The sequence below is a fragment of the Hypanus sabinus genome, chromosome 15 (assembly GCF_030144855.1).
Source record: "Hypanus sabinus isolate sHypSab1 chromosome 15, sHypSab1.hap1, whole genome shotgun sequence".
Taxonomy (NCBI): Eukaryota; Metazoa; Chordata; class Chondrichthyes; order Myliobatiformes; family Dasyatidae; genus Hypanus; species Hypanus sabinus.
In genome coordinates, this window is record NC_082720.1 from 80,647,009 (window position 1) to 80,791,187 (window position 144,179).

Genomic DNA, 144,179 nt, shown 5'->3' on the forward strand with positions numbered 1-144,179 from the left:
AACACTCCCTCACTTTTTTATATATATATATAAAACTTTACTTACATTACTTTATTGTCATCAAACAATTAATATTAGAGTGTACAATCATCACAGTGATATTTGATTCTGCGCTTTGAGCTCCCTGAAGTACAAATTGAAGTAAATATAATAAAAATTTAATTTATAAATCATAATTAGAAAATTAGAAAAGGGAAAGTAAGGTATTGCAAGTCAGGTCCGGATATTTGGATGGTATAGATCCCGGCCCAGATCCTGGTCAGGATCTGTTCAGCAGTCTTATCACAGTTGGAAAGAAGTTATTCCCAAATCTGGCCGTATGAACCTTCAAGCTCGTGAACCTTCTCCTGGAGGGAAGAGGGACAATAAGTGTATTGGCTGGGTGGGCCATGCCCTTGATTATCCTGGCAGCACTGCTCCGACAGCGTGTGGTGTAAAGTGAGTCCAAGGATGGAAGATTCTGTTTTGCAAATTTTTAATCTAACTACTATATATATACACACATATATAAAATAATTAGCTTTATTATTATCAATAGCATGTGTCATGAAATTTGTTAAGTTAGCAGCAGCGTTACAATGCAATACATGATAATATATAAAATAAGTATATCAATGGATTAACAAGTAAGTTAATAAATTTCATGACACATCCTGGTGATAATAAATCTGATTCTGAAAATAGCCTCTTGCTGGATGTCAGCAGGACTAAGGAGCTGATTATTGCCTACAGGAGGAAACCAGAGGTCCATGAGCCAGTCCTCTTCAGAGGATCAGAAGTGGAGAAATACAGTAACTTTAAATTCCTCAGTGTTTGCATTTCAACATGTGAGTCCCATTACAAAGAAGCACAGTAGTGTCTTTACTTTCTTAGAAGTTTGCAAAGATTCAGCATATCATGTAAAACTTTGACAAGCTTCTATAGATGTGTGGAGGAGAGTTTGGTGTATGACTGGTTGCATCATAGCCTTTCCTTGAAAGCAAAAGCCTACAAAACGTAATGGATACAGCCCAGCTTATCACAGGTAAAGCCCTCCCCACCACTGAACACACCTGCAAAGAACAGTGTTGCAGGAAAGCAGCATGCCTCTTTAAGGGCCCCAATCATTGAGGCCATACTCTCTTCTTGTTACTGCCATCAGGAAGGAAATACAAGAGCCTCAGGATCCACACCAGCAGGTTCAGTAACAGTTATTACACCTCAACCATCAGGCTCTTGAACCAGAGGGGATAACTTCACTAACCCAAAACATTCAACTAATCCCATAACCTATGACTCACTTTCAACAACACTTCTTCACACTTTCTTGATAGTTATTGCTTATTTATTATTACTCTCTTATATTTGCAGTTTGTTGTCTTTTGCACATGGTTTGTTTGGCTGTCTGGTTTGCAGTTTTTCATTGATTTTCTGGTGTTCCTTTGTATCTCCTGTGAATGCCCGCTAGAATATGATTCTTAAGGTTGTATATGGTGACTTATATGTACTTTGGGTATTAAATTCACTTTGAACTTTGAACAATCGAAATTTGGATCTCCTGATCTGCAGCATTTGTTTCAGTGTGGCTACAACCTTGAATGAAGTCCAACAGAATCAAAAAAGCCAATTATTGTGAGACAATTGTTTGAATTGCAAACAGAAACTGAGATTTAAAAGTCTGTGCGAAGTGAAAGAAAGATCACAGGACAGCAGCTGCATTTCTGGCAAGCACGCGGCTACATTTGGCACAGGCACTACAACTCCCAGCAACCGTTGCGAACTGCATTTGTGCCGATTTGTCCTCGGTCCCGGGAGTGATCCCCTTGGCAACGGGATGGCCGCGCTGTCAGTCGGGGACACGTGACGGGTTACGGCTCTTTGTCCTGACTCACGCGAGGATGGGGATGTCAAGGGGAATGACGTAATGTGAAAGCACCTAATTTAAAGGGAGGGCGGGGAAAGCGAGGGGAAAGGGTATGATTGTTGCAGATTTCGCTCTTAGTCTCGTTGGGATCCAAAGTGTTTGTTTCAAGTTGTTGCACGAGGAAAATATAGATTAAAAATGCCACATCCTGTGACTCTTTACGGACCGTCACCTTGGGGCTTTAGATTAGTAGGAGGCAAGGACTATAGCCAACCCTTAACAATTTCACGGGTAAGCTACACCTCTCCATGGGAGAAACGCATTGGAAAGCTTCTCTTTCATTTCACTTGAAGCTGTTTACTCAGTGTTGAGGTCATCCTCGAAGCCAGAGATTGCTGGCGACAATGTGTTAGTTTCTCCTTTTGATTTAATGTATTTGCAACACTTTAAAGGAATCTGCGGATGTTATAACTTGCAGCAAAGTTTTTCAAGCCAGTTGAATACAAATAATACTAGAATGGCTATCTAGTCTTTAAAATCTGGTTTGAGGATGGAATGTTAAAGTATTCCCGCCAGCCTCCACCCATTCCATGAGGATTTGGGGTTTTGCATTTTACGTGCACCGGTTGTTGTTAAGTATTATATATACTCTTTTTAAAAAAACGTACCCTTTCGATAAAGGTGTTGTACAATTGGAGAACCAGGTTTGGTGCTATTTGTACTTGGGATACTGGAACTGTGTGCTAACTTGGGTATTTACTTGGTATCTTGTCCTCGACATGAGCTCTTTAAACAATCGCATCTATTATTATCTTGAGGGCATAACGGGTTACAGATCATGTCTTAAGTGAGCTTTTGATGAGTTCAAGACTCGTGCATTAAAATTAGGCTTGTTTTCCGGTGACTGGTGAAATGAGACTTGTTGAAAATGCTGAAAGCAGTTTCTCATAAAACATGAGCGACTTAGTGCAACAAGGAAAGTTCAGGCTCGAAGGGAAAACACTACTTGGACACAAATACTGGATTTCTCATTGTGAATGCAACTTCGGGTTGAAGCATTAACTTCTACGCGGTTTAGTTGAAATGATTACCAAATGATAACGTTTTATAAATCAGATTATCTTTTAATACCGGTGGTTTATGTATAACTTTTTTGAATCTCCATTAAAGTTATTGAATCTCTTGAATTCTAGTTAATATCAGTAATACACTGCAATTTTTTTTTACTTTTCTGAAATAAAATTTCCATAGTATGCGCGTATGTATAGCCCTCCTTGGTTTGGTTCCAGTTTAACTGAGTTCGTTAATTGGGAGGTTTGCAGAATTCACAAGGGACAATAAATCATAACTACATCTTGTTAAAGGACAGCTTTAAAGTGGCGCATCTAGTGCTCAAGGGGCGTTTTAGTATTAATTGTGGGTATGATTAAGCCAATTTTCCATTTGTATCACGAATCCTATCAAGATACTTAAAGGGAAACGTCACTTGTATGACTACCCAGGCACGAACATTTCAAGGAATATTTGCCTCCTTTAACATGTGTGGATCAAACGCTTAATCAATTGTTTGGGGATGAAAGGGGTTCAAAAGAAGTTAACTAAAAGCTGGGCGTTTATAACTGTCTTTCACAAAACAAAATGATCAATCTGTTTAAACTGCTATCATCAATTTGGAGTGCAACTTGAGAACAGATTAGTGTATATGTACTGTTAAAGTTGGTAAATGTGGTTTGTGAATTAAATTTCAATGTACTGGATTAAAAAAAATCTATTCTGTAGCACAGCATTTTTATTAAAATGAATAACAGGAACAGTTTGTCCCAGAGAAAATTATGCCAAATGTAATTTCCAACTCCCTACATGTTCCTCTCAGAATATGATATCCATGCATTCTGTGTAGAGCTGTGACGTCAAGAGGTATCCAATGAATGACTGGTGTGCTGTTGGATATTGTGTGGATATATGTAATGTATAAATGAATACAGCAGAAAGTCTAGGTATATGGTTCCAAGGTCTGTTTCTAGCTGAGACAGAGTCCAACACTTAAGGAGGCCCTTGTCACACCAGCTCTTATTTTATTCATAGTGAGTGTCCTGATAATCACATCTAACTGTACTTCACATCAGCTGGTACTTCCAGCTGCCCACTCTTTATCAGATGTGCAGTTATTAGCCAAATAAGCCACTCATTTCAGACAAATTTGCCCCAAAGTGATTCTCTGCTTGAGGCCACAGTTGACATTACATGGGTGAAGACCATGGACTAGTTTGTGATCCTGAAGTCATTATAGAAATAATATGCATTTCCTATGTGATTGTGTAGAATGAAGAACTTGTACAAAACATTGTATATTGTTGGAATACTTCTCTATGGTTTTCAAGAACTGGCATACAGCCCCCACTCCTTCCCAAACCCTGCACAGATTCAAGGTATATTTCTGTGTGCAAATGAAAAATAGATATCACCTCTATAAATAGGATAAATCAGAGATCACATGGATTTAAGCCAAGCCTTCAGTGATTCCAGGAAATTGAATTAATTTCATGCTGTATTGTAATGGCAATGTACATTGTCACATAGCTCACATTTTATCCAAATCCATTCATTTCCTTTAACCTTGACATTTAGCAATTGTCCACTATATATGTCTAATTTGCAACCAATACCATATTGATTCTTGTGTAATCCTTTCAGAATTTGGTTTATTATTACTGACATGAGTTGATAAAATTGTTTTGTGTGTAGCTGCACGTTGCAAGCTATAAAAACTGCATTACAAAGAAGTGCATATTTAACCTTTTAAGAGATTCTTTTACTTTGCGGCAGTCATAATGATCCTTGTGACATTTTGTCTATAATTCTGTGTATAATAGACAGAAGGGTGATAATTGTGGATTTGGTGATATTGGTTCATGGTGAGCCAATAGAGTAATGGTAATTGTGATCTGTTGTATAGTAGGGTAAGAGCAGGTTTTGTTTGACCTCTCATTTTAAGGGTAAAACACACCAAATGCTGGGGGAGCTCAGTAAGTCAGGTGGCATCTAAGGAAAGGAATGAAGAGTTGATATTTCTAGCAGAGGCCCTTGATCAGGGCTGATGTATATGAGTACTTGATGGCTGCCATGCACAGGATGGACAGAAGGGTTTGTCTGTATGCTGAATTAATCTAGGAGTATTATTTGGAGCTCAAAAGGAGTCATTGCAGATCCACAACTATAAATGTAAAGAGGTGGAATCAAAAGTGTGACCTAAAAGGAAAATTTAAAACAAAATCCATTCTAAATTTGAGGATGGGCTGAATAACTAAATTGAAATAGTGTACGGGATAAGTTTGGGTAAGTTTTCCTCCTTGGAAGGGAGGTTAGATATCAAATGCAGTTCTTGCTGTGAAGAATTTCTAGAATAATTTATTGGGTATTAAGCTGATATTTGTGCATTTAGTTATTGCTAAATGTTAAACTGTAAAGTTGGAGCAGAATGCTTTATGGATTAAAATGGTCTTCGATCAATTTGACAACTTCCACTTAAGCTGCACTCAAATAATTTGGCAATCTGATTCTTCAAATCACTTAATCTGTGAAGGTAGTTTAAACAGCATTGCATTTAAAATCAAATTCTGGTATGAAAATAACCCCTAGTTAATTAGCTAGAAATACTTGATAGTGTGCTTTTATATCCATAATTTTTATTTAATATTGTCCATTTTGTGTACATTAGTCTTAAATCCCTTTTATTTTTTTCTCAAATTTGAGAATGATGGGGAGTTGGTGTAGTGTTCAGAATTTCAAATGTTTAAAAATTCAATCTCTACTTTGCAAATTCTTCATGTAGCAAAATTCTATGATGTCAGTTTTATCGCAAAGGTAAGCTTCATTCTTAAATAGTTTTACATTCTTAATGTTTTACTTTACATTCATCGTCATTCAATCTATACAGGGGCTTCCCGGGTTACAGATGACTTGTGGAAGTCTCACTTTATGCAAAAACCATTTTTCAATGTGGTAGCGTTTTGTGACCTCCATTAATAACTGGATACTGGCAATTGGCAATGTTACAGTTAATATTCAGTGATGTAAGAGAATTATAGAAAATGTATTTATAGTTATCTGATGTGTTATTGTACAAAATGGGTGTTTACTGACTTGAGGATCAAGCCACTTACGGACACATCTCAAGAATGAAACTCCTACGTAATCTGGAGACTGCCTATTTTCATGCTGTTATTGGTTCTGTTTTTCTGTGTACAAGTCATTGCTTCATCATGTGGCATTCATGGATAAAACAAACTTTTAAGTGCTTAATGAAGCTTTTACACAGGGCTGAGCTGATCTGTCTAGTGACGGCAGGACTTCAGAATGCCGTCCTTTCTCACAAAGCCTTTACCAAATGTGAGCTTCTGTAGCACAGTTAGAACTGTTTGGAACAACAGTTACAACACCACCATGCACAGCACTAATGACACAAACGACAATTGCTTAACAAAGTTGGTTTTACTCACATTTGAAATTAATGGAGTAAGAAGATTCTTAATGAGTTCATAGAATTAAAATGAGACCAGCTTTTCTGTCTATTATTGGGCTTGAAATTTGGAGATAAATGAGAAAATCTTTAGATGCTGGAAACCCAAGTGGCACACATAAAATGCAGGCCAGGCAGCACCTATGGAAATAGCACAGTCGACGGTTTGGGCTGAAACTCTGCGGCAGGACTAAAGGGGGAAAAATGCTGGGGAATAGAATTTAAAAATGGAGGGGTGGGGGGAGAGAAACACAAGATGATGGGTGAAACCTGAAGGGGAGTGATGAAGTTAAGAGCTGGGAAATTCAGAGATCAGCATGTCATATCGTTATAATGACCCATAATCAGAACCGGGTTTATAATCACTGGCATGATTTGTAATCCCTTTTACCAGTTCTCCCTCCCAGTCAATTAATGAACTTACTGTGACCAAAGTATCATTGATAACTGAGTTTTCAAATTAAATCTTGGAAAGGAAAAAAAACTACATTTTTATTCAGGTTCCACTGCCATTTTTGGGTTTGGGAACATAGTTTGTCATATGCATAGGTATTTATTTTCAATCTTCATGTTTTCTTATGCACAATAAATTAGGGGAGAGTAAATTTTCCTATTTCACCTCTACAGGTAAGGATGTGAGCAGCCTTACTCTTCCTTTCAATCTTAGTGACCATGTAACAGTTTAAAAGATGTATATATGTCAATATACACACAATCTATCTGTAGCCCTACCAATAACAGTAGGTTGAATCTGAATTAAAAGCTTTAGCTAAATCTATTAACGTCATAAAACAGATAGACACGGAGAAACTCCAAAACAGGTTTTGAGCTCCTTGCCAACCAATCTTTGATTAGAATATTTATTTGGAACTAACATTCTGTTGCCCTACGCAGGCTGAAATTTCAGTAGATATTAGCTAGTAAGTCTTTTTGGTTGACTGTTCTATAAAACTCACATCTGTTTGGACTAAGTTACTTTTTTTTATATAAGATCTGTATTAAACTGGTGCAAATACCTGAAGTTAAATAGAGCCGATGTTTTGAGCCGAGTCCCTGGGAGTGCATGCTCTGCATTATTCAATGTTAATTTATTAAGTGAATTATTAATGGTCCTGCAGCTGCAGTACATGTGCTTGGAAATGTACATTTTTGGAAGCTGACCTTCAGTTGGATGTCTTTCTTATGCTGACCATGAAAGAAAAGACATCTACAAGTTTCCTTTACTAACCTGCTCTTGCTCATAATACAACCATGGGAAAACTTACAATGACTTTCCACATATTGGCCTATTTGTCAATAAAGAAACACAAGTGTCAAAATTTATCAGAGCCACCTTAAGCCCATGCAGCCTTTAGCTATTTACAGAGAAGCATTCAAAGACAAATCAAACTTAGTATAAAGCTTATATAGTTAACTGAGTAGCAACAATCCCTACTTTGTACACTGGGAAATGGAATACGTACTGTAGGCACTTTCCAGTTACTAGGATATTACCATCAATGCTGTCCCCACAAATGTGGTAAGTTATCAATGAAACAGCATACAGCTTTTGCAGCTCCAATGCAATGTCTACTTCATTCTTTATAACAGGATGCATTCTTTTTCATTTGGCTCCTCAGTGCTGCTTCACAGGTTCAGGCACCATAGTTCAACCTGCATATTCGAATGATCACTGCACTGGGTTTACACTAGGTGTTTCAGTTCCAACCATTTGATTAGTTGATGACTGTGTAAATGAGTGACAAAACAGGAGCCATTGATAGGTACATGGAAAGAATATAGTGAAGGAGAGGGATGGTGGGAAAGGCGATTGCTCTGCTGGGAGAAGGTGTGATGATTTATTGAATGCTCTCCTGTGTCATAATAAAGGTGGCCACTCAATTAATCTGGTGATGTGTTAAGGATATTCTTAAAGGCTCCATTGCAATCAGTGCTGTTTCATGTCTGCCCAAAATGAAGATGTTCCTTAGATGGAATTGCTTTAAAGCCCAGGAATACAATGACCATAGCCTCCCAAAACAACACTCCCACCTGCCTTGTCAAGCACCACTATTGCCTCATTAACCAATTCAGAACTGGAGTAGAAGCAAGATCATTTTAAGGAAATTGATTTGATAAAGTCTTCTCAAAGTATGGATAATATATACAACCTTCAGATTCATCTCCTTACAGGCAGCCACAAAACAAAAAAGAACAAATAGAACTGATTTTTAAAAAAAATTGTCAAATGCCCAATGTGCAGAAGATCATGCAAACAATAAAATAAGCAAATAACATCTAGAACTTAAATTCAGAACTGAGGTCACAGCTGATCCAAGAGCCCATTAGTTGCAGGCCACAGCCTCAGTTCAGCACAGAGATGAGAAAACCCTGCGGAGCAGCAAGCTGAACACCAGCCTGCCCCTTTCATTTGGGTCCCACACCTGACTTTCTCAATCTAGCTCAGCGTTTAAATTAACCAAACGTTAGGTCATTCTTCGCTCTCTGACATGGGCCCTGCCACTTGGGCCTGTGTCCTGCTGGCTCAATTTGGCTCAGCGGTTAAATCGGTCAAACCTCAGCTTGTTCCTCGCCCTCGTGTCTGGGCCCTACCACCACAACTCTGCTTTGTCTTGGTTCTGTTGCTTCACATCTCCAAGTCCACTCCAGCAATGGCCAGAAGTTGGCTAGTTCCCTGCTCTCGGGCCCAGACCCTGCTGTCTCAACTTGTCGCTTTGACTCCCCTCCAAATCCACCCCTAAAATGGACATATATCGGTTCATTTCCCCAATCGCAGGCATTGGTTACACCACCTCATTCAGCTAGTATGTGCTTACATGCTATGCTGCAACTGTCCTGCATCTTGGTGACATAAATTCCAGGTCATACAGGCAGTTTAAAAGCTCGACTCTGAAAGGGAACCTGCAGGCTATTGATTGCAGTAATAGTTCTTTCGAAAAAGTGTGACTAATGAAGTAATAGTTATTTTTGCTGGCAGCAAGTCATCGCTGTACTTCACCAGTGCCATCTTAAGCTGGTCTGTGCTTCTACATTGACAAAACTAAGGGAAAGCAATGCCAGATCAGATAAAATACTTTTCATAAAATTAGTGCTCAGTATTCTTTCCAATGATGAAATGTCTTTCATCTTGGCAATAAGGTTATACAATTGTACATTATTTAAACTACTCTGAAATGTAAGAAACCAAACATTGTTCTGCTACATCTTTAAGGCCTGTATCTTGAAAGAGGTTTTATTCTTTCCACTGAATCACTTTATTTTCTTGCTGAAAATTTAGTACGTATCCGGACCTGAGTATTGCAATTGAAATACCCAAGTGGTTTGCAGTCAGCACATTGTGGATTTAGTCATGAATTGCAGTGATGAATACAGCTGCATTAATCACTGTAGAGTGGTTAGGACATGATCAACTGTGACGTATAATTCTTACTTGTCTTTTCTGAAAGACAAATCTAACCAAGCCTGATGTAGCCTCTTATAATGCTAATTCTACCAAGTGTTCTTTCAGATGGTAGAAAGGATCATTCCTTGAATAGCAAAGTTTAACGTACAACTTTTTAATTGCTGGACCCAACTCCTCTTGTTTTTACAAGTAGCTTTTTTTCAAATTTGGGGAAGTCTACTTGTAAAAGAGATTCAGTTCCATTACTGAACCAGTTTTCAAGGTAGACCTACTAATTTTACAAATGTGTCTATTATGAATTTTCACTATTTGCCTTATGACGGGTGATTGATAAGCTCATAGCCTAAGGTAGAAGGAGTCATTTTAGAAAACCCAGCGCATTTATTTTTCAACATAGTCCCCTCCTACATTTACACACTTAGCCCAGTGGTCGTGGAGCATACGGATCTTGGACCTCCAGAAAGTTTGCACAGATGGGTGGTTGACAAGTTCGTGACCTACAGCAGATGAGTTGTACAGCTCTCGTTACATGCATATGCAGGTCAACTATTTGAGTGATTATGCAGAAAGTTTGAAGTTAACAATTCATCTCCTTCTACCTTAGGCCATGAACTTGTCAATCACCCCTGCTCTGGACACTTTCTGGAGGTCCATGATCCATATGCTCCACGACTGCTGGACTAAGTGTGTAAATGTAGGAGGGGAGTATGTTGAAAAATAAATATGCTAAGTTTTCTAATAGGCCACAAACTTATCAATCACCCCTCATATGTACCCCATGATTTCAAGGACTGAGCTGCTGGTGTAAGTGGATACATTCTCTTAAAAGTTATTGCTTTAGAAATTTAGAACTGCGCAGATCCTGTAGCTGATCCATGCTGATATATCCCATGGCTGGAAAATCGACTCTGTGAACCAATGCAATTTTCATTGACTTTCTTTGTATTTGTTTTTCATATTTCCTGGTTAGTCCAAAAGACTATATTTTCTTGGATTGCTCATGAATAAGTAACTGGATTATTTGACTGTGACATCTTTAGGCGATTTTTTTTTTTAATGACTGATTTCTCAGCAGCTTTGAAAGTTAAAGTGAAAATTTTTCTGGACTTTCCTTTCCTCCGAGACCCAAAATGAGATTAGTTGTCTGAGCAAAAATCAAAAATGGGTGCTTAAGAAAAGGAGGGTGAGCTGGCTCTACGACTATCGCCTGGTAGAGTTCACATCCGCTGTGAAGTGCTTTGAGGCTTTGGCCATGGCTAGAATTAACTTTTGCATGATCAAGAGCCTGGGTCCACTTCATTTTGCCTAGCACAACAACCGATCAACAGCGAATTCAGTCTGACTGGCTCTCCGCTCATCGTTGGACCACATGGACCTGTGTCAGGCTACTGTTCATTGATTACAGCTCCGTATTCCATGCCATCATCCTCTCAGTACTAACCAAGCTTAAAAACCTTGAGCCCCGGCCCTTCCCCTGCAACTGGACTATTGACTTCGTTATCAGGAGACCGGACAGTGTGGAATCAGATATAATGTCTCTTTGCTGACAATCAACATGTTTACATCTCAGGAATGTGTGCTTAGCCCATTGGTCTACTTTAACCTTGTGACTGTGAGCAGGCACAGCTTAAATGCCATCTAATGGCACCATAGGGTTGTAGACTCAACGAACCTCATCATGGACATTGGCCTCCCCACCATCAAGAACCTCTTCAAAGGTGATACATCAAGATTACATCTATCATAAGGACTCTTGCCACCCGGGGCATGCCCTCATCTCATTACTACCATCATTGAGGAGGTACAAGAGCATGAAGATGCATACTCAGCATTGTAGGAACAGCTTATTTCTCTCCACCATCAGAGTTCTGAATGGACAATGAACACTACCTCATTCTTTTGCTCTCGTTTTGCACTATTTAATTTTCTATTTCTTATTGTAACTTATAGTAATTTATGTACTGCACTGTACTACAAAACAACAAATTTCATGACATGCGTCAGTAATAACGTGATTCTAGTGAGACATTCAACATCTGGATTATTGTATGCTGCTCGTAGAGTACACATCTCTAAGGAATTTCAGGATATTTCCTTTGGTATGGTGGTTGTCCATCACGTTTGGTGGGAGACCTGTGCTGGAGAGTTTTTAAAGTGGTACTACTGTTGCATTGGGCATTCCCTCTCTCAGCCTCAGAAGTCTAGGTCCAGTGGTACGAACAAGCTTCACAAACTGGGATCTTCCTTGGTTGCAGTGGATGGCCATGATGTCTTCTGTGCCTTGTCTTGCCCTTCACTCTGCGTGGAGTGTTACACTACGGCCTTCCTGACCACTGGATCTCATTGTAGATCTCATCCTCCCAGTCCACCAGAGCTGATCTTCCAGACTAGGATGGGGATGCCCCATCTGAGGTGTGAAGCAATTAGCAGTGCTCACCTGGTTTAGCACACATGTTGAAGCGGTGTACCAGGGTGCGGCCCCTGTTGCATGCAAACAGCTACTTGGAGCCACAGATGAGAGTTGTCTGGTGGGAACCAAAGGTGAGTGAGCTGCTACAGAATTGCTGCCCCAAACTCCTTCACCAGAGGTGCTGCCCCTCCCCAGACACCCCATACACCCCAACAAGACAAAAGTCATCTTTAACTACTTCTGGACATCGCTAAGTAAACATAATTTTGGAACAAGTGCTTTACAAAATACCTACAGAAATAAAAATTAACAGTACTGTTTAATTTTCTTTTTACATAAATGGAATAAAAGTGAAGGTGAACTTAAAATGTATCATTTGAATGTTGTGCAAACTCCAATATTTGTCGTTTTGCTTTAATGCCACATCACCATTGTGTTGTACTGTCACTAAAGTTGGTAGAACCTAACACAAGAAATAGAAGCAACAGCAATAGTCTTGTGCCTTCACTATCGTCTAATAGATCATATCTATGTCTTTTTTGTTTTAACTCTGTCTGTTAATTTTCCTTTAAAAAGAGAGTAAATCCATCATGACTTGGACCTATATGGAAACTCTCCATAGCGATCTTGAATAAAGGATTCCAAAAATACAATATACATGATCTTATAGATAGCTTTTTGGCTGACCCCATCCATCCCTAATTCCATTTGTCATAAATGATTAGTCCTTTACCTTTGAGACTGTGGCCACCCTGACATGCAGGCACACACTGAATGATTTCTCGTATATTATGGGGAAGAATGATTCTGTATGGTTGGTCTGTCTGCTTCAAGTCTTTCCTCAAAAGTAAAAATTTCAGGCTTGGGAATCACTGAAAATTTGCTGCATTCCTTCTAACAAAGGTATCCTTTCTTGAGTAGAGAGACTGACAGAGTACAGAGTCTTACTGTTTTTTTGCACTTTATTATATAGTATTTTTAAAAATATATATAGTACTTCTGTGAAACAACACATTTCACAACATACATCAATGATAACAAAAATAATAAGCATAAGATTCTGCAGATGCTGGATATCCAGTCCTGGTGAAGGGTCTCAGCCCAAAACGTTGCCCCTTCATAGATGCTGCCTGACCTGTTGAGTTCCTCCAGCATTTTCTGTTTTGTTAGTGATTTTAAAAAAACAGGATTTGTCTTAATACTGCTCTTAAGTTCCAAATCCCTTGCTCCCGCTTGCTTTAATAAATAGCTATTTATTTTACTTCTGTCAGCTAACTGATCTGTAAGTTGATCTTGAGAAGTGGCATTGCATTCGCTGTCTAATTTACATGAATCAGTGGAATTTTGGAAGGTGGCATCTAGTGAATCCACAATCTTTCTGGCTGCCTCTTTGAAGATATTAGGAAGCCAGTTGTCAGGTCCTGAGAATCTCATTACCTTTTTAGATTTTTTTTACCTTCCTTTCAGTTGGATTTCCAGGGTTTAGCCTGCAGTTTTGATTTGGGGTACTTGTTAGGAACTCAGACTGTCCCCCACCCCTCAGGTGTATTCCCCTAAAGGTTACACACTATTCCTATCTAGAGGTATGTAACCATTCTTACCCTGTTGCTGGCTCTGAATTGCAAGTTCTGTTAACAGTATATTTAAAAAAAACCTCCTTCTGAAATCCACTGCAGCTCAATGACTTAGCTGCTCCTAAAACTGAGGTCCACACTTAAAATAATGAGAAAATGTATTTAAGGTGTCCTATGCAGTATTGTGGTTGATCCTTGCTGAAATAGTACTGTATACAAAAATCAATGAAAATTATAAATTGAGCTGTAATCCTAATTATTTAGTGCCCGTTTTGTAGGCATTAAATGACAGTGGTCTGTAGTGCTGTAGAATTACTATACGCTCCAGAAACTGGCCACTTTGGTTTATACCCCAAATCAAGTTTCCTTCTTGGTTGGAGGAAATGTAAAAATATTTAATCAAAGTTGCATGTTTAGTGAGTTACGTTGGAAGGAAGCACAGATGCAGTCGTCATCTTTGAATGGCCAAATTGTCTTCCAGAGTAGATTACAAATTGGCGCATTTGGAGAGCTGGCAGTTGGTATTTGTTTGTGACATGTAAGAAGCTGAGGTTGATGGATGTGATGAATTATAAAGTTTAACAAGAAATGGAACTCATTAATAAAATTTTTTAAAAGATGCTGGAAATGGATGTTATTCAGCAAGAGCAAAATCTAGTTGTGATTTGCCTAGAATGCACTGCCAGCGGTAGCAACAGAGTGGGATAGGCACATGAATAAGCAGAGAATGAAGCAATATGGATCATGTGAAGGCACAAGGGATAAGTTTAATTAGGAGTTGTTAGCTTAATTAGTTTGGCAAACAGTATGGGCCAAAGGGTCTGTTTTATGTATGTACTGTTATTGCTGCAGCATAGAATGTTGCTTTAATGCAGAATCTATACCCAGAAAATCAGGGTTGTCTGGGGCACCATCCACAAATTTTTCAAAATCCTCTGCTGAAATCTGAAGCTAGAAGCGATTCTCTTTGTAGTTGAATGACTAAATTTATTTTTTGTTTAAGTTGTGGCAGTGCAGAAAAGTCTAGACTTGGCACATGATAGGTAAAGAGAATTTCTCCAGGGGGGGAAAAAAGGCAGGAATTAACTTTTAAACAAAAGCTTGCGAACATAGTAAATCACCACCACAACCCCCACCCAACATTGTTTAGACTAAAAACATGTTCTGAGTGTACCCACAAGTCTCCAGAGAACATAATGTGCAGTGTCTGTCATCTGGGAAGCAGAAAAAAATTCCACTTGTCATTCAAAGCGTACCAATCCTTTGTCTGTTTTTAAGATAATCCACACCTTAGTGTGCCATGTGAAGTTTGTTAAATTAGCATTCTAATCGTGACTAATACCATTTTGTGTCGAGGTTTGAGCTTTTGGCGATCAAGGTACAACATTCTACAAAAGGCAACCAGTTACACATTGCTTTTATAATTAACATAAAATGTTATGATTATCCAGTTCTTGGAATGCTTTGCTTTGTTCATACAAAAGTTAGAAAATTATTAATGATACTCAGCATATCAGATGCAACCTGGACAGTGAAAAAACATTATTTCTGTGCCATATAACTCTAGGATCCGAGATGGGTCCTTCAGCTCAATTGTTCCATGGTGAACAACTTGTGTAATGCCCATTACATTGTTGGCATTTAAGGCAGCAATGAAGGTCCTCCATTTGTCTGATGTAGAAGGATTATTCATTGCTCTTTCTGTAACAGTCAGTCTTCTGGTTATACAAGGTGCTGTAATGTATTGTGCTACTTGCAGGAGAGGAGGTAGATTAAATCACTGTCAGAAACTTATGGACCTAAAACTCCTTCACTCATGGTAGTTGAATCTTGATATTTAACTTGTGAAATTTGTGCTAAATTTAGTCTTCGAAGTGCCTTTCTAAATAAAATGCGTATGATCCACAATGCAGTTTGTATTGCGAAGCTTGTGTAAATCTTTTTATTTCCAAAGGGAGTGGAGGGGTGGAAATCCATCTGTATCAGATATCTAACTTGAAACTCCACAGGGATGTTTTTGTTGTTGCTGATCTTAACTTGGGATGGGAGGAGGGGGTGTGGATGGAAATGACATTATTTAACTCCAAGACCTTTTCCAGTTTTTCCTTTTTTCATTTCACTTTTAATGTGCTGTTTAGCTTCTCAGTTCATCCTATGCTGTGTTCAGTGCTTTGTTTTCTTTAGAAAAGAACATTGATCTGTAAATTTAAAGTGCTAAATCACATCTCGTCTTTTTTTGAAAGTGCAGGACTGAGCATGATGTTATCTAGTTATAAATGCCTTTTAATCTTCAGTTTGGCTTTAACTGATTATGCAGAATGGCAGCAGTTGCAGCAGCACATTCCCATGGTATGTTCCATTTATTAATTTAGTAGCTTAGCTGGACAGTTTTGCACACCGTGTTCTCCTGATATTAGTCGTGCAATGACTCCAGCAGAGTATGATGTTCTCCCAGGGGGTTGCTTATTGGTGGGTCTTCAGGTCACTGTCTAAGCCTATCTGGGATCCACAGATCCTGAATCCTGCCCACATCATCACAAGCTGATGGCCACAGGACGTACTCCCTTAATGCAGAATGCCTGTGTGTGACTTAGTTTAATGTGGGGAGGCTGACGCATGGGAAACCACAACGCTGTCCTTAACAGATCAAGAGTCAGGGTCCAGAGGCATGGGATGCAACTTGACCGAGAGCTGCTCTCTGCTGTAGCACTCCTCTGCTTTCACTGTCGTCCTCTTCCACCAGCTCCATCATTGGGGTCTTGGTTGAATTGCTCTTTGCCTGGAACCTTTCCCTTGACCTTGCCCCTATGCGTAACCCCACCAGGAGCCAAGTGCCAGACAGGTAAACTCCAGACAGCATTGCTCTTGGATCTCAGGATCTCATACACCTCTCGACCATGATAAGGTGACAACCCTTCGAGAAACCTTTCATGCTACTTCCACTGTCACCAATTTTCAAGATTGTGTTGCGACCACAAATGCATCTCTGGACAGTTAAGTAGTTCATTTGGCATCAATGTTTGCAGATCTAGAACAGCTGCTATTATATTTTGAAACTTAGGCATTAGTTTGGTCAGTATTGAACTAAAGTTTAAATAATCCAAACAATAATCCTAATTAAAACTATAATTCAATTTTAAAGATTTGCAGGCTCTAGTTAATTAAAATTCATCACGTGTCCATTATTTTATAATAATTCTCCTATTACACCTAATGTTTTCATAGAATATAGAAACTTACAATACATTACAGGCCCTTTGGCTCACAATGTTGTGCCAAACATGCAACCTACTCTAGAGAAGCTGGGTTCATCAGAATGCAATTATCCATATCAAATTTCAACTCCATTTTGCTCCAATACTTGCACTAACTCCTTGCTGAATAACACCCCAGTAACACAAAGGGTGATCGTGATATTCAAAACTCTTCATCATCTTGACTATTCTCCATCTCAGACTTCTCAAAACTAATCAGTAAACTTCAAGACCAGGGCCTCATATCTTCTTATACAATTGGATCTTGGCTTTGCCCCAGTCAGTTCGGATTGGCAAAAACATCCACTGTTGTAGGCCATATCAAAGGTGGTGATGATAGGATATTTCATAATTAGAGGAATAGAGAAATTCTGTGGATGCTATGGAGACAACTCCTATTTGCCAGGATCAGTGATGTTTCGGATTGGGTCCACAGCATTCTAAAGGGGCAGGGTGAACAGCAAAGTTTGGCGTATATTGGCACCAAAGACATAAGAAAGGTGAGAAGACCCTGAAGAGAGATTTTAGGTAGAAAGCTGAAAAGTAGGACCACCAGGGTAGTAATCTCTGGATTGCTGCCTGTGACACATTCCAGTAAGGGTACAAATAGGATGAATTGGTAGGTGAATATAAGGCTGAGGAAATGGTATGGGGGCAGGGGTTCAGATTTCTAGAACATTGGGATCTCTTCAGGGGAAGGTATGACTGATACAGAAGGGAGGGGGATCAATATCCTTTTGGTTAGGCTGTGAGAGCTGTTTGGGAGGGGTTAAACTAATTTGACGGGATGGGAACTGGAGTGATAGAGCTGAGGATAGGGTGGTCGGTTTATAAACAGAAGCAGTGTATAGTGAGACTGTTAGCAAGGAGAGGCTGATAGGGCAAAATTGCAGTCAGCAGAATGTTGCAATGTAAAAGAGGATCAAAATCAAAAGGGATGATGAATGTAGGACTGAAGGTATTGTATTTGAATGCACACAATTTACAGAATAAGGTAACTGATCTTGTAGCACAGTTACAGATTGGCATGTATGATATCAAATCATTAGAAAGAGGTGACATGGATCAAAAAGTGTAGAATCATTGTGCGTAGAGCTTAGAAACTGCAAGGGTGGGAGTTGCGTACAGACCTCTGAACAGTAGCAAAGATGTGATCTACAAATTGCAATGTGAGCTAAAAAGTGCATGTCAAAAGGGCAAAGTTACAATAGTCATGGGGATTTTAATATACAGGTACTGTGGGGAAAATTGGTTTGGTGCTGGATCCCAAGGGGGAAATTCATAGAATCCCTATAGGATGTCTGTTAGAGCAACTCGTGTTTGAGCCCGCTAAAGGATCTGTATTAGGACCACATCTTGTGTTATATGCAAATGATTTGGATGGCTTTGTAGCCAGGTTTGTGGATGATACAAAGATGGGTGGAAGGGCTGCAGTAATGGAAGTATAAAGGCTACAGAAGGACTTGAACAGATTTGGAGAATGGGCAAAGAAGTGGGAGGTGGAACATATTGTTGGGAAATGTATGATCATGGACTTTGATAGAAGAAATGAAAGGGTTGACTAAGGACTTGGTTGCAAAGGACCTGGGAGTCCTCATGCAAAATTCTGCAAAGGTTAATTTGCAGGTTCAGTTGGTGGTGAGAAAAGCAAAAGCAACGTTAGCATTCATTTCAAAAGGACTAGAACATAAAAGAAACAATGTAATGTTGATGCTTTATAAGACACTGTGAAGGCCTCTCTTGGAGTATTGAGAGCAATTTTGGACTCCTTGTCTAAGGGATATGCTGACATTGGAGAGGGCTCAAACAAGTTCTCAAAAATTTTGGGATTGGAGGGCTTATCCTATGGCTCTAGGCTATCTACTTACTGGAATTCAGAAGGATAAAAGGTAACCTAATTGAAGCCTATTGAATGTTGAAGATCCTTGATAGAGTGTAAGTGGAGAGGATGTTTTGTATGAAGCAAAAGTCTAAGACCCGAGGACACAGTCTCAGAATGGAGGGACATCCATTTAGAATGGAGCTGAGGAGGGATTTCTGATGAATCTGTGGAATTCATTACCACAGTTGGCTGTGGAGGCAAAGTTATTTAGTGTATTTAAGGTAAACTTGATAGCTTCTTCTTTCATCTGGGCATGAAGGGATACAGAGAGAAAGCAGGAGATTGGGCTTGAGAGTGAAGTGGATCAGCCATAATGAAATGGTGGAGCAGACTTGATGGGCCAGTGGCCTAATTCTACTCCTATGTCTTGTGGATAGGTTTGGCTCTGAGCAACCCCATTATTTGATCCGTGTAGGACCGGTGACTGGGTTTGCAGAATTCTATCAGAAAAATGGGTTGTTAGCAATTCTCATCTCTCACCTCTCCACCTCTCCACTTTATTGCTCTTGCAGCAGCATCTGGTGAAATGTCTGTTATTGCCAGCGGATCAGGTCACGCTTCCAATCTAATCAGCTATCAGGAGCTTTTGGAAAGTTGTCATGGTCAAGATGGTCAAGCGTTCTTGTGAAGGGTAGGATTTGTGCTTCATTTTGCAGGATTTCTCCAGCCATATCTGGAAATCCCCATATGGAGGATTACAAGGAACCTCTAAAGTTTAAGTTTCTGTTTATTTCTACGTCTGGCAGATAACCAGCAATTCTCTGCTACTGGTATTTGGGGCTTGCCTGGCCCTGTATTCAACTTAATGTAAGTTGAATTCCTCAGAGAAGGGGAAATCCATCTTTCTTAAGAAGATTCTCCATTTTCTTTTGACAAAATCCATCTTAATACAGGACTTGTCAAACCTACCGGAGTAACTTCCCTGATCCACCAAAAGTCTCTTTGTATCCAGCTGAGAAAATTAGCTGTGTTTGAAGCACGCTCTTTTCCAAAAGAGAATGCATTATTGACACTGTGGTGCTCCTGCAGAACACGGTAGAGTGCTAGCCAAGATGTTATTTCAATTTCTGGAGTACAATTTGTACTATACCAAGTGTTATTTGATACTAGCTCTTTTTGAGCTCTGGTGTAGCAGGATGTTTACTTCTGAAAACTCTCACTGGCAGCTCTGATTGGGAATTGTTCAGAATCAGAGTTGAGTTTAATATCAGTGACATATGTTGTGAAAATTGTTGTTTTGTGGCAGGAGTACATCACATTTTTTATTGTAAGTTATAGGTTTTCTGCAGTGCAGAAAGAGCTTTGCATCCAGAAAGCTGATAGATAGGAAGAGGCTGTTCCTGAAACATAGTGTTTCTTCAGGCTCCTGTACCTCCTCCCTGGTAGTAGAAGTGAGAAGAAGGCACATCCTGGGTGATGGCTGTCCTTAATGATGGATGTGAACTTTTTAAGGCATCGCCTTTTGAAGATGCCCCCTATGCTGGGAAGGCTAGTGCCCATGATGCAGCTGGTTGTTTGCAACTTTCTACAGCTGTTTTGATATATGCAATCGTCCCTCCATACCAGACAGTGATGCAAACAGTTAGAATGCCCACTGCTGTACATCTGTAGAAATTTGCGGGAGTCTTTGGTGACATTCCAAGTCCCTTCAGACTCCCAATGAAAAATACATAGCTGCTGCCATGCCTTCTTGGTAATTGCATCAATATGCTGGACCCAGAATAGATCTTCAGAGATGTTGACATTCAGGAACTTGAAATGGCTCACCCTTTCCATTGCTGATCTCTTGATGGTCTGGTGTGTGTTCCATTGACTTCCTTTTCATGAAGTCCATAGTCAACGCCTGGATCTTACCAACGTTCTGTGCAAAGTTGCTGTTGCGGTACCATTCAACCAGCTGATGTATCTCACTCCTGTCTCCTTGTCATCATCTGAAATTCTGCCAACAATAGTGTCATTGGCAGATTTATAGATAGTGTTTGAGCTGTGCCTAGCAACACAGTCATGGAATTTTTGATATTGCTACATCTCTTCCAAAAGCCTACTTTGCATGAAGGCATTTTAATCAAAGTGTCTAGTTTTCTAGTTGTTTTTAGAGACTGATACACAACTAAGAATTCTCTGCTGTGTTGTAATATGTTTTTAAATTCCCCCCCCCCCCATGTTCAGTCATTTTTTCAACCCACTCAGCCAAATTCGGTTTCTTCACTTTTAGCAATAACTACTTAATATGAAGTTGTGTACAGCACATTTTTTCTTATGTACCTAAGTGTTGATGCTACCCCACTGTCACCCATGCTTAAGTTTTGTATAACCACATGACAAGATTATTTGTGGTGTTCAATTGAACCACATGGCAAGATGCCATTGTAGAAATGAGCTTGCAACCACTGGATGTCAAAAGTCATTGAGCTGAAACAATAACTGTTTCTCTCTCCATGGATGCTGTTTGACTTTTCAAATATTGTCCCTGTTTTCTGCTTTTTATTTCAGATTTTCGGCATGTTCAGTTTTTTGGATTGTGTTTAGTTATTTTAGACCTTTTCTCAGTATGTTATTCAAGATTGCTTTTAATAATTTGTGTAATAATATAGCAAACTGTTGTGCAGCTGCCCCTGCAATGAAATTAGTGCAGGAGTTCCCAACTTGGCAACCACAGACCCCTGAATTAATGGTAAGAGTCCATGGTATGAAAAAAGGTAAGGGAACCCCTGAATTAGTGTATCAGTGATATCTTGGAAAATACAAACAATGCAAGGGAAAAGGGGGAGGCAAAGATATGAATTTTAAAGTCAAAATTTGACTATTGTTCAGCTATACCTAATCATCATCTTTTGGGTGCAAGCGGATGTTCATCTACTGTAGAGTATCAGAGACTTGCGCTAGGCTATTGGATGAATTTATTTGGTGGTCTGGTACCAGCTTGCTTTGTGAACTTGCAATTTATTTTTATTTTTTAAATTTTGTTAAAGGTTACTCCTGGCAGTAAGGCATCCTCAGCAAATCTGTGCCCTGGTGATATAATTGTAGCTATCAATGAAGACAGTACGGAGAATATGAACCATCTTGATGCCCAGAACAAGATCAAGGCCTGTACTGACCAGCTCACACTTTCCATTAACAGGTGAGTGAGTTAAAATTCAAAGACATCTTTGCACATATTTATCTTGATGATTTTGTGAAGCAATAAATATCGGTCATAATTTCCAGAAGTAATTTTTTTTGCTGCTTGTTGCAACCCACAATACCAAATTCTAAAATTACATTAATTTTGGGTTTTTTTTCCCACCTTTTCCGAAAAGGCATCTTTTTATTTCCGAGTCATTGAGAATATTGGTTTAGCCTCATCTAATTAACTAGTTTGCCATGCTACAAACAATATCTTTTGCACTGGAGAGTTGTGCAATTTGGGATCGGAGTGACTAGATTTTACTGTGCTGTTGTCTGGTGAAAGTGCGCACTTCAATTTATAGAGGCCTTAATGGCTAAGCAGGAGGTGGGGGGTGGGGAGCATGTGGTTGAATGTACACTGTGGTTCTCTAACACTGGTTTATTTCTGTATTCCCTTCTGAATAGCTGTAATATGCATTGGATTGCATGTCAAAAAATTCTCATTTCATTTTGGGAGAAGATGCTCAACTACTTACTTTTTTATGATGGCTGCAATGGTGTGCTTTCATCCACTTCAATTACATTGCTCTCCCCTTGTCCATCTCCAGGATGCAAAAGGCCTAGTGTGCATTATTCCCTTAATGCCACTGTCCAATCAGCTTTTCCTGTTCATTTTGTAATGTTACTTTTAAAAATGGCAGATTTCTTTTCCTCTTGTAATTTCATAACAGTTTATTCACATAAACCACAAAATCTCAATTTGATCAGATAAATTGGGGAAAATAGTGTTGATACTGAGCCTTAAGTTACCACCTAAAGGGGAGCAATGATGGTGAATTAAGCTATAGACTGGTATCTAAAAGCCTGGGCTGTCAAATCCCATCGCTGCAGCTATAGGATTTGATTTTTAAAAAAATATTAACATTAAACATCTTTAATTTCAGATTTAAATCACTAACTCCCATGCATGATTCAAATTGACGACTTTTGAGGCTAGGATTTGTTTTGCCTTTGACTTGTGTCTAGTACGAGAGGACATAACTTGAGGATTGCAGGGTGCCCATTCAGAACAGAGATGCAGAAGCATTTTTTTAGCCAGAGGGTGGTGAATCTATGGAATTTGTTGTCACGGGTGGTAGTGGAGGCCAAGTCATTGGGTGTACTTAAGGTGGAGATTAATAGGTATCTGAGTAGTCAGGGCATCAAAGGTTATGTTGAGAAGGCGGGGGAATGGGACTAAAGGGGAGATTGGATCAGCTCATCATGAAATGGTGAGCAGACTCGATGGGCTGAATGGCCAACTTCTGCTCCTTTGTCTTATGGTATTTTACCAAGTGCATCTCTTAATGATTCAAGAATAATAAGGTATAGACAATTAAAGTATGGGCTTTTTCCACAGAGCATGGAATTTGAAAACAATTAAGGCACGTAAACAGTTATAAAACATTGTCCAGCCTCTGTACTTTTCTGGTCATCATGTCACAAGAATAATGAGGGCCCAGAATAGTTAACCAAGAATGATATCACCGTAAGATATAGAAAAAGGATTAGGCCATTTGGCCCCTTGACTTTGCTCTGCCATTTCATCATGGCTGATACAATTTTCCTGTCAGTTCCAATCTCCTGCCTTCTCCATGTATCCCGTCACCCCATCCAATCAAAAATCTTATCAACTCTGTCTTAAATATACATGAAGTCTTGGCCTCTTGTAGCTGCTGCTTGTGGCACAGAATTCTACAGGTTAACCACTCTCTGCCTAAAGAAATTCTTCATCATCTTTATTCTAAATGTACGCCCCTTTATTCTGAGGCTGTCTCTTCTGGTCCTCGACTCTCTCACCATAGGAAACAACATCCTCTCCACATCTGCTGTATCCAGGCCTTTCACCATTCGATGGGTTTCAATGAGGTCACCGCTCATCCTTCTGAATTTCAGTGAATATGGTCCCAGAGCCATCCAACGCACTTCATATGACAAGCTATTCAATCCTGGAATAATTTTTGTAAACCTCCTTTGAACCCTCTCTTGTTTCAGCACACCCTTTCTAAGAAAGGGACCCAAAACTGCTCCCAATGCTCCAAATGAGGTCTCACCAGTGCTTTATAAAGCTTCAACATTACAACCTTGCTTTTGTATTCTGTCCTCTTGAAATGAATGCTAACATTGCACCTGCCTCCCTCACCACTGACTCAACCTGCCAACTAACCTTTAGGGAATCCGGCACAAGGACTCCCAAGTCCTTTGTTGCCTCAATTTTTTTTGTATTTTCTCTCCATTTAGAAAATAGTCAACCCTTTCATGTATTCTTCCAGCATATGACCATACACTTCTGACACTGTATTCCATCTGCCATTTCTTTGCCCATTCTCCTAATCTGAGTCCTTCTGTAGCCTCTCTACTTCCTCAGAACTACCTGCCCTCCACCAATCTTTGTATCATCTACAAACTTTGCTACAAAGCTATCAATTCCATTATCCAAATCAGTGACATATAACGTAAAAAGAATCTGTCCCAGCACACCCTGTGGAACACCGTGAGTCACCAGCAACCAACCAGAAAAGGCTCCCTTTATTCCTCCTCCTTGCCTCTTGCTACTCCGCCACTGCTTTATCCATGCTAGAATCTTCCCTGTAATATGGGCTTGTGACACCTTGTCAAAGGCCTGAAAATTCAAGTACACTACGTCAACCATTCTCCTTTGTCTATCCTGCTTATTATTTCTTCAAAGAAGCCCAACAGATTTGTCAGGGAAGGAGTTCCCTTGAGGAAACCATGCTGACTATGGCCTATTTTATCATGTGCCTCCAAGTACCGAGACCCTCCTCCTTAATAGTAGACTCCAACATCTTCCCAACCACTGAGAGTCTATAACTGGTCTATAGTTTCCTTTCTTCTGCTTCTCTGCTTTCTTGAAGAGTAGAGTGACATTTGCAATTTTCCAGTCTTCTAAATCCATTGATTCTTGAAAGATCATTACTACTGCCTCCATGATCTCTTCAACCACCTCTTTCAGAACCCATGGGTGTACACCATCTGGTCCAACTGACGAACCTACCATCAGACCTTTCAGTTTCTAAAGAACCTTCTCTCTATCTGTGAGGACTTCACACACTTGATAACTCCTGATACCTGGTACTTCCACTATACTGCTAGTGTCTTCCACAGTGAAGACGAATGCAAAATACTTATTCAGTTTGTCTGCCAAATCATTGTCCTCTGTCACTACCTCTCCAGCATCGTTTTCCAGTGGTGTGAGATCCACTCTCCCCTCTCATTACACTTTGTTTCTGAAAGAACTTTTGGTATCCTCTCTAATACTATTGACCTGCTTACTTTTGTATTTCATCTTTATCTTAATGACTTCTATTTTGCCTTCTGCTGGTAATCAAATGCTTCCCAATCCTCTAACTTCCCACTAATTTTTGCTCTATTATAAGCCCTCTCTTTGACTTTTATGTTGGCTTTGACTCCTCTTGTTGGCCACGGTTGTGTCATCTTGCCTCTGGAATATTACTTTGTCTTTGGGATGTATGTATTCTGTGCTTTCTGAATTGCTTCCAGAAGCAAGTTTTGAAGTTGTCACCAAGAATGTTACCAGTGATGAGTAATTACTGTTGCAGGGATAGATTAGAGTACTTATGAACTGAAGACAAGCTGAGGATCAGAGGAGATGTGCTACAAATCTAAAATATAGTCTAGACAGCATAAATAATGGAAGGCGACTCCCTTTTGGCTGAGAGATGAAAGGCTAGAGGCCATAGGTATAAAATAAAGGGGAAAATAATTTAATCATGATGTATGGGGAAAACCTTTTTAATGTGGTATATGGTTGAATGTAGAATGTACAGCCAAGAATGCAGTGGAGGCAGGTTCCATTGAAGCCTTCAGGAGAATTGGATAAGTATATGGTTAAACAAAATTGCAAGGCTATGGTGGAAAAGGTCTGGGGTAGAATGTCAGTTGTTCTGTCAAGTGCTGGCATGATTATAATGAGCCTAATGGTGGTCTCCTGTGCTGTGATCATTGTGATTTATGTAATACGAATGCAGTCATGCATGTGAAATTGACATCTTAGCCAACTACTGAATCACGGTGCTATGAGAATTAATTTTAATAACTTCATTGCACTTTTTCTTTTATATATAGGTTTGCAGTAATTTATGCAGATTTTTAAAATGCACATAACAATTTGGGTTTGACAGCAAGGAATGTTGTATGGTACCAACACTATTACAATACTCAAATTCCTAGTGCAGCTGTGTTGATATTTTGTGGATTGATGTAAGCTGTATCTTGCTTTCAAGGGCCCTTCATGAGGTGTTTGTTGTTAAGCATATAATTATCATTCTGATTCTCATACTCCTTGCAACTCAAAAGTTACTAATTCAGATTCCACCACTCAACTCTGGAGCATGATCTAATTCAAGGCATGGGAAATTCTGATAGCTGCTTCCCTCTGTCATAACATTCCCCTCTCAAATATATTCACATTGCACAAGTATATTCTGGCCACCATTTGTCTGTGCACGTCTGAATATAAGGTAACTGATCATTTATAATTTAATTTGTTGTTTGTAGAAACCTAGATGTACACAATTTTACTAGTCATTTTTCCACTCAATTGTGACTTTAATTAAATATGTATTGTCAGTTAATTGCTTTGAAACAGGACAGAAATATTGAAGCTCCTATAAATGGAAGCATCTTTCCTTCTACCAAAGTATTTATAATAATACATCTGTTATCTATTTTGAGATGTGACAGCAGTTACTTCTATTCTTTATCCTATTATTGTTGTCAAATGTTCAGGAGAGTTGATAACCCCAGCACGTCTTAGCTGGATCAACCAGTAATAGGCATTAAATAAAATGAGCTTTGTTTTGATTTTATTTAGTTTTTGATGAATGATCCCAGACCTGAAATGTAAACTTTCACTTTCCACAGATGCTACCTGACCTAATGAGATTTTCCAGCACTTTGTTCTTTATATCAAAAAAGTCTGTTGCAAACTAAGTATCACAGTAATTGCTAATGAGAGAGAAAAGGGTCTTGTGCAATTAACTTTTTTAGTTGATTAAATTACCTCCCTGATTGGTGGTAAAGTTGAGGGGTCACATGTGCTGAAGTAACAATTCAGAACAAATAGTGAGTAGGATTTAATCAAGATTTTTGAAATTGTACAGTCAGACCCTGGTCTGATTCTAATTGATATTACTTGATCTTTTCTCTGAAGGCAAAACTGCCATTAAACTTTTAAGCAATTTTGTAACGAAGTGCATGAAATTCTTGATTTTAATTAGAATTCATTGGACTCGGGCCTCTTTTTTTCAAATGGTGAGATCCTTTAATCATTTTGGAATTGATTGCCTTAAATCTTTCTGGTTTATATGTATTTGATTAAAGTACTGTAATGTGAAAACTTTTGTTAATTTTAAAATTTTAGAAACCATGTCATACTTTCTAAATTTTACATAGAAATAGCAAATGATGGGACTGTGAATTTGACTCTGTATTCTTAAATCATAATGCAAAGACTAAATACTTCCATCTCAATACATTGAACACATTTGCCTCAGGGACTTGAGGACCTAAACTGTAGGGAAAGGTTAAATAGGTGAGGGTGTTATCTCCTGGTGCATTGGAAAATGGAAGAGATCTTGTAGAGGTGCACAAAGTTGAGGGATATGCCTAGAGTAATACAAGCAGACTTTTTCCCCTGAGGTTGAGAGAGACTGTAACTCATTTTCGTAGGTTTAGGGTGAAAAGTGAAATATTTAAGGGGAACTTGAGGAGGAACTTCACTCAGAGATTTTGTGTGTGTGTAAGTGTAACCATTTGGTAGTACAAGTGGTAGGTTTGGGTTCCTTTGCAATATTGAAGAAGCTCAGATAGGTACATGTTTGGGAGGGATATGGAGGACTATGGTACGAGTAGATAGAACTAGGCAGAAAAACAGGTTGATGTGGACGAGAAGGGCCAGAGGACCTGGTCCTGTGTTGTATTGCTCTGACTTTTTGACCTTTACACTTATTACTTTTGGTGTGCCACTGAAGCTTTGGGCATTACTAGCCCAGAATATCTGTCTGCTATTGTGACATGAAGTGGGACAATGCATCGGGCAATCTTGGTGTCTCTCTTCTCCCCAGAATTCAGTGCAGTGTGGCCCCAGTTACTAGACTTTGTGGCAGCTAGCATAGCTAAGGTAGTTCAAAGTTAGTGTCTCAGAAATTAATGCTTTCAGTAAAATAAAACCTTAGTTGAAATAAATTTAGAAAACTGTGTATTGCTTGATTAGCTAAATTTTCAGGGAAAAAATGAATACCTACCAGTTTCTCAATCCTTTGCCCTACTTAAGATGTCTAACTTTGATGTTCACAATCACTCTAGTTTTTCCTCTGGAGGAATTAAATCTGAAGACTGGTCAGTTGGAATGTATTTTCAACTGAAGTTGTTTGTCAAAACTGTAATGTCATTTATTGCCTGGTTGATAATTATTCACTTGAATTGAGAAATGTAAGAAAAGAGAGCCACTGAACTACAAGTTGCACACAGTAGCCATTCAGTGGCATGCATGAAGTGCTTTTAAATAAAGGTGTTACCACATATTCTGTAGATCTAAACTGAACTGTAAACTGCTTTACAAGCAATTTTAAATTGCATAATCATTCTTTTCCAGAGTAACACATTGAAAACTTGGACCTGGTCAATTCCTATATTCACCACTTTTGTTTTCTACAGCTTTTCTACAGGATTCCATTTTTGAGAATACGAGTGCCGATACCTGTAGAAAATAATGATGGTTAGTGAGAATACACCCATATAAACAACTGTTTACATAAACCCAAGCACTTCCAGATTTCTGTGATTTTTGCTCCTCCCTTCACTCTCCAGCTAGGCTTCATTTTTTAAAATATTTGCCTGTTTTGGTGATAACATAATGACTTGAAATGATAGGTTCAATAGAGTCAGAGAATTGTCTGATCAACGAATATCTCTGGCATTTTCTGTTTTTTTTTAGAGGAAACCAGGGATTTATTTTAAGATGAAATAACACACTAGATTGATGTAAAACCAAAATAGTAATCAAAGTGCAAGTCCTTCTCCTGCATGAAAGTCTAGAAAGCTCACTTATTTGTTTAATTTTTAGGAGTTATTTCCAGCTTTAAAAACTGCTCATTCATTTTCCCATTCTATCCTTGAAGTTGTACAATGATATATGGGGAAATTTGAGTGCTTAAAGAATTGTTAATTTAAGATGTAGGAGCAAAATTAGGCCATTTTGTCTGTCAAGTCTGCTGCACCATTCTATCATGGTTGATTTATTTTTCACTCTCAACCCCCTTCTCCCACCTTCTCCCCATAATCTTTTGATTCCCCTATTAATCAATAACCTGTGAACTTCGGCTTTAAATATACAGTGACTTGAAAGCACTCAGTCCCCACAACTATCTTCACATTTTACTGTCTCATTTTATAAATTTAAAATGTATTTAAGTAGAATTTTTTGAGATAATCTACAAAACATTGTACATCAGGTCAAATCAAAAGGAAAATTCAAAACTCTGGCAGCAGTCTACTAAAAATTTAAAAACCAAAATTGAGGTTGAAAAAGTATTCATCCCCTTTGTAATTATTACACTAACTTTCCTCAGGTGCAATGCAGTATAATACTTTGACAACTCACTCAATTTGTTGATGTACAAAATTGGAGGACCACCTGTTTTCACTGAATTCATGAGAATATTTTAAATTCCCCCTTGCTCTGTATGGTCCAGCAGTATGATAGATTTTCAACAAACCAAATAAAAATGAAGACAAGTCAGGGAAATGACAATAGAAAAGCATAAATCTGGGGAAAGGTACTGATGCACCTTCAATAACTCTCGGAGACGGGAGGCGAACGATAGGCTTTTATTAGCTGCAAACGTGACCACAACGTCCTGGAGACTGAGGGAGGAGCAGTGCCTCCAATCACCTTTATACAGGGGACTGTGGGAGGAGCCACAGGAGCAGTCAGCAGAGGGGCATGTCCAGGCAGGTATACACATAGTTTACCACAGGTACAAGACCATTTCAAAGGCACTGACCATCCTTCTGAGCACAGTGCAGTCCGTTGTGGAAAAATTGGAAACCATAGCCACAGTGCTCAAGTCAGGTCACCTCTTTAAAATTAATTGCCAGAGAAGAATGGCACTTGTAAGGGACACCAACAGTCACTGAGTGAGCTGCAGAAGACAGTGGCTGCAACTGGAGATGAAGTTCATGGCTCCACAGTCTTTAAGGCCTTGCACAAAAATGGTATTTATGGTCATGCTAAAGTAGTAGTCCTGGTTTAAAAAAATAAAGCATATCCTTGCCCAGAATGACTTTGTAAAGCATCACTTTGAAAGAAGGTCTTGTGATCAAATAAGACTAAAGTGGAACTTTTTGGCCCCAACACTAAGCAGTACATGTGACATAATCTGATACTGCACATCAGCCAGATAACACCATCCATACTACAAAGAATGGTGAATGTATCGTCATGCTATGGGGTTGCTTTTCGGTAGCAGGGACTGGAAATCTGGTCAGGATTTATGAGAAGATGAATATTGCTTAAATGCAGAGATCCTGGATAAAAACTTGTTAGCTTCTGCCAGAAAGCTTAATCTGGGGAGGAAGTTTGTCTTTCAGCAGGACAATGACCCAAAACCCACTGCTAGAACAACCATGGAGTGGCTTCAAGTGAAGCAAATTGATGTCCTTGAGGGGCCCTGTTAAGAGTTCTGATGGACCATCTCTGGCAAGACTGCGGCTCCCCAACTAACCTGGCACAGCTTCGGCAATTCTGTAAGGAGGAATGGTCAAATCTTATTCCATGTTGTGCAAAGCTAATAGAGACTTTTACAAGATGGTTATTGGCTGCAATAGCTGTGAGAGGTGGCCCGAGCAAAGGGGGATGAATATTTTTGAGCTACTGATATTTCAGTTTCTGAATTTTTAGTTTTTCACACTTTACAATTTTCTGTTTTTGGGATCTACTCTGGGGGAGGGGAAATGAGCGTGTGATTCATAAGTAAAAATACTCAGTAAAATTGATCGAGATCTCTAGCTGTGATACCCATTTATGTGAACAAATGGTTGGGTGCCGAATGCTTTTTCAAGGCACTGTATCCAATAATTTGGCCTCTACAGCTGTCTGTACCAATGAATTTCCCAGAGTCATCACCCTCTGACTAAATAAATTCCTCCTCATCTCTGTTCTAAAGGGGCATTCTTCTTTTCTGAGTTTTTGCCCTGTCGACCTCCTCCTACTATTGGAAATATCGTCTTCATCGGCACTCTGTCTAGGCCAAGGCTTCAGCGAGAATTCACCCCCTCCATTCTTCTAAACTCTAGCAAGTTCAAGCTGAGCACCATTAAATTCAGTAGGTGCATTTAATGTCAGAAAGATGTATACAATATACATCCTGAAATTCCTTTTCTTTTCAAACATCCACGAAAACAGAGGAGTGCCCCAAAGAACGAACAACAATTAAATGTTAGAACCCCAAAGCAGTCCCCCAGCCCCTCCCACACACAAGCAACAGCAAGGCAATGACTAGCCACTCCCCCACCAGCAAAACAAAACATCAGTGCTTCCCACCTGGCACTCGAGTGCACAGCAAAGCATTAATAAAGACATGGACTTGCAGTACCCCAAAGACTACTCATTCATCTGGTGTTCTACATCCCGCAGGCGCTCTCTATCCCTAGTAAGGGGAAAAAGGGGTGTCCCCGTGTCACAGCAAGAGGTGAGACATAGTAAACAATGCACTGATTCATAGTGTTAAAAGTCTGTTGCGTCAGTTTTTCTGAGCCCCGTGCCCAAAGAACTTGGGTCTCTGGGCACAGACAGCAGGCAGCCCACTGCTTCTAATCTTCAATGTTCTCCTGTAATGCATCAGGCGGTGGCACCGGCTTTGAATCTGCCCGTCTCCGGAGCCACGAACATCTGAAACCCTGAAGGCGTGTTCGTCTTCCAGGCCGTGTCCTTGGGAGATCGAAAAGTGACCAGTCGTGAGGCCCTGAGAGCAGGTCCTTTCCCGCAGAGAACCAAAGTCAGAGTGTAAATCAATGTCAGGATCTTCAAAAAAAAACCTTGACAGGGAAAAAGGGATATCAAAGATAGAAATAGTTGTTTCTGAAAATGCAAGCCAAGGAGTCACTGTTTAGCGCCATCATAACAAACTCCGCCCTCTGTATTCTTTTTCTATTTTAAATTTTCATTCCTGGAATCGCACTCGTAAACTTCCTGTGGATGCCCTTCAATACCAGTGTTTCCTTTTGTAGAAATGGGGCCCAGATCTGCTCACAATACTCCAAATGTGGTTTGACCAATGTCTTGTAAATCTTCTGCATTACATCCTTACTTTTACAGCTTCGCCCAATCAAAATAAATGCTAACATTGCATTTACTTTCCTTACTACTGACACAACCGGCAGGTTAATCTTCAGTGAATCTTGCACTTAGGCTTCCAAATCCCTTTACACGCTGATTTCTGAATTTGCTTCCCATTTAGAAAATAGTATATGCTATTATTCCTTCTCCAAACTGCATGACCCTTCACTGTGTTCCATCTGCCACTTCGTTCATTCTGTCCAATTACTTTTGCAGACTCCCTACTTCCTCACCATCACCTGCCCCTACACCTCTCTTTGTGTTGTCTGCAAAGTTGGCTACAGGGCTATCAATTCCATCATCCATGTCATTAACTTATAATGTGAAGAGTAGCAGATTGAACTCTGACCTGTGCAGAACACTGCTAGTCACCGGCAGCCTGTGGCTGTGTCTTACTGATACCTTTATATACTTGTTGCCTTGTTGCAATGTGTACTTTGTTCTGTGTATGACTGTTGGTACTGTGTTTTGCACCTTGGCCCTGGAGTAACACTGTCTCATTTGGTGGTATTCATGTATGGTTGAATGACAATTAAACTTTAATTGAAACAAGCCCTCTTATTCCCTCTTTTGCCTTCAGTCAGTCTGCAAACCTTCTGTCTATGCTAGTATCTTCCCTGCAATACCGTAGGGTCTTATCTTGGTTAGCATCCTTGTGTGTGGCACCTTGTCAAAGGTCTTGACATTAAATAGTTGCTTACATAGTAGTATAACAGCAATTTTAGCTTTGTTCATTTGGCTTAGAAGTTGAAACATGTGGCCTTAATCTGAATCTTTTTTTTCTCTCCAAGGAGAATAAGGAATGAAAATAAGCAGGGATGAATGACAAGTATATTAAAAAGCATAATGTCAAAAAATAGTAGCAGCAAATTTTTGGACATGGTAAATAGTTTGGGTGGTGTGTGATGAGGTGTGTGGTTATGGTTGAATGATTAAATAATTCAGGATGAAAACATTTTTAGACTGGTTTGGGGAAAAGTACAGCAGGGTTTGTTTTGAGAGATAAATGTGTTTATGGAGATTAACTTAATGGCTGATGGCACTGAAGAGTGATTCGGGATTCAGCCTAGAGTAGATGAATTGATGTTTATGTTGAGTAAAGCCTGAAGTGGCAGTTGGGTAAACCAGCTGTTGATGTTGCAAAAACTGGGATCTGGATTTCATTGGTTTAATAATTCCACATTGTGGCAATTTAGGGTAACTCATGGAGAGAGTCCATTAAGTATTTGGTGCTGTTTTAGATTCTTCTGTCTACTTTTGTTTCTAATTTTCTGACAAAGCAATGTTTCATATGCTGCTTTAAAGTACTTATTTCCTCAACAATTTTTTGAAATGTGTATACTTTCAATCTTTAGTCAGAAAGTGTTTTTGTACATTGGAAACCTATTTTAAAGCTAATCTTGTAAAATTTGCTTGTAAGATGTGTGGCTGTAATATTGAGATATATGAACAGAGCTCAAATTCATCATGCTTGGCTAATCAAAACTAATGTTTGACTGTGAAATTAAAACTTGCAAGTTTTAATTCTTCCATTCACAAGTTCAGAAATCCTGATGTTCAGCTTCTGGCTTGTGAGGTGATGTTTGTATTTTCCTCTTAGTTGTGCCCCTGCTCCTCTTCTTCCTTTAAGCTTGCCCCAGTTTGCTGAAATGTTACCTTGAGCCACTTTTAAATAAAGTGGTTTGGAAGTATATTGGAGCATTAATAAAATAACAATCTGCTGCTTCAGAAAATCTGTTAGTTCAGCACCAGTGAAGACTCAATCATGCCAGGTTAAGAATTGTACTCTATTTGTGTAGAATTTAATGGCATATTAGGACTCGGGCTAATTCGGATTTGGGCTAATTATTGCAAAGAAAACGTTGGGTTCATAACCGTGGATCCCAAGCACCAACACTAATTACATTTTGTTAATTATATGTCAGTACCTGCTCACTTTTCTGTTTTTGCTGCTGTATAATTCTGATGCTGGTTGCGAAAAGAATGGGCTTAACTTTTTGAAGAACTGTTGGGATGTGTCTTTTGAAATTATATTTCAACGTACAATTTGTCTGAACCTTGTACATCTAACCTGCACTCCACTGTGGATTTTGCACCATCTCCAAGGGCTGAGTTCAATTAGTCAAAATGAGGTGATTAAATATGCTATGAATCCGGCTCCTCTGCTTTTCAACATGATGGTACATTGAACTAAATTTGACTCATTTGACTTGTTATTTGATAATTCATTCAAACAATACAAGTACATTTTTACTTTTATTTTTAGTAATTTAATCCTTTTCAATTGTATTGAAATCCCCCTTCTGAACATAAGCATTTCAAGGTCTTTTCTTAGCAGTGAGCAGTCAAAGATGTCGTTGGGGGAATCAGGATCCATTGCCCTGGTCTAATCACTGCTTTTAACTTTTAGTTTGAGGGAACATCATGACATTAAGATCTGGAGTTTGATTTAACTTGGAAGACCATAAAGATGAACTTGGCCTTGTGGGCAGGCGCAGGCAATGTTTGGATCAAACACAATTCAAACAACTGTAATTGAATACAGTATGAAGCTGAGTGAACCACCATCCATTTCAAAACTACTCCATAACTTCAGTCACTTCATCTGACATCGTCACTGACTTGATCATTGAGTTTCGGAAAAATACAGAATGAAATCCAATTAAAGACCATGCAAGCATTGTCTAAAATCAAATTATATTATCATTTTGTGTATTTCCATGCTTTGTGTTTAAAACCAACAGCAAAACAATTCCATGACTTTAGTGTTAAGCTTGACAAAAATAAGACATACGATCAGACACGGTGGAGTTAAGAAACTACAAGGGTAAAATAAAAACCATTATGGCAATCGTATATAGGCCACAAATACTAGCCAAGTTGTGAGGTTGAGATTGCAAAGGGAGCTGGTAAAGTCATGGATAGGGTAATGTTGTAGCGGTGTGCTACACGCAGCGCTAAAATAACGACACGGAGTTGGTAAACTGCAATTAAAGATGATTTTATTCGGACTTCACAGCCTTGCTTTAAAGCCTCCCTCATCCCGCCCTCCCCGGGCGCGGATGCTGTAAGGGACACGTACTCACAACCCCCCAGGCTTTTTCCCTTTGTTGGTGAAGCAGAATTGGCGCCCTTTTGGGACTGGCCTTTGTGCCGGCGCGCTGGCTATTTGTGAGCCGGTTCGAGTGCACTAGGAAGTGGGTCGCCACAGTGTCACAGTTTAATGGGGGACTTTAATATGCAAGGGGATTGGGGAAATCAGGTTAGTGTCAGTTCACAAGAGGCTTTTTGGAGCAGCTTGTGCTTGAGTCTACTTGGGGAAAGGCCATCTTAGATTGAGTGTAATGTAGAGGAGTCCTTAGGAGGTGGTGATCATTGTATCATTGTATTCACACTGCAATTTCAGAGGGAGAAGCCAAAATCACAGGTATCGGTATTACAATGGAATAAAGGGAATTACAGAGGTATGAGAGAGGAGCTTGCCCAGGTGGATTGGAGGAGGATACTGGCGGGGATGAAGGCAGAGCAGAGATGGCTGAAGTTTCAGGGAATAGTTCACAAGGCACAGGATAGATATGTCCCAAAAAAAAAAAGTTGTTCTCAAATGCTGGGGGCAGGCAACCGTGGTTGATAAGGGAAGTTAAGGACTACATAAAAGCCAGGGAAAGGGCATACAGGTAGAAGAGGCAACTAAAAGTCATAAGGAGGGAGAAGATGAAGTATAAGGGCAAACTAGCCAATAATAAAAAGCAGAATACTGTTTTTTTGTTCAGTTATATAAAGAGTAAAAGGGAGGTGAGAATTGATATCGGACCACTGGAAAGTAATTCTGGTGAGGGGGACAAAGAAATGGCAGATGAACTTGATGGGTACTTTGCATTGGTCTTTACTGGAAGACACTGGCAGTGTGCCAGAGGTCTGTAAGTGTCAGGGAGCAGGAGTGAGTGCCATTAACATTAGAATGAAAATAGTGCTAAGCAAACTGAAAGGTCTTAACTTGGGCAAGTCACCTGGACCAGGTAGACTACATCCCAGAGTCCTGAGAGAGGTTGCTGAAGAGATGACGGGTGCATTGGTCATGATCTTTCAAGAATCACTTGATTCTGGCATGGTCCTGAATGTCTGGAAAATTATAAACGTCACTCCACTATTTAAGAAGGGAGAAAAGCAAAATAAAAGAAATTATAGGCTAATTAACCTAACCTCAGTAACTGGGTAAGTGTTGGAGTCTAGTATTAAAGATGAGGTTTCAGGGTACTTGGAGAGTAATGATAAAGTAAGTCAAAGTCAGCATGGTTTCTGTAAAGGGAAATCCCGACTGATAAATCTGTTAATTCTTTGGGGAAGTAACCAGTAGGGTGGAAAAAGGAGAGGCAATGAATGTCATTTACTTGGATTTACAAAAGGCATTTGATAAGGTGCGACACATGAGGCTGCTTAAGATAAAAATCCTATGGCATTATTGGGAAGATACTGGCATGGATCGAGGAATTGCTGACAGGCAGGAGGCAGCTAGCGGGAATAAAGGGGGCCTTTTCTGGTTGGCTGCCAGTGACTAGTGTTCCTCAGGGGTCAGTTTTGGAACTGCTACTTTTCATTGTTTTAATGATTTAAATAATGGAATTGATGGCTTTGTGGCAAAGTTTGTGGATGATACAAAGATAGATGGAGGGGTAAGTAGTACTGAGGAAGCAATGCAATTGGACTTAGAGAAATTGGAAGAACAGGGAAAAAATGTGGCAGATAGAATACAGTGTTGGAAAAGTACGATAATGTATTTTGGTAAAAGGAACAATAGTGCAGACTATTATTTATTGGAGAAAAATTCAAACATCAGAGGTGCGGAGTCCTTGTGCAAGACTCCCAAAAGGTTAATTTACAGGTTGAGTCTCTGGTAAAGAAGGCAAATGAAATGCTCTCATTTATTTCAAGGGAACTAGAATATAAAAGCTAGGAGATAAAGCTGAGACTCTATATGACACTAGTCAGGCCGCACTTGGAATATGCCAACAGTTTTGGGTTCCATGTCTTAAAGGATGTGTTCCCATTGGAGAGAATCCAGAGGACATTCACAAGGATGAATCTGGAAATGAAGGGGTTAACATGAGCATTTGGCAGCTCTGGACCTAACTCACTAGGATTTAGAAGTATGTGGGGGGTGGAGGGGGGGAGGGAGGGAGATCTCATTGAAACCTACCGAATATTGAAAGGACTGGATAAGGTGGATGTGGAGAGGATGTTTCCTATGGTGAGTGTATCCAGAACTAGAGAGCACAACCTCAAAATTGAGAGACAACCCTTTAGAATGGGATAAGGAGGCATTTTGTTTTTAGCCAGACAGTAGTGAATCTGTGGAATATTCTGCCACAGATTGCAGTGTAGGTGCAGTCTGAGGGTGTTTGAAGCAGAAGTTGATAGTTCCCTCATTAGTCATGACATCAAATCTTATGGCAAAGGCAGATGTATGGGGTTGAGTGGGATCTGGGATCAGCCATGAAGGAATGGTGGAGCAGACTCGATCGAGCGAGGGGCCAAATTCTGCAGCTATATCTTACAGGCTTTCTTGATATTACATGCAAAAAAAAAGTACAAGTAGAAACTGAATTTATACTTTTTAGTTTGCAAAAGCAACCCTTGCAGAGGTCTATCAAAATGGAATCGCCAACGAATAAAACCACAATATTAAATAAGCCCTGATGCATCATGACTCCCACAGACTTGAACTATCAACAATATAGTTCTATGATACCTTTTATTACTTTTCCACTGTCTAAACTAATCTGATGTTATTTTACAAATGCTTGTAATGTTGAATTAGCTTGGGCTATGGAGACTTCCTGACCTTGAGGCTAATAGATGGTTTCTCAGTTTGTCCTTCCTACATTTAAAAGTAATCCAGTCATCTCTGTTTCTAATAGTTCCAAGAGAAAGACTTGGCAGTTACTTTGAGACCTGTAGAAATTCAGTGATCCTATATTATACTCAGTCATTATTCTGGTGTGCATTTCTCAGAATGACCAGCTTTGATGGTGCTCCAGTACTCTTCTCAACCATTACAGGAAAGCAGACGGGACTAGAATTAAAGTTCAAGCTCGTGCTTCATTTGCAGGCAGAAAACACCAAAGTGTAAAGCCAGGATTGGTTTCTCCCGCCCCCCCCCCCCCCCCACCACATTGTTCTGTATTTTACTTCTCAAATTGGGATGATGATCTAAAGTGCCCCTTCTATTCCTTCACAACAAGAGGCTTTGCAGGAGATAGAGTTGTAGGCTGCAGTAATGCTGTCTCCTTACATTCTCTGGATTCCTGCTTTAAAAATGAGAACAGCTCTTTAATCCTTTATAAACCTGAAATGGAGATATCACATGAATTATACTATTTGCATGAAATGGCTTGCATTACTATACTTGATACAAATGCAAGGCTATACATAAAACCTGAAGTTTTATCTAAGCTTTTTTGTTGCAGCATTTGACATTGAGGTATTTATTGGCTGTATGTCAAATATTTTAAATGATCAGTTATCAGCAATTAACTTTATTTCTCATAAAGTTTCAGCAGAATCCACAAGTCCACTCTGTGGTTATTTAAGCCACTTCCAGAATTACGAGGGATCAGAAGCAGATGCCTTTGTTTGGTTTGTATTTGCTCATTCACTCAAGTAATTCTTGCTGTGTCTGGAGAAAGGATAATCTCTAGCTCTCCATGTACTGTATTCATCCCAACTCTAAATTGTGGAAACAATAGGGCATTAATTTTCTTTCCTCCCCACCCTTGCAAGGAAACCTTTCATGAGACATTCAAACAGTGCAGAACCACTATTTGGTTTACCCAGCACAGGCAACCATGGAACCCAAAGAATCCATCAGTACTTGTTCTCCACACCCTGCCCCACATCAGACTCCATTTGCTTGGTTATGCAATCGTGTCGAATTAAACAACAAAGTCACAAGGGGCATTTTTCAATTTTTTTGGAATTCAGAGGTACATTTAATGTCAGAGATGTATACAATATACATCCTGAAATGCTTTTTCTTCACAAGCATCCACAAAAATAGGAACGTCCCCAAAGAATGAATGACAGTTAAATGTTAGAACCCCAAAGCCCCCCCCAGCTTCCCTCACTCCAGCAAGCAATAACCCCCACTCCCCCCAACAACAGAGAAAAGCATCGACACCCGCCACCAAGCACCCAAGCGTGAGCAAAGCAACAGCAAAGACACAGACGTGCAGTTACCCCAAAGACTACTTGTTCACCCGATAATTTGACATACCACAGGCTCTCTTTCTCTCTCTCCCTACAACTTAGCAAGGTTTTGACAATGTTCAGCTGTGTGTCCACTATCTCTACAGCAGCATCCTTTTAAAATCCTTGGTGCAAGCCCTCAGATTCAACAACTTGTCTGTCTTTACTCCCGTGAGTTCCTCTAATAATTAATTTATTGTGACTGGAATTTTGTAGGCTAATTTCACTAACTTTATCTTGCGATCCATGGCAAAGACTGACAAAAAGATTTAAAATGCATCTATTCCTTTCTAGTAAATGATTTCAAAGCCTCATTCTCCACGTCTTCCATCCTACATTGAACTGCTGCCTTTCTATATAAGTATCCATTAAAACTCCTGCTATTTGTTTTGACATTACACATATGGGAGAAAAATGACATTGGAGGAGTTTGAGCTTCAATTTTTACTGTTGGATCCTTCATTTCCAAGTTCTCTGGCCTAACATCTGCCACTTTTGTGGGCCGTGTTTTTTGTCTTCGATTTGATTACCTTTGTTCACCACAGATTGTATGCCTGTTTCTCATGGAATCCCCCTTTATAAATGAGGAACTCCAGCAGACTTTGACATGGATGTTGCATCCTAGCTGTCTAGATACGCGAGTCTAGAGTGGAGTGCAAGTTGTTGCCTGTGCACCAGTCTGCCCCTCTCCACGCACCTGATGAACCCAAAGGAACTGCAGAGACTGATACAGTTTGGCACCAGTGGTGTCACGGGAATTGCCAGCCAACTCAACGTAGGCCTGCCTTAGGGACTCCAGCTCCGGATTTTTCCCTCTGGGTTTACTCTCGAAGCCTTCCCCGTGAGCGGATATAGCCGAAGGGCAGCGGAGGTTGGAGAACAGAGTTTCCTTCTCCTAGATGAAGTGTCATCCTCGGCGGACAAGCCCTTTATGTCTGAAGTGACTGGTTTTAAGGTGCCAGTAACTCACCTTTGCCCCTTTCTGTCAGTAGAAATCATTCTGCTGGGCTTAGTAGCTAAGCCACATGTGAAGGTCAAGAGCTGGACTCGATTGTCAGAGACTATTTGAGACAGATGCCATTGAGAACATTTAATAGGCAGTGGGAGCTTAGAGCCATTACCACCCTTGGCTATGACAACCTTAAATACTCATAAAATATGGTCTGATCTTCATCCAAGTCACAATAATAGACAAACCCAATCCAACTAAACTAATAACACACAAACAATAGTACATTTCATGTCTTTATTGAACACACTATTTAATCATTCACAGTCCAGGCTGGAAAAAGTATGTGAATTCTTGTTTTAATAACTTGTACAACCTCATTTAGCAGCAATAGCCTCCACCAAATGTTTCCTGTAGCTGTTGATCAGACTTCCAGAATGACGAGGAGGAATCTTGAACCTTTCTTCCATACAAAGTTGTTTCAGTTCATCAGTATTTCTGGGATACCTTGCATGATCAGCCCTCTTCAGATCATGCCTCTGTGGTGTCCTTCCACGAACACCATTCTTGTCCGGTATTTTTCTTGCTGGATACTTGAGCATAGACTTTAGCAAGTTCTAGAGATTTCTGCAGGTCTTTTGCTGTTACCCTTGGGTTCTTTTTTTTAACCTCCCTCAACATTGCACATTGTGCTCATGGTTGATCTTTGCAGGAAGCCCACTCCTGGGGAGAGTAGTAACAGAACTGAGTTTCCTCCCTTTAGAGACAATTTCTCTACTGCGGATGGATGAATAATCAGGTCTTTAGAAATGCTTTTGTTTCCTTTTCCAGCTTCATGCATCTCTGCAATTCTTCCTCTGAGGTCCCTTGAAAGTTGTTTTATTTGAGGCATAGTGTACATAAACACATCTATCTTGTGAAGAGCGGGCTCTGTTAGTGACCTGACTTTGTGTGTCTTTTATTCATATAGGGCTCCTCTCGGCCCACACCTCCAATCTCATCTCATTGATTGGAGCACCCAACTCCAAATAGTTTTTGTAGAAGGCATTACCCTAGAGGTTCACATACTTTTTCCAGCAAATACATGTAATATTGGATCATTTTTCTCAATAAACAAATGAACAAGTATAATGTTTTTGTGTTATTTGTTCTATTGGATTCTCTTTATCTAGTTCTAGGACTTGTGTGAAAACCTGATCACATCTTAAGTCATATTTATACAGAAATAGGGAAAATTCTACAGGGCTCACAAACTTCGTAGCACCCCTGTAGAAGCCCTTGGTACTCTTCTTCATCTTGTCTGCTAAATCAAACTTGTGCCTTCTTTTAGCCTTCCTAATTCCCTTAAGTGTTCTCTTGCATTTCTCGTACTCAAGTACCTCATCTGTTCCTACCTGCTTGTACCTGCTAAGCACTATTTTTTTTTAACCAGGGCTCACTGTCTTTCAATAGCCAAGGTTCCATAAACCTGTTATTCTTGCTTTTCATTCTGACAAGAACATGCAAACTCTATACTCTCAAAATGTCATTGTTGAGGTCTCCCTCTTGCCAAATACACCTTTACCAGAAAACAACCTGCCCCAATCCACACTTGCCAGATCCTTTCAGATATAGCATTTAAAACTGGCCTTTCTCCAATTTATAATCTCAATCCAAGGACCAGGCCAATCTCTTTCCATAATTACTTTGAAACTAATGGCATTATGATCACTAGATGCAAAGTATTTCCCTATGCAAACTTCTGTTACTACTCTGTTTTACTTCACACCCTTTTGCAAAGATTGGTGCAATGGATTTATGAGCATTGATGAATCTGCAAAAAATCGTAGATTCATTAATCCCAGATGTGTCTTCAGCTGGATTAAATTTGCTGGAGCTTTAATAATGACTTTTACCTCTTTAGACTGAGTTCCTTGTGTCCAAGTACTTTGTTTTAAATATCAAGGCGATGCACTTGTTTCTCTTTAAAACTTTTCCCATCTGCTCTACATTTCTGGGTTTGCAGGTGTTCATATCTGGAAACTCCCTTAACCAGGATATCATCCGTAAAGCCGCGCTGGAAATGCCCTGCAGCAACCTCTCCATGGTTCTCTAAAATCATGACAGGTGCGGATAAAATAAAAGACTGGTTGTCTGCATGTGAACAAACCGTTGTGTGTGTTGACAGCGAAAAACTTGGACTGATCCCACGATACTCTGTTAGTATGCATGAACATGACTTGTATCTAACTTGGTGAACTGCTGTCCTCCAACAAAAGGGTAAATAAGTCTTCTATTTCAGGAATGGGATACTGCTCCAGGGATAAGACTCCATTCACAACTGGCTTGTAGTTTCCAGAAATCCTAATGAATATTATGCTTTAATACTGGAAAAAATGCTTAATGTCTGTTCAGAGCGTTTAACAGACTCTTTCAATCAGAGAAGCCTGGACTATTTGTTTCCAGTTCTGGTTTTGCAAAACGTTAGCTTAAGGTGTAGTCAACCAACATTCATTAAGTGGTTCATTTTGGTAGGCTAAATATGGTGGCAGAATATAGCATTAGTGGTAAGACTCTTGGCAGTGTGGAGGATAGAGGGATCATGGGGTCCGAGTCCACAGGACACTCAACACAGCTGCGCAGTTTGACTGTGGTTAAGAAGGCGTATGATGTATTGGCCTTCATCAATCGTGGAATTGAATTTAGGAGCTGAGAGGTAATGCTGCAACTATATAGGATCCTGGTCAGACCCCACTTGGAGTACTGTGCTCAGTTCTGGTCACCTCAGTACAGGAAGTATGTGGAAGCCATAGAAAGGGTGCAGAGGAGATTTACAAGAATTTTTTCCTCTATTGGGGAGCATGCCTTATGAGAATAGATTGAGTGAACTCAGCCTTTTCCCCTTGGAGCGATGGAGGATGAGAGGTGACCTGATAGTGGTGTGTAAGATGATAAGAGGCATTGATCATGTGGATAGTCGGAGGCTTTTTCCTCGGGCTGAAATGGTTGCCACGAGAGAACACCAGTTTTAAGGTGCTGGGGAGTAGGTACAGAGGAGATGTCAGGGATAAGTTTTTTACTTAGAGTGGTGAGTGCGTGGAATGGGCTTCCGGCAACGGTGGTGGAGGCAGATGCGATAGGGTCTTTTAAGAGACTTCTGGACAGGTACATGGGGCTTAGAAAAATAGAGGGCCTAGTCATTTCTAAGATAGGGACATATTCGGCACAACTTCGTAGGCTGAAGGGCCTGTATTGTGCTGTAGATTTTCAACATGATCAACTGGAATGTTGGTTTAGATGCCTTTCAACCTGCTGAGGTCATTTCTGATGGTCTGCGCACCACCTGCAGGCTCCACCCTCATCTACTATATCTTTGTGTGACTGTTCCTCAAAGAGAATATCTTTCTGCCGTCCCCTTCCCAAAAAGTTGGGTCCTGAACCTAAAGAAGATTAGATAGTTAAGCCTGTCCTTAAAACCAATTGCGCTTTATTTTCATATTTCTGACTATCCCATTGCATATTTGGTCTGTTCATCGGTATAATACACATACCGATTGGCATGCACACAGTGTTACACTCATATCACTTCTGTCATTCACTTTCAAGACCATCTGTAATTCTACATTTAAGACACTTGTCCTTTTATTAAACATTGTAATCCTGTTACAGTTTTAATTTGGTTTCTTTGCATGCTGACGAATGATGAAAAGTAGGATTTTGATTTTTGTTTACTTTTATTCTGTCTTTTGCTTATTACTTCAAGCTCCTCTGATGTAACCTTCTAAATCATGAGTGATACCTGTGTCTATTACCAACAATTCAAAAAAGTATGCATTCTTTTCCCCCCATCCAACCAGTGCTAATGGCCTTCAGAAACATTTATTTTAAAATAAAATGTTCAAATTGTTTCAGAACAGTATGTTTTTCTGTATCTTGAGTCTGATGAAACAGCTGGTTTTGCTTGCAAATTCAGCATGTCTTTACTTGTCAGTTCTGCTGCTTGGGTAATTTTCAACTTTGAACAATTTCCCTTGCATTTCTGTATTTTAGGATGTTCATTTTCTTCAGGCCTGTTGACCCCACATATCTGCTGTAAGGAAAGAGTTAAATGTGAATCCTCCATGGAATATGCTCAGATAAAACTGATGTTCAAATCGGGGTCAGATTGGAACGTGGTTATGACCTGCTTCTCTTATTGACCGATATTTTGTCTATTTTGAATCCACATAGTTACCGATTAGATACCGGTGAAGAATGTTTACCCGCCACCCCTGTACACCTGCTGCATCTGTTTGAGATGTGCGTGTCTAGGCTGAGAGTTTAAAAATGGGTCTTGAAGGTGATAAGAGGGGCAATTTCTTTATTCAAAGAAAATCTTCTGTTGAGCCTGGTCATGACAATTGTTAGTGTTGAGAATTGGAGATGGGGAGAGAGCTGGGTGAAAGTTTATCAGATCTGTGGTTCCCCTCTGACATTATGCAGATCAGCTCATTAAGTGGATGATGAGCATCATTTTGATTTCAGTACAATGTCAGTAATCATTTGAACAACACACACAAAATGCTGGTGGAACGCAGCAGGACAGGCAGCATCAATAGAGAGAAGCACTGTTGACGTTTCAGGCCTAGACCCTTCGTCATCTGTCTGTCTTTCTGTATTGTATGCATTATTCAACTCTAAAGAGACTTTTTTGTGGCCTTTATCACATACACAGTGCTTCCTTTTGCTTGTCAATACTCTTAACTGAATCAGAAAAATAAACACAACAAATCTTAATTTCTTTTTATTACATCTGCACAAACAGCCTTTGATTAAGTGGGTGTCTGCCTCAGAACAAAATGGTGGCAAGACCCAAAAGTTAATTACTCCAGATGACTTGGAAGAAATGAACAATATATATTCATATTAATTATATGCACTGCTACTGATCCCAGATTAGTCTCCATATTGCTCTTAATTTATATCTACAATTATTAAGTTTGCTTTTATTGATCAAATTTAAAATTTTGATTAATGCTGCCCACTGGGAGTGCATAACTCCACGAGGATTCTATAATAGTAGTAAAACTGGAATACTGAAAAATGAAGCAATTAAAATTGTACAGTGCAGTTCCCTCTTCAGCAGAGGTTGAGAGGGAGACAAAGAGCAGATAAGTTGTGCTACTAAAAACAGAACATATTAACTTCCTTTCATCTTGTCTTTTAAACTCTCCAACAGGCTCCTGTTTTTGAAGCAATGCACATATTTTTGAACAGGGTGCGTGACTCAATGAAAATATGTTTTCTGGTAAATATGGGTGAATGTGGACGAATGGGTATATTTGAATTTGGGAAAATTAAAAATTGTAAATAGGGATGTTACTGTAATTCAAAAACTGCTTTAAATGTGAACATTGGAAGTTACTAGAACATGGAACAGTAAATGATACAGATATTTTGAAAAATTTCCAAGAGCAAATTAAAACTGCATGAACACTTTTGATTTGCACCATGAAAGGAAATCCATGTCTTGTGAAATCTGTTCTGCAACAAGACTATTATGTGCACACGTGGTTATTTTCTGAAACTGTGTGCATTTAGCACTGTTGTTAAGAGCTGCTGCTCAAGGAAAACTAGTTGTAAATAATTCATGTCAGATGTACCTCTAAGCTTCTTTTTCCTGCTGACTACTCTGCTTTGTGGGAAGTTTCTAGAACAGTTGGATTTAATTCTTTGAATTTATTCTAGTTTCAAATGTTTTCATGATTTATAATCTGTTATGACTGGCCTATTCCAAAATGCTCCCACAGCTGAAATTGCAAACATGTTTTAAATGCAATGTTTAAGCTTTAAATGTTGGAACTGGAAGACTGTCAGTTAAATGTGGTTTGCTTCCACATTCTAATTTCCACTTTGTCACCTGGGATTTCAACTAAATTCAGAAAGAAATTGTAAATATTTCAATTTGTTTTCGTCTCTGTATATAGATTCAAGATATAGATTAATGTCATTTACTGTACAGAAGTATAAAGGAGAATGAAATGATTGGTGCTCCAGAGCCAAGATAGCACAAAAACACAAAAGAAGATAAACACAATAAATATAAGTACACCAGATAGCTTGTATATATTGCACATCCATAAAGTGTTGCTAAACTGTACACAAGTTGTATGATAGGAAATGATAAAATGGTGGGTAGAGGTATTGATCAGTATTGCTGCTTGGATAAAGTAACTTTTTGAGTCTGGTAGCCCTGGTGTGGAGTGCTACACACTGTGGCAACTAAAAGTGGGGGGGGGGGGGGGTGTCCAGACAGGTATATGTAGTTCACCGTTATTGATGGTGCATCACACATAATGGATGTGCAAAGTCCATCTCTCTTCAATCTCACAGTAGAGGTGTTGATGAGCTTTGACTCTGTAAGTTGTCTTCTGGCATTGAGAAATTGTGTGTAATGTGTACTCCCAGGAGTTTGCAGTTTCCACAGCTGTGCCACCGATGTAAAGGAAGGTGTTGGTGGAGAGAGTTCTACTGAGGTAGATAAATACCTCCTTTGTCTTATTGACATTAAGGGAGCAATTATTTGCCCGGTACTATGCCTCAGGCTCTTCCACCCCTTCTCTGTATGCTGTCTCATGGTTGTTGGTGATGAGCCCCACCACTGTTGTGTCATCACGCGAACCTGACTGTGATTGCTTGGGTGTTTGGCCGTGCAGTCATATGTGAACAGAGTGCACAGCAATGAACTTAACACACAGCCCTGGGGGCACCCATGTCGAGGATGATGGGAAGAGAGGAGCGGTCATGCCTTCTGACTATCTGGGGTCTGTTTGGTAGGAAGTCCAACACCCAGTCGTACAATGGCATATTTAGACCAAGGACTAAGAGCTTGTTCACCAAGGCCTGTAGAACAATAATATTGAATGCCGAATTGAAATCCAAAAGTAGTGTTCTGACATAAATGTCTTTGTTTCCTTGGTGTGTCAGGGCCAAGTATGTGATAGATGCTATGGCACCTGTCAGAGCAGTTCTGTTAGTAAGCATATTGGTGAGTGTCTAAAGTAGCAAGAATCGAGCTTTTGTAATGTGCCATTATCAGCCGTTCAAAGCAATTCATGATGCTTGGCGTCAGTGCCACTGGGCGACAGTCATTTATTTCTGAGTGTGTAGAGTTCTTTGGTACAGAGATGATGGTGGCTGATTTGAAGCATGTGGGGACAGTAGACTGGATGAATGAAGTATTGGAGATGTCAGTGAGCTAGTGTGCATACTCCCTGGGTACTCTACCTTGGATTTTGTCTGGCCAGGCCACCTAATGGGGATTGATTCTCTGTAGAGTCCCACTCGCATCTGCAGTTAGACAGTAGCAGCAAACCTGAGGGGTTGGCTTTCATGGCCAGCGTAGTATTACATGACTTGAAATGAGCATAAGTTGTTTAGAGCGTCAGGAAGGGTGAAATCACTGGCTTCAATCAATGCCTGTTTTCCTTGCATAATCTGTGATGCCCAGGCACTTGTGCCAGGTATCGTTATCAGACAGGTGTTCCTGAGTTTTAGTGTGTAATGGGTGTCCAAGATTCCAGAGGTTTCACCTGGCGGCTCTCAGAGCTGTTCTGTCTCTGGACTTGAAGACAGCATCACAGGGTTTTAATAGGGAGCATACTTCTGCATTCGGCCAGGGCTTCTAGTTGGGCCCTGACCTGACCGTTCCTGAGGTGCCAACGTCGTCTACACCCTCGCTGATAAAGCCGGTGACATTTGAGGCATATTCCTAGAGGTCTGTATCTTCATAGTTTGTGGCGGCCTCCTTGAACATCTGCCAGTGAGTCCATTCAAAACAGTCCTGGAGCATAAACTGCCTCATTAGGCCATACAGCAATGGTCCTTAACTAGTTTTTCCATGTTCAGCAGGGATCGGCATGCTGGGATCAAGATTTAGGATATGTGATCTGAGAGGATAAGATAAGGCTGTGGGATGGCGTGTTAGTACGGCATCTGTTTGTATAGACGTGGTCCCGTCTGCTTGCTTGAAGCGTTGTTCACCGAATCTGTAGGTTAGGTCGCAATCCAGTCGGCAACGAACCAGTGGAGACAACTGATAGCCAACCAATCAGAACAATGAGTCAGACCAATATAAACATGAGCACTTGGTAGAAACAGCACTTAATTCCTTATTGATGATGTCACATCGACTGGAAACTTCTGCGACCTAACCTCCAGGCTTGGCGAAAAACCCTACAAACAAGAAGCCAACCTTCCTTCACTTCAAATGGTCCAGTCTCTTCAGTAGATGAACTGCAATTCATTTGCAGTATAGCGTAGTGCCCCTAAATACATGTTGCCCCAAACGAAATATGATTAAAATGATCTAAAATGAAATGCACGTGTTTTGGTGAGTCTTAGCCTGAAATGTTGACTGTTTATTCCTCTCCATAGATGCAGCCTGGCTAGCTCAGTTCCACCAGAACTTTGTGTGAGCTGATCTAAAGTCAGAGTTTAGTTTGCATGCTCTCCCCCTGACCCTGTGGGTTTTCCCTGGATGCTATGTTTCAACCATTGCCAAAGACATACAGGTTGGTGCATTAATTAGCTGCCGTAAGTTCCCTTTAGTGTAGGTGGTGACAGGATAATTTGTCGAGGAGTTGGTGGGAATGCCAGAGGGTTAAATGAAATTTGTGTACATGGTTATTTGATGACTTTTGAAGATGCATTGTATCAAAGGATTTCTGTCCATCCTGTGTAAGTCTGATCTTTTTTTTAACCTATGCACTCCACAAATTGGGTTATGCATATACCACATTGTAGGAAAAATGCCCTTGCCTAATGTATGACCTAAAATCCCCTGTACAGGACTAAATAAAAAATCCCCTGTGTGGAGGACTAAATAGTTTGAAACTTCCTGCAAGTTTGGCTGATAGTTAATGGACCTAATGCATCACAACACCAAAGATAAATAAGAGATTTTATTTACTGAATTTCCATCCAGTACTGTGTGTGAAGACTGGTACTTCCAAGCCCATTGGGATTAAATTTCCCTGCACTGCTCCAAGAACATTATATGGAAATCATGCTGAAGTATTCTTGGCACCAAGGGTTGTGTAGTTGAACTTCTGGACTGAAAATAGGACAACAGAGAATTACTCAGTCAGATTTTGCTTCGTTGTTTGGGGGAAGTGGAGTTGGTAAGGAGAAAAATCTAAGCTTGAATACCTTCTGTAAACAATATAATGAAAAAAAAACATTTTACCTTATTCTTTTACTCTGGAAACTGAACTGAAAGCTTCTAATTGCACATCTGTTTCCCACAGTGCACGCATGTAGTGACATAACTCCCTGTGCATTGCATGTTGGAGCACTGCTGGGAGAGATCAATCCAAGCATTTTCAAAATGCACCTGTTATTGCGAGTTCAGCCCAACTGATTTTCATTGCTTTTAAAGTTAACTTAAAATCCTATAGTCTGTTAAAACAAATGAATTAGTAGTTTGAAGTGATATATCTGCTTAAGAAATTTCTGGTTTGAAAGTATTTACTACAATGTACTTTCTGTGAATTTATGCAACACAGAATTCTGCACAGCAGGAGAAAATGACAAAGGATTTGGCTCATTTAAAGCTTTATTTGGATGAAAATATTTAGGTTTATAAAGAAATAGAGTACTGTACGAACGTCTTATGCACATGTGTACACCTAGGGTGCGTATGACGTTTGCACAGTATTGTTATACTTTTATGTATCGCACTGTACTGTTGCACAAAAAAAATTTGTGATGTGAGTGATAAACCTGATTTTGATATGAGTCTCAATTGTGGACTGAGTGGAAAGTGGACAAAGAGGGGAATCGTGGTTTGGAAATGGATAAGGGAGAGGGGAAGAAGCAGGAAGCACCAGAGTCATTCTGTAATATAATAATTAATCTCTCAATAATGAACAAACACAATGTGGCTAAACTAATAACACACTAGCAACTATACTTCTCGTCAATACTGAGTACGTCATTTAAACAATCGGTCTAGGTTCAAAGAGTATGTGAAACCTTTCAGGTAATGCCTTCTACAAAAGCTATTTGGAGTTGAGTGTTCCAATCAATGAGATGGGATTGGAGGTATGTGTTGTTGAGGTGCCCTGCCCTATAACAAAACAAACACATAGTCAGGTTACTGACAGGACCTGCTCTTCTCAAGGAAAATTGGTTTGTGTGTACTATGCCTCAATCTAAACAACTTTCAGAGGACTTTAAAAGAAGAATTTTAGAAGTGCATGAAGCTGGAAAAAGCAACAAAAGCATTTTTTTTTAAAAGACCTGGGCACTCATCAGTCCACATCAAGAAAAATTGTCTCCAAATGGAGGAACATCGGTACCGTTGTTACTCTCCCTAGAAGTGGGCGGTCACAGCAAGAGCAGAATGTGCACTGTTGAAGGAGGTGAAAAGGAACCCAAGGGTAACAGCAAAAGACCAGCTGAGATCTCTAGAACTTGCTGAAGTCTCTGTTCATGCGTCTACTATAAGAAAGTAGTGAAGAAGAATGGTGTTCTTGGAAGGACACCACTGAGGAAACTACTGCTCTCCCAAAAAAAAAGTTGCTGCACATCACAAGTTTGCAAAAGGCCACCTGAATGTTCCACAATGCTTCTTGGACATTGTTCTGTGGACAGGTGAGACAAAAGTTGAACTTTTTGGTAGAAATGCACATTGCTACATTTGAAGGAAACAGGGTATTGTACACCAACACCAAAACCTCATCCCAATTATTAAGCATGGTGGAAGGAGGAGCTTGGCTTGGAGCTGCTTTTTCTGCCTCAGGGCTTGGACAGCTTGCAATGTACTGAGTGAACAAATTGTATCGACACACCTACAGGAGAGTATTAGGGTAGCGGTCTGTCACCTGAAGCTTAATAGAAGTTGGATGATGTAACAAGACAATGGTCCAAAACACAAAAGAGTAAATCAACAGCAGAATGGTTTAAAAAAGAAACCTTGTACTTTGGAATGGTTTAAGTCAGAGTCCAGACCTTAGCCCAATTGAGATGCTGTGGCATGGCGTGAAGAGGGCTCTTCATTCAAGGTATCCCAGACATGTTGATGAACTGAAACAACTTTGTATGGAGGAATGCTCTAAAATACTTCCTCACCATTCTGCAAGTCTGATCAGCAGCTGCAGGAAACAATTGGTGGAGGCTATTGCTGCTAAAGGTTCTTCCACTCATTGGAGGTTCTACCACTATTAAACACAAGAATTCACATACTTTTCCCAGCCTGGACTGTGAATGATTAAACGGTGTGTTCAATAACGACATGAAATGTACAATTATTTGCTATTAGTTTAGGCAGATTGTGCTTGTCTACTTTTGTGACTCGGATGAAGATCAGACCACAGTTTGAGTAATTAATGCAGAAAACCAGTTAACTGTTTAGGGTCATAATCTTATTCTTGCAACTGTACATAACAGTAAAAATATGAACCAGGGCATTACACATGCCTGAAACTTCCGCACAGTACTGTAACTCCAGATCCACCTCCTACTCTGTAAAGAACTCCAATGAGCCATCTTCTTTGTCTAAGGGCTTCCACAGATTTCAATTATGAGTTGTGACGGAAAATCTTGGAAAATCGTTGAAATCCTCAAAAAAAACCACAACCAAATGACAGATTGCCTTCTGGGCATCTCAGTCCACTTTTGTTTTCCCTTTACTCCAGACAATACAAAATATGGGATTGAAATTGGTGTTTTACTGTTAGATGTACAGAGGTGGGTGAAAGCTTGTCTTGCTTACTGCTTTTACGGATTAATTCATTACACAGTGCATTGAGGCAGTACAAGGTAGAAACTATAGACAGATGAGCAAGTCAGAACAGAATCACTTTTTTATTGTCAATGTCTTACATGAAGAGAGATTGATTTTGTTGCAGCAGCAGTGCAATACAAATTCACAAAAACTGCAAGTTACAAAATACAAAAAAAAGTTACAAATACAAAAAAAAAATCTGATGGACGGGGAGAAGAAGTTTCTAAATAAGTGGGTTTGCAGTCTTCTGTAACACCACCCTGAAAATAGTAATGAGTAGAGGGCATACCACAGATGGTGAGAGTCCTTAAAAATCGATACTGCCATCTTGAGGTGCTGCCTCTTAAAGATGTCTTTGATAATGGAACTAAAATAGTAGATCCTCTTGATCAGGAGGCTGAGGTGTGCTAAAGATGTACGAGGTTCAGAATGGCTGTAATTTGAGTGACGCTAAACTTTTGATAGGTCAGTGGCGTGGGCCACTTCAATGTGGTCTAGCTTGATTGTCAAGTTAGAACCCTAAACAGGCCTATAATGTTCATCTTGAAATGAATACTGTAATACAGATCTTCTGCTTTCTATAGAGAATATTTCACATTGCCTTATGAAATTTTTTTGCCTATTTCTATATTGATTGCTAGATCAATCCCATCCCATTCCATCACTAACTTTGGTGTAACCTTTCATCTCATACCCATTACTTTCCCTCTGACAGTTTTTATATGAATGGTTAAATCTTTCTCCTCAATGTTTAGTAACATTTTTGGTGGGAGAATTGTTTTTCTGGTAAAATGACTAAGATAGTATCAACTATGGATAAAGATGTGCTTATCAGCTTTAGAGATGGTGTGGAACAGATCCTTTCTGCCCTTTGAGCCATATTGTCCAGCAACAATGATTTTTGACCCCAACCTAATCACAGACGAATTTGCAATTACCAATTAACCTACTAACCAATCTGCCTTTGGACTGTGGAAAGAAACCGGAACAGCCAGAGGAAACGCATGCGCAGATGGGAAGGAATGTACAAGGTTGTAGGAATGTACAAACTTGTTTACAGAGGATGCTGGACTTGAACTCTGAATTCTGAAGCCCTGAGCTGTAATCTTGTGCAAACTGCTACACTACTGTGATGTCCCTTGAGGCAAGATGGACAACGGAAAGAAACTTTATTTTATGGTTTTGTAATTGAAATTATATTGTTGTTTTGGATGAACAGCCACTTTTCTTGTCTCTGTTCCTTCTCCAAAATATACCTTCTGGAGGTTTCAAATTCCTGTTCTTCCTGGTGTTTGTCATTTATAGTTGTAAATTAACCCATATTCTGTAATTGGGGAACTGGTATGGAAGCCCTTAAATGGAGAAGTAGTGGATACAGTCCGGTCCATCATTGGTGAAGCCCTCCTTACCATTGAGCACATGGACATGGAGTGCTGTTGCAGGAAAGCAGCATCCATCGAGGACCCACCACCTTGGCCATGCTCTCTTCTAGCTGTTGCCTGCAGGTAGAAAGAACAGGAGCGTCAGGACACACACAACAAGGTTCAGGAACAGTTACACGTGGCCCCCGTTTTCCGACACCTCGCTCGTACGAAAGACCTACATTAGTTACCCATTTTCACTAACCAGAGTTTTCACTTTTACGAAAAAAAGGCAGCACGCACCCTGAGCAGCCAAGCTCCTCCCCGCAACTGCATTCAGCATCAAGCTGCCATTGCTTAAACACGTGTCCATGAGCATCAGTGCTCTATCTCGATTTATTTTGTGTATCCGTTAACAAGATGTGTCCAAAGGTATCGGTAAAGCCTAAGAGCGCTGGTAAGGGTGTAAAGCTCAGCTTAAAACTGGACGTAAATAAGCGTTTCGATCATGGTCAATGAAGTAAGGATCTTGTCAGCGCACTGAACTTACCTGCGTCCACCATTCGCACTATTTACACGCAGAGAGAAAGAATCTTGAATGCTGCCGATGTTACTATTGGTTCTGCTCGTAGCAAAGTGATCTCTCTTAGTCTGCTGGGATCTTTTTGATAGCTTCATGGTTTAACATTTACTGGAGAGAGTGCTTCAGCTGATACTGAAGCTGCCAAAAAGTTTGCAGCAGAACTGAAGAAAATAATTACAGAAGATGGTTATTCTTATCAGCAAGTGTTTAACTGTGACGAAACTGCAATTTATTGGAAAAAAATTGCCGAGCACCTCAACCTCCGACGACTCAGCCTAACACACCATCATCAGTGTGCTTGCTGTCTTTCTGATTCTGGTAAGAAACTACACTGTATATACATTATTTCTACTTTATATAGGCTGTGTATTTTTATATGTTATTTGGTATGATCTGGCAGCTTCAAACCTTAAAGGTCACTGGAGAGAGTGCTTCCGCTATACTAGTAGCGCTACGTTGTGAGATTATACGGTATGTAGTGACATTTTCGCTATGCTGCAATGATTGCAGAATAGTATTCCTACTTTATATAGCTGTGTATTATATTATTCCTGCTTGTACTGTATGTTACTGTTAGGTTTTATGTGTTATTTAGCATGATATTGTAGATTGTTTTTTGGGTCTGGGAACACTCTCAAATTTTTCCCATATTAATAAATGGTAATTGCTTATTCTTTTTACGCCATTCTGGCTTACGAACCATTTCATATGAACGCTCTACCTTCAGGTAGCGGGAGAAAGCCGTTTTAACCTTCAACTATCAGGCTCTTGAACCAGCAGGTATAGCTTCACTCACCCCATCACTGAACTGTTCCCACAACTAACGAACTCACTTTTAAGGATGCTTCATTTCATGTTTTCAATAGTTATTACTTAATTTTTTTTCTGTCATATTGCACAATCTGTTGTCGTCTTGTACATTTGCTGTCTGTCCTCTTGCTTGTCATCTTTCATTGATTCTATGATGTTTCTTGAATTTACTGAGTATGCCCAGAAGAAACCCAATCTTTGGTTGTATATGGTGACGTGTACTTTGATAATAAATTTACTTTGACCATATAAGAACTTCTCATGCCCATTTCTTCATTGGCAGTTAAAGACCCATTGCAGATAGAGCACAGGAATGACCCCATTTGCACACTGAGGTCAGTGCTGACTATAAAGAAACCATTTTTGCCATCTTTTCCTCTACTTTCCATCAACTCCTTTGCAAGCACTTTTTTCCACCCTCTCCTATTCTTGTCTTCAGTAGACTTCTGTACTCACCTGCGCCAAAAGATCCTATCAAGCTGCACATTCAGATGTGGGAGGAATCTAGAAGCCCTGGAGGAAACCGCAGGTAGTCACAAATAGAGTATGCAAACTCAACATGAACAGCACCAGATATCAGAATTGAACCTGAAGCTGTAAGACAACAGCTCTATAGCTATGCCAGTATGCCAAGACCTGAACTTGCTCCGTGTCCATTATGCAGATAATTTAAATTAACTCTTTAATTCCCATCACATTAACTCCTCTGTACTGCTGCTTAGGTGACTTTGGTTTATCGCTCACTTTAAAGCAGTATTAAAGCAAAATTGAACTTCTGCCACTTTTATATTTCGGTTGATAAGCCATGGTTATTTGAACAGCCAGTTCTACCTTGGCTTCAGCATATATTTACGCAATAAATGTGAACACTGTTCAAACAGTACCAAGCCTGTCTGGGTAAATAGAGATTGAACATTTCTTTGAAAGTCATTTAAAACAAGGGTGAGTCACTTTGCAAACTCTCCTAGCCTTTTGAAGGTGCCATGAAACACAGATAGTGTTTAGTAGAATCTGTACAAGGGAGGGAAATACAGGTGTACCTTAGTGGTCACTATATTAGGTACAGCTGTACACCCATTTGTTAATATAAATATCTACTCAACCAATTGTGTGGCAGAAACTCAATGTACAAAAACATCCAGCTATGGTCGAGATTCGGGTGTCAAGACCAGACATCAGAATGGGGAAGAAATGTGATCTAAGTGACTTTGACCATGGAATGATTGTTGGTGTCAGATGGTGGTTTCAGAATCTCAAACTATCCTAGCAGAAAAGACAGTGGAACAGCAATGGCAGGTATTCTTGGGAATAATGCACAAGGTGCAAAATCAGTTCATCCCCCGGAGAAGGAAGGATTCAAAGGGGGGGAAGGGGCCACAGTGGTTGACAAAGGAAGTCAGAGATTGCATGGTATTAAAAAAAAGTATGACAGAGCTTAGGTAAGTGGGAAGACAGATGATTGGGAAATTTTTAAGGAACAACAGAATTTAACTAAAAAGGCAATACGGGGAGAAAAAAATGAGGTACGAACGCAAGCTAGCCAGGAATATAAAGGAGGATGGCAAAAGCTTTTTTAGGTATGTGAAGAGAAAGAAGATAGTTAAGAACAATGTTGGGCCCTTGAAGTATGAATTGGGTGAAATTGTTATGGGAAACAGAGAAATGGCAGAAGAATTTAATAAGTACTTTAGATCTGTCTTCACTATGGAAGACACAAGCAATCTCCCAGATGTATGGATGGGCCAAGGACATAGGGTAACAGAGAAAATGAAACAGATTGACATCAGGAAGGAAACGGTGATAAGTAGACTGATGGGACTGAAGGCTGACAAATCCCCAGGTCCAGATGGTCTGCATCCTAGGGTACTAAAGGAGGTGGCTCTGGAAATTGCAGATACATTCGTAATCATTTTCCAATGTTCCTTAGATTCAGGATCAGTTCCTGAGGATTGGAGATTGGCTAATGTTATCCCACTTCTTCAGAAAGGAGGGAGGGAGAAAACAGAGAACTATCATCCTGTCAGCCTAACATCAGTAATGGGGAAGATGCGAGAGTCCATTATTAAAGATGAAATAGTGGCATAACTAGATAGCAGTGATAGGATTGGGCCAAGCCAGCATGGATTTACCAAGGGCAAATCATGCTTGACTAATCTGTTGGAGTTTTTCGAGGATGTAACCAAGAAGTTAGACGGGGGAGATCCAGTGGATGTAGTGTACCTCGATTTTCAGAAGGCATTTGATAAGGTCCCACATAGGAAATTGGTGGGTAAAAGCAGAGGTCATGGCATTGGGAGGAAGATATTGACATGGATAGAAAACTGGCTGGCAGATAGAAAGCAAAGGGTAACAGTGAATGGGTGTTTCTCGGAATGGCAGGTGGTGACTAGTGGGGTGCCACAGGGCTCGGTATTGGGACCACAGCTGTATTGGGACCACAACAACGATTTAGATGAAGGCATTGAGAATAATATCAGCAAGTTTGCTGATGATACTAAACTGGCTGGCAGTGTGACCTGTGATGAGGATGTTAGGAGAATTCAGGGTGACTTGGATAGGCTGGGTGAGTGGGCAGATACTTGGCAGATGACGTTTAATGTGAATAAGTGTGAGGTTATCCACTTTGGGAGTAAGAACAGGAAGGCAGATTATTATCTGAAAGGTGTAGAGTTAGGTAAGGGAGAAACACAAAGAGATCTAGGAGTCCTTGTTCATCAGTCACTGAATGTGAATGAGCAAGTGCAGCAGGCAGTGAAGAAGGCTAATGGAATGTTGACCTTTATTACAAAGGGAATTGAGTACAAGAGCAAGGAAATCCTTTTGCAGTTGTACAGGGCCCTGGTGAGACCATACCTGGAGTATTGTGTACAGTTTTTATCTCCATGGTTAAGGAAGGACATCCTGGCTGTAGAGGAAGTACAGCGTAGATTCACAAGGTTAATTCCTAGGATATCTGGACTGTCTTACACAGAGAGGTTAGAGAGACTGGGCTTGTACATGCTGGGAATAAGGAGATTGAGAGAGGATCTGATTGCAACATAGAAGATTATTAAGGGATTGGACAAGATAGAGGCAGGAAATATGTTCCAGATGCTGGGAGAGTCCAGTACCAGAGAGCATGGTTTGAGAATAGGGGGTAGGTCATTTAGGACAGAGTTAAGGAAAAAGTTCTTCTCCCAGAGAGTTGTGGGGATGTGGAATGCACTGCCTCGGAAGGCAGTGGAGGCCAATTCTCTGGATGCTTTCAAGAAGAAGCTAGATAGATATCTTATGGATAGGGGAATCAAGGGATATGGGGACAAGGCAGGAACCGGGTATTGATAGTAGATGATCAGCCATGATCTTAGAATGGCGGTGCAGGCTCGAAGAGCCAGATGGTCTACTTCTGCACCTATTGTCTATTGTTACAATAGTGGTGTGCAGAAGAGCATTTCTGAATGCACAAAATGGTAAACAACGCAAATGTGCTGCAGCAGAAGACCACAAACATACACTGAGTGGCCCCTTTACTGTTTTAGACACTGGATGTACCTAAATAAAGTGGCCACCATTCAAAGTTCATAGTCAATTTAATATCACAGTGCATATGTCACTATGTACAATCCTGAGATTCATTTTCTTATGGACATACTCAGTAAAACTATAGTATTTGTAAATATAACAGGATCAATGAAAGTTACACCGGTGTGCAGAAGATAACAAACTGTGCAAATATAGATAAGTAGCAATAAATAATGAGAACATGAAATAGAGTCCTTGGAGTGAGATCATTGGTTGAAGAAAGATTTCATTGATGGGGCAAGTGAGTGTAGTTAGCTCCTTTTATTCAGGAGCCTGATAGTTGAGTGTTAGTAATAGTTCTTGAAGCTGGTGGTGCAAGTCCTGAGGCTCTCCAACTTGCTACCTGATGGCAGCAGTAAGAAGACAGGATGACCTGAGTGGTGGGGATCTTGAGTAAAGAGCAAATGAAGTAGCATCTGCTGTTGACCTGTTGTGACGGTAGGTAAATTGAATCAATCCAAATCGCTGCTTAAGTAGGACTTGAAGTGTTAAATCACCAACCTATCAAAGCACTTCATCGCCATGGACATTTGTGCTGTTGCACAATATTCATTAAGGCAATATATCACGATTTTCTTGGGTACCGGTATAATTGAAGCATGCTTGAAGTAGCTGGGTACCTCAGACTGTGGAAGGGAGAGGTCAGCAATATCAGTGAGCACTCCAGCCAGTTGCTTAGCACAAAGCATGCCTTCTTGGACAAGGTACTATAGTTTGCAGTCGCCTGGAAAAAATGCATAGCACAAGTCATTGTACTTGGAGATGAGAGACATATTGAAGAGAAAATTGTATTATGGCGTGCAGAATGGCAATGCAAGCAGAAGATGAAGAAAGTTGAGTGTTGTCTCTTGGAAACTTGCATCAAGCCAAACAGGACAAAGGCTGGAATTTGAATACTGATTGTTTCAAGCCATTTGCATCGTTGAGGGCACGGAAAAGGCTGCAGAACTGGCTGATTCAAGTGATACACACGAAATGCTGGAGGAACTCAGCAGGCCAGGCAGCATCTATGGAAAAGAGTACAGCTGACATTTCAGGGCAAGACCCTTCAGCAGGACTGGAAGGGAAAAAAAATGAGGTGAATTAAAAGTTGGCGGGCAGAGGAGGAAGAAACATAAGGTGATATCGGGAGAGGGAGGGGTGAAGTAAAGAGTTGGGAAGTTGATTGGTGAAAGAGATACAGAGCTGGAGAAGGGGGAATCTAATAGGAGAAGACAGAAGGCCATGGAAGAAAGGAAGGAGGGGAGGAGCACCAGAGATGGGCAGGCAAGGAAATTATGTGAGAGAGGGAAAAGGGAATGGGAAATGGTGAAGGGAAGGCATTACTGGAATTTTAAGAAATCTGTGTTCATGCCATCAGGTTGGAGGCTACCTGGAAGGAATATGAGGTGGTGTTCCTCCAACCTGAGTATGACCTCATTGAAGTCATGGATTGACATATTGGAATGGGAAGTGGAATTAAAATGTGCGGCCACTGGAAGATCCTGCTTTATCGGGTGGGTGCTCGGCAAAGTGGTCTCCCAATCTATTTTGGGTCTCACCGGGAGCACTGGATACAGTAGGTGACCTCAGTGCTCACAGGTGAATTGTCACCTCACCTGAAAGGACCGTTTGGGGCCTTGATTGGTAGTAAGGGAGGAGGTGTAGGGTGCAGGTGTAGTACTTGTTCCACTTGCAAGGACAAGTGCCAGGAGGGAGATCAGTGGGGAAGGACAAATGAACAAGGGAGTTGTGTAGGGTGTGATCCCCGTGGAAAGCAAAAAATGGTGGTGGCAAGGGAAAGATGTGCTCGGTGGTGGGATCCTTTGGGAGGACTGGTGATTCCATTGATTTTTTTTCTCACCCCTCCCTCCAGATTTGCTCAGTACACCTTGTACCATTTGAAAAGAACAATTCTTTTGATGGTCACAAAAGCTGCAATGATATCGATCCCTTATCTATCACACCCACCTTTCTCAAATATTCTCCATTCATTAAGTACAAAGTACTTCATCTTTTTTGTTAATGAAATTTATCTAATCTCTCCTGGTACAGCATTTCCTGGGATTTCAGTCTGTACGCTGAGGGGTGGGGTTGAGGTTGGAAGCAGCAGATTTATTTTAAATTGTTGTCATTTTAAGAGGAGATTATGACATTTTGTGTTAAACAGCAAGAAATTCAAAGGAATCTAGGCTAGTTTTTTTCAAACTATACATAAGTTTATCTTACTCTGGGTTGTACTGTACATAAATGAAGTCCTGGCATTGTTTGGGCGGGGGTGGGTTTACATTATTGACCTATTTATTGACACTTGTTAACTATGTAACTTCTTATCGTGTCCACGGACAGTCTATACATGGCCCAGCCTGAACTGGACACATTTTTCTGCCTCGTTAGAATTCGGCAAGATCTACAACAGTACAGGGTTCTTCTAGAGATGAGCATTGCAGGAGATGTAGTGTAGTTTGTGGCTCGGTTCCACAGTCACGAGTTGTCGGGCTGGTTGTATATCCCCATTTGCTTAGTGACACCTTTGAATGACCTACACCAGTCCAAAGTCTGTTAAGGCACTTCCAGGTTGCCCAGTCGCAATTAGCTCCTGGGGCTGACTTTCATCCAGTGGAATTTCCATCGTTGGGGGTTGTTTGAAACTGGTGAGCCGGTTTTTACACAAGGCGATGCGGGCTTCAGGTGGGGTTGATTGTAATGGAACAACACGGTTCATGATGCTCCTCCTTGACTTTAGGCGGCTGGGTGTAGGTATACGACCATGTAGAGGGTGCCTCTCATCTGATGTTTGATGGTGTTGTTCTTTCTTGCTGGCTACCGTTCTTCTTATATCAGGAGGAGCGATACCCGCCAGGATATATAGGCTGTTGGTGTTTGTTGGTTTTAAACAACCTGTGATAAGTTGGCAGCTTGCATTCAGAATGGCATCCATCTTCTTAGCATGAGTAGATCTTCCCCATGCAGGGCAGGTGTATTCGGCAGTGGAATAGCAAAGAGCAAGTGTGCTGGTTTGCAATGTTTTCGAGCTTGCTCCCCATTTTGTATTAGTGAGCTTATTCAGGATGTTGTTTACTGCGCTCACTTTGCCTTTGTCTTATTGATGCGGCTCTTGAAGGTGAGGCATCAGTCAAAGGTGACTCCTAAGTAGATAGGGTGCTCGCAATGCGTCAGTGTGGCTCCATACCAGGTCACTTTAAGCTTCACGGTTTCCGAGGTGGAATGCACAAACTTGCGTCTTTAATGGGTCTGCGTGGAGGTGGTTTTCTTCATTGTAGGCTGTCAGTCCCTCCACGGCGTTAAAATCAGTGCTTTGGGCAGTGATGTGTAAGTCGTCAGCATATATAACACAGTGGGTGACATCACCTATGGATTGGTCATTTGTGTAGATGTTGTTCAGCAGCAGTGCGAGCACACTTCTCTGAGGAAGACTATTCTTTTGAATACTCCACCAGCTGCGCTTCCCACCTCGTTCAACATGGAACCGGCGGTTCTGAAGCATGCTTTCTAACAGCTCTGTTAAGTAAGTATCTTTTGTCATCTCTAGGACCTTGCAGAGGAGGCGTCTATGGTTCACTGTATCATAAGCTGCTGACAAGTGTACAAAAACAGCACCTGTTACCATCCCTTGCTCAAAACCATCTTCGATATATTGTGTGAGGTTGAGCAGTTGGCTTGTTGCTGATTTGCCGGGGTGGAAACCTGCTTGCTTTGGAATGATCTTCTCATCTGCAGTTGGTGCTATCCTATTGAGTATCAGGCGTTCAAACAGCTTACTGATGTGGCCAAGAAGTGAGATTGGCCGAAAACTCTTGGGATCTGAGGGGTCTTTTCCAGGCTTTAATAGTGCTATTACATGTGACTTTTGCCAAATATTAGGTGGCTTGTGTGTTGCCAGACAGTTGTTGAACAATTTGTAGCAGCCATTTCTTTGCTTGCTGTCCAAAATGCTTTATCTGCTCCGATGCTGTGTTGTCAATTGCTTTCCTGTGTTTTAGACTAGATATACCAATTTCCAGCTCTTCCATGGTGAATGGTCCAGTGAAGCCAAGGTCATCGCTGTACTACTTCCTTCCAAGTTGTGCTCTTGGTTGTTTCTTGTTGTTTTTTTTTCCATTTAGGAGCAGCTCGTGTGCAACTTGGTTAGCAGACACATTGGGATGTTGGGCAGCTTTCTTGGGATCGCCTGCAAGTTTGCATATGAGAGACCGTGCCTTCTTGCTGTTTTTTTTTGTAAGATCTGTTGTCTCTATTAAGGTGTTCCAGGTGTTTTGATGCTTTTGAGAGACACTTAACATCACCCTCTCACCGGCAGTTATTGTTTCCTCTGAGAAGGGGTCAGATGCAAACATTGAGACATACTCCCTGTAGAGTTCAGCATTCTCTTTGGTGACACAGATGTAGTGTGCTCTACAACCTTGGGGGAATCTTCCTTTTGGCTGTTTTCTGGACAGCTTTTGCAAATAGGTTGCAGTGCTCGGATAGTGGTTTAAGACGTTTAACCTTATGGTCAAGTTTTCTTGTGAACCCGTTCCAATCAGCCTCCTTGTTGCTGAAGTGCCTTTTGAATGGTACGACGGTTGGTAACACGGCTGCATTTATCTGAATACCAATAGGACGGCGCTGTGTCTGTGTTATTGGGTCTGTGACAAGGTTCTTGCAGAGGCCAGCAATGTTGTTGCTGACAATGGTAAGATCTGGGTTATAACTGCACTTCCAGCGGGCACTGTGGAAGGAGGCTGGCAATTTAGGATCGTGGATGAGACTAAACTGGTTAGTGTCCATCCATTCTTCGACTGCTTCTCCATCGTTGTTAGACTCCTTGTACCCCCTTTGGGTACTGTGGCTATGAAAGTCTCCAATGATGATCTGTGGTTTACTGTGCAGGGTGGATACAGGGCTAGAGAAGCTGAAAACTGTGCCTGGTGGCTTGTACACGGAGGTCACTATTACTTTGCTCAGAATTTCGATGTTGTCCTCCTCTGTTTTAGAAGTGGCTTCTACGACTGAGCCAGCTCTAACAAATACAGTACTGCCATATTGTCGATGAGGTCTTTCAATAACCAGGAACATTCCTGGTATTTTTGGGTGGTTGTTTTCGTTTCCTCTGTGTGTGTCTCCTGCAGGCAGAGGACATCCCACTGCAACTCATTGCATAATGTAGCGGGGATGTTTCGTTTAGCTGCAGAGAATCCTTCAATGTTAGCAGATATAACAGTCAATGCCAGTCTTGAAAAAGACCCCTGTTTCTGACATAGACAACCTCTGTCTTCAGGCATGATCAATTCAATGGTACAGAAATGTTGAATACACAACTTGCTGCACGTGGTGGTGGTAGGGTTGGTTGAAACATGGCCGCGACGTGAACGCTTCTACCTTGGCCCCATGTAACTGATTCCATGTCTTTGCTCTGTGTCGTTGATATGAGGGAACTTTGTGGAATGCAGTTTTGTTAAATTGTTCCCAATTTATGGTACTAAACTTAATTTCAAGAGGACAAGAATATAAAAGCAGGGATGTAATGTTCAGACATAAAGCACTGGTGACACCTCACTTGGAGTATTATGACCAGTTTTGGCCCCTTGTCTAAGAAAGGATGTGCTGAAACTGGAGAGGGTTCAAAGGAGGTTCACAAAATGATTCCAGGATTGAACATCTTGTCATATGAAAAGCATTTGATGGCTCTGGCCTTGTACTCACTGGAATTCAGAAGAATGAGGAGTGACCTCATTGAAACCTGTTGAATGGTGAAAAGGCTTGATAGAGTGGATGTGGAGAGGATGTTTCCTATGGTGGGAGACCAGGGGACACAGCCTCTGAATAGAGGGGCATCCTTTTAGAATGGAGATGAGGAGGAATTCCTTTAGCCAGAGGGTGATGAATCTGTGGAATTCCTTGCCATGGGCAGCTACGATCATTGTGTATATTTAAGGCAGAAGTTCATAGATTACTGGTTCGTCTGGACATGAAAGGATGCAGGGTGAAGGCAGGAGATTGGGGCTGAGAGGAAAATAGATCAGCCATGATGAAATAGCTGACTCGGTGGGCCAAATGGCCTAATTCTGCTTGTACATCTTATGGTCTATTATTAGTCTGGCATTTATAGATATTGACTTGTGGTGAACTACATATACCTGTCTGGACACACCCCCTGCTGACTGCTCCTGTGGCTCCTCCTACAGACCCCTGTATAAAGGCGATTGAGGCCTGAGCCCGGCCTCTCAGTCTCCAGGATATAGTATGGTGGTCACTCACTGCTTGTTCCTTCTTCCAGTCAATAAAAGCCGATATCTCGCCTTTACGTCTCAGTGAGTCATTGATGGTGCATCATGACTACCTCATGTGAACCAGTGCATGCTTGTGGAGTATAATGTATCAATGGTTTGTGTTCAATATGTAACAATAAACCAAACACTGAAACTTCTTCCATTGTATTTTATAATCCTGACATTGTAGTAACTTTGAAATAACAATATAACTTTCCCTTAGTTATTTGATTCATTTTACCTCTGATTTTCTTTGTTACCCTGTAGTTTAATAGAAATATTGGTATTTTTATGAATTTAACTATGGAGCTGAGCCTGCTTGGTGTATTTTGGAACCTTGGTGGGTGTTACATAATTTAGTTATGAATATTAAATGAATAGAAATCTTGAAGGTAATAAACAACTTTACAAATTCCTATTGTGCTTGTATTCTGGCAGGAGAGTGCTATATCCTATGAATATTTAAACTGATTTTCCATGTCGGTGGAAAGTGAAAAGTAATAGCCTTATTGTAAAAAGAAACTTGGAGTGGAAATTTCACATTTTTCCATAGCTATATGTCTTTCACTTTGCTGAAAACTGGAAAGGACATAGCTAACATCAGGTTTTTAGAGGAAATGGCAGATTCACTGGATTGAATGTTTTGTATTGTACAGGCAACTGTTTGGAACACAACCAGTGGTGGGATGGGCGGATTGTATTGTGATCTCATGTGTTAACCAGTTAACAAGCAGATATTTGATGACAGATGCCATGTTTGTCTCCAACTTTAACTTCACTGCGGTAGAGCGATGAACTGCAGTAGAGTGTTTGCTTTCTGAATGGCATTCTTTGTTTAGGTGGGCACCTTCATCGTTATGGATGAGTTGGATTGAAAGGCCTGTTTCAATGCTGTACTACCCTATACCTTTGTATTTCCTACCACTGTAACACCCACCTTTTACACAACTAGAAAAGAATTTGAGCCTCGTACTGGCTTCATTACTTCCACATCAAAAAGGGTCACACTTGAAATGTTAAATCCATTTCAAATCTATCAGCATATGGTCTTTTGAAAGCAATGGATTGAGACCAATCCTAGTTTTATCTCTGTATAATATATAAAAAATCTTTTGTGACCTTACAGTTTTATTAAAAACTCTAGCATCTCAGGTAACTTTTTCTGATGGTAAGTGTATAACTCAAGATGCTTTTAGAAGTGTTTTTAGATAAGCCATCTAATCATTTTTTTCAAAACTCCTGAAGAGATCTTGACCTGTTTCTTATCCATATAATTCAATTTTTAGTGTTCACCAGACACTGTAAAATTAAACAAAGAATGGGTAGCCTTGGCACTTTGCGAGACTTACCATTATTTTAGGTATTATCTTTATTTCTTATTTCCAGCAATGATTAATCCATATTTTTCTCCCTTGTTTTCCAGCTTCTGGATCTTCCGTATCCCATGTCTTTTAGTTCTTGATTTTATATAGATATAGATAAAAAAAAACAATTTGGCAAATCTCTATTAGATCACCTTTCATTCTCCGATGCCCTAGTGAAGAGAGCTTGTTCAACCTTTCCATAACTTAAACTCTGGCAATATCTTTGTAAATCTCCTCTTGCCCTCCTTCCAGCTTAATGACATCACTCTGAAAGCAGAGGGACCAACATTGAACACTATATCAAATGTGGCTTTAATGTCTTGTACAAGTGCAATATCCTGACAGAAGGCTAACATGCTGAACACGATCAGCATACCGTCTACTGGTCACTTTTAGGGAACCATGTGTTTGCACTCCATGTCCTTCTGTTCTACATTTCTCCCAGGATCCTACCAATTACTATGGAAGTGCTACCTTCAGATGTCTTTACACTTGTTTGAATTGAACTCCAATGGGTCCACTTCCCCAGCTGATTCCAGATTCCCAGTAATTCCTGATAGCCATCTTTATTGCATAAGACCCCACCTATTTGAGTGTCATTGGTAAATTTGCAAACCGTTCCTTGTACGTTCTCATCATAATCATTGACTGTAGATGTCAGATACCAGTGGCCCAATACCAATCTCTGGGACGCAACACTAAACACGTCTTCAGTCCAAAGAGCAATCTTCATATCCTTCAAACAGCTGGGAGCAAAATTTCTTGGAGGTTGGGGATGATGGGCAGGGGTGGGAATGGAGGAAGTAAAATACAGAGTGTTACACTTTTGAGATGTGATTGGATATATTTAGCATGTATGTGAACAGGACTCTGCAGCAGATAATGATTGCACTGGGAAAAGTATAGAACATAAATTCGTTTATGACCTGTGTTGCTGATCTAATATTATTTCTTGGGTTCTATGGTAACAACACAGTTGTGTAGTTGAATGTTTTCCTACTTGGTCATCTTTGTTTCTTTAAACAAGTATCTAATTAGTGGTGAGGGACAAGGAGAAAAGTATTCCATATTCACTGTAAATGAACCTTATTTCACTTAAAAATACTAAGGTTGACTGTAAGTGTCATGCAATGTCTTATTATTTTAACCCAGTTTTAAGAAATGCAGATAATTCTGGAACAGTTGATACCCACTTTGTGTATAATTCATTTTGAGCATTTGCTTTATTTGTAGCAACTTTCCTTAGCCAGAGTATCACTCAAGATTGATTGCTGCTTTATTCCAGGCATGAAAACAAACCCTGGTCCCCAAATGGTTTTGAGGACGTAAACGCTCAATCTTTCAAAAGCAATTTCCAAGCACCTCCACAGGTAGGCATTAAAATAATGTATGTTCACAACTATTTCAGTGGTATTCCTCCTGTCAAGTTACTTTGAACATAGTTGTATGATAGAAAACAGTTTGAAGCAAAGTCTGGGAACTGTTTGAGGGTGCTACCACACTGGATTACTTTGGCATTACCACAGAATGCATATTTGCAATGATAAAATAATTCTCATCTCAAAGTCACTTAACTATCCTCGGAAATTTCCTTTTGGAAAGGGGGAGGAAAAGCAAAGTGAGAATTTTCACAATTTAATCCTAAAACAAGAAGCAATCATTTTTGATCATTTCTGAAGTGATTTTTTTTATTCCAAGTTGGATTTATAACCTTCTGTTTCTGACTGCCTCGCTGAAAATGAGGGAACTATTAACTGATTATCTCCAGATATTTTACATTAGTTATATTTATTTTTGCTACAATAAGAACTTCCTAAGCCCACCAAAATGTGGAAGAACATTGAGTTCCTTAACATTATGAAATAACTCTCATTGAAGAAGAGGTTGCAACTAGCATACATCACCCCCTCCACCAAAAAAAGTTACCTCTAGTACTCTATGTGGGGTAAAGAAATGCAGAGTGTTTATAATCTTCAAAAACCACATTATGCATTGAAACTGCATTGCCATTCGTATGTTTGTTTTTGATCCATCACTTTCATATTTAGAAGAGATGTCCTTTATCCATGGTTGGTTCATAATGGGTGTAAACTTGGAAATCTGCACTTTTCTGCAAGTTGAATAATTTTAACATATTGCCTTGTCAGTGGGAACAGAGGGGTTTTAAAAACAAATTTAGATAGGATTTTAAGGGCAAATAATTTGCAAGACTCTGCACAAATCGTAAGTGAATAAATGTGATCTGCAAAAAGCCTGCACTGGCTTATGGGTTGAATGGCCTTCTGCTGTTCCATAACAATTGTAGAACTAGTTTAAAACAGTTGATACCAGATAGCAACTCAGAGTTCCATTCTGCTGAAGACTAAGGGCTAGATTGTGCTGAATGTTGTCCTCCCTCCAGAATGACTGCTCAATGTCCTTGCATTACAGTACCGTAAATTCCGGACTATAAGCCACTACTTTTTTCCCACGCTTTGAACACTGCGGCCTATACTATGGTGCGGCTAATGCATGTTTTTTTTTCATGCCGCCAAAAACATTTTGCCTCGTAACAGTAGACCAATAAAATTGATGAGTAGTTCACAGAGGTCCAATGAAATTGTACGATAAATCAAGCGCACTTTCACAATTAAATTATTGTAAATCAGTCATTTGTACTCACCTCATCAACATGGAAAACACTCAAAGAAAAGCATATGATGCAGCTTTTAAGTTAAAGGCGATCAATCTGGTGGTTGAAGAAGGAAATCGAGCTGCTGCACATAATCTTGGCATAAATGAATCGATGGTGAGATGGTGGAGACGCCAGCGTGAAGAACTGAGTCAATGCAAAAAGACGACAAAAGCTTTCAGAGGTAATCATAGCAGATGGCCCGAACTTGAAAACTTTCTTGAAGACTAGGTTAACACACAGAGAGCAGGCAGCCGCGGTGTTTCCACCGTGCAGATCAGACTGAAGGCTAAAGCAATCGCCACCAAAATGAAAATCGAAGATTTTAGAGGTGGGCCATCGTGGTGTTTTAGATTTATGAGACGAAAAGGCCTGTCCATCAGGGTACGCACGACTCTGTGTCAGCAGCTCCCTCCCGACCACGAGGAAAAACTTGCTAACTTCCGCACATTCACTCAAACAAAGATAGCGGAGAATTCCATCGGGCCAGATGATATCATTAATATGGATGAAGTACCTTTGACGTTTGACCTGCCTCTCACTCTGACTGTTAATAAAAAAGGTGACTCGTCCATCACACTGAAAACAAGTGGCCATGAGAAAACGCATTTTACTTGTGTTCTGAGCTGCACAGCATCCGGACTAAAGCTTCCACCGATGGTGATTTTTAAGCGGCTGACAATGCCAAAGGAAAAATTCCCAAAAGAAATCATGGTGAAAGTCAATAAGAAAGGTTGGATGATGGAGAGTCTAATGAAGGATTGGCTGAGAGAGTGCTACGCCAAGCGACCAGGGGGATTTTTTCACATTAAAAAAAAGCATTGCTCGTTGTGGACAGCATGAGGGCCCATATAACAGATTCAGTGAAAGCTGCCATCAAGAGTACAAACTCAATTCCAGCTGTGATTCCTGGGGGCACCATGAAGTATTTGCAGCCACTGGACATCAGCGTGAACCGGGCATTTAAAGTGGCGCTGCGCGTTGAGTGGGAGGCTTGGATGACGAGCGGTGAGAAATCCTTTACCAAAACAGGCCGCATGCGAAGAGCATCTTTAACTCAAGTCTGCCAGTGGATCCTAAATGCGTGGAGCCGTGTCACAACATCCACCATCACCAACGGGTTTCGAAAGGCTGGACTGCTGTGTGCGCTCAAGTGAGAGCGACAATGAAGAGACTGAAGTGAGTGACGAGATCCTGAGGTTGTTCAATTCGGACACTGAAGAAGAGGACTTTGATGGTTTTAGTGTGCAGGAGGAAGATGAAGAAGGCGATCAATAACTTTTTCTGGTAGGCTGCAGTATATATATTTTTTTTACCAGTCGTTAGGAGATATTGGAATGTTGTTCCTGCACTGTTCAGTAAAAAAGTATACGCAACGTAATTTGTGTGTTACCAATACGTATGTATATTTAAAAGTAGCTGTGTTACAGGCACTGTTCGAAAAAAAGCATTTGCAATATGTATTTGTTTATGTTACCATACGGATTTAAATAAAAGTTAAAAAATCCTCACGTGTAATATCTTTCTGTGTAAATATCTCATATTACAATGTGGGACACCTGCGGCTTAAAATCCGGTGCGGCCTGTACAAGTACAAAATTGATTTTCTTTCTAAAATTAGAGCGTGCGGCTTTTACTGTCCGGAATTTACTGTACTTTAACAGCATCTTAGATAGGTACTTGGAGCTTAGAAAAATAGAATGCTATGTGCTAGGGAAATTCTAGGCAGTCTCTAGAGTGGGTTACATGGTTGGCACAACATTGTGGGCCGAAGGGCCTGTAATGTGCTGTAGATTTCTATATTCTATGTAGAAGTTTGTAAGTTGATGTTCTGTAGAGATGTTCTACATCAGTGAGTAACCAGTTTTGTATCATGTAATTTTGTTCTACTTAAGTGGTCTGAGTTGTGTGTAGCAAGGACAGTGTGAATTAAATTTTGAATGTTGATGCATGTGTAATTAAAGATTCATTGACTGCCACAAGACTCACCACAACTGCACAGCAAAGCCATCAGATGATGCTTGTGATATACTTTCTTGACCTTTGATTCTTGACTATAACTCATGATGAGAAATAAAATGAAAATGTTATGGTGGCAGAGGGTACATGAAGGTGGTACATGTGAGGTGACGACACAGTGAAAAGAAGCTATGACGTAATCTCTTCTACAAAGCAACAGGCTGAAAGGATGGATCTATCAAGGCAATGCTGTTTATGAAATTGAAATAAAACAGAAGTAAACTTAGTGGAGGAAAGATCATTCCAGAGAAGAAGTGATATCAACAGGATTTGTTTTGAGCCGTGAGAAAGGTAGGCTTTAATATTCAACTTATGTAAGTTCATCAAAAACGGAGGTCCTTGATATTAGGCTTAATGATGAGGCTGGATTAGCTCCCAAGCAGAGGTTCCCAACCTGGGGTTTCTTGGACCCCTTAATGGTATTGGTCCATGGCATAAAAAAAGGGTTGGGAAACCTTGTGCCAAAGGAAGTGTTGCTGCAATTTTACAAAGGCTGATATACTGGATGGAATACAGTAGTAAGCTTGCACTTCCCATTTAAGACTGAAGAGCTAAGAAGTCAAAGAAAGAAATAACGTAGTTGTCATTTTTACTTTTACCCCACTTACTGACCTTTCAGACTTCTGTACAGTTTCAGTAATGTAATTTTCTTTCCACCAAATAATTTAAACCACCATATAGTTTTAACAATTTCAGATCAACCTTTTCCTCTATTTTCCTCCAAGTCGTCAACTGTTGGAATGCTTTGTTCCCATTTCAAATATATTTAATTCCATTTTGCTCCCTCTTAATTATCACATTGCTGCTCCCTTGCATTTTTCACTATCATGGCATTGTAACCTAATTTTTCCTTCTGCCATACCCATTACAGAGAACTTCTGTGTTTTGTTTTATTTATTAAAACTAGTTTTGATAAGGTCTGCTATAAAATGTTAGGACCCACAATGCAACTCCCAAAATGGGTTCCTGTGGAGTTCAAAAAAAGATTTGCTTGAAGACCATAAAATCTTAAGAAATATGAGCTTGCATTGGCTAATCTAATCCCTTGAGCCTGCTCAGCCAAATAATAAGACTAGAATTATCCAGCTTTCCTCAGGCATATTTTCCAACCCTGTCCCTTTAACCCTTGGTTCCCTTACTGATTATAAATCTATCTTTGCTTTTACAATCACATATTAAAATATTCCACTTCCATGGCTTTTTACCATAGCCCTCTTTCCCACTTTTTTCCTTTTTTAATAAAAAAACCTCTGCTCAAATTGAGGAGTTGCCTTTCACCATATAAGCTCCTTAAAACAGATCTGTCCCACTACCTTTCATTCTTGCCTTTCCTAAAAGTCAAATGTCCTTAAATGTTAAATTCCCAACTTCGGTCTGTTTATAACTGTTTCCATTATAGAGGCGAGATAATTTCCATAATAACAGCTAGATCATATCGGTAATCTGTGCTGTTTATCCATTGATTTTTGTTTAAAGTGTGACATGAACTTGAGAGAGACTTCTAGCTGTTGCATTAACACCATTTATTCTTTCTATGGTGGTTCAGTTTTCTGCCTGCTGTTTTGGTTTGTGATTCTCCGCCTTTAATTTCCAACCTTATTTCCCGACCCATACTTGTTTAAACCATCTGTCATCTATTTCCCAAAACCATCATGAAGTAGCGCATCCACCCTGCTTTGTCCTACTATCATTTGGGAGGAGGCTAATATAGCATCTACACCAGGACCACCAGCATCAAACAGTTAATTTCCCCAAACAGCAAGGCTGAACAGCACTCCACCAACTTACCCACCCTCCCACCCCATGAGGTCTGCTTTATCACTTCCTGTCAGTCACCTTATATACAGACATTCATTCCTGTGCCTTGCATCACTCTATAAACAGTCTATGTATATAAGCTATCTTGTGTATTTTTAGCTATAAATTTGGATCCCAAGATTTCTCTGCTCGGTAACATTAAGGATTTTGTCCTTAACAGTGTACTGTCTCCTTCCATTTGCCCTGCTAAGGAGCAACACCTCAGTTATTTATCTGGGTTAAGCTCTGCCTGCCATTTCTCTGTCCATATCTGCAATTCATCTATATTTTGCTGTATTCTTTGTCAGTCATCTCCAACTTCACCAATGTTGGTATCATCCACAGATTTACTAACCCACTATCTACATTTCCATCCAGATCATTTATATACAGTACGTCACAAACAGCAGAGGTCCCAGCACAACTCCCCTAATTACAGACCTCCAGCTTGTGAAAGTCCCTTCAACCACTACCTTCTGTCTTCTTTGTGCAAGCCAGTTCTGAATCCATCAGCCAATTTGCCATGGAGCCTATACATCTTAATCTTCTGGATTACCCTCCCATGAGGTATTTTGCCAAACGCAATACTAAAATCCATGTAGACAACATCCACTGCCCTACTCTCATCAACCTCTCTCTCATTAATTTGCCAAGTTGTTAATGCATGACCTGCCCCACACACAGCCATGCTGGGTCTCCCTAATTAGACCATGGTTTTGTAAATGTTCATATATCCTATCCTTAAGAATTTTTTCCATCAATTTCCCTTCAGCTGATGTGAGACTCTCCAGTCTATAGTTCCCAGGATTTTCCCTTGTTCCCTTCTTAAATAAAGGCATATTAGCCATTCACCAGTCCTCTGTGACTTCACCTGTGGCTGGAGAGGACACAAATGTACTGATCAAGGACCAAGCAACCTTCTCTCTTACGTTCTTCAATAACTTGGGGTAAATCCCACCAAGCCCTGGGGACTTACCAATCTTATTACTCAGAGGAGGCCCAACACTTCCTCCTCCTTGAATCCACCCCCAACCATCCTCCAGATAGGTCACACTACTTTGCTTTTCATGTTGTCTTTTTCTTTCAAAATTAGTTCTGCTACTGTTGGGACCCGTGATCTACACTTTGGTAGTGTTTTCAGTCCAATTGAGCAATCTGATGCTTTCCTGTCTCAGAGTGTGGCATGCGGCCTCGAGTCCAAGGAGCCTGGAGACGGGACGCTAGCGCATGTTCAATTCCATTGCTCGCTTTTCACAGCATGGAAGAAGGCTGGAATCATTGAGGCGAGCGTGGAGTGTGAGCAGGTGTTTAGTGGCATCTATCATCGTCTCGCTCGCTGCTGCCAGAGGAAGGAGGCTGCATGTGAGGGTCTCGTTCTCCCTCTCACTTGATGGTGCAGCAGTCCTGGGATTTGGGCAAGGTTTAATTTACACAGTTATGGATTGGTCTCTTTAGTTCACTTTACGTTGTGTTTCCGGTTTCTATTGCTTTTTGTTTTGTGTGATTTCAATCGGGGCGTTCGCAGATAACGAACAACACAGTGCTAGACTGAACTAGAACTGAGCTGAAAATGAATATGCCTGGACTCTTCCAAAATTTTGTGGATTTTTCCCCCTTTTTTTTGCCATCTGCCCAATTTGTTGTTTTTAGGCATGGGGAAAGGGGTGTTCTGATGTTTATCTTTGAGCAGCTTCCATGGTGTTTCCTTGCTTGGTGGGTGTCTGTGGGAAGATGAATATCAGGGTTGTATTCTGCATAGCAGCACACAAAGAAGTGGAGAAGGAACTCAGCAGACCAGGTAGCATCTAAGGAAACAAAGTACAATCGACATTTCAGGCCAAGACCTTTTGGCAGGACTGAGTGTGTTGCTTCCAGCATCTGCAGATTTTCTGTTGTTTGTGTTTATATTCCGCATACATTAATAATAAAATTACTTTGAACTCATGTACACGGTCTCAATTTTTCTTTGCACTACATAATTTATATACAATAAAAAATTTAAATACTGTAGCTCTCCATGGATATCAACCTTTTGGAAATTGTATAATAGTTCTGAAATATTTCATCCAATGCTTGACAATTTATCAGCCAGATTTCCAGTATAATATGAATTGCTCTGGCAGGTTTTCCATATTCTGAAATGTAAGTTTTGGACTCAATACAGCGTTATTCAGTGCTGCAGTGTTCCTTTGTGATGGGGAGAGTTTGGATGTATCCTTGTATTTCATATGTAAGTAACCACTTGTATTGTAAACTGAACTTGCTATGGCTTATGTGCAATAGGAACAAAATTGGAATCAAATGTGCTCTTTGAATTTCTGCTTCTACCACTGTCAAACAATATAGATCATGTTCCTAGTTGATACCTGTGGTTTTCCATTATTACACTGAATTGAAATCTTTGTCTTTTGAAATAAAGTTGGCAGTACTATTGTATTTTAGACATGAACATTTAATAAGTTCCTTGGAATATTTGTGAACCCTGCAGAATTTTTATCTTTCTGAATAAATGTGACCTAAAATGTGATCATATTTTCACACAAGCCCTAACACTAGTTAGAGAACCCAATTAAATTAAAAACACAAAAAGCAATTGTACTTGAGCAAACACGAGTAAATCTGCAGATGCTGGAAATTCAAGCAACACACACAGAATGCTAGTGGAACACAGCAGGCCAGGCAGCATCTATAAGGAGAAGCACTGTCGACGTTTTGGGCTGAGACCCTTCGTCAGGACACAATTATACTTGTTCATTTATTTGAGAAAAAAGATCCAATATTCTTTTTCCAACAAATACACATAATGTGAGCCATTGCTTTCAGTAAACCCAAACCATAATGTTCCTTCCACCATGCTTCAAAGTTGTAATGATGTTTTGGTGTTGGTGTGCAGTGCCTTTTTTTCCTCCAAATATAGCATTGTGCATTTCTGCCAAAAAGTTCAACTTTTGTCTCAACTGTCCACAGAAATATCATCCCAGTAATATTGTAGAATGTCTAGGTGGTCTTTTGCAAATTTGGAACGTGCAGCAATGGTCTTTTTTCTGGAGCTCAGTAGTTTCCTCCGTGGTGTCTTTCCATGAACACCTATCTTGTTCAGTGGACACATGAGCAGAGACTTTAACAAGTTCTAGAAATCTCTGCAGTTCCTTTGCTGTTGCCCTTGGGTTGTTTTCACCTCCTTCAGGATTGCACGTTGTGCTTTTAGTGTGATCTTTGCAGAACACTACTGCTCGGGAGAGTAGCAACAGTACCGAGTTTACTCCATTTGTAGACAATTTCTCTTACTGTGGACTGATGAACACTCAGGTCTTTAGAACTGGTTTTGTAGCCTTTTCCAACTTCATGCATCTCTACAATTTTTCTGAGGTCCTCTGAAAGATATTTTGATTGAGGCATGGTGCACATAAACATACTTATCTTGAGAAGAGCAGTTTCTGTCAGTGACCTGATTTTGTGTGTCTTTTTTTTATATAGGGCAGGGCTCCTCTCGGCCCACACTTCCAATCTCATCTCATTAAATGGCGCACCTGACTCCAAATAGCTTTTGTAGAAGGCTAGAGTTACCCTAGAGGTTCACATACTTTTTTGAACATGTAATATTGGATCATTTTTCTCAATAAACCAATGAACAAGTATAATTTTATATATTTATTTAATTGTGTTTTCTTTATCTAGTTTTAGGACTTGCCTGAAGACCTGATCACATTTTGGATCATGCTTATGCAGAAATAGAGAAAATACTACAGGGTTCACAAACATTCTTGCACCATTTGTAGGCTGAACACTTGTTTAGAGTTAGTAATTAAAATATATAATCTCTGCCATTTGCAGTGTAACTAGCCTTGCTGACCTCTAGAATAATCTCGAAGTTTAAAATCCATAACACTGACATAAGAGAATTTTTCAAACTCTGTAATGACAAATGACATTGAGGAAGTACTTAACAGAAAATCAAACTCTTCCCAGCTGCTGCTTTAGCAGAGAAGATCGCCAATACATTCCATTGTGCAAGAAAATATCTAATACTTAGGTACAAAACAAGCTCAAACACAAGAATGGTTTACAAATTTATTTTGATTCTCCCAAGTGTGCTCTGCCAGACAGAAACCAGCACTGGAATGTTGTAACCAAACAGCACTTTTTAATACACTACAGTCAAGTGGCATGTTAATGTTAATGCCATTGCCTGCTTTGCAGGGACAGCTAAAAATAGTTTGCTAAAAGGATGGCAAGAGGGCATTGCTTTGATTTGAATATTGTGTAGTTTACTTTCAAATCTTTCCCATTTTATTCCCCTCACCCAGCACCCCACCCCTCACCCAACTCCTTGCCACTATTTTAAAAGGATTCTTTAGAATCATATCATTTAGACCACAAGACATAGGAGCAGAATTAGGCCATTCAGCCCATCGACTGTGCACTGCAATTCTACTATGGCTGATTTATTATCCCTCTCAACTTCTTTCTTCTGCCTATGAGCCTCCACTTCAAATGCACTCAAGTCTAGGCAGCATTATATTGGGGAATAACCTTGGTGTGCAAGGCACTAGTTGGAAATCTGACTACACTATTCCACCGTGTCCCCACCCCTCACTAAATCATCTCGTCTTGCTGGTAAATTGTGCACAGATATCAAGTGCAACTTGTGTACTTCTGAATAGGAGATGGAAAATGAAAGGGAGAAGCTTCACAGCCAAAAACACTTTCGAATGCCTCACCCAGCTTCTTGTATCATTGGAAAGTGCAGAATTAAAACCAATTTGGAGAGACCCCAAAACAAGCCTCGACCTCCCCCACTGACTCAACAGCCTTCCAGCAGTCATGACGCAGCCTCTGTGGGAGCACTAAGGAGAATGTTCATAGTAAACAGTAAATTTTTAAAAACAGAAATTGGAGTAGAGAGAATCCAATTGGAACTGGTATTATAATCTGTGCAGTCTGCACTATGATGAGGAAATGACCTTGACATCAGGGTAATTCTTCATCATTAACAAATTTAAATGGCACTGTGGTGCAGAAGTTATTCCTGTTACTGTGCAACTCTAGATTTGATTGTTGACTTTGGGTGCTGTTTACAGGGATTATTTATGGCCAAGTGGGCTCTCCCTATATCGCTCAGATTTCCTTCAGTGTCCCAGAAACCTGCTAATGATGTAATTGACCACAGCAAGTTGCTTTTGGTGTCAATAGGTGAAGAACAGTCTGGGAAGTTGATGGGCATATGGGAGAGAATAATTGCCAGGAGATGAGGAGGAATTGTATTGGTAAAACTGCGAGCCATTGTAGACTAGGTTGGTGAGCAGTCTCCTGTCTCAGGATGAATGAGAGATCAGTATACACAGCACGTAATTACTGAAGTGCAGAGATGGGATCAGAAAGTTACAATTCACATTCTACTTCATACCATACTGTTCAACAAGTATGTAATGCCAAAACTGGATCAAAAGGTCATGATTTACAGCCTACTTAATTAGCATCTACTTTTACAAACTGTTTCATGCTGAAATTCATGAAACTTTAAACATTTTGTGCTTTTCCTGGAAAATTGTTTATTAATGTTGAAAATAATTAACTGTAATTATACACAACTTTGGCAGTAGCTCTAAGTACAGATCAAGGGTTCTGTCAACCTGCTGTCCACTGACTATATGAGACCAGCCTGCTGCCTTTTTTTAAAATAGAAAAAACAACAATTGGCATCCCCTTCATGGCAAGTTTATGCTATCACAAAAGCAATCTAATGGAACATACAACAATACAGCATTAGACAGGCCATTCAGCCAACAATGTTGTGCCAATCTTGGTGCTAATTTTGATTCCAATCAAAATGTCATCCTGCATATCATCCATATCCCTCCATTTCCATCACATTGATGTGTCTGTTTAAAAGGTGCAAACTCCACCAAATAATGCATTGTATGTGTTATGATCAGAGATTAAGGGAGCTAGGGCTTTACTCTCTGGAGAGAAGGAGGATGAGAGGAGACATGATAGAGGTATACAAGTGTGGTAAACGATGTATACCTGTCTGGACACGCCCCTCTGCTGACTGCTCCTGTGGCTCCTCTCACAGACCCCTGTATAAAGGTAATTGGAGGCACTGTTCCCCACAGTCTCTGAGATGCTGTGCTCTATTTTGCTGCTAATAAAAGCCTATCATTCGCCTCCCATCTCCGAGAGTTATTGATGGTGCATCAACAAGATATTAAGAGGAATATTTAGAGTGGACAGCCAGTGCCTCTTCCCCAGGGCACCACTGCTCAATACAAGACATGACTTTAAGGTATAAGGGGTGGAAAGTTCAAGGGGGATATTAGAGGAAGGTTTTTTACTCAGAGTGGTTAGTGTGTGGAATGCACTGCCTGAGTCAGTGGTGAAGGCAGAAACACTCATGAAATTTAAGAGACTACTAGACAGGTATGTGGAGGAATTTAAGCTTGGGGGGGGGGGGTTATATAGGCAGCAGAGTTTAAGGGTCAGCAGAACATTGTGGGCTGAAGGGCCTGTACTGTGCTGTATTGTTCTATGTTCAAACTGACTGATTCCTCTACTATTCCTGGCACTCATTCCAGACATCTTCCACTCTGTTGTGTTTTAAAAACAAAACTTGCTCCTCTTGTTGCCTTTAAATACCTCACCAAATTTCCTCACCCTATCTTAAACGTCTGTCCTCTGGTGCTTGACATTTTTAACCTGGCAAAAACATTCCCTATCAATTTTAAAAACCTCTAGGACTCCCTGCAATATCTGATGCTCGGAGAAGAATTTGCTAGTTTATCCAACCTTGTAGTTCAGCCATGATGGAATGGCAGAGCAGACTCGATGGGCTGAATGGCCTAATTCTGCTTCTTATGTCTTATGCCTACTAATGCAGACAGCATCTTGGTAAGCCTTCTGCTCCCTCTCCACATCCTTCCTATAATAATCCTGAACCGCATCCAATGTGGTCTAACTAAATTTTACACAGCTGCAGCATGACTTACTTAGTCTTGAACTCAACACTTCTGCCAACGAAGGAAAGGCCAAAAGCCATCCTTACCATATTATCCACTTACATAGTCACTTTCAGTAAACCACGGACCTGGACTCCAAGCTCTCTCCGTACCTCAGTGTTGTTAAGGGGTCTCATATTTATTCTTTCTGCAAACTTGTTAATCCACGCATCTACATTTTCATCAAAATCATTGATTATATATAACAAACAAGAGGTTCTAGCACTGATCCTTCCAGTACACCACGGGTTAGAGCCCTTCAGCTAGAATTCTTACACCCCTACTCTATTTTTTATAGACTCGCTTGCTCTGAATCCAAGCTTGCAATTCACCTTGGATCCCATAGATAGTAGGCATGGAAATTTACTATTCTGGCTGGAGGTCCATGACCAATTGTGTTCCACAAGGATATGTGCTGGGACCTCTTGTGTTGCACACGGATGAAAACAGATGGATAGATTACTAAGTTTATGGATTATACTACGACTGGTGGAATTGTGGACAGTTAACAATTAACAAAGAAAATGGCAAGATTTAGGTTGGCTATTGACATGAGCAGAGAAGTGGCAGATAGAATTTAATCTGGGCAAATGTGAAGTACTGCTTTTTAGGAGGTCAAATGTGGGGGGTGGGGGGAGGAAGAGGGCATACAGATAATGGTAGACCCCTAAATAGTATTGTGGTACAGAGGGAACTTGGGATTCAGGTAGATAGTCCACTGAAAGTGGTGAAGAAGGTGTATGACACAGTGGCCTTCATTGGTAGAGTTGCTGAGAATAAGATTATGGGGTCGTGCTGCCGCTAGATAAGACTTCAGTCATATTGTAGTATTGGATACTGTTCTGGTGGCACTATTGTAAGAATTTTTTTGAGGAATTCAGAAGAGCTTTATGAATATTCTGCCTAGATCAGAGAATATGGGCTATCAGGAAAGCTTGTATAAAATTGAGTTCTCCCTCTTCCTGGGAGGGACCTGATGGTTGTCACACACCTGCCTTTTATCCAGAGTACACATCTCCATACCAGCATGCTTTAAAGGTTAGAGAGTGAAAGTTTAAGTGTCAAAAGGCAAGTTTTTTTTAAAATGTGGAATGATGGTAACCTGGAATAGATTACCTACCGGGGTGGTAGTGGAAGCAGGCAGTTTGGTGGGTTTTTAGAGGCTTTTACATAGGAAGGATATGGATGATGATGGATGATACTCTGGAGGACATTTGGTAAAAGTTTCCATCAACATTAGCACATCATGTCCATTATTGTACGGTTCTGTGTTCTATTAAATTCAACAGCAACAAACTTGCAAGTACTTATTGCTCAGTAACACTGGTGGGTACACATGCAATTGCACAAGCTTTCATTCCTCAGGCAAAGGAACTACTCTGGGAAAAGATGGAGAAACATCATTCACTGTGTTATGGAGGACTGTGCAAGTAGCTGTCGCTGCAATAGCATGTACATTGGTGGGGGGGTGGAGTGTACACCAGGACTGACTCCATTGCAGGATGTGCAATGATGTGTATATTAACTGCTAAAGGAATTAGTCTGACAACCAGTTGTCTGACTGCTTTCTGAATAACTAGGAAGTCCAGTAATGATTCCAGCCCAGAATGGCCATGGCCAATAGGATAGATAGATATAGTATTTGATGGTTTCAATGGGCTGAGAAAGGGATGCAGGATGAATTGATAGGAAAAATGAAAGGGAATAACAGAGGAATCTTCTTGGTCCTGATGGAGTTAGAAGGGAGACCTGGACCTCTTTGGATGAAGAATAATAACTTTCAGCCCAAAATCCTAACCCAATGGCACATGATGTATGCTGTGCCAGAAACTCAAGTCAAGCTGAACACTGCTAATGGTCAAACCAGGGCACTAATCACCACCAGCCCTTTGCAGGTCTTCTGGATGCAGTGTTAAACAGAAAATGCTTTCAAGCCCGATTTCTGCAATAATTAGTTTTTCAAGGAAGTTAGACCGTAAGACCTGGGTGAAGAAGTAGCATGTTTGGCCAATCAGGTTTGCTCTGCCGTTCAATCATGGCAGATTCATTTTTTCCCTTCCTCAGCCCCACACCCTAACCTTCTCCCTATAACCTTTGATGCCATGTCCAATTAAGAAACTATCGAGCTCTGCCTTAAATACACCCAACAGCCTGGTCTCCACAACCGCCTGTGGTAATAAATTCCACAGATTCATCACCTGGCTGAAGACATTTCTCTGCATTTCAGTTTTAAATAGACACCCCTCTATCCCGAGGTGGTGCCCTCTTGTGTTGGACTCTTCCACCATGGGAAATATCCTTTCCACATCTACTCTGTCTTGGCCTTTCAACATTCGAAAAGTTTCAATGAGATTCCCCCCTCATCCTTCTAAACTCCAGTGAGTACAGATCCAAAGCCATCAAACGTCCCTTGTATGATAACCCTTTCATACCTGGAATCATCCATGTGAACGTCTTCTGGACCCTCTCCAATGCCAGCACTTCTTTTCTTAGATGGGGAGCTCAAAATTATTCACAATACTCAAGGTGAGGCTTCACCAGTGCCTTTTAAAGCCTCAGCATCACATCCTTGCTGTTGTATTCCAGACCACTTGAAGTGAATGTGAACATTGTATTTGCCTTCCTCACCACCAGCTCAACCTGCAAGTTAACTTCATGGTGTTCTGCACAAGGATTCCCAAGTCCCTCTGCATCACAGATATTTGGATTTTTCTCCCCATTTAGAAAATAGTCGACACATTTATTTCTACTTCCAAAGTACATTTTCCAAAATTGTATTTTATTTGCCACTCTCTTGCACATTCTCCTAATCTAAGTCCTACCTGTTTCCTCAAAACTACCTGCCCCATCACCAATCTTTGTATCATCTGCAAATTTGGCAACCAAAACATCTATTCCTTCATCTAAATCATTGATGTACAACATAAAAATAAGCTGTCCCAACATCAATCCCTGTGAAAGACAACTAGTCACTGGCAGCCAACCAGAAAATGATCCTTTTATTCTCATTTGCTGCATCCTACCAATCAGTCAATGCTCTAATCATGCCAGTAACTTTTCTGTAACACCATGGGCTCTTCAGTTGGTAAGCAGCCTCAACATGAGGTACCTTGTCAAAGGCCTTTTGAAAGCCCAAGCATACAACACCCTCTGCATCCACTTTATCTATCCTACTTGTAATCTCTTCAAAGAATTCTAACAGGTTTATCAGGCAAGATTTTCCCTTGAGGAAACCGTGATGACTTTGTCCTTTCATATCCAGTATTACCAAGTACTCCATTCCCCCATCCTTGCACTTGACTCCAACGTTTTCCCATTTGCCTTGAAGTCCCGTGCTGATGCCGGTACGCCACCAGCCATCCCAATTTGGAGTATTGAGTGCAGTTTTGGTCACCTACCAACAGGAATGATGTCAATAAGATTGACAGCGTACAGAGAAAATTTACAAGGATATTACCATGACTGGAGTACCTGAGTTATAAGGAAGTTCTAAAGAGGTTAGGAATTTATTCCTTGGAATCTAGAAGATTGAGAGGAGATTTACAAAATTGTACAAGATTTTGACAGACTTTTAAGTATATAAAATTTGGGGGCATAGTTAGGGTAAATGCAAGCAGGCTATTTCAACTGAGGTTGGAATGAACTGCAACTAGACATCATGGGTTAAGGGTAAAAGATGAAAAGTTTTAGGGGAACATCAGAGGAAACTTCATTTAAGAGTTATGAGAACTTGAAATGTTCTGCCAGTCCAAGTGATGGATGTGAGCTCAATTTTAAAGTTTGGATAGGTATGGGATGGAGGGCTATAGACTGGGTGCAGGTCGATGGGACTAGGTCATTTAAATGATTGGGCATGGACTAGATGGGCTGAAGAGCCTGTACTTTTCTATGACTGGAGAATGTTATTATAGAAACACAAGATTTAAAACTGATACAAAATATATTTCATTTCAATTTATTAAATTAAATTACTGTTAACATTTTAAATTGTTTTATTAATCAAATGTGACTTAAAATCCACTGTTTGGCATTCATTAATGTATCACTCATGGAAAAAAATGAATGTATTGAATCAATGCCACCCTTTCTTGAAATGGGAGTATTTTTAATGTGATTGAATTGATTGATGTTATTAGCTAATTCTGCCAGAAATTATGTAATTTGAAGGAAGGTTTGAACTGTTTCCATAGTTGGCCTCTTTGCAGCTCTGTGCAAAATATATTTTTATTAACTCTTTAGTTTAGAGTTATGATTGGATTACTTGCAGTCTTTAGTTTGGAAAATGTTACTATAATTAGTTAATGAATTAGAGAAAAAAATCTCAGTTCTGCCTAGAGTATTTCTGCCATTCACTGAAATTTATTCATTTCAGACTAATGGTTTAAATATATGAATGCCCAGCCACCACAACACTACCAAAGAAAGAAATTTGAATATTATCAAGGTGTCTTTTCTTTCCCTAATAACTGATAATGAACTCTTTTCGGTAGCAAATTTGTCGCAAAAATCTGTAAAATTACAGTGTGCTGACTGACTGACCTGATAATTGATATGAATCTACTACAAGATTAAAGTCATGAACCCAAAAGAATTTGGACCACTTTTCATCTCTGTTCTATTTTGCAAATGCGACTAGCTAATTCAGTAATAAGGATGTCGCAATCTGGAAAAAAATAGTCGTCGTCTTATTGGAGGACAGGAATAAGTGCTGGCAAGCCGCTTCCCATTTTGAGAATCCAGAATTAAGGACCACTGCCTTAGCGAAAATATTGGCACTTAAAAGGCTAAAATATATTCACTTGGATAGTTGGGAAATCATTGGTATGAACAACGTCAAGAAACTTAGAGCAGCATTCAAACTTCAGCTTTGCACTGTCTTTATAATGACAAAACAAACCTGAGCTACAATTCCTATTCATGCCTAGCTGATAAATGTGTATTGTAGCTGTCACACAACAGGTTGAAGCTCAAAGTACTGTGACATTGACATGTTGTGGGAGCAAAATATGAAAGATGGAATAATGAGGCAAAGGAGAAACGGGGAAAAATGTGTTTGTGGAAGATACTTGAAGATCATTGCACTGCAGATTTAAAGATTCTAATCTTATAAAGGGGCTATGTAGGCTGAAAGAATTATTTCTTCAGACTCTTACAAAAGAAGTGGTGAATCCACACTTTTAGCTTGTCAGTAAGCCACGTCCTTTGAATAACTTTGTCTCATGACTGTAATAATGCGAGTGTTGGACTTAAAAGTAAGTTTAATCATTTTAGTTTCAAGGGACAAATTTCTAATTCTGTATTACCTTGTACATTAGAAGATTTAAAAACACCTGTCACTTTCTTAGGATATTTCTTCCCTAATTGTACCCACCTGCATTTTCCTTTTAACTACTAAATTATGTGTACATACAGTACTTCGACACCCTAGCCATATACATGGGTGAAAGACATTTACACAGTGCTGAATTTGTCTACGTGAAGCAGAACGTGAATTTGGGAGCAAAGGATGTTGAGAAAGGTGAGAGTGGAGTGCCATGGGAGGGGTGTGGGACAGATGGCAGAGGGACAGAGCCACACACAAATCTGGGATACCAGGCAAGATAATTTGATTCCATGCGATTGATTTATTGATCATTATATGTCTCTCTGCTGCTTTCTGCTCCCTCCCCTTTTTCCTAGATTCCCTACACTTTGCATTCTTCCCACTCAGTCCTCAATATATGCTGTAGCACTAAAGTTCAAAAGAACGGAAAGAAACTAGCTAAATTGGTAGGTATACCCAGGTATACTCTTGACTACATACACATGCCACCTATTACAGAATTTCTGACTAAAATAAATGTTTAATGATGATTTCTGAATCTTCCTCACTCTGTCAGACCTCACTGAATTAATGTCACTTATAGACAAAGAGTTGAGCTTCATTAAATATGTCTGATTTTTTTTAACTCACCTTTAAGCATGCACTTAGCCTCCATCTACTGGTAACTCTGATAACATGATAAATTATACCAGGGCATTATTGATATCTTAATACTCCATGGCACCAAGCATTGAAATTGTCACATATTCAACTTCAAGCACTGCTACTGCATCAAACTTGTGCAGTCTTGTTTGTGAATACAGTCGGCCCTCCTTATCCATGAGGGATTGGTTCCGGGACTCCTCGCGGATACCAAAAAACACAGATGCTCGAGTCCCTTATTTAATATGGCTCAGTGCAGTGGACTTTAGGACCCAGTGGAACCCCGGACCTTATTTAACCTGTCTCAGTGCGGTGTAACATTAGGATCTGGCAAAGCTCCGAATCTGCAGTGTTTCTGTTCATGAAAATAATCACAATCACGATTGAAAATAAAGTGGAAGTAATAAAGCGATCGGAAAGAGGTGAAATGCCATAGGTCATGAAAAAGCATTAGGCTACAGTCAGTTAACAATCGTAACAATTTTAAAGGATAAAGTGTGAAAGGCCCTGCTCCAATGAAAGCTACAATTATTACTAAGCAGCACAGTGGTTTAATTATTGAAATACATACATTTCTTAAGTGTTTTATATGCATAGAAAAGTAAAATAGATACTATATTCTAAAGACAAACGTTTGACTAACTGACGCTAAATAATATCGGATGTACCTGTTCCGACATACTTAGTAAGAGAACTTCTGGTTTTTCTTGATCCCAATCCACGATAACCTATGCACATCCTCCAGTATGCTTTAAATCATCTCAAGATTACTTATAATACCTAATACAATGTAAATGCTATGTAAATAGTTGTTATACTGTGTTGTTTAGGGAATAATGACAAGAAAAAAGTCTATGCATGCTTGAACAACAAGTGCTGGAAAAGCATTTCTGGGTTTTCTCGATTCGTGGTTGCTTGAATTTGCGCATGCTGAACTCGCAGATAAGGAGGGCCGACTGTATTAAACATCCTTGGTGAAATAAAACTTGATGTTTTCATATTCATTTATTTACCCAATGATATTTTTGACAAAAATGTCTCTGCATTCTCTCCATTTTTGTGATTTCCCTGGCATAGCAACAATGGATCTGAGACATCTGTTTTCCTTTTAACGCCAGTTTGCCTCAGTTTCAAGTTGCAAGCTCTCATGTTTATAAAAAGAAGTTGATTTAAGTTTATTTTGAGTTTTGCAATTTTGTAGTTTAGACTAGCTTTGTATAAATACTGAAAATGAATACAAAACTGAAATAGATGAACTTAGAAATCTATCACAAGTTGTTGAATGTTGCAATAACACTTCACTTGTTGCAGTAGAATGGGAAGTAGTTTCAATCACCTTGCCAGGTATGGGATAAAACCTTAGCAAAAGCATGAAATTGGCTGCAAGTACTAACATACCAGAAACTATATTTAAGCAACAGTGTTTTGTTTATAAAACAAAATCAAAACATCTAATTCTAAGAATTACATTTAAAATGGTGCTGTCAGATGGATTCATTATAAGAGTCATAGGCATAGAATACCACAGCACAACCAGGCCTCTCAGCCCATCTAGTTCATGCCAAATCACTAATCTGCCTACTCCCATCAACCTGCACCTGGGCTGCAGCAGCGTCGTACCCCTCCCATCCATGTACTTACCAAACTTCTCTAAAACATTGAAATTAACCCTGCATGCACCACTTGTGCTGGCAGCTTGTTCCACACACTTTTCACCCTTAACTCATGACTTCTGTTGTAGTCTCACCCAATCTGAGTAGAAAAAGTCTACTTGCATTTACCCTAACTATACTCCTCATAATTTTGTATACCTCTATCAAATCTCCCATCAATCCTAGGGAATAAAGTCCTAACCTATTCAACTGCTCCCAGCTTGGGCTATTCAACTTGGGCTCTGAAGTCCTAGTAACATCCTTGTAAATTTTCTCTGCACTCTTTCAATCTTAATTACATTATTCCTATAGGTCGGTGAACAAAACTGTGGACAATAGTCCAAATTAAGCCTCATCAACTTATACAATTTCAACATCACATTCCACCTCCTGCACTCAATACTGGATTCATGAAGGCCAATGTGTCAAAACCTTACTTTATCTACCACCTTTGACACCACTTTCAAGGAGTTATGGATCTGTATTCTCAGATCCCACTGTCTACTGCACTTCTCTTTGCCCTACCACTCACTGTGTAACAATTACCCTGGTTGGTCCTCTCAAACTGTCCAATACACACCAATCTTACACAAAATGCTGGAAGAACTCAGCAGGCCAGGCAGCATTGATGGAAAAGAGTAGACAGTCGATGTTTCAGGCTGAGACTTTTCATCAGGACTTTTTTCCATAGATGCTGCCTGGCCTGCTGAGCTCCTCCAGCATTTGTGTATGTTGCTTGGACTTCCAGCATCTGCAGATTTTCTCTTGTTTTTGACACACCCAATCTTCCAGAATCAGTTTAACACATTATCATGCACATTGTTGATATACATGGGTGACAAGTAACAAAGGACACAACACCGATCCCTGCAGCTTCTTGGGAGCCTTTCTTAAACAACAGAACAATGTTAACTGTCCTCCAATCTTCCAGGACCTCACCTGTGGCTAAACATGTTTTAAAATACCCCTGCTCGGGCCCCTGCAATTTCTGCATTAGCCTCCCACAGGGTCTGAGGGACACCTAGTCAGGCCCTGGGGATGTATCCACCCTGACTTGCCTCGCGATAACAAGTGCCTCATCCTCTGTAATCTGTATATGGTCCATGAGCTTTCTGTTGCTTTCTCCCACTTCTACAGACTCTGTGTCAGTTTTCTGAGTAAATACAGATGCAAACAATGAATGTAAAAACCTTCTCCATCTCTTTTTAATCCTCAGAAAGATGACCACTCTGACCTTCCAGGGGACTAATTTTGTCCCTTGGTATCCTTTTGCATCTTTATCCATTAGGATTCTCCTTCACCTTGTCTGCCAGTGCAACCTCATGCCCTCCTGATTTTCCTTAAGTGTTCTTTTGCATTTCTTGTACTCATATACCATATATGGTGAACTACATATACCTGTCTGGACACGCCCCCTGCTGACTGCTCCTGTGGCTCCTCCCACAGACCCAGGTATAAAGGCGATTGAGGCCTGAGCCCGGCCTCTCAGTCTCCAGGATGTAGTATGGTGGTGACTCACTGCTTGTTCCTTATTCCAGTCAATAAAAGCCAATATCTCGCCTTTACGTCTCAGAGAGAGTTATTGATGGTGCATCAAGTCCCTCATTGGTTCCTACCTGTCTATATCTGCTATAGATATCCTTCATTTTCTTAAGCAGAGCCTCCATCTCTCTTAAAAACAGAGGCTCCCTAAATCTGTTATTCTTGCCTTTTAAAGCTGAAATGGGGGTAGTCATCATTTACTGGATTCTTAATCTTGTTTATAATTAAGTATTTACATGGACATGAACAATGCAGATTGTTTTCCCCTGTTCACAGGAAATAGGGAACTTTTTAAAATTTTTATGCGTATTGAAAGACTAGTTTCGGACTGATTCCTTGACAAAATGATTTGGTCTGCAATTAGAAACAGTGAGCAGCTGTTTCTTGACATTGCAGCGGGATCACTGAGTAATGACTCCTTTCTAAAATCCTGATCTCATCCCTTATGTGTTTAATGTATTAACTTGGAAGTGAGTTAAGGAACTTAAACAAATGTCTGTTTCCCAAGCAAGCCTTTGCTTTACGAATGAACATAATTGATCTGTAAAATGGTCAAATGAACTATATTTTAATCACTCAGCAAGGCCATCAGCATCTATGGAGAGAAAGATCATTAAAGTTTATGTTGAATTAACATTATTTTTCTGCAATTTCTGCCTGCTGACTAGGCCTAGGATTTTCTAATTCATCTGATTTCCAGCATCTGAATTGCTTTGCTTTTCTAGGATGGTAACTTCAGTCATTTTAAGAGATGAGTGACTTAGATCCAATCAATCAAAGTCTTATTTCTCATCCTCTCTTCCTCCCCCCCCACCCCAAAAGTTAAAGCCATACCACACTGATCAGCTTCTCCAACATCTTTGTCACCTCTCCATTTTCAACTCTCCTGAAAGCAGAGTTAAAATGGGGCTGGGTTTGACCTGTGCCTCCATAATCTTGTCTGAGTAGCCATTAAGGTCGAGCGGAGGAACGGGTGGGACTGAAATCAAATAAGCCCAATAATATTCTTCCATGTCAAAATGTGCACTTTCCATTATAAGTAAGAGCATAATCAGCAGCAGAAAATGTGATTGATTTTTAGTTCCCACATTCCTTTTCCTCTCTAGTCTGCTAATATTGATCTAGTTACAATAATGTCTATAACTGAGTCCTTCAGCATAGCCTAAGAATTGACCATTGGTATATTGTTGAACATTAGATTTACTTGATGACTAGGGTAGGCCTTCAATAATTCAGTTAATACTTCTGTGTGATACTAAGAGCTGAACTCTAAATAAAGGTGTACAAACAAATAATTTGTTTTGGAATTTGTAGTTCTTAAAAGTTGAACCTCTTAGATTTCTCTGAAATAAATTCCACCTTAAGACTACAATTTTCAGCTGTTTCTGTTTTCTAAATACAGTTACATTTGTGTGCTTTCTCAAAATTTCCTAGGCTAATTTTTTCCAAGGAAAGAGCATCTTACTTGTATGTCAGCAAATCCCCAGTGACCATTACCAAACTATTTAAGATGTATGATATGTTTGTGCGGAGTTTCCAGTAAGAATTGCAGAACATGAATCAGAATCCTGCTCACCTCTGAATCGACTGAGAGAGGATATCTCAAGAGTGCTAAAAAAAAAATGCCAGTGATGTCGAGGAATATGGAGGACAATAGAAAGCTTCAGGTTGTTGGTACTGGGGGTAAGACAAGGAGCAGAGTGGTTCAAAGATTAAGACTGATAACTGTGTGTTTGAAAGGCCAAAGTACATCATGAATTTAGAAGAGGAGAAAGTTTATCATGGAGCCAAGCAGATTCTGTTGAGGAAGGGGTGATAGCAGGCTTGAAAAAAAGAAAACATAATCAGAGAAGAGAACCACAGGAGGACTGCAAGGTATCATTTATTTCACAGAAATTCAGTGGGGAGATCTGGGGGAGAAATTGTAACATGAAGTAAGTTTGTAGAGGATGTGTGTGATATTCTGATGTACATCGATGTATGTACCATTAAAACATTTTACACTGGAAGAGCGATCACAGAAATAACATGAAGCTGCCTGTGACACTTAATGCACTTTGGTTCTATAAATGTTTAAAGCACCTCAGGGCATCTCTCTGTCAAAGTTTAACTATTGCAATATTCTTTCTTTTGGGTTCAACATATTCCATCCTGGGACTGGGAAACAATGACTTTTTATTTGCTACATGAAATTACCATTCTTAATGCTTTATTTTTCACATTTGAAGAATATACAATGCAATTTCACTGTATGAATTTTATGGTCTGAATCACAAGAACAAGTATTTTTCACCATGTTTAAAGGTATCCACAAAGATTTTGTTAGTATTTGAAGGAGGACGTGCTGCAAAGAGGGTGCATAACCGATCACAACATAGTTCTTCAAGTAGACTCATTAATGAATCCCTTACTGTGACAGGAAGAGTATGACTCAAAGTCAGTACATTGGATTTAAATTGTAGAAGAAAGCAAAATTAATATTGGGGAGGAAATTGGATTGAAAGAGTTTTTACATCAACATTCACAAAGAATAATGCACTATTGCTGTGAAAATTGTATCTTTGGAAGCAAATTTTATTTGGAAGAAATTACCACTTATTGCCCCTAATTTTAAAAAAAAAATGTTCAACCTTAAACAGATCGACCTGAACTGCTACCTGGCATGTTTAGTGAGTAAGTGCCCCAACACCACATCATTGGATGAATTTCATTGCTAATCTAGTCAGTGAAAATCTGTTCTATTTTGTCTGCAAGCAAAAGGTTAAATTCAACCACTGTGTATTGCCAACTTCTGTATCGAACTACATATCTACACCTATACTTCAGTTGCTTTTCACTGTGATCCTCGCTATCATTACCATTAAAATCCAGGTAGATATGACCTATTAAACAACCATAACAATTCCTTTTTCAGAATGTTATTATTCACTGATATGGAAGTAGTTTATAAATTAGTTTTCCAACTAATTCTTGGGTTATTTCAAGTCAATGAAATCGGAAATTAATGAGAGATTGGTCAAGATACTGCATGCAATGCTTTCTTCTGCTTTCCTCTTCTAGGAGGATTGATTAAATTGTTATCATTTCACTAGTGTCAATCCTGTACTGTTCACATTTTTTCCTCTTGAATGTATTGTGAGGAAAGCAATGTTTTAATATATAGTCATCTCCACTGGGGCAAGGAATTGTAGCCAACACATGCAATCATTTAAAATCGGAATACTTTGTTCTGATGAGGTTTGGGAAAAATTGACTAATTCATGTACTGACAGTTTGAGAATCCATGTTCTCCAGGAATATTTTTGCATTCCATGCAATGCCTTTCTTTTTTCATTCACACTACAGGACTGCAGACCCACGGGGAGTCCAAATAACAGAAAGCCAACACCATTTACAGTTGGTGCAAATATAAATGAAACCAAACCGTTTGCAAGTACACAGTACAACACTCCTGCTGCATTGTATGCCAATGACAACATAGACCACACTCTGCCGGAACAATTAAGTGGGCTTCACGTTGCCTCTCCACAGTAGTAAGTATATCTTAATGATCTTTTATTCAAATCAAGATTACCCACCCCGTTTGTACAAAAAATTAAGTAAGAAATGTACAACTGCTCTTTTGATCACTTCAGTTCTCCTTTCTCACACTGGCCAAGTATTAACAACTCTGTACTCGAGCAGCCTTCTAACACTCAATTTTTAGGCTCGAATATGAATAACGTAATTCAGGAGGATGGCTGGCATGATCAGGAGAGGAGGAGAAATATAACAGAGAAAAAAGCATGTGTATATTGGAAAAAATCTTTTATTCTTGAATTGCTGTAAAATGCTTGAGTGCGAGTGTCTTAGCTCACATATTCCGTAATGACTTTTATTGAAAAACAAGTTTTTAGCACACCGTGTAATCAGTTCTCAATAAACTTCTCTTGGATTTATGATGTCTGTTGAGTTTGTGGGCTTTTCCTGTAGGGCTCCCTGATTTTTGAACACAGAGGACAATGTATCCATTGTCTTTTTGTCCTGAAAATTAATGGGGAACAGATGCCTGTTTGTTTTTTCTGAGGGAGTAAGAATAATTCTGCCCTTCCTGCAACTTGAGGAAAAAGTAAATGTGCAAAGAAATTTATTGCATTGTGGTTGGTGAGTGCAAAGGCTCAATGGGCAGTTGTTACATGGCAAGCCCATGAATGGTTTGTTCATAAATCCATTGCTAGAAATATCAGTACAGCGTGCTTTTGACTTTTTTGTGCCTTCCCCAATGCTCTCCTTCACTGGCCAGTGGGTAAGGTCAGAACTGCATCAGTCTTAGGGGTTGGGAACCTCCAGAGTTTGGAGAAATAGGGGAGATGACTATTATGGAGGGACTGGAGAGCATGTCCCCACTACTTTCTCCCAGAGACAGAGTTGAATATATAACCTAGATGACCTGCCTGAGCTGTGTTCAGCACATGCCTTGGATTTTCTCCAGTTGGCCCTTTTATGTCACGTTAAAAAAGGCTTCATGGTCCTGTGAAAGCTGTTGTACTCCACTGATATGTATTGATTCCTTATGCATTTCCACACTTTGATTTATGAATTCTCCAATTTTGCTTAATTGAAATTGGATTACATGGCACAGAAAAATAGTGGTAATAAATGATCTAATTTCAGAGAACTGAAGGACTAAACAACAGTATCTTTGTTTTCCTTTGTATTCTTTATTCACCAGGTGAATTAAAATACACTTTGATGCAAGGTGCCACTTTCTGCCTTTTTGTTTTTTCTTTGCATCTTGAAAAATTTAGCCAGAGTTATGATCTTTTCAAAACGTCTTTCTCATTTTGAGCGATGAGACCTGTGGTAACTCTGGAAATAGTAGAGCCGGGCTGTTTTAGTTTAATGTCAGCAAATATGAACGTTGGCAATGATCACTGAACTAACTAGCTGTTAGGAGTAGGAAAATCCAGGTTTGATTATCATCCTTAATTCCTTGACTGAAATTAGTTAATTTAGTATCTATCAAGGACACAAATACCTATTGTCATGCAGTCATAAAAAATAAAGCAAAGAAACAGGACCTTTGGCCCATCTAGTCTGTGCCTAACCTAAACTTCTTACTCCCATTGGCCTGCACCTGGACCATACCTATTTAATCTTCTCTTAAATGTTGACATCAAGCTTGCATGCATCATTTGCACACTCATGACCCTCTGAGTGAGGAAGTTTCCCCTTAAACTTCTCACTTTTCACCCTTAACCTATGACCTCTAGTCATCTTATCCAACCTCAGTGGCAAAAGCCTGCTTGCATTTACCCGATCTATACCCCTCATAATTTTGTATATCGCTATGAAATCTCCCCTCAGTCTTCTACATTCCAAGAAATAAAGTTGTAACCTATTCAATTTTTGCTTATAACTTTGGTCCACCAGTCCCGGCAACATCCTTCTAAATTTTTCTGTACTCTGTCAACCTTATTAACATCCTCCCGGTAACTGGGTAACCAAAACTGCACTCAATACTCCGAAGTGGCAAAAGCTTTTATTCTAACCCTATCAAACTGTGCCACCAGTTTCAATGAATTATGGACCTGTACTCCCAGATCCCTTTGTTCTACCACACTCCTCCTCAGTGCCCTAACATTCACTGTATAAGACTTACCCTATTTGGTCCTACCAAAGTGCAACATTTTGCACGTCTGCATTAAATTCCATCTGCTATTTTTCAGCCCATTTCTTCAGCTGGTCCAAGCTCTGACGGTCTTCTTTGCCATCCATGACACACCCAATCTTCATGTCATCCACAAATTTGATGATCCAGTTAACCACATTATCATCCAGATCATTGACATAGATGACAAACAACAATGGACCCAGCACAGATCCCTGTGGCACTCCACTAATTACAATCCTCCATTCAGAGAGGCAATCATCTCGTACCACTCTGGTGAATCCCACAGAGCCGATGTCTGTTTCGTTTTGCTACCTCATCTTGAATGCCAAGCGACTGAAACTTCTTGACCATCCTCCCACATGGGACATTGTCAAATGCTTTGCTAAAGTCCATGTAGACAACATCCATTGTTTTGCTTTCATCAACTTTCCTGGTTACCACCTTGAAAAACTCTTAAGATTGGTTAAATATGACCCACCATTCACAAAGCCATGCTGACTATCCCTAATCAGTGCATATCTATCCAAATACTCTTATATATCTGGTCCCTTGGAATGCCTTCCAATAACTTTCCCACTACTGATATCAGACTCACTGGCCTATAATTTCCTGATTTATTTTTAGACCCTTTCATAAATAGCGGAACATTAGCTATTCTCCAATCCTTCAGTACCTCACCTATCGCTAAGGATGAGTTAAGTATCTCAGCTTGGACTCCAGCAATTTTTGCACTTGCGACCCTCAGGGTCCGAGGGAACACTTTGTCAGGCCCTGGGGATTTCTCCACCCTAATTTACCTCAAGACAGCAAACACCAGTTCTTTTGTAATCTGTATAGGGTCCATGACCTCACTGCTGCTTTACCTCACTCCCAGACTCTGACTCTGTCAAAAAGCTTCTAATGACATCTGCCTTCAATCCTATTCACTATATTAAGAAAAATACACCATTGTTTACCCTGAAAATTGCATGTATTCATTTTACTAAAATCCATTGATTTTTTTCATCACAAAAAAAGAAAGATGCTTCAATATAGTATTCTGAAATATGTTATGGTGGTACTATTTATTTGAAGTATTCCATTAGTTATCTATTCCTAATGCTGTCCACCAATTATTACTGTGAATTGTAATGTAATTGTAATACTGCAAGAGACCACCTTGTATAGTGCAATGATTGTTCTTGTAAAATTGAAGTTTCCATAAACCACATGTGAATATAACTAAAATTTCTTTAACCATGAGTTTTCCAACCCATGATAACTTTTGTGTATTTGTGTGCTCTAGATTGCTTACAAAGTGGGGAGCAGTAAGTGTTACATAAATCAACTGATTTATGGAAACACATGCCCATGGACATGCTGTGTTTCAAAAGGGGAAACTATTTCCCAGCATTGGACTAGATTTCAGGTGGTGGGTGACTTGGAGGACTGGGAGGAGGGAATTAGTGTAACTTGTGGAATAAGAAGTTTGTTCTGGTTTCAATTAGACTATGGAATATTATAGGAATGAATAATGCCTGCTAAGTGTGCTTGAGTGTAGTGAGATATTGAATGATTCAGTATTATAGTTTGATCAATCACCTTATTGAATAGTTCTATTCTTTCTGCTTTACCGGAGGCCCGGTGATTCCAGTTGCTCAATATTTTATTTCTGTTCAAGTCTTACATTTACCACTGTCCTTGATCCGCCTACATTGTTCCAATAAAGGCCAGTGCAAGCTGAAAATAGCATCACTTGTTTTAAATGGATGCTGGTTTTAGGCTTCCTCCATAAACATAATACTAAACAATAATTACAGCTTCCGTTTTCATGGACAGAGCTGCATCTTCTTGTTCCACTCTCTAATGCTTTTCCATTTTCACTCTGCTTGGGTTGCACTGTCATTCCTTTTGCTATGTAGTCACTTTTGCCTCCCCATTTTCACTGGCTCAGTCTTAATCTGTTCGACCCTAGCTCTTCCTTGTGAATGAAGACTGCTTGCAATATTGGGCAAATCTAAAGTTTTAAATGTTCTGTTCAGTGACTGGTTGACCATTACCAGATAAATAGAGGGCACACAGCTGAAGCAAAGGCAAAGATTGTACCAATCTGTCTCTATCCACTCTCTGTAAATAGTCAAACTATTTCTGACATCTGTTACCACATGACCAGTATTTTATTTCTACTTTTATGTCTGATGTACAGCAAGGTCAATATATTGTTCTTTCTCTGTTTACCTTTCATCTGTGAGCTAGCTTTCTCCACTCGGAATGGAGCACCTGTACACCTGAGTACTTTGCATATAAAAAAAGATGTGTAATATAATAATCACATGAGCAGGTTTGAATGCAGCAATGCAGAGCGCACGTTGTATATTGATGACAAGCATTTTCAAAATATGTAATAATTTTTGCTTGACTTCAGCATGATGTTTCATTTTTGTAGCAATGGGTAACTTCCAAAATTGTACTTCTTTAGCACTGAGCCATCAAAGGTGTCTCCGAAATTGTGGAATGAAGTTGACACTGAATCGGATGTTTATAAGATGCTTCGGGATGGCGAAGAGCCACCATCAGAACCCAAGCAGTCAGGATCTTTCAAGATGCTGCAGGGCATGTTGGAAGCTGAACAGACAGGTAAGTTGATCGTGCACGGATAAAGCAAAAACAAGTAGTGCCTATCCAGTGCCCACCCACTCACTGTAAGTAGTCATAATATTTCTGACACATAGCACTAAGTAAGAGTTTCTTTTCCCCAGCCACATGCGGAAGCCATCAATGTGAGCATCTGCCATCAATGATCAATTTTTCCACCATTCTATCACTCTCCCTCAAATTGACTTATTTGCCCCTCCGCTCCACTGCTGACCATGCATTGCTCAAGCCATCAAGGCCGTTGCCACTTCGTAGATATGACAATTCCAGCTCAGCCCCCGTCAGCCTCACATCTTCTACTCGTCATAAACTGACATGATCATTTTTCATTGGTCTTGGTCTTCAATTCCATTGGCTGGTGTATGTGCAAACCGACCTACATTGGTTACTGGTTGCCTTGACCTTAAGGAATAGAATTTACAAAAGTAATTTCAAATGTCTCCATGGTTTCAATTGTGTGTAGCCTTCTGAAGAACATCTACTGTACCTGCAGACATGCAATGCTTGCCTCTTGGCGCTTCTAATTTTAATTTTTAAACAATGGCTACTATGATTTTAGCTAGTAAGATACATGGTCTAGATTTCTCCCTCTCAAGCCCAATCTGTCTCTCAGCCTTTTCATTTCTAAACTCATTAAAATCTACTTTGAAAACGCTTTTAGTCATCATTGGAGCTGGAGTGGTGGTACTCTGGTTAGATTAGCAGATTAATCATCCACGGAGCTAACAATCAGGCTCTTTCCAATCTCACCATGGCAATTAATGAATTTAATTTAAGTTGATTCTTTAGAAAGTAAAGACTTCTAGATTGTCTTAAATTTATCTGATACACTGATGCTCTTTTAGGAAAGAAATCTACCACTCTTAAATGGTCTAGCTTTTTTTTTACTTCAGACCTTCGGCAATGTGATCAATTCTTTTTTTTAATACAACTTTTTCTGACCTCCCCCCCCGCGTGGTCAATTCTTGAAAATCCTTTAGCAAGCCACTAAAGCTTTATCCTAGCTGCCATGTTAGGGTTAATCTGATTACTGGTGATGTTACCAAGCTTCGTTTGTTAAAGGAGACTGATGTTTTCAACCAAGAGTACCTTTTCGTATTTTTGCTATTTGCTGCATGTTCCAGCTGACCCTGTGAGATCATCTTCATGAACAGCTGTGGAATGGTGTCTGCTTTGGGGAAATTGTTCCTTGATAGTTTCTCCAAAGCAAATATAACAGTCTGATACTAAAGATGGTGAAAATGTTCAGCTGATATCACAAACACTTTCAATTTCATATTTTCTGGATATCAGCTTTTATAGTTTCCTTCTTTTCAAAATCTGATGTAGTATTCACAAGATCACAGAAAATTTACAGTTCCTGTAAATTCCATATTTCCACCCCAGACTTTATATTTTTACGGTGGTGAATATACATACAGGAATTCATCATGAGGAGAAAAAGAATTAAATGTGCCTTAACGTTTTTTTGGCTTGGGTTCAGATTTTGAATAACACCACATCTGCAACCTGTCTTGAAAGTTTCTTTCTTTCTTTTTCAATCTTTTTCTTGAGTTTCATATAAATATAAAAAAAACATAACAAAATAATGAATAGGTTATGAATACAATAGACTTAAGATTACATTAATAATAGGATAATAATATCCTATTAAACATCAACAACAAAAAAGTACATTAATCAATCAAGTCTATATAATTATATATGAAAAAAAACAAAACTAATCATCCAAAGAAAAAGAAAAAAAAAATTTAAAATGTGTGAAAGAAAATATATATATGAAACAAGCACTAAACTAAAACTAACATGGGCAATAATAACAATTTATAAGTATATGATAGTGTCAAAGAACTCCGGAACTCCATAGCTGAACAAGAATAAACAAAGAGAAGGTCTGGGAAAGGCCAAATTAATTCACATGAAAATGTCGGATGAACGGTCCCCAAGTTTCTTCAAATTTAATTGACGAGTCAAAAATTGTGCTCCTAATTTTTTCCAAACTCAGATAAGAAATAGTTTGAAAAAGCCACTGAGACGTGGTAGGAGGGTTTACTTCTTTCCAATTTTGTAATATAGACCTTCTGGCCATTAATGTTACAAAAGCAATCATTCGTCTGATTGAAGGAGAAAACTGATTACCATCCTCATTTGGTATACCAAAGATTGCAGTAATAAAGTTAGGTTGTAAATCAATGTTCCAAATTGAGGAAATGGTAATGAATATGTCCTTCCAATAATTATGTAAAGTAGGACATGACCAAAACATATGGGTCAGTGAAGCCACTTCTGAATGACATCTATCACATTGAGGGTTAATATGAGAATAAAATCGAGCAAGTTTATCTTTAGACATATAAGCTCTATGTACAATTTTAAATTGTATTAAAGCATGTTTAGCACATATAGAAGAAGAATTAACCATTTGTAAAATTTTTTCCCATTTATCTGTTGGTATATTGTAGCGAAGTTCTTTTTCCCATTGTTGTTTAATTCTATCAGACATTTCTGGTTGTATCTTCATAATCATGTTGTAAATAAAAGCAACTAATCCCTTCTGACAAGGATTTAAGGTAAAAATCAAATCTGAGAAATCCGTTGAAGTTGAGTTGGGAAAAGATGGTAAAACTTTATGTAAAAAATTTCTAATTTGTAAATATCTGAAGAAATTAGATTTAGGTAATTTAAATTTATTGGAAAGTTGGTCAAAAGACATCAAAGTACCTTCAAAAAAAAGGTCACGAAAACATTTTATACCTTTCCTTTTCCATATGCTAAAGGCTTGATCTGTCAAGGAAGGTTTAAAGAAAAAATTAAATAAAATAGGGCTATCAAGCACAAAGTTTTTCAAAGTAAAGAATTTCCGAAATTGAAACCAAATTCGTAATGTGTGTTTAATAACAGGATTAGATATCTGTTTATTAAATTTAACTAAATCAGCAGGAAGAGAAGAACCAAGAACAGAGAATAAAGAATATCCCTTTACTTCATTGCATTCCAAATTTACCCACTGCGGACACAATAATGAGTCCAAATCCAATTTCCAATACGTTAGATTACGAATATTATTCGCCCAATAATAAAATCTAAAATTAGGCAAAGCTAAACCACCATCTTTTTTAGATTTTTGTAATTGCCTTTTACTTAACCTAGGGTTTTTGTTTTGCCACACAAATGAGGAAATTTTTGAATCAATGTTGTCAAAAAAGGATTTAGGAATAAAAATTGGTAAGGCTTGAAATAAGTATAAAAATTTCGGTAAAATCATCATTTTAATAGCATTAATCCGACCAACTAATGATAAGAATAAGGGAGACCATCTTGTAGTAAGATGTTGTATTTGAAGAAGCATGGGTAAAAAATTCAGTCTAAATAAATCTTTATATTTCTTGGTAATTTTTATACCTAAATAGGTAAAATTATCAGTAACAACTTTAAATGGAATCCTGTCATTCAATAAAGTTTGCGCATTTAAAGGGAATAATTCACTCTTATCTAAGTTTAATTTGTAACCAGAAAAACTACCAAATTGAGCCAACAAGGATAAAATAGTGGGAATAGATCTATCAAGATCAGAAATATATAACAGCAAATCATCAGCATAGAGTGATAATTTATATAATTTCTCATTACGAGTAATACCAAAAATATTAGGAGATTCACGAATAGCAATGGCTAAAGGTTCTAACGCAATATTAAATAATAAAGGACTTAAAGGACAACCTTGTCTCGTACCACGAGATAATTGAAAAAAGGAGGATCTATAATTATTTGTAAGAACAGAAGCAACAGGTTTATAGTATATTAGTTTAATCCATGATATAAAATTAGGACTAAAATTAAAATTTCTCAAAGCATTAAATAAATATGTCCATTCAACTCTTATCAAAGGCTTTTTCAGCATCTAATGAGATAACACATTCTGGGACTGTGGGTGATGAAGTATGAATTATATTAATCAATTTTCTAACATTAAAAAAAGAATACCGATTCTTAATGAAACCAGTTTGATCTTCTGAAATAATCTTTGGTAATACCTTTTCTAATCTAGTGGCTAAAATTTTTGTAAGAATCTTAGAATCTACATTTAATAGTGATATAGGGCGATAAGATGTACATAGAGTAGGATCTTTATCTTTTTTAAGAATTAGATAGTAGCTTCATAAAAAGACTGAGGTAATCTCTTCTTAGCAAATGCATCGTTAAAGATTTCACATAACCAAGGGGAAAGCAAAGAAGAAAAAGTTTTGAAAAATTCTACAATATAACCATCAGGGCCAGGAGCTTTCCCTGAATTCATTGATGAGACAGCCTCACCTATTTCGGCCATAGAGATAGGAGCATCAAACAAGCTACGATCTTCACCAATCAGTTTAGGAATATTCAAATTGTTAAAAAAATTATCCATCATGGACAGATCACCATCAAATTCTGATTGATATAAAGATTTATAAAAATCTTGAAAAGTATTATTGATTTCTTTATGATCAGTGGTTAAATTACCATCTTGTTTACGAATTTTAATAATTTGTCGCCTGGTCGAAATAGCTTTTAATTGATTAGCTAACAGTTTACCAGTTTGATCACTGTGAATATAGAATTGAGCTCTAGTCCTAATTAATTGATTTTCAATTGAAGAAGATAATAATAAACTATGTTCCATTTGAAGCTCAACTCTCTTCTTATAAAGTTCTATGGTAGGAGTCACGGAATAAATCTTATCAATTTCCTTAATTTTATCCACCAATAAAGCAATATCTAAATATCTTTGTTTCCTTTTACCAGCGGAATACGAAATAATTTGTCCACGGATAAAAGCCTTAAAAGAGTCCCAAAGTATTCCTCTGTCGATTTCTTCAGTATAGTTTGTTGAGAAAAACAAATCAATTTGCTGCTTTATATAGATGACAAATTCTGGGTCTTGAAGCAAAGTAGCATTAAGTCTCCAAGATCTAACATTATTGGAAAAGTCCGAAATCTTAATAGATAACTTCAAAGGTGCATGATCCGAAATAGTAATAGAATCATATTTACAATCAATAACATCCGTTAATAACCGATGATCAATAAGAAAGTAATCAATTCTAGAATAACTATGATATACATGTGAAAAAAATGAAAATTCTTTATCTTTAGGGTTCAAAAACCGCCATATTTCTGTAATTCCCGAATCAACCATAAAAGAATTAATAAGTAAGGCTGATCTATTCGGAAGAGTTCGAATAGGTTTAGATCTATCCATCAAAGGATTCAAACAACAATTAAAATCTCCACCCAATATCAACATATATTCATTCAGATTAGGAAGGGAAGTAAATAAACATTTAAAAAATTCAGGGCAGTCAAAATTTGGGGCATAAATATTAACTAGAACCACTTTCCGATTGAAAAGTGAACCAGTTATCAACAAAAATCTGCCCTGCGGATCAGAAATAATTTCGTGATGTATAAACAAAATTGAGGGGTCTATAAAAATAGACACACCCCTAATTTTAGCGGTACAATTCGAATGAAATTGTTGACCCTTCCAGAACCTAAAAAAACGTTGATTATCCTCCCTCCTAATATGGGTTTCCTGTGCAAAAATAATATTAGCATTCAATCTATGGAATACCTTAAATATTTTTTTACATTTAATCGGATGATTTAAATCATTAGTATTCCAAGAGATAAAATTAATAGATTTATCCATCATGCCAATATTAGTTGTGTATATCATAATAGGTTAAAAAGACACATAACCCATAATTTAGGAAAAAGGAAAATAGATTCAGGAGCAACCGGAGAACATGACACCTCAACAATATTAATAATTTAAAGTTGGCCCATAAACTAAAAGCAGAAAAAAATGCAAAAGCGTGAAAAAAGATCCCCACCCCCTCCCCCCACCCTTCGAAGAAAAGCCAAGCGGCAAGCGCATAATCTAACACTAACCTTACCCCCATTTCAAGATGGCAGCTCCATAAAAAGTTTTTTAAAGAAAAACTATGTAACACCCATATTTAAATATAGGGTTGCAAAAAGAAAATATATGTCAATCAGAATGAAAAAAACTAATATAATAAAACAAACAATCTTTAACAAGAAAAAATAAACATCAAAATTTAAGTGTAATATACCTTTAAAAAATTTCACATATAAATGCAAGAAAGACGACGTTTCAAAAGCAAAGACTTATGGGAAGAAGAAACGACATTTTGAAAAAGCCATCTTACAAAATATGAATGCAGATTCAACAATCTATTAAAAAAGTTTAATAGTAAAAAAATACCAAAATAGGATCAAAAAAGATTCAATAAACACTACAATATATATAAAAAAAACTAAAAAAAAAATTCAAAACATTCGTCCCATTTCTAAGTACAGGCAAACAAATAAATGTTTATAAAAAGCAGAGTCTTATGGGAAGAAGAAACGACATCTTGAAAAAAATAAATGATTATTACAAGATATAGATGTATATATCTAAAACAGAAAAAAGAATTAAAAAATATTATAAAAGTTAAAAAAGCATCCATAAAATAGTGATAATAATGAAAAATAAGAGCCAGACCCGTGGAACGGGATAGAAAGTTATAACCCAACTTCGTAGGTTACTTAAAATGAGATGGCACCCGCTCTCCGAGGAATCTTCAACATGACACAAAGTTCAAGTTGCACTAGGAGATCTATATTCTTCAACAAATTTCTTCGCTTCTTCCGGGGTTTTGAAAAATTGCTGACTGTTGTCGTTTAACGTAATTCTGAGCTTCGCTGGATACATTAAAGCTTGTTTAAGGCCAATCGAATAAATCTCTGCCATCACTGGTTTAAAAGCGATTCTTGATTTCATTACTTCAAAAGAATAATCTTCAACAATTCGAAATGAATTGGTGTTATAAGAAATCATGCCTTTTTTACGAGCTAATCGAATTAAAAGCTCTTTCTCCCGAGGATAATGAAGGCGAACAATCACCGCTCGTGGTTTATCAGACAGAGCCGAAAATCTCGCAACTCTGTGAACACGATCGATAACAGGTTTAGCTTGCAAACCTTCAGCACTGAAAGTTTCCCATAGTAAATTAGAGAAAAATTCAGTTAAATCACCGGACTCAACTTTTTCGGGGAACCCGATGATACGCAAATTCTGTCTACGAGATCGATTTTCGAGATCAGTAATTTTAAACTTATACTGATCCATAGTTTTAGCATTTGACTCTACCTTCTTCTCCAACGCTTCAATTGTACGTACTTTTGCACAAATGGATTTTTCAAGAGTCGCGATCTTATCTTCATGCCGCTGAATGTCCGATGCCTGCGATTGAAGTTTAATTTCAAACGATCTATCAGCTTCTTCAAGTTCAGATATTTTCCTGGTAAGCTTATTTTCCAAACTTGTCAGTCTGCTTCCCAATCTACCATCCAATCTGCCTTCCAGACTCGAAAGTTTAATATCCAGTTTAGCGTCCAAAAGAGCAGAGATTGCGTCAATGGATACAGGTTCCTTAGACGATTTCTTGCTTGTAGCCATTTTAAGTTTGTCGAGATTAGATCAAATATTATTTTAGGAAGAAAAAGTTAATCAAAAGTATCAACCCATGTGATTAAATTCGAAAAAATTTAATTAAGGGGTGATTATAGTTGAAAAAATGAAGAGCGCCTAAAGGCAGATGTTTACGTCGCCATCTTGAAACTCCACCCCCTTGAAAGTTTCAAATGCTTCTGAAACTTCCTATTAAATGCAATTAAGGAAAGAGGTTAAATTAGACTTTATTTCTTGTGAATTCAAAGTACCAGAAACCTGATAAATGGGCAGATTTCTTGTACTGTTTAATAAATGGCATCAGAAATTAAAATCAAAATATTTGAGAAAATCAATTATTTACATTCCTGTCATAGTGGATCAGCATTACTAAAGGTGTCCTTCAGACAGAAGTGGAGTGGGGGTGTGAGAATGGAAAGGAACAGCAATAGAAAATAAAACTTTTCTTTAAATTACAAAGAGTTAATCATATTCTAACTAGTACTGCCCATGGTTTATTCAAAATAAAATCTGAAGCTTCCTTTTGATTCTTGATGGACCCACTGTTGGTAAAATAAATCTTTTATCGGATTTTTTTTAAGTAACATTCTGGTTGGTCTATTGATCAGGTCATCCTTTCTCCTCCCTTAATGGTATGATCAGGAACTAAACACAAACGTTTCAAATGGTTCAATTTAATATCTGAGAATGTATACAGTAAATTTCTCGCAGTATAGAGGAAATATACATAATGTATACAGAACAGAAACAGTAAAAAACATGCAAATTTCTGGTCAATGCTTTTAAATGTTCTTAGCCACAGCTATGATGACCTGATAATATACACCTTCAGTAGGCTGCAGATGGCTCATTAATCCACAAGTCTTTCTGTTGTATACAACAGCAGGTGAATGATATTTTGTATATTCCACACAGACATCTCATTTTAATCTGGGTAAGCAGTTGTGCATCAACATCAAAATTACAGTTTAAAACTGTATATCAGTTTTTGTGTATGTGTGGGATGGGCGGAGAAGAACAGTATTAAAAGTATATCTTTATCTTATAAAATTTCTTGTAGGTGACAAAAGTGAAAGGCCAGCTGCCATCAAAAGTATAAAATCCCCTGTATCAAAATTCAGCAATGCTCCACCTACACTACAGAAGTTACCACAGTGTACTAGATGTGAGACCGGCATAGTGTAAGTATGCAGAAAAACTTCCGATTTATACAAATGTACTGTAATGATGAATAAGGAGAAGATATCCTAAAGTTTCAGTGCTTTGTCTCATCCAGTGAGAGCAACTGGCATCAGAGTTGGTTGGATTCATAGGTATTGTCAGAAAGAAAAGACTGTTTCAGGGAATGGGACAGATGTAAATGCTCTTAGAGGCTACATAGACTCTATTAGCCAAATGGCCCTCTATGTTGTGATGAATATGAAGAAAGTATAAAGTAGTCATTCCTTTTTCACTGGATTTAGCTCCCAACTTTGTAATCTGAGAGAAGTTTATTAATTTTAAGGATCACTCTTTCAAAGACAATCTCATGTCGTCCTTTGTTTTCCCTCTTCCATTCGCTCATCCTATTACCTTGATCATAATTTTATAAATTTGGTATTGTTTCACAGCTCATCTCGAGTTTCCTTTGAATCATTTATTCTGTATTTGTTAACATATATCTGTTCTTTCTAGTGGTGCTGTTGTCAAGGCACGGGAAAAGCTATATCATCCGGCATGCTTCATGTGTTCTGACTGTGGATTAAATCTAAAACAGAAAGGATACTTCTTCATTGAGGAGCAACTATATTGTGAGACCCACGCCAAAGCAAGAGTGCAGCCTCCAGAAGGTTATGAAGTTGTGGCTGTATATCCCAACTCCAGGGTGTAAGCTGTTGCCTTCAGGATCTCATTGTATTTAAATACTTCTCTTTCTGCTCTAAGATCTGGATTCTAACTCTTATGTGCCATAATTTAAATTTGAGTTAGTGTTGAAGAAATGGGTAGAATCAAAATGATCCTACATCCAGAAATGATAAATCTGTCAAATTGAGTTGAATTATAAATGTTTACCAAGCATTTTCAAGCAATGGTATTAAATTAACTTGCAGTTGTCTGTGTCAGATTTATTTTTTGTATGTTTTGACTGCCTGCTTCTCTTCTGTAAATGATAATTTATGCTATATTTGGATATCCATTACTTGTGTTTAATCAGACTGGGAATTAATGGAGCATATTATATGGTGGGGAGAACCTCAATGGAACTCTCCATCTTTCCATTGGTGGTAGGAGAGGTGTGCTGAAGATCATCGTATGACAATCACTTGCAAAGTCTCCTGTATTTTCTTTAACCTGAACACTTTATTAACAGCATTCCAAACTAATATTGTTTATATCAGCAAAACCTGCATGAACTAATATTTGCACTCTGGTGACAAAATGGGGCACATTCAAATTGTTCGTTGTCAAGATGGCTTTTGTGAAATTTAATGAGAATTTTTGGTCATTTTTTTAAAATTTTGAAAGCCAAAACACATACAAAACTATGGCACAGAAGCTGCTTATCACTACTACTTCCATTTCTTTCAGAACTTTTGACCTTTTTGCTTTCCTTTAATAGCACAGTAACTTGTACAGAGCTATTCTACTTAAATTTGAAACCAGTATATATAAGAAAATCTTTCTGAATGTACTTCTAGATCTTACACGTTTACTGTAGGTGGATACAAAGAATTACTACGGCTTACAATTAAGATGACCATGTTTTTTATTTGTAGGGAATGGTGTCTTTACCATGTCAGATTATTAATAGCTGTTATTTCGGACAAGAAGCTAATATGTGCTGCTTTGTTTCAATGCTGCCTTCCTTAAGGAACTAATCACATTTGATGTTTTCCAGATAATATATTCCTGCTCTATTAGGAAATGAATTTCATCTTGTGTAGTAGAACATTTTTTTTAACATCTTTATACCGATAGATTGTTACCCTTGGATTAGTCTTTTTTAAAACATGATATGTGTATTACAGTGTTAATAGACTTCTTTCAACCAGCTGTTAATTCAGGCTGGTTTTGCATTGCTTATGAAAAATCAAAAGGCAGATCTAAACTGTGCTGAAATATCTAGCTTGTGTTGCATATTTTTGTATTAAATTAGTTGGAAAATGGAACCTAACATGAGTTTGACATTATGTAGGTTGCGGTAACTCGGAGCGTGTATGTTGTAAATGTAACTATTTCGCCAGGGGAATGGGAATATAAAACACTAGCGGCATTACAGGGAAATACTGCAACTTGTTCTGTACTGAAATATGTGTTCTTAATTGTTTCCTTTTGCGCCACATTATTTACACCTGCTCACTCTGGATGGCTGCCTCATTGCACATGTTGAATAGCAATAAAGGTTATTAATTGGCTGCTTGAATTCAAGGCTGGAAGTACTTTTCATTCAGAACAGGTGTTGAAGGTAGGCTGTGAGAAGTCAAATTTGATGGGACGCAGTAAGAATCCTGGGTAAGTGGTTTCAGATGCTGTTTTGAAATGTCTGTGTATTTTGGAAGCATCTTGCAGTAATTTCACTTGGATAGGTGCAACATTGTGGTAGTAAGGGTTGGTCATACCATAAGGATATGCTTGTTTGAAGAAATGCAGCCCGTTTATTGCTTCCAGAAGTACTAAGAATAGGTTTTGAATTTTATTATAATGTGGTAAAAGAGTGTGACCTTTCTTGTTATGGGGTTGGGAGGGAGAAGGAGGTAGATGTGCAGGGCTAAAGGGCTACATTTGTAACTATTCTTACATTTGCTGCCCATTACATTTGGACTTGGTTTCCCTGATGGAAAGTTAATAGTCAAACTTGTGGGTAATGATTGACATTGTTATTGAATTGGAATTAGATTGTCCTAATGGTTTCGGGAAAAGGAATGGAACATATTCTGATTGTAATGGTTATAAAACCATAAGACATAGGAGCAGAATTAGGCATTTTTACCCATTGAGTCTGCCCTGCCATTCAATCATGGCCAATCCCTTTATCCCCTCCTCAGCCTCATAACCTTTGATGTTGTGTCCAATCAAGAACCTATCAATCTCTGCCTTAAGTGCACCCAATGACCTGGCCTCCATAGCTGTCTGTGGTAGCAAATTGCATCATATTGCCTGGTAGTTTGCCTAAAAGCACACTCCATTGGAGGGTTTGTGAGTGATATAATGGAAATGTATGGCACTGGGCTTGAGCTTAGTGGAGGTTTGTGTCCTTTATGATATTGTACATTTCTTATTGTTTTTGCTGCATGTTATTTTGTCCTGCAATAGTTAATGGCAAGTATTGGGGGGGGAGGGAGTGATTTTGTTCATGGGTATGAAAACCTGTACCCATAATAAAAGAAAACTCTCTATGTTAAGACTTTTTTGGATGAAGGCACGTCAAAGTATAAGTTGATAAGGCAAATTGTGCCCTACCTGTGGATGGTAGAATTTCAGAGACACGAGTCATATTGTGTGAAATAAAAATGTAATGTAACATTATTTTTCCCATTTTCACAGTATTATAGTGTGTGGGCTTTCTTTTTTTTATAACCCAGGTCTTCTGTATAGAGTAAACAATTTTGAGGTGGTTTCTTGTTAACTGTGCCGGTCTTGGTAATGTAGCATCAATGTGATCAATCCTCATCTGTCATCCTTTCCATAGGTATATTGTTACAAGTCCCATGGATGTCATATAGGAACAACAAGCAATAGGGTCAAAGCCATAGCAATTACCTCTGCCTAACACTGCTAAATTGGTTAATTGAGACCCATCAGAACTGTTACATTTTGGCCCAAATAAGCAGCTGCCCCAATTACCCAAAGTTTCTTGGAAATAGAGGTATAAAAAAGACAACCTGAGCAACAAATTATGTATTTAATTGAAATACAGAACAAATTAGAGCACTACCAATACTATTACAGTACTATAAAACTGTATTAGTTTCTAAGTTGTTGACAGAGGAATTAATCCAGTGTAAGCTACCATGTTCTTTTGCTTGACTATAAATGAACAAAATCAGTGTAGATGCCTAGCGCAGATAACAAACGGCTTTCACTCAATGCTTTCGACGATTGCATCCTCCAAATCTTCATTTTCATCATAATATTCAAGATGCTTGTCAATACCCTCAAATTCTTTGTAGTTCCCAACTTACAGAAGTAGTAAAGTGATTTCAATTTACCCCCGCCTGAATGCTTGAAACCTCAATGAGCAAAATAGTTCTGATTGTCTTTATGCTAATTTCTCACCAAATGTCAGTAACAAAAATCACTGCTTTTTGAACACAAACACATGCAACTGATGCCATTTTAAAACTGTTCGCTCGAATCCCGGTGTAATGTCTAGCAGTATGCAAGTGTATGTGACTGACACTTGTTAGAAACTGTTCACCAACAGTGTCCTGTCACAATTAGGCAGCATAGTGTCCCAACTTATCAAATAGAATTCTGGCAATTTTCACGATTACTTTTTGTTCTGTAAGAATTGTCCCAAATAAGCAGCTGACTCAATTAAACACTCTATTACATTATTTGTAAGCTGTCTCATTATTGTTCATATCAGAACAATAAATTCTGGCGTATAGGATCAATTTGTATATTATTTCCATTGTTTTTGGGTTTTTTTTCCAGAAAATGAATGCTCTGTGTGGGGTTAATGAATTTCTAAAGCAATACAATAAATTAATTTAAAGTTCAACAAATACGAGCAAACTTCAGTGCAATGCACGTTAGTCAATAAATAAGTGAGGTGGCAGAATAACTTTGTATCTGAAATGCATATTGATGTATTTCAGGAATGGTTGTTTGGATCACTAAACCACATGTAACTTTTATGAAATATGCAATAGTATCTTTGATTTTAAGGATCTAAGTAGCATCTAATTGTTTAACCATTTTGGCTTGTCACTAACACTGACAAACTGTTTTATTGACCAAATTTGAAGCCCAGTATATATTTTATGCCAGGTACTCATTTTAGAATATTGAGCAGTTCTGAAGTGTTGTCTAAATATATATTTTCAATGCATATGCTTCTTGCAAAACCTTGGAAAAATAAAATACCTTTAATGTGCTGGTTGCATTCAACCAGTACAATCCACCTTTTTACACAATGAACATAATTTGTATCTGTTATCTACTTGGTTCCAACGTTTCTGTAATGGCAAAATTGGTGATGTTCTCTGAAAACAATTCTGTTTTGATGGCCGAACACATGCTATTTGCTTTAAATCATTGTAATAAGAAATGGATCTGTACAGCAATGGTAGGTAAATGGGATCAATATTTTTCACATGCTTGTCAAAATTTGTATTTAATTCATTCATTTCATTGGCTGGTCAGGTTCTATTCTAAATTTGAATGGTGTTTTACTGTATCCAAGGTTTTACCAGAAACATGTTAAAGGTTGTTGAAGGCACTAATGCTTGCTCTTTATGTTCCCATTCCCTTAGACTTTGAATGTTAAATCTGCTACGTATTTTGGTACATTTACAATGTCATCTGGTGACATTCCTGATTCAATTTTAACTCTGTAGATTAACTCTATTACAATCTTCCTCTGTATTCAGTCTTAAGTAATTGCATAATTACAACACTAAACACCACTAGAGAATGCAAATAAAGCCATGAACTTGCATTTTTTGACTAAATGTTTCATTTTTCTGTTTGTAAATTCTTTAGAATTAGTTACTAGTGCTAGATGTCATCTAATCTGATGCAAGCCAAATGAGTCCATTTCAGGACAGGATTTGAACTTGGAAATACACATAAGCAGGGTTTCTTGTGACCATAATCTGTTACTCATATTCATTGTGATGCACAATAGTGTGTTCAATATCAAAACACCATATCACACTTCTCTCCAATAAAATTACTCATCTTAGTGATGCAGAAAAGCTTTTAGTTAAAAACTATATTAAACATGTTCCAATTTCACTTGTTTTTGGAAGTCAACATTTGGCTCTTGTAGATGGCCTGACTTTCCCTAGTTCTACTTGTTTAAGTAGGGTGGGGAGATGATCTATGTTTTCCCAGTACATTTACAAGGCATTCATCTGGACTTCATACTATTAAAAGCAGGAACATGACTGAACCAAATTGGAATGGATTAATATACTACTTAGAAAATATTAAGGTAATGAATAATTTGGGCTGAAAGGCATATTTCTATGCTGTGAGTCCAAATGATATTATATTAATGTCACTGGATTTAAAGATAGACGAAGTGATGGTCAACTATTAGCTTCTGGGAATATTTCACTATTGGCTTTTGAGGAAGTTTCTGACAAATTGAGATTTCCAGATTTGTTGTCACCAAAGTAGGATTGTTGTTCGATGAGCCATATTTTCACTGAAATAACTTCATCATGAAATGCCATTCAGCCATGTTTATTGTGGAATGACTTCATCTTGCTAAGAGTAGTATTCTAGAATGTAATAATTTTTCGAAAGGAGCAAGCTATATACATGCATGTATAATATACATGTGATGGTAAAACAAATTTTCTCCTCCTGCAGAGGAGAAAAATGGATTTCAAGCAGATGGCAACAACAGTACATGTATGAAATGTCATCTGTGCAGATTCATGACAATCAAAATTGTAAAAATGCCTGTATAAGGCTATTTTAAATAATTATCTGGGAATTAAGGAGTTTGCATCCATATGCATGTTACTTCAGCGTCATGAAATTAGATGTCTGGATTATTTTCAATGTAGTGTATTGTGACAAGAAATTTTCAATATCGCTATCACAGGAATGGGGAGTAATCTAGGTGACTTTGACCATGGAGTGATTCTTGTTGCCAGACGGAGTGGTTTGAGTATTTCAGAAACTGCTGATCTCCTGGGATTATCGTGCACAACAGTCTCTGGAGTTTACACACAAGCAAAATGCTGGAGGAGCTTAGCAGGTCAGGCAGTACCTATGGAAAGGAATAAACAGTCAACGTTTCTGTCTGAGAGCCTTCTTCAGGACTGGAAAGGAAGGGGGAAGACACCAAAATAAAAATGTGGGGGGAGGGGAATGAGGATAGCTAAGTGAAGCCAGGTAGGTAGAAAAGGTAAAGGTCTATGGACAAAGGAATCGGATAGGAGAGGGGACCATAGGAGAAAGAAGTGGGAGGGCCTTGGGGAGGTGACAGGCAGGTGAGAAAAGGTCAGATTTGCGAATAGAAGAGGAGAAGGGGGGGGAGTTTTTTTACTGGAAGAAGAAATCAATATTCATGCCATCAGGATGGACGCTACCCAAAGGTATATAATAAGTTGCTCCTGCGCTCTGAGGGTTGCCCCATCGTGGCACATGGACCAACATGTCGGAATGGGAAATGGAATCAAAATGTTTGGCCACTGGGAAGTTCCACTTTCGGTGGATGGAGCAGGTCTGCTCAGTGAAGTGGTCCCCCATTTTGCGACGGGTCACGGCAACATAGCGGACGTTGTATCAGGTGCACCAGACTCCGTAGCGGACTCCAGCAGGTTCACAGGTAAGGTGTTGCTTCACCCAGAAGGACTGTTTAGGGCCCTGAATGGATAGGTATACACTTTGGCCACTTTTATGGGAGACGGTGGGAAGAGATGTAATCAAGATAGTTGGTAGGTTTTTATAAAAGATGTCATTAAACAGTTTGTCTTCAGAGATGGAGACAGCCAGGTCAGGAAAGGGGAGGGAGGTGTCAGAAATGGACTGTGAATTTAAGGGCAGGGTGGAAATTGGAGGCAAATTTGGTGAACTGATGAGCCCCAGCTTAGGTGCATGAAGCAGCACAAATGCAGTTGTTAATGTACTGCAGGAAGAGTTGGGAAGTATTACCAGGGAAGTCTTGGAGCAAGGACAGCTCCATGTAGCCAATGTAAAGGCAGGCATTGCTGGGACCCTATGGCTACCCTTTGAGTCTGGAGAAAGTGGGAGGAACCAAAGGCAAAATTATTGAGTGTGAAGACTAGTTCTGCAGATGGAGGAGGGTGGTGGTGAATGGGAACTGGTTGGTTCTTTTATTGAGAAAGAAGTGGAGAGCTTTAAGGCCTTCTTGACTGGAGATAGAAGCAAAGAAGTGTAGTCTCTAGAGCAGGTGTTCACAACCTCTTTTTTTATGCCGTGGACCAATACCAATAAGCAAAGGGTCCATGGACCTTAGGTTGTAAATCCCTGCTCTAGAGTTTATAGAGAATGGTGCAAAAAAATTTTAAAAAGCATCCAGTGGGCAGTAGTTTTGTGGGTGAAAATGCTTTGCTAATGAAAAAGGTCAGAGGTCAATACCCAGACTGGTTCAGGCTGACAGGAAGGTGATAGCAACTCAAGTAATGATGTATACTACTGCACACCACTGTTGTAACACAACATGACAATCCTTGAAGTAGATGGGGTACAGCAGCAGAAGACCATGAACATCCATCATCAAGAACCACCACTATCCAGGCCATGCTCTCTTCTCATGACTACCATTCAGGAAGGAGGTCCAAGGTCCTTAGGTCCCACACCACCAAGTTCAGCATTATCCTGTACTACCTGACAACCATCAAGCTCCAGAACCAGCATGGATATCTTCACTCATTTCAATGCTGAATTGATTCCCCAACCCATAGACTTGCTTTCAAAGACTCTACAACCTGTGTCCTCAGTATTTATTTATTGTTTGTCTTTTTTTAAATTTGCACAGGTTATCTTCTTTTGCACATTGCTGTCAGTCTTTGTGTATAGTTTTCTCATTGATTCTCTTGTATTTTGTTTTTCTACTGTGCCTGCAAGAAAATGAAACTCAGGATAGTATAGGGTGACGTGTGCGTACTTTAGTATTAAATTTACTTTGAGCTTTTGATTTGTGGACCAGTGTTTTTTTTTTCATCTCTTAAGCCGGAAGCAGCTAAACCTGGAACACTGAGCTGTCAGTCCTATTCATCCTTCAACCATATTTCTGTAATGACGAAAATACCACAATCCCATGTGTTGATCTATGCTCTGCATTTATCTGCTTTAACTATCAGGCTAAACTGCCTTTAGTTTAATGTAGAAAGCCCATCAGACCTTCCGCTCCCCCTCCTAGTCTGACTCCTGGATGTCCTCGCTTTGATCTCTATTTTTGATTCATCTTCCTTATCTGTTACACAGCTACTTCAGGCTTCAACCATTTCCAAATCAGTTTAGATCCTCTCAAGTAGTTCCAGCAAATCTCCCTGCCAGGACTCCTCTATCCGAGATGAAGTTTCCCGTTGCACCAGAAGAAATCCCAATGACCTAATAACGTGACTCCCTCTCGTTTGTCCTATCTGCTTACTCCTGCTCCCACTAAAGCATAGCTTCTGGAGAAATCCAAAGATTAGTTATTAAGGTCCCGTACCATAGCACATTGCTTTATAGCAGCCAGCTATAATTTGGGGGTTTGAGTCCCACCACTGCCTGTAAGGAGTTTTATGTTCTCCCGGGTGACTGTGTGGGTTTCCTCCAGGTGCTCAGGTTTCCTCCCACATTCCAAAGACGTATAGTTAGAGCTAGTGAGTTTTGGGCCTGCTATGTTGGTACCAGGAAACATGGTGACTCTTGTGGGCTGTCCTGCACAATCTTTGTTGATTTAGATTTGACACAAAGACGCAGTTCTCTGTATGTTTCGATGTACAAGCAACAAATAAAGCTGATCTCCTGCTGAAGGGTCTTGGTCCAAAATGTCAACTGTACTTTTTCTCGGTAGATGTTGAGCCTGGCCTGCTGAGTTCCTCCAGCATTTTGTGTGTGTTGCTTGGATTTCCAGCATCTGCAGGTTTTCTCGTGTTTGTAATCTCCTTAAACTTTTTTTAACCTTCTGCCTTATTCATTATATTCACTCAGCAAGTCCTCATGTCTTTTTCTACCTACACTGTCACTTGTAACAATGTACACATTAACCTCTAAGTCTTTGCCCTCCCCCTTAAGGATTTTCTGCAACCCATTTCAAGACATCCTTGACTGTGACACCAAAGAAGCAAAGTAGAATTCTAGAGTCTCATCCACTGCCACAGACTCTCCTGTCTGTCCCCATACTAGTGTTTAAAATCATTGTAAAATTCTTGTTCATATTGAAGTGTACCTGCTCCTGGCAAAGCTCAATATCAAAATAATCTCATAAATTGCAGGAACAAAGCTCATGAGGTGTATTGGCATGTATACTTATGCTTAAATTTTGTTTTATCTAGCAATTCCTTTTACATGGGATCGCAACTGCTCTGAAATCTTTACCTAATGTTAATCATGAAGTCAGCGACTTGTATTGGGAAGATGTTTATTCAACATAACAACAATGTCTTTCTAGATTCTTGGCCAAATGATCATTTTAAGTGTAAGAAAATCAGTCAGTATTTCCAACCCAGCTTCAGGAAATCAATCTGTACAATATTTCTCTGAATCCTACTTGTGCCATCGTGAACGGTAGTTCTATCATTTTGTACTTCCACAACCTGCGAACATTGAGACGAATTCCCATGTCTGCTTTTATTTCCCGACAGTTGGATATGTTAAGACATTAAGAATGAACAAAGAAATTTTACCATCACATCAAGAGGATAGTAAAACAAATGTTTACTATAAACTCTTCTCAGGCTTCCAGCCAGATACAGGTATCGGTTATAACTGATGTTTCTAAGAAGATGGTGGAGTTTGTCATTGAAATGTCAGTTATAATTGATACCTCTACCCAGCTGGAAGTCAGAGAAGAGTTTATTCATCATATACATCGGAAAGGCGCTAGATCCTTTTTCAGATGTTTACTCTGTTTAGAGGGCAGTAGAAACACGCACAATCAATGCAATTCATAAATCACTTTAATTACAAGATAAATCATTGCCTGTTGCCTTAAAATGCTCTTTCTAAGTGTCTATTTTATACACATTAATTTATATATCTATCCAGTCATTTGATCTTACAACTGGGTTCCCCTTGATTGATGAAAATGCTCTGTCATTTTTATTTTATGTTTCACTATCTTCGAGTATTACGTTGCTCCTAGATTCATTTCCAACAACGTGAAGGTATTTAGCCCATTGGCATTCATTTATTTATTAACATGGAGTCCCTAAAGTTCTGTTTTTGAGCATGGGATTCCAGCAGAAATTCAGTTGTACATTTAACAGGGTGGTGATGGTGGTAGTGAATAGAGGAAAGGTGAGCAAACTTGTATTGGACAGGAGTTTCAAAGTATTTCCCTTGTGAAGAATATGCAAGATTATAAATCCTATCAATATTTGAGAGCAGCTCATATTATTAAAGAGGCAGGGAAATTTATGTAAGCTTTTGTGTGAAGGCCAATAGCTAAATCACCTGCTCGGGCTGGGACAGTAATGATCTCATCAATATGTGTGGTTACAGTTTACACAACCAAAGAGGATTTGTATTCTACAAGCTAGTTCCCATCTGGGCATATATTCGATAGATAACCAACACAGATTTGTGAATAGTGCAGGAACTTATCCTAAACACAAAGTACACTGCAGATGCTGTGGTCAAAGCAACACGTACAAACAAGCTGGAGGAACTCAGCAGATTGGGCAGCATCCGTGGAAATGACCAGTCAACGTTTCGGGCTGAGACCCTTCATCAGGACCCGTCAGGAATTTATCCTGTTTGTCATGATAGCCATACAATAACATAATAAACCTATACAGTTCACTGCGTTGCTAGGATCCCTATAGTAATGGTGCTTTACAAAACACTGTACCATTGCAAGTTCCAGCTGTTGATCCTTTTTAACTTGGTGGACAAAGATTTAAAAAAAAATGACTTGCCTGCTTGAACAAACTTTGCTAAATATTTGTTGCAGCTGGTGTCTAAGCTGTGATTAATACCCTGTTCTGTTCCAGTTGGTACATGCTAGGAAGATGTCAAGGAATTAAAAGGATGCAAGGAGATTGAGGAAAGTGGTATTTGTTATGGAGTACTGTGAACAGAAAGCAGATAAACACGCTGCAGTTAAACTAATTACGGGAAGAAAGTTACTGCAGCATTTAAGAGGGATCCAAGGTGTAGGGGTAATAAGGAAAAACCTTGAAATTAAAAATGATCAATAATTAGATTAAATAAATTTTAGATAATTATGGTGGAATAACTAGAATTTTTGATGCAGTCTTTTTATGCTGGTGGGAATATTTATTTACAGCTTTTAACTGGAAATTAAGGAAACTTTGCTGGTCTCTGAGGTAAGTCAGTGAATTTTAGGGATGTCTCTTTGAGGCTTGGCCATAAACTAGATGTATCCTCTGCTTACATACCAAAAGCCCCTCTAAGAATTTCAAGAAAAGGGAATGAGGAGCGTGGCCACATAGACAATGCATTGCAAAAGAGCCATGGACTCTGCATCAAACATTCCCTTTGTGCTGCCTCTGGTTCTTTTGACAATTATCTTAAATTTGTTCCTCTGGTTTTAGCAGTTTCTTTTCACCCATGAAGCAAGCAAAACCTTATTGTAATTTAATTTTGAGCACCCTTTAACTCTCCCCCCAATTTTTGTTAGCATTTGTTTTGGGGAGCTCTACTGCTTTCAATCAAGCCACCTGCAGGTTTGTACTATATGAGAAGTCCTCATGAAAATAGAACTGAATTTATCACATGAACTGTTCTCAATTTTTGAGTTTATCCTTGTTACCAAACTTATAATGGATGCAACTCTTTAAGAGAGTGCTCATGGTACTATTTTTAGATCAACAATTCATTTGTTTTTACTTTTAATGACAGTGAAGTATTTGGATGAATGTCAGCATAAAGTGTTTAAAATTGATTTCTGCATCCAGTAGCAGATGGGTTCAAGATGATGGGAATTGCCTGTATTCTATTTATTGGACATAATATTTTTGTAAAATCAAACTTGAACTACATGCTTGCCTGTTAGTTAGCTCACATCTAATCACCTGACTATCAGATTACAGATTGAGAACCTGCTCATTCATTCAGCAAAGATGCCGCCCCTTCACCTCGTTTTTCCCTCAGATTCTGATGTTGGCATGCGGTGCCAGGCTGATGCAGCATTTACACATCTCTTGCACAGATGATTATTGTATATTTTGCCCAATTTCACAAAGTTATACTGATTCAATTGGGCATATGCACTGAATGTACAATATATTTCTAAACCAAAAATTGTGAGATCCTCTTTCTAGATTGCAATATCATTCCTCCTTGAAAGTTAAAACTCAGTTCATGAAGCAGCTTCGTTCACTTCCTGACGGTACTCAAAATTATGCAAATTAGGCCTTGGTTCCATTTTGTGGTTGACTTTCTCAATAAAATCATATCCATTGGCTTTATAAATTACATTATCAATCACTGTAGGGTAGATCACCAATCGCAATCAATTGAGAAGCAAAAGAATGGAGGCATTACATGTTTGGTAAATTCAGCAATTTCATGTAGTTTGCTTTCTTTAGTTATAGAAAAGCACAGCACAGAAACAGGTACTTCAGCCCATCTAGTCCATGCCTAACCATTTAAACTGCCTATTCCCATCGACCTGCACTGGGACCATAGCCCTCTACACCCCTACCATCCATGTACCTATTCAAACTTCTCTTAAATGTTGAAATTGAGCTCACATACACCAGTTGAGCTGGCAACTAATTCCACACTCACATGACCCCCTGAGTGAAGAAGTTTCCCCTCATTTTCCCCTTTCACCCTTAACCCATGACCTCTAGTTGAGGTTTCCCACACAACCTCAGTGGGAAAAGCCTGCTTGCATTTACCCTATCTACAACTTCTCACCCTACCCTATTTACCCTATTTACTCTTAACCTATTTACAACCTCCCTCGGAGTGTCAGACACCCTGAGCCAATAGGCTGGTCCTGGACTTATTTCCACTTGGAATAATTTACTTATTATTTTATTTATGGTTTTATATTGCTATATTTCTACACTTCTTGGTGCGACTATAACAAAACCCAATTTCCCTCGGGATCAATAAAATATGTCTGTCTGTATACCCCTCACAATTTTTTATGCTTCCATCAAATCTCATCTCAATCATCTATGTTCTAAGGAATAAAGTCCTAACCTATTCCATCTTTCCTTATAACTCAACTTCTCCAGACTTGCAAATTTTCTCTGTACTCCTTCAACTTTACTTACATCTTTCCTGTAGTTAGGTGACCAAAACTGCACACAATACTCCAAATTAGGCCTTAGCAAAGTCTTACACAACTTCAACATACTGTAACATCCCATCTCCTGTAATCAATATTTTGATTTATGAAGGCCTGTGTGCAAAAAAACTTTGTTTATGACCCGATCTGCCTTTGACTCCATTTTCGATGAATTATGGACTTGTGTTCCCAGATCTCTTAGTTCTGCCACACTCCTCAGTGCTGAACTATTCACTGTGTATGACCCACCCTGGTTTAGTCCTACCACAGTGCAATACCTTGCATTTGTCTGCATTAAATTCCATCTGCCGTTTTTTCAGTCCATTTTTCCGTCTGGTCCAGATCTGACTGCAAGCCATGATGGTCTTCCTCGCTATCTACTACATTCCCAAACTCAGTGTCATCCACAAATTCACTGACCCAGTTAGCCACATTATCATCCAGATCGTTATGTAGATGATCAACAGCAATGGACCTAGCATCAAATCCTAGCATCAAACTCCAGTTGTCACAGGCCTGCAGTCAGAGCGGCAACCATCTACTGCCACTTTCTAGCTTCTCCAACAAAGCCAATCACAGATCCAACTTACTACCTCATTCAGTTGTTTCAGAATTGACAGTTTCCAACATTGGGCTGATATCACAGTGGCATTTCCTGGGGCTCTGCATTCTGCAGTGTTTGCATCTCATTGTGTTATCACTCTAATTGCTTTCAGTTAGAGAGATAACACAAAGGGATGCAAATAATGTGGGAAAAAAGCAAACAGCTTCATTAATGATTTACCACTCTGGCAACTCTGACCTCACATGATTAGAAATATTTTTCCTTAGGGGAGATCTAAGGGATATTCAAAATGATATTGCAATCCTTCCTCTATCCTCTGCAAAAAAAAAACCCTACATCCTTTATCTTTTCTCCTGTTCTGACAGTCTGCAGCATTAATTGTGCTACTCTACCTAATCTGAATGCTTTCAATATTTTCGGCTTTCATTTACTACTGCATTTGAAAGTTTGAATTTGATAGAAACAACAAAATCCTCAGCACATCTAGTGTTTGCTGAACTATTAATCAATGTGCACCTAGACCCCAGCCCTCCTTACTCCTATCCACATACTTACCTAAACTTCCCTTAAATACTGTATTCAAACCTGCTTCCAACTCTTCCCCAGAAGCTCAATCCACACTGAGTGAAGAAGCCTCACCTCACATTCCCCTTAAATATTAACCCATTACTTTTTGTTTTAGTCTCACCTAACCTCTACAGAAAAATATCTGCTTGCAGTTACCCTGTCTCTAGCCCTCATAATATTATATATCTCTACCAAATCTCCCCTCAATCTTCTACACTACAGGGAATAAAGTACTAACCTTTTCAACATTTTCCGATAGCTCAGGTCCTCAATTCTTAGCAACATCCTTGTAAGTTTTCTCTGTACTCTTTCAGTCTTATTGATATATTTTCTGTAGGTGGGTGATCAGAACTGCACTTCAAAACTGCAATTCCAAAGTGGGTGTTACCAACATTTTCAACCTAAACTTCTATAACTTCAACATAACAGCCCAACACGTCCTCAGTACTACGATTCCTGAAGGTAAATATGCCAAAAGCTCTCTTTACTACCCTGTTTACCTGTGACACCACCTTCAAGAAATTATGGATCTGTTTTCCCGGATGCCAATGTTTGTACTATGCTCTTCGGTGCCTTATCATCCACTGTGTAATTTCTACCCTGATTTGTCCTTCCAAAGTGAAACAACAGTTAAATTAGGAGTCACAAAAAATTACAATGCTTGCTTTAAACTATTATCATTGCTTTTATTTTCCTTTATGAAGTGTGAAAATAATGGAAATGAGAGAAATCTGACAGGAGTATTCCACCAGTGGCAGAGGGGAAATTGAGGAAAACTAAAAATTGTTGATGCATTCAAAGCAAATTTGTTTTCATTTTTAAAAAAAAATGTATCCTGACTGAAATCTTGAATCCTCTGCATTGCTTTCCAGTTCCCAATTCAAATTTTGAAGATGATCTAATCTGGCAAACTGGCCAGAGAAGGCCAGGATGTAAACTGATGCTTAAAAAGTGAACTGGCTTCTGCTTTATATATTTTTCCTATGCTTTTAATCGAGGATCATGGATCTTAGGTAAATGAGTTCAGTAATGAAAATGTGTGAATGTGCTGATGTACTGGGATTTAGTTCCACAGAAACCAATAGCTTTACAGAACTTCATTCAGATGGCCATTGTTTACATATGAGCATAGTTAACATAAGCAAGTAATTCAAGCATAGAGAGTGAACAGACAGGAGTATAAATAACATTCAGGTGCATATACTTAAAGCATGGGTCACTGCACAGCAATCAAGAGTAAAAGCTGTTGTTGAATGTTCCCATTTTTGGGAAATGACCTATAGGATGCTGATACCAGTTTTAATGCTGTTAACGGTGCTCCATCTAAAAGCCTTCTGCCTCAGAATAATCAAGAGGTCAAGCCTGGCATTTGCCAGATCTCGATGGATCAGCTATGCACTGGGCAATATATTTGCTAAAGAGCTATCAAAGAGCTGAGGGAATTGTAATTTTAAGCAATAATATGCAATCAAGGGCATCACCTAAATGCTTGGGTGTGTGTCTGCTGTACAGTTTAAACCTCTTAGTACTATAGTACCTCAAGAACTAATTAATAAAGACTGAAAGTAAACAGACCAGCTCAAAGTTAGTGCTTATCAACACTCCCAAGCCATAAAAAGTATAATTTGTAATGGAACCTTTGTTTAAAAAAAGAACCTTGAGTACAATATGTTTCTTTTTAAAAGCATTTGTGACCTCCAAAGAGATTTCTATTCTGTGGATAAAATAATACAAGGAAAGAGATGACAAAGGAAGGAAGGAAATTTTATTCTGGACAGGAGACTCACAAATATACTCAATATGGGGGTAAATCGCAATGCTTATAATAATCTGTTTTGAATTGAAGAGTATTGGCTTTGTCCTCGTATATTTTAATTTAAAACTTTGTGTGGTAAAAATCAATCAAATATATCCGATAACATGGGGAAAAACTAAATGAAACAAATGTAATTTATATCAAGTAAGTGAAGAAACTATTGAATGCAACTCCAGCATGTATCGTGAGGCAGTGCCCTAACCTTTGAGGTGCCAGACATACTTCTAATTCCGTTTAGGTCCCTACACATTTGCCTCTTGTTCCTCTGCTGCCTGCTTTGAGGCCAAACTCAGGTTGAAGGAGCAACACCTCATCTACCGTCTAGGTAGCCTCCAGCCTAGTGGTATGAACAATGAATCCTCCAGTTTCCAGTAATTCCCTCTCTCTTCCCCTATCCCAAGTCCCTCTCTGCCTCTCTCCCCTTTTAACTTTCTGCTTCTTTATCTCTACAGTTCTTTCATGCTTATCCCCTCCCCCCTTTATCTTTCCTCTGATTGGTTTTCCACCTGGTGCCTCTAGGCCCTACCCCCTCCCCTATCTCTATTACTGAGCTTTGGCCCTCTCTTCCCCCCATTCCTGATGAAGGGTCTCGGCCCGAAACGTTGGCTACTCTTTTCTCACGGATGCTGCCTGACCTGCTGAGTTCTTCCAGCGTTGTGTACGTATTCTTTGATCCACAGCATCTGCAGTTGTATTTTTGTGTCCCTTTACATTTACTGTGCAGGGCATGAAGCTGATTGCCATACTTCTGTCATCTGACATGTCTTTCCTCCACTGGGAAATGGTGTAGCTTAGGGACTGTACAGCTTGCTTTCCTATCCAAGCCTTTGTGGCATGATTTTAAACCCCTCATCACGCAGTATCTCTAAAACACTTCCTATTGTCTGTAAATGAAGTGCTTTACCTTCTGAAGCAATTAGTAGTGTAAGCTGGTTGACCAGAGGGGCATTAGACTGAGCTTTTCCAAAGTCTGCACTATGACGTAATGATAAATGGCTCGGCTATTGTGGAATTCCTGAGGGTGTCTGGTCTATGCATAGTGCTGCCCACCTCGGGCAAAGGCAAATTGGTCATGGGATTCAGGTGCTTCGAGGAGCCCCTAGATCCATTAGTAATATCCAGGACTGGAAAAACTTTATGTTCTGGAGACAGGACATTCAGGGTTGTTGCAGGGCTTGCCACAACGGGATGCAATCTCGGCATCGTCTTAGCAAGGGTGGTATAGCCTATCGTTATATGATCCCTCGGGCTTCTTTTACTGGCCATATAGGTGAGTAAGGAGTTGATGCAGTTTCTCTGAGTATTCCCTGATGTTTTAGTTACTTCAGTTTACCCTGAACAGCTATTAGTGCAGCTGTGCTGGTTATGTTGTGTTCAGACAGACAGACAGACACACTTTATTGATCCCGAGGGAAATTGGGTTTCGTTACAGCCGCACCAACCAAGAATAGTGAAGAAATATAGCAATGTAAAACCATAAATAATTAAATAATAAGTTAATCATACCAAGTGGAAATAAGTCCAGGACCAGCCTATTGGCTCAGGGTGTCTGACACTCTGAGGGAGGAGTTGTAAAGTTTGATGGCCATAGGTAGGAATGACTTCCTATGATGCTCAATGTTGCATCTCGGTGGAATGAGTCTCTGGCTGAATGTACTCCTGTGCCTAACCAGTACATTATGGAGTGGATGGGAGTCATTGTCCAAGATGGCATGCAACTTGGACAGCATCCTCTGTTGCTTGTATGTGTTTGCTGCCACTGTCTAGTGCGTATTATTTCTCCCTTTCCCAAATGCTTCCCTTAAAATGTCTGGTCCAAGGATAGTGCCCTCATTACTTGGGCAAACCAGAAATACACTGGAAGCTACACTCCACTGATTTTGACTATTTGTGACTTCTTTCTCCATTCACTGTTTTTCCTCCTACACCCATTATATAAGTATGATTGTTGCCTGATTGTTGGCAATGGTTGGTCAGTTATCGATACTGATGCCCCTGCGTCAAATGGCATCGCATTGTTGGTCCCCTTAACAATGCTGTTGTGTACATCCGCAGGTCACCAGCACTGGCGGGGGGTTGGTGGGAGGTGGCTGCTCCCATATCTTTTCCTGACCTTCACCAGCTCTATAATCTGAATAACAGTCAGACAGAGTGCTGATGGAGTGAGAGATTGTGTGTCTGCTGTGACTCTCACCTGCTTTTCCTCTTCTTTCTTAGACACCGCCTCCAACAATGTCCCGAATGGCCACAACTGTAGTACATCAACTCCTTTCCCCTCCCACGTCTATTCCGGTAGTCCTTTGCTGCCGGCACACAGAACAAACCCTCTGTGATATCACAGCAGCTGCATCCACTATACCCACTTTACGATTTCTCTTGCATTTTCTTCGGTCTATCTCACTGGCCCATGGAACTATTGCAGAGTAGCTCGACCCCACTGCTATCCCTAAATCTAAAACTTCTTGGTGGGCTGAGCTTAGGCTTCCTTCATCATTTTCAGAAAGACCGAGTCATCCCCCCGTATTATCCAACACTGAATACTTCTCATACGCTTTATATTTGTTTTGCATAATTCATGGCTGTCTCTTCAAGTTAACACACAAAGTTTCATCGCTCACAGAAACACACATGCTCAGCTCTCTGTGTTCACACTACCTTGTGTTCCTGTGTACCACCGACCTGAACAGACCCAAGCGTGAGTGCTAATTTTAAAAATACTCTCTCTCTCTTAGACTGCAAAGATCGCTGGCCACTCTTTGGGTCCTGACACCAAATGTTGTTGCAGGAATGAAGTCACCAGAGGAAAGTAACCATATAACCATATAACAATCACAGCTCGGAAACAGGCCATCTCGGCCCTCCTAGTCCGTGCCGAACTCTTAATCTCACCTAGTCCCAGCTAACCGCACTCAGCCCATAACCCTCCACTCCTTTCCTGTCCATATACCTATCCAATTTTACCTTAAATGGCACAACTGAACTGGCCTCTACTACTTCTACAGGAAGCTCATTCCACACAGCTATCACTCTCTGAGTAAAGAAATACCCCCTCGTGTTTCCCTTAAACTTTTGCCCCTAACTCTCAAATCATGTCCTCTGGTTTGAATCTCCCCTACTCTCAATGGAAACAGCCTATTCATGTCAACTCTATCTATCCCTCTCAAAATTTTAAATACCTCGATCAAATCCCCCCTCAACCTTCTACGCTCCAATGAATAGAGACCCAACTTGTTCAACCTTTCTCTGTAACTTAAGTGCTGAAACCCAGGTAACATCCTAGTAAATCATCTCTGCACTCTCTCTAATTTATTGATATCTTTCCTATAATTCGGTGACCAGAACTGCACACAATATTCTAAATTTGTCCTTACCAATGCCTTGTACAATTTTAACATTACATCCCAACTTCTGTACTCAATGCTCTGATTTATAAAGGCCAGCGTTCCAAAAGCCTTCTTCACCACCCTATTTACATGAGACTCCACCTTCAGGGAACTATGCACTGTTATTCCTAGATCTCTCTGTTCTTCTGCATTCCTCAATGCCCTACCATTTACCCTGTATGTTCTATTTGGATTATTCCTGCCAAAATGTAGAACCTCACACTTCTCAGCATTAAACTCCATCTGCCAACATTCAGCCCATTCTTCTAACCGGCATAAATCTCCCTGCAAGCTTTGAAAACCCACCTCATTAGCCACAACACCTCCTACCTTAGTATCATTGGCATACTTACTAATCCAATTTACCACCCCATCATCCAGATCATTTATGTATATTACAAACAACATTGGGCCCAAAACAGATCCCTGAGGCACCCCGCTAGTCACCGGCCTCCATCCCGATAAACAATTATCCACCGCTACTCTCTGGCATCTCCCATCTAACCACTGTTGAATCCATTTTATTACTCCAGCATTAATACCCAATGACTGAACCTTCTTAACTAACCTTCCATGTGGAAGTTTGTCAAAGGCTTTGCTGAAGTCCATATAGACTACATCCACTGCCTTACCCTCATCAGCATTCCTTGTAACTTCTTCAAAAAATTCAATAAGGTTTGTCAAACATGACAAACATGCACAAATCCATGCTGGCTACTCCTAATCAGATCCTGTCTAACCAGATAATTATTAATACTATCTCTAAGAATACTTTCCATTAATTTACCCACCACTGATGTCAAACTGACAGGTCTATAATTGCTAGGCTTACTTCTGGAACCCTTTTTAAACAATGGAACCACATGAGCAATACGCCAATCCTCCGGCACAATCCCCGTTTCTAATGACATCTTAAAGATCTCCGTCAGAGCTCCTGCTATTTCTACACAAACTTCCCTCAAGGTCCTGGGGAATATCCTGTCAGGACCCAGAGATTTATCCACTTTTAAATTTCTTAAAAGCGCCAGTACTTCCACCTCTTTAATTGTCATAAAAGTACTGGTAGAGGTGAATCAATTTCTTTATTGTATAAAACAAGATGCAACAGACATTATATGGAGATGCTCTCAGTCAAAAGGTCTGGCTGGCCCAACATGGTGCTCGATATTTTATGCGTTAAACATCAAAGGACAATTCCATATTTGCAATGAGTCTACAGTGGTTTCTTTGAAACTACATACAAACTTCCCATCATTCACACCCACACCACAGATATCTATATGGATTTTAATCAGCATTGTCTTATTTGTGATTCGGGGCTTTTAGGAACCTATTGTTCATTTAAATTAAATCTACAATTTACTTTCAAATTTGAAGATTGGAGACTGAGAAGTCATTTGCTAAATGTAAATGTGCTAAACCCAAAAATCACTCTAATACTGCCTAAGGCAGCGTGGTTTGCTGTGGCAGGCATGTAGGCCTCTGCACTCATGTGGTGTCTCTCTCTATTGATGAATGTTGGTGATATCATAGGATGGCATTGTGGTTCTGCGTTTTGGGATTAGATTATTGACTTTTCAGAGTGTGGCTTTTATATTCTGTGTTTTTTATCACCTGTTCCTTTTCAGTTTTGTTGAGTGAGGGGAGGAATTTGGGGTTGATGTTCTGTTAGTCTTTTTGAGCAAGAGAGGGTTCGATATTCCTATTCAATTTTGTGTGAGGGGAGGGGTTTTGTGGGGTTGATGATTGGGATGCCATTCTTTTTCGTGCAGCGGAATGGGTGGGTTTGATGTTTCTCTTGAAGAGACTTGAGTGTTCTTTCTTTATTGCATGGCTATCTGGAGAAGATGAATATCAGGATGGAGACTACCCAGACGGTATATGAGGTGTTGCTCCTCCAACCTTAGTTTGGTCTCATTATGGCAGTAGAGGAGGCCATGTATGGACATATCTGAATGGGAATGTGAAGCAGAGTTGAAGTGGGTGGCAACCAGGAGATCCTGTCTGTTGTGGAGGATGGAGCGGAGGTGCTTGATGAAGCGGTCCCCCAATCTGCATCAGGTCTCGCCGATGTAGAGGAGGCCACGCCGGGAGCACCGGATGCACTAGATTACCCCAGCAGACTCACAAGTGAGGTGTTGCCTCACCTGGAAGGACTTTTTGGGGCCCTGAATGGTGGTAAGAGAGGAGGTGTAGGGAGAGGTGTAGCACTTACGCTTGCAGGGAGATCTATGGGGAGGGATGTGTGGACCAGGGACTCACGGAGGCAATGATCCCTGTGGAAAGTGGAGAGGGTAGAGTGGGAAAGATTTGCTTAATGGTGGTATCCTGTTGAAGGTAGAAGAAGTTGCAGAAGATAATGTGCTGGATCTGGAGGCTGGTGGGGTGGTAGGTGAGGACAAGGGGAACTCTGTCCCTGTTGAGGTGACGGGAGGATGGAGTGAGGGCCAAAGTGCGGAACATGGAGGAGATGTGGGTGAGGACATCATTGATGACGGCAGAAGGGAAACCACGATCCTTAAAGAAAGAGGACATTTGAGATGTCCTGGAATGGAAAGCCTCATCCTGGGAGCAGATGCAGCAGAGACGGAGGAACTGGGAATAGGGAATAGCATTTTTGCATGTGGCAAGGTGAGAAGAGGTTTAGTCGAGGTAGTTATGAGAGTCTGTGGGTTTATAGAAGATGTCAGTGGACAGTCTGTCTCCAGAGATGGAGACTGACAGATCGAGAAAGGGGAGATGGACCAAGTGAATTTGAGGGCTGGGCAAAAGTTAGAGGCAAAGTCAATGGAACTGACAAGCTCAGCATAGGTGCAGGAAGCAGCACCAATGTAGTCGTCAATGTAGCGAAGGAAAAATTGGGGAGAAGTGCCAGTATAGGTTTGGAACATAGACTGTTCCACATAACCAACGAAGAGGCAGGCTTAGCTGAGGCCCATGCGAGTGCCCATAGCTACAGCCTTGGTTTGAAGAAAGTGGGAAGTGCTAAAAGAGAAGTTGTTAAGTGTGAGTACCAGTTCTGTCAGGTCTCACTGATGTAGAGGAGGCTGCACCTCCGCTCCATCCGCCACAACAGCCAGGATCTCCCAGTTGCCACCCACTTCAACTCTGCTTCACATTCCCATTCAGATATGTCCATGCATGGCCTCCTCTACTGCCATGATGAGGCCAAACTCAGTTTGGAGGAGCAACACCTCATATACCGTCTGGGTAGTCTCCAGCCCCTTGGCATGAGCAGTGAATTCTCCAACTTCTGATAATTCCCTCCCCCTCCCTTCCTCCCCATCCCACTTTCACTCTGCCTCCTCCTCCAGCTGCCTGTCACCTCTCTCATGATTCTGCCTTCTTCTACTACCCATAGTGCTTTTCCCTGACATTCCTCCTTCACCTTTCCTGCCGATCCCCTCCCTGCTTCCTCTCCCCCACCCCTTGATCTTCCCCCTTCCTGGTTTTTCACCTGGCACCTACCAGCCTCTTCCTTCCCACTCTCCCCACATCTTCTTTATAGGGCCCCTGCCCCCTCCCTCTTCAGTCCTGATGAAGGGTCTCAGCCGGAAACATTGACTGTTCTTTTCCACGGATTCTGCCCCACCTGCTGAGTTTGACCACAACATCTGCAGAGTAATTTGTGAATGTGAGTGCTGTCTAGCATAAAACAAAAGTGGTTTCTAAGGAAATGCAGAAAAGCAAAGATTAACTAAAGACATTTGGTTCCCTTCCAGACTGAGCAAAAAGATATTTAGGTGACTAAGGATGCTGCATCAAATTTATGTATTTTGTATCTGCCATTTTGCTAGCCTCTATTTGCCTCTTGTGACCTCTTTGAATATGCACACCTATATTACAGATAAACTGGAGGAAATCAGCAGGTCAGGCAGCATCTATGGAAAGGACTAAAGAATCAATGTTTCAGACTGAGCTCCTTCATCAGAACCTTTCATCCTGCATTAGCAACTATTATTTATTTAGTATTAGTATACTCATATAGTATTCTTAACATAGTGAACTAAAGCAACCAAGACATATAGCAGGAACTTTAAACAGAAGTTAGTATTATGTTAGGAGCAGTAATGACGCATAACTGAAGGCTGGTCAGAATTATAGTTTAGGGAGGAAACAGTAGATAGAGCCTCTATGAAAGAAGCAATAGGAAGCAGGGACGCTCGAGAGAACAGAAATCAATTGGCACACGCTCATTTTGAAGGACTGTAGGTGCCATTTGAAAATAAAGGTAAACATTTATTAAGTGAGGCAATGCTTAAGGTGAAGTTAATATTAAACAAAAAGCTCAGGGGGCTCTAGATGATTGGATTTTTTTTTGAATAACTTGCATTTTATGAGGATAAAATGAAGAAAACCAGGCAGGCATGCACTAGAAATACGAAGATTGTTATTGATGCAAAATCAATAAAAACAGAGGCTATATTTCCTTTCCTCTTCCTACTCAGCTTGCTCAGTCTGGATTTCATGTCTCTCATTACAGAATCTGACATGTTTATTATTTTTAGGATGCACAGTTCTGATCTTAACTCTAAAGTACATGCTCCCTCTACATCATTAATCATTCAGACCCTCTGAACGTGGAACGAAGTTTTGCCCTCCCTCATGACCTATTAATCCGCTGGAAGGGTCAGCATTTTGCATTAGCTGAGTCTGTCTTTCAGATAAATCTGCCTGTTAAACTTTCAGCATCAGCGATTCTATTGTAGTTGATTCCAGATTGTTTATTCTGGCACAATAGAGGGTGATTTTTGGAATGAAGTGCCAAGTCAACAGGCTATTCTTAGTAACCAGCCACTAAGGATAAACAGATCACAAATGTTCAATATCCAATACAAATATTTATAAATGCTGATTTTAATGCAAATATCTGTACTCTGTTTTAGTATTATTTTGAGACAGGAAGAAAATCTATTTTCAAGACAGAAACTTTATCTTTTGATCTTTTGCGATAACAGATGAAATACTATCATTCTTAGGATTTCTGGCATTATAACAACATCATACATAAGTAATATGTTTCTCAAATTTCTGTATGCTGCTCTTGTGGAACATATATATTATATTCATAGGATATGGACATTGCAAACAACATAACATAAGATCATAAGGCATAGGAGCAGAATTGGGCCAATCAGCCCATTGAATTCTCTCAATCTCATTCTTCTGTCCTCTCCCAGTAACCATTGATACCATTACTAATCAAGAACCTATCAACCTCTGCTTTAAATATGCCCAATGACCTGGTAGCCATCTGTGGCAATGAATTCCACAGATTCACCACCTTCTGGCTAAAGTAATTCCTCCTCCTCCTTGCATTCTGAGGCCGTGCGCCCTGGTCCTAGACTTCCCGCCCCACACCCCACCAACTATAGGAAATACCCTCTCCACATCCAGTCTATCTTGGCCTTGCAATATTTGAAAGGTTTCCATAAGGATTACCCCTCATTCTTCTAAGCTCCAGTCATCAAACACTCCTCATATGTTAACCCTTTCATTCCTGAATCATTCTTGTGAATCTCCTGTAGACTGTGATGAACATCAGCATTTATTACCATTATCCAATATTATGTACTGTTCTTAACAAATAGTTAACAAATAGCACGACACTGCCAGTGATAATAAACCTGATTCTGAAATGCATTTCTGTTAACCTTGAAACCAGGATGCTGTAATTGAACTTGATCATCACAGTAGATGGTGGATTTTTATAGCTAAGTGACTTGCCTTGCAATTTTGGAGCACAGATGAGTGTCAGAAGCTGTAGGGAAAAACTCTGTTAGAAATCTAAATTAACATTAAACAATACTGGAAGTGTTTACGAGGTCAGGCAGCACCTGTAGAAAGAGAAAGAGAGTTAATGTTTCAGGACGGGCTCCTTCGTCAGAAATGGGAAAGAAATAGCAAGGTTAATTTTAAATTTCAAGGAAGGTGGTGTTAGAACATAAAAACAAGAACAGGCGTAGGCCATCTGGCCCATCAAACCTGCTCTGTCTTTCAATAAGATCATGGCTGATACAACCACCTTCACTTACCCGCATTTTCCTCATAACCCTTTGTTCCTCTACAATGCAAAAATCTATCCAACCTCATCTTAAGCCTCCACTGCTTCACTGGGCAGGGAATTGCACAGATTCCCCACTCTTTGGGAAAAGCAGTTCCTCCTCACCTCCATCCTAAATTTACTCCCCCAAATCTTGAGGCTGTGTCTCCTACTTCTAGTCTCACCTACCAGTGGAAACAATTTTCCTGCCTCTACCTTATCCATCCCTTTCATAATCTTATATGTTTCTATAAGATTTCCTCTCATCCTTCTGAATTCCAGCGAGTACAGTCCAGACGATTCAATCTGTCCTCATAGCCTAGGCCCTCACCTCTGCGATCAACCTGGTGTACCTCCTCTATGTCCCTCAAGATAGGAGACAAGATCTGCACATAGTACTCCAGATGTGGCCTCACCAGTGCCCTGTATGGTTGCAGTATAACCTCCCTGCTCTTAAATTCAATCTCTCCAGTAACCAAGGCCAACATTCCGTTTGTCTTCTTGATAGCCTGCTACACATACAAACCTTTCGTCCTTTCGTGATTCATGCACAAGCACTCCCAAGTTCCTCTGCACAGGAGCATACTACAATCATTTACTATTTAAATCATAATCTGATCTATTTTACCTTCTAAAGTGAATGGCATCACATTTACCAACATTGTGCTCCATCTACCAGAGCCTTGTCCATTCACTTAACTTATCTATATCTCTCTGTATCCTCTGCACAATTTACTTTTCCACACAGTATCATCAGCAAACTTAAATGCTCTACACTTAGTCTCCACTTCCTGATTGTTAATGTATATTGTGAACAACTGTGGGCCCAGCACCGAAACTGGTGGCACACTGCTCACCCCTGATTACCAACCAGAGAAACACCTGTGCATCCCAACTCTCTGCTTTCTATTGGTTTACCAATCCTCTATCCATTATTTTGGGAGGAATGGAGAAGACAAACGGAAATTCTGTGATAGGATGAGACCAGGTACAAAGGGTTAAGGTGGCAGTTAAAGGCCGATTATAATTTATCCCTGAAGCAGAAAATATCCTTCTTGGCTTTTGGGAGAGGGTTGACAGAAAGTAGTGTGAATTGCTTCAATATTTTGGCTTTCAAAGTAAGTTCATGCAGCTTCCAGAAATCTGTTTACCCAATAAATACAAGGACTATTGAGTTGAAAAACTAGTTAAATAACATGAAATGTCTGGCTCCATTAGACACCAAATATTGATAATTTGATTTTGACAGAAAAGTGCAGCCATTAGGTAAGAATTGAGGGATGACTTTTCTCCACTGACTCCTCAAGACTCCCACTAAATTGGGACAACATGCTGCTGGCAGCATCAGCCTTCATTTAAGTGGATAACATTATATCTGAGCTCCCCGTATGGAGCAGACTTAGAGCTGTACATCACAGAAAATGTCCCTTCAATCCATCACATCCACATTATCTTAGTGGGTAGCGTTATTCTATTACAATGCTAGCGACCCATGTTAAATTCCCTCACTATCTGTAAGGAATTTGTATGAATTTCCTCTAGGTGCTCTGGTTTCCTCCCACATTATAAAATCGTATGGGTTGGTCACATGGGTGGAACTAGGTGGTGTGGGTTTGTTGGGCTGGAGGGGAATGTTACCATGCTGTGTCTAAAATAAATATAAAATACAAACATCTATGATTACTTCATTAATCTACACTAACCCCATCTGCCTGTATTAGGATGTTGATGAATAAAGAAGCTTATGGATTGTTGCCAATTTAAGAAAAATCAGTTGAAATGCATCTTAAATTTTGAAATCAATAATTTCACCAGCTCCTCAAGCAAAATAGGTGTTGCAGCTATATAGGATTCTAATCAGACCCCACTCGGGGGTACAGTGATCAGCTCTGGTCATCTCACTACAGGAAGGAGGTGGGAACTATAGAAAGGATGCAGAGGAGATTTACAAGGATGTTGCCTGGATTGGGGAGCATGCCTTATGAGAATAGGTTGAGTGAACTTGGCCTTTTCTCCTTGGAGTAATGGAGAATGAGAGGAGTATAAGATGATGTGAACTTTGATCACATGAATAGTCAGAGGTGTTTTCCTAGCACAAAAGGGCACAGTTTTAAGGAGTTTGGAAGTAGGTACAGAGGAGATGTCAGGGGTAAGTTCTTTTACTCAGACACTGGTAAGTGCGTGGAATGCGCTGCTGGTGGTGGAAGTGGATACGATAGGGTCTTTTAAGAGACTCCTTGATAGGTACATGGAACTTAGAAAAATAGAGGGCTATGGGTAACCCTAGGTAATTTCTAAAATAAGGACATGTTTGGCACAGCATTGTGGGCTGAAGGGCCTGTATTGTGATGTAGGTTTTCTATGATTCTATGTTTTAATATGTCCTCCCCTTATTCAACTTGCCAAAATGCATCACCTTGTATCCATCCACCAGCACGCTCTCCATCTTAGCTATGGTCTTACAAAATCTGCCCCCTATCCACAACATTGCCAATTCTCATGACATCTTAGAGTGGGTTGGATATCAAACCTCAGGCAAACATTACGAAGATTCTGCCTGGGCTCCATCTTCCAATTATGTACCGAAGATTTGAAATCTCACCAGCTGACTGTACTCACCAGAATACTGGGCTCACACTGTCTGTGAATTTCTGCAATGCATTCTGAACTATGTTTCTTATGTTGAAGAGTGCTTCCCTATGTCTTTCTCCCCCTGCACAAATTATATTCATGGCCAGGAGCAGAAGTATTAATTGGATTTTGATTTTAAATTCATCTTTATATAGTTCTTATTATTCTTCTGGTTTCTTTCCATTCCTCTCCAGTACTGATGGCCCAAAACATTGGCTCTTTCTTTCTCTCCATTGATGCTACCTGATGTGCTGAGTTCTTCCAGCATTTTGTGTGTGCTGCTCTGGATTCCCATCGTCTGCAGAATCTCTTGTGTCTATCGTTTGTAGTTCTGTTGACATTCATTGCAACACTGCAAATGCTGTCCAGCTGAAGATAATTTTCTCAGCACCAAAGATTTAAGCATTGACCTTTTTGGGCCACTTTATCAGTGACACGTTGATAAAAGAGCTTATTTTCACTTCAGCTTTGGAAGAGCTTGTAAAAGCTGGTTGCTTTCAAATGACAGTAGATCGATGTCTATTGCAATTGCTCCATGGTCTGGAAAGATGATGCTATGCTTACACTTGACGTTAGCCACATAACAGTACTGACAGATGGCCTTCAAAGCAATGTCAAACAATTGGTGTATACCTGCAGTGCAGGTAAAATGTAAACAACATGGCAAATGGAAAATAGCTCCACATACTGTATTCTACCTTCCACTTGGCAGCTCTGGATTGGTAAGAATTCGTGCGATTTGGAGTGAGAGCACTGAACTCGCTGTGACCTCTCTTGACTAAAGTTTAAAAAATAAGGATGTAATTAATGCGGAGCCTTTTGACCTTTACAATTCGAATCGTCTTTTCAAGCTTTCGTTACTTTGAACCTGGTTGCTCCTGAGCAATTGCTCAGAGTTGTGCCGGAATCAGGTTTATTATCACTGACATATGTTGTGAAATTTGTTGTTTTGTGACAGCGGAACAACATGTTTTACATATTCTCTTAACTTATAGTAACTGTATGCAATACATATAAAATTACCATAAGTAACAATAAAAAAAATATAAAAATAGTGCAAAAAGAGAAAGAGAGAGGTGGTGTTCATGGACAACTGAGAAATCTGATGGCGGAGGGGAAGAAGTTGGACTGTGCATCTTCGGGCTGTAGTACCTACTCCCCGATTGCAACAATGAGATGAAGGCATATCCTTGATGGTACGGCATTGGGAAACACCATATTGAGGCACCACCTTTTGAAGATGTCTTCGATGCTGGGGAGGACAGTGTCCACAACAAAGCTGTCTGAGTCTAAAATCCTCTGCAGCTTTTTTCCCCAAACTCCCAATCCGGGTGGTTTGTTTGCCAGGTGCGGGCCTGCGTTTCACTTTGCCACCACTCTTCCTTCCAGGGTGCATGAGGTAAATTCAGGAGAAATATATTTAAGATAAAGTCTCACACACAAAAAGCCAGTGGAACTCGGCAGATCAGGCGGCACCTAGTGAAATTAGTAAACAGTCGACGTCTCGGGCCAAGTCCCTTCATCAGGATTTTATCAAGATAAAGTCTTGCAGGTGTTTGAAATATGGACTAAAACAGAAAAAAGCTGGAAGAACTCAGCAACTCAGGCTGTGTCTGTAGACCAAGAAACATACTTCAAGTTTCAGATTAATTTAATTTCTCTCGCCACATATGCAGACTGACTTGGTAATTTTATATAGAGGGATGTTCTCTGCTTTTAGGCAGAGAGGGGTATATTGTGTGTTTTGTTTTAAACACAGGGAAACACATTCAAATTAACTGTTCAACACATAACAGAAAAAATTGCCAAAAACACCACCAAGAACATTTTCCTGTCGATCATCTCCTACATATTTACTTCCTTATCTTCTCCATATGCGTAAGGTAAGTAATGGTTAAGAAGTACTTCAGCTTCATTATTCAAATAGTTAATTATATTTTATTTTCAGTATATTGCAATAGTTTCATCAAATTTTGCTTGTAACAAATATTTTGGCCACTGGGATGACTTAAACTAAAGGTGCACAAAAACTGAATACACTATTGGGGTTTTAGTATTTTTAAATTGATGTTACAGTGGTATAGAGATCAGCTAAAAGGAGTTTTATTTATAGTAATCCTATGCCCAAAGAACAACTGTTGTGTCAGGATGACATTCAAAAGGGTAAGCATCATAAATATTCATAAGAGCCCTTCCAGTTCTTCTAAGATGTATGACCCACTGCTTCAACCAGCATTACGTTGTCTGTTGCAGGCAAACTCTTCTGGCAGCTTTCAATGCCTGGATCTTCAGCCCCTTGGATCTGTTTCAGGAGATGGTCAGTCCATCTCCAGTGCCATTGATGCTATGCTGGCATGATCTACAGCTGTTTTTAACCACAAAACAAGCTCAACCAAAACTATCTGACTGCTTTACCTTTCTGCTTCCACTTAACCATGAAATAAATCATGGGAGCTTTCCTGTATTGTCAGGCTGCAGTGTAAACTTTTTAGCTCCAGAACATTCCAGCGTTGTTCTGCGTAGCTGCCAAGTTATTTATTCAACAGTCCACTGACAAATGCAGTTGACATTTAATGCCTTGAAGATGAAGTCCAACATTTTTTTAGAATTTAACTCCTGGAAATCCATCAATAGACTCTGATGCAATCTGTTCCTGTAGCAGAATTTTCCAAGCAGCAACCCACTGCTGTCAGCACTCACATCAAGTTCAAGTTTTCTTGTCATTCAACTATACACATGAATACAGCCAAACGAAAGAGTGTTCCTCTAGGGCCAAGTCACATATTATTGCCATTGCAGTAAAGCGTACAGTCACAGAATAATAATACTATTGTGGCATTACCTGGACAATACATCTTCCCACCCTGTTAATTGTAAAAATGCCATCCTCTTCTCTCAATTCTTCCGGCTACACCACATCTGTTTTTAGGATGAGGCATTTCATTTCATGTCCTCCTTTTTCAAAGAAAGGGGCTTCCCTTCCCTCACCATCAACACTGCCCTCAACCACATCTCTTCCACTTCACACACATCTGCACTTACCCCATCCTCCTGCCACCCTGCCAGGGATAGGGTTCCTCTTGTCCTCACCTACCACCCCACCAGCCTTTGCATCCAGCACATAATTCTCTGGAACATCCGCCATCTCCAACGGGATCCCACCACCAAGCACATCTTTCCCTCCCCACCCCCCAACCACTTTCTGCTTTCTGCAGGGATTGCTCCCTATTTGATTCCCTTTTCCATTCGTCCTTCTCCACTGATCTCCCTTCTGGTACTTATCCTTACAAGCCGAACAAGTTTTACACCTGTCCCTATACCTCCTCCCTCACTACAATTCAGGGCCACAAACAGTCCTTCCAGGTGAGGCAACACTTCACCTGTTGCCTCTGCGTCCGGTGCTCCCAGAGTGGCCTCCTGTATATCGGTGAGACCCGACGTAGATTGGGAGACCACTTCGTCGAGCACCTACGCTCTGTCCTCCAGAAAAAGTGGGCTCTCACAGTGACCACCCATTTTAATTTCATTTCCTCTTCCAATATGTCTATCCATGGCCTCCTCTACTGTTGTAATGAGACCCACACTCAGGTTGGAGGAACAACACCTTGTATTCCATCTGGGAAGCCGCCAACCTGATGGCATGAACATCAATTTCTTGAATATTTGGTAATGTCCCCTTTGTCCTTCACTATTCCCCATCCTCTTTCCCTCTCTCACCTTATGTCTTTACCTGCCCATCGCCTCCCTCTGGTGCTCCTCTCCCTATTTCTGTTTTTCCTTTGCTTTCTGTCCTCTCCTATCAGAAACCCCGCTCCCTTCTCCTTCTCTGTATCTCTTTAACCAATCAACTTCCCAGCTCTTTACTTCATCCTTCCGCCTCCTGGTTTCACCTATCACCCTGTGTGTCTCTCTCTCCCTCCCCCCCCTACCTTTTAAATCTACTCCTCATCTTTTTTTCCTCCAGTCCTGCTGCAGGGTCTTGGTTCGAAATGTCGACTGTACTCTTTTCCATAGATGCCGCCTGGCTTGCTGAGTTCCTCCAGCATTTTGTGTGTGTTGCTCGGATTTCCAGCAACTGCGGATTTTCTCTTGTTTATCATTTACCAAAATCTGGCTTTAAAATACAAACTCATAAAAGATACCACACCTTACTATGAATCCAATCCCGATCCAGTTTGGAGTCAGGGTCCTACAAACTATTTTACGACCAATCCATTATTACAAATAGGACAATCCATAATAACTGTCTGGATATAATATTACAGGATAAACAAGCAAGGGACAACTTACTTAATAAATATAGCTATTCCAAACACACGTAGCAGAAATCAAAAGTGAAAAACATCAGAAATGTGCTGAATTGAAAGAGGAAATTGAAAGACTATGATCATGAACAAGATGTACATTGTCCTGATAGTAATATCTACAACCAGTGTCAGCCCAAAGTCACTACACAATAGCATTAAGTAATTAGGACTTCGCAACAATATTTATGTAAATTGCCAGAAAGCTACCACTAGAATAGCCTGAAAGTTCATAGCAATTGAGAAATGAGTGTGCTTGGCTATGTCTGTACCTCAAGTTTTACCAGCTTGAGCTGAGGAAAAAAATAACAATATAATAATAATATATCCAAGTCCCAGAATGTCATGGCCTGTAGATTGATGGTGTATGGGAGGTTGTCCTTGAACAACATTTTCTGCAAGAACAAGCAGCAGTTCCTCATTTCACACCGAATATAGCTGCAGATGAACTCAGACAAGCTTGTGCTTCACCAAGTGAACACTAGGGGGCAGCACTGATGGGAAGGATCAGCTCCCAATACAGAACCCAGAATCTGTGCCTTAAACTAGATCCCTGTTTTACATATATTTTTCTTCTGTGCATATGAACTCGTACTACTTCATTGCTGTAAAAATGTAGAACAAGGTGAGAAATGCATTCACAATTGACACAGAATGCTTTAGACATACATGGTTTAGGGGACTACTCAGTTGAAAAGTAATTTATGCAATTAAGGACTATATTCGTTTCACAATTGAACATATGCTGGAATCCAATCCAAATAACTTAAACCAATGTCATTAGGTTCAAACGTAGTGACAGAATTGAGATAGATAGCTGGCTGGGTGACTTCTGTATTGACAAACTTCGTCTTCTAATCTATTGCAGGTTCAATAGCACCATCTCATGGCAGGAAATATTTATAATTAAAAACACTGATTTGGTTCTGTAAAATGTATCATTTGATTAAGAGTGACAGAAGCAAACAGGCTATTCTTTAAATTTAAGAACTTGAGACCTGCAAGGGTATTTCCACACTGCGACTTTCTCATTTTGTATATTCTTTCTCATGATTCCTACCAAAGTCCAAATTTCAAGTGCTGATTCCTAAACTGCTGTGAATGAAAAAAGAAAATAAATGGAAAATTGGGGGAAACTGTAGAACCAAAATTGATATTGATAACTTTTGTGGAAAAACTAAATAGATATCAAGTAGGAAAAAATGTATTATTAACATTTCCCTAGTAGTCCAACTATCACACAGTATTCTGCAGAGAACATGGCCTAATCTTTCTATACAGCTCACAGCTGCCTTTTAGCCTGCTACTGCTAACTGATGTTCATAATATATTCTACTCTGAACACCTCAACCCAAAATTTCGGAAACCATTTTTCTAGTACAATAATACATATATATTAAGAAATGGGTTTATTATCGTAACATGTACCAAGATACAGTGAGGCTCCAACTCTCCCCCTCTTCTTGGACACCCCATTTGGGTTCACTGCCTGCTCTAGATCTTTTTCATCTCTAATTGATGATGAGACATCAACCAGCTCAACTTCAGCACTCACCTCTCGTCCTCGAACCTTACCCTGTCTGAACACACTGCCTCCACTCTCTCCACACCAATCCCAATTTCACCTTCAAACATGCAGACAGAGGCAGTGCTCCTGTGGTGTGGTGGACTGAGCTCTGCTTTGTTGAGGCCAGATGGCAACTCTCGGGTGCCCTTTTTTACTTATCTTTGAAAAACATCCCATTCAGATCCATCAGGACATTGTCTCTGGCAGCATCACAAACCTCATCAACTCTGAAGAACTCCCAACCACTCCACCAAACACACAGTTCCCCTTATTCTGGACTGCTCATTTCTGCTTACTACCAAAGATCCAAAAACCTGACTGTCTGTATAGGCCCACAGTCTCTGCCTGCTCCTACCCCAATGGACTCATGTCTGCACATCTTGACTCCATTTTATCCCTCTTGATTCAGTCCCTTTGCACCTTCATCTGTGCCCTCAATCTCCTCAACAATTTTCAATTACCTGGCGATGAATGCTTCATTTTCACTGTGGATGTCCAGGCCCTATACAAGTCTACTTCTATCCCCATCGAGAAGGCCTTAAAGCTCTCTGTTTCTTTCTCAACAAAGGCCCAACTACCAGTTCCTTTCCACCACCATCCTCCTCCAAAACTGGTCCTCACCTTCAACAGTTTTTCATTTAGCTCCTCCCTCTTTTTCCAAACTCAGGGGGTAGCCATGGCACCCCACATGAGCACCAGGTATGCCTGCCAATTCTTCCTGTGCTACATTGACAAATATATTTGTGCTGACGCACCCATACTGAGCTCGTCAATTTCATCAGCTTTGCCTCTAACTTCCACCCAGCACTTAAATTCACATGGTCAGCTTCTGACACCTCTCTCCACTTTCTCAATCACTCCGTCTATGTCTCTGGAGACAAATTGTCTACTGATGCCTTTTGTAACTCTATTGACTCCCATGGTTATCTTGACTATACCCTTTCCCATCCTGTCTCCTGTAAAAATGCTCTTCAAAATCGTCACAGGATGAGGCTTTCCTTTTCAGGACATCAGAGATACCCTCCTTCAAGAAACAGGTTTCTCTTCCTCCTCCTTGAAGCTGCCCTCATCCACATGTCCTCCATTTTCTGGACATCTACCCTCATGCCATCTTCCCACTGCCTTAACAGGGATAGAGTTCCTTTTGTCCTCACCTGCTATCCGATGTGCCTCAACACTTAACACATCATTCTCCACAACTTCCACCATTTTCAGTTGAATCCTACCACGAAACACATCTTTCCCTCTCCCCTCATTCTCCACCTTCTGCAGAGAATGCTCCCTACATGATTCCATTGTCCAATCCTCCCTCTCCCCACTAATCTCCCACCTTGCACATATCCCTGCGTGTGGCAGAAATGCTACACCTGCCCATTCACCAACTCCTTTACCTCCATTTGTAGCTCAAAATAGTCCTTCCATGTGAGGCAACCCTTCAGATGTGAATCTTTTGGGGTTATCCATTGTATCCAGTGCTCCCGATGCAGTCCCCTCTACATTGGTGAGTCCCGATGTAAATTGTCGAGTACCTAAGCTCAAATGCCAAAACTAGTATTTCTTAGTGGCCAATCATTTTAATTCCTACCTCTATTCTGACATGTCAGTCCATGGTCTCCTCTTTTGCCATGATGAGAGACTCTCAATGAGGAGGAACAACACCTCATTTTCTGTCTAGGTAGCCTCCAACCTGATGGTATGAACACCAATTTCTCCAGCTTCCAGTAATTTCCCTCCTCTCCCTTCCCTCTTCTTCTATTTCCCAATTTTCCCTCTTTTCCTCACCTGCCTATCACCTTTTGCTGGTGCCAGTCTGTCTTCCCTTCTTCCCATCATCCACTCTCCTCTCCCATCAGATTCCCTCCAACCTGACTTCACTTACTACCTTCCAGCTCGTCCTTCTTCCCCTCCCCCCCAACCATTTTATTCTGGCATCTTCCCCCTTCCTCTCCAGACCCGGCAACGAGTCTCGGCCCAAAACGTTGACTGTTTATTCATTTCCATAGATGCTGCCTGACCCGTTGAGTTCCTCCAGCATTTTCTTGCATACTGTTCATGCAGATCATTCATTACAACAGTGCGTTCAGGTAGTACAAGGTAAAACAGTAAGAGAGTGCAGAATAAAGTGTTACAGAGCAAGTGTAGTGCATGAAAACTATAAGATGCATGGTGGGAAAGTGTCTAGACCAACAGAGTGCCTTTCCAATCCAGGTCACGTTCACTGGCTTATCACTCAGTCTTCAGCAAAGCTACAACTTCCTGGTCTTTGCTTTGGCCGTCATTTCCCAACATTCAATGATCCAGATCTACAAAGGTTTGCAGAAGCAATTCTGTATTCCTGGATAATGGGAGGCCGCTAGATAATTGATAACCTGGGATGGAATCTAAGAATGCAGGTTGGTTGGATGGGAGGGGCAGACTGGAGGTGGAGAAGCATGTGTTTGGCCATTGTTTTCAGAGTTGTTTCAGTCAAATGATCAACTGAAGAATTTATCCTTAATATTTTTAATGCTATTGTTACTTTTTTCCCCCCAAATCTCTGCTTTCTCACAGTGATTGATATGTCCACCTTAGTAAAACATCTCAATTTGTGTCCCAGTTTGTGGTAGAACTTGAGTACAAGGCCAGTCCCCACCTCAGTGACACAAACCAAGGGGTTCAATGTCAAACACCAAAAGGAGCTACCTGTGGCCCAATATTCACCAAGTAATGCAAAACCCAGTGGAGGTTTCTACAGGTTAATTGGTGATTACTTCATGGTGTCGGGGTTGCTTCAAAGGACAACTTCATTCACTGAAAATAAGAAGAAAACTGAGGAGCTGGAAATATCAAGCAAAGCAGGAAATGCAGGTGAGCAATATTATGCAGACAGAGAAACGAGGTTATTGTTTCAAGTTTAAGGGTCACTGACTAGAAAATTTAATATGTTTCTTATTCCTGTGATGTTGCCTGAGCTGCTGAGCATGTTCAGCATTTTTTTTTTGTTGTGGGGTCTCTTTGGGAGTATTCTGGAGTTACCTGAATGGAGCAGAACTAAATTCAAACAAGAATTGTAAATAAGCTCAGAAAGGTTACAATTAGCCTTCCATTTTTTGTAAATTGCAAGCAATAAATTGAAGTTAAAAGCACAGGCTGCTAAGAGATTGCATATGCAAGAGCCAAATGTTAAGACAATGGGTTTGTGCAAACTGGCTCGCATCAAACCACGTAACATTGCATCATTAACTTAAATACAAGCTGGCAGACCAGACGGATATTGTCACTTAGCATATCAAATATGAACAAGTATAGGCAATCAATAATTTATGTGTACTTACCATATTTGTGTGTTCAGAGACAGCCCTGACAACATTATTTTTGGGTGTCTGGCTCTCTATCATCAGAAGGTTTTAGAATATTTGTGTTAATTAGTTTCTCCCAAAGGCATTTGGACCTTCTGCGGTGTTTTATCAATGGCAGTGTGCCACAAC

General features: G+C 39.7%; 1 protein-coding gene across 1 annotated transcript; it reads left to right on the forward strand.

The window, feature by feature from the left end:
- Positions 1-1,940: 1,940 nt before the first annotated feature.
- Positions 1,941-111,376, forward strand: LOC132405625 (PDZ and LIM domain protein 4-like). Its single transcript, XM_059990583.1, has 7 exons — positions 1,941-2,134; positions 21,858-22,009; positions 67,572-67,656; positions 92,273-92,460; positions 97,039-97,196; positions 105,794-105,914; positions 106,408-111,376. The coding sequence occupies exons 1-7, from the start codon at positions 2,042-2,044 to the stop codon at positions 106,601-106,603; spliced, it is 993 nt and encodes a 330-aa protein (XP_059846566.1). The 5' UTR covers positions 1,941-2,041; the 3' UTR covers positions 106,604-111,376.
- Positions 111,377-144,179: the final 32,803 nt, after the last annotated feature.

What these genes read in the sequence shown, in the direction of transcription:
- LOC132405625 (XM_059990583.1), top strand. Translation starts at nt 2,042, where the DNA reads ATGCCACATCCTGTGACTCTTTACGGACCGTCACCTTGGGGCTTTAGA. An exon ending in AACCCTTAACAATTTCACGG is followed by an intron (nt 2,135 to 21,857) that starts GTAAGCTACACC and finishes ATTTTGTTAAAG; the next exon opens with GTTACTCCTGGCAGTAAGGC. An exon ending in CTCACACTTTCCATTAACAG is followed by an intron (nt 22,010 to 67,571) that starts GTGAGTGAGTTA and finishes GCTTTATTCCAG; the next exon opens with GCATGAAAACAAACCCTGGT.